The sequence below is a fragment of the Cupressus sempervirens genome, chromosome 4, assembly GCF_028749045.1.
Source record: "Cupressus sempervirens isolate cs-2001-9-10 chromosome 4, ASM2874904v1, whole genome shotgun sequence".
NCBI classification, from domain to species: domain Eukaryota; kingdom Viridiplantae; phylum Streptophyta; class Pinopsida; order Cupressales; family Cupressaceae; genus Cupressus; species Cupressus sempervirens.
This window is the reverse complement of record NC_143121.1, coordinates 888,920,127-889,064,305: the sequence shown is the minus strand read 5'-3', so window position 1 is coordinate 889,064,305 and position 144,179 is coordinate 888,920,127. Positions and strand designations below refer to the sequence as shown.

Here is a 144,179-nt window from a genome sequence, read left to right as displayed (position 1 = left end):
TCTCCGTTATTTTCCCTTGTTGCTTCTAAATCAGAATATGCAAATCTTCAATAACCACACCAGCCATGTCATTGGATATAGTGTTGATAGCCTTGGGGATTTTATTTATTGTTGTATGGTTAATTTCAATGATTCAGTCACTGGTTAAGAGTGTTAAGGCAATTGGACTAATAAAAATGATTGAATTGGGAGGTTATAAATTTTTATAGGTGCTCATTTGTATAAATTTTGTTTGGGATGGACACAATGTCATATTCTTTATTTGGTTTCTCTTTATATGTTAGAATAAAGAAGAATATCATCATTTTGAAGATGATAACAACTATAGTTCTGGACTATTTCTAAATATTATATAGGAAAAAATTAAGCTTGTAAAAGTAAGTCAACATTGATGTTTTAACACTTTTAACTTAGGAAATAACCTTAGTGTATGATTGTTAGATTGTCAAATTGTTATGTATTTACTAGTATGATAAAAAATTATTTTTTAACTCTTTAGCAAGACAATTTTAGTGTAATGTATCCTAAAGTACCATTGGATAACCCTAAACAAGGCAAAACATTTCTACTTTAATATTTTTGAATGGTAGAACTATAAAATTTTAACGAGTTATTAATTAGTTAGAAGGAACCATTATAGAATGAGCATTTATTTGATTAAAATCAAGGTATAGTATTGGTTCCAATTATGTAGAGTGTTTTAACTCTATTATGCTACAAACCATAGTTTTAATTTTTTTATTGAATCATCACAATTAACAAACAACAATTTGTGGTTCAGAATTTTTATTTTTTTTAAGTTTAACTATTTTGAAAATAAAATAATGATATCATTGTACGTAATTTTGAGTCCCTTTTATACTAGGAACCATGGAGGTCTATAGATTAAAGAAACTTTTTAACTTATCGCGATGATTCTTTTAAATATAAGTAAAATTTTAAGTTGCATGAACAATCAAATATCGATTTAAATTAAAAGATTGTAGGTTCAATTTTTATTTTAGAAGAATGATAAAGATTGAGTTTTGATGTCATTTCTTTCAATTCTTTCAAATTTAATCAATGATTAATGATCCTAATAGTTTGAATTTTATTTTTTAAGGTCAATTATTTTTAAAATAATATGATATTATTATTGTGTATACTTTTTAGTTTCTTTTATATAAAAAACTATAGGCCTATAAAATTGATAAAGATTAAATTTTGATATATCTTTTTAAATTTTTTCAAATCTTATAAATGATAAATTATCATCTTGTGTTTCCATGTGGTTACTTAAGTTTATTTTGTTCTTAAATTTAAGCAGTTTCATAGAAATTTCAAATTGTTTAAAAGAGATAATTTTAAAACATTAGTTATTTTAGTAGAGAAAGTAATATTTAGAGATATAAAATAATTTAATGGAAAAATGAGGGACTAAAATAAGTAGTGACTACATATTACCAAAAAGGCTCCATATACTTAAAACTAAGCAAAAAAAGATATATTGATGAGGCCAACAACTCAACAATTATTTCCTTAAAAAGATGAACAGACATTACTAACTAAAATTAGCTTAGAAATAAGATATGAACATGCTCTTATAGTAGTTAGGATTTCTATAGTTTAAAGTAAAATATTTTGAAAAAGAAATTAAATTATAAGATGCATAAAAAATCAAAATTTGATTTAAATTAAAATATTATCAATTGAATTCTTGCTAGTTAGGATTTTTATTTTTCAAACTTGATTATTATAAAATTATAATAAATGATTGTATGTTCTTTTTAAACTATAATTATATTTTTAAAAAATATAGGTCACATGAAAATTCAAATATTGATTTAAATTACAAGATTGTAGGTTGAATTTTTATTAAAAGATTCTACTTTTGATCCAAATCTTATAAATGATAAATGATTATTCTAGTTAAGAATTTTATTTTTTTAAGATGAATTTTTTTTATGTTGACTTAAGTTAGAAGATTATAGGTTTGATCCAAGTCTTATAAATAATAAAGGAATTATAGAAACAAGGATTTTAAAATTTGTAAGTTCACTTAGTTTAAAAATAATATGATGATAAAAAATAAGTTGTATGAACAATATACATTGAATTGATTTAAAAGAGTGTAGGTTGATATTTTATAATTGTTTTAAAAAAGAAAGTGAATTGTAAGTTGCTAACAATTAAATATTGATAAATTAAAAGATTATATGTTAAATTTTTATTTTGCACATTATAAAGATTGAAATTTGATGTCATCTTTTTTAATTGTTGCAATTATTATAAATGATAAATAATTATAGTAGTTAGGATTTTCTTTTTCTTTGTAAGCATAATTATTTTTAAAAAATAAATTGAATAATAAGTTGCAAGAACAATCAAACATTGATTGAAATTTAATAGAAATATAGGTTCACTTTTTATTTCACAAAATGATAAAGATTGAATTTTGATGTAATCTCTTTCAATTTTTGTAGATATCATAAATGATAATGATTATAATTATTAGGATTTTTACTTTTTAGTTTAATTATTTTGAAACCAATATAATGATATTATTGTGCATAGTTTTGAGTCTCTTTTATACTAGAAACCTAAAATTCAAAGAAATGCTTTGGTTTATGATGACACTTATTTTTTTTTTTAAAAATTGACTTACAAGTTGCATGAACAATCAAATATTGAGTTAAATGAAAAGATTGCGAGTACAATTTTTATTTCAAAAAAATATAAAGATTGAATTTTGATGTAATCTCTTTCAACTATTTCAAATCTTATAAATGGGTATATGCAGGGTCATGGTCAACCAAACTATGCATTAAGTGGCAAAAAAAATTTGCAAATTAGGGTTATGTCAACTTGACGTGCATTTTTCTACTTGTTATAAAATCTATATCAAAAAATTGAGAGAAAAGAATCTCTAGGAAATTGAATTTAGTTTCTAAACTACTAGTCCTTATTTGAAAAAAAAATGATTGGTCAAAATTTTGAATTTTAATGCAATAGTACAAAAATTTCTAGTCAAAAATATGAACTAGATGTATGTCTGACCACCTTAATCAAAATCAAATGATAATATTTTTAAATAATATTCTAGATGGAAGAATTAGACTCATATGAGCCTAGATGTGACACATATTTTTGGGTATTTTTATTCTAAATAATTAATTACTTATTAATTTTCTACTTTAGTAGTTTTGGAATAAAAAACTCTCATGTCTAACCACCATAACTAATTCAAAACTTTCCAAAAAAAGAAAATCTTTTTTTTTTTCCTTTTAGTATAAGAAGCATAGAATGCAATGCATCTTTTAGAAAACATAGATAAAATAGTCAACAGTATAATGTTATAGGCTGTTGAGAGCCAGAAAGAAAAAGAAAAAACATCCCTCAAAAAGAAAACCTATGAAACTACCAGGAAAAAACACCAAAAAACCAGGATGGGCCACCAAAGGCTAGGGAGCATCAGACAATGTCTCTAAGCATCTCAATAGCACTAATTTTGAGCTCCGACAGCTTGCCTGCCTCCTCTTTCATCTCCGAGAGCACTAGATCTAGGGCCGAAGTATTATTTTTCCTAGTACTGGATTGTGTATGTTTCCTAGGACCATCATCCAATGTCTTGTCTTTAAGAGTTGTTAGCACTTACATTTTTCTTGTCCTAAGGTAGTTCAGTCATGAGTCATTTCTTGATCGTGAAGTTGAAGTTGAAGATTCAATTAACTTCAAGTTCAAGTTTGAGCTTGATGGGGACACAACCCAACAACCAGAATAGACACAATAGAAAGGGGAAATTATATTAACTGAGAAAATAAGCTGGTACAAACAATGCAGAGAAAATAAGCTCAAAACATGCCCTGCGGGCTTACAATAGCATAAATCTGGAGAATATTTCTCCTTTTAGCACCTCCTCTCAAGCTCCAATCCGAACTGCCTTTTACAATGCCAGAAATCTCCTTAAATAGACCCTGGAGGGTTAAGGACTAGGAGTACATTCTAGAAAGTGCTAGTAGGCATCCACCGACAAAATAGAAGGTTCCGGAAGCTGCGTTAGAAGTCGGTGCAATTTTAGAAGAATCCAGAAACGGTAGCCGAACTTCCGGGAGGCATAACTTTTGAACCATAACTCTGATTGACTAACCGTTTACATTTTCGGAAAGCTCTCGAAGTGCTCTATAGCCCTATGGACAAGCTTCACTCGTCCCCCATTTTTTGACTCTTTTTGAGGTCATTTAATGCCCCAAACCTAACTTTGAAGCATTTTTAGGGGGTCTCCAAAACCTGAGAAACTGCAATAACTTTCAAACCGTGGGGCCTTTTGACTTGATTCTTTTTCTGGAATGCTCTAAATGTCGATTACATTCATCTGGCCAAGTCACACCTTCTAGGTCACCAAAATGATGGTCAAATTGCATGCTCCTATTTTTTTGGGATTTTTAAATGCACTGATAGTTGAACTATGAGAGTTGGAACCTTTATTTGAGCCAAATGGGTATCCAAAAATGTAAAGACATAAAATAGAAACTAAGTCTAAGTACATTTTTTTTGGTGACACAGGATTGCCCTTATACCTCTGGATGCTCCTGCATCAGACACCCAGGGTAGATTGAAAAGTGACCCTGTCACTTTATGGATGGTAGAGGAAATCCCAAATGGGAAACCTCAGCTACTGAAATCCAAGTTGAGTCTTCGATCGATCGTCCTTTCCATTTGACCAAATACTCTTCATACTGCCTGTTTCTGGTACTCCTACCCACACGATGATCTAGAATGTCTTCTAACTCCTCCTTCTTAGAAGCAGGAATTGGACATGGCTCTAAAACCAGCTCCTCATCAGTACCATCATCATGATACTCTGTCAAATCTGCAATGTTTAAAATGGGAGAAATGTGAATACCATCTGGCAGCTCCACCTCATATGCATTTCCTGAGTTATGTTTCTTCAAAATTTTGCAGGGGCCAAATTTCTTCATTTTCAGCTTGTTGTAAGTACCAACTGGAAATCTTTCTTTTCGTAAGTGCACCATGACTAGATCCCCTACTTGGAATTCCTTATGTCTTCTCCTTTGATCAACCCTAGCTTTATACTCTTGATTCATCTTGATAATGTGTGCTTGGACCTCCTCATGTAGACGCTTGATGTGCTCAGCAAATTCCTCAGCTTCAGCACTTGTTCTCTCCCCTTGTTCTATCTTCCTCAATTCTGGTGCAGTCCTTGGGCTATTTCCATATACAATTTGAAATGGTGATTTTCCAGTTTTCCTATTTACAGAGTTATTATAAGCAAACTCTGCCTGTGGTAGAATCAAATCCCATCCCTTGGGCTTATCTCCAACTAAACATCTCAGCAAATTGCCCAGACTTCTATTTACCACTTCTGTTTGGCCATCAGTCTGTGGGTGATGCGTGGAACTGAATTTCAAGTCTGTTCTCAACTTCTTCCATAATGTCCTCCAGAAATACCCCACAAATTTAGTATCTCGGTCAGAAACTATACTCCTTGGAAGACCATGTAGTCTTACCACCTCTTTGAAAAACAAGTCTGCAATATGGACAACATCATGAATTTTGTGGCATGGAATGAAATGTGCCATTTTGGAGAACCTATCAACCACCACGAATACTGAGTCATTACCCCTTTGTGTCCTTGGCAATCCAAGAACAAAATCCATACTTATGTCCTCCCATGGCCTTGATGGAACAGGCAATGGCTGATATAGGCCAGTATTTTGACTAAACCCCTTGGCAACTTGACAAACCTGGCAACTCTGTACAAACTTCTTCACATCCTGTGTAATTTGAGGCCAAAAATAATGTTCTCTAAGAATGGCAATGGTCTTATCCCGACCAAAATGTCCTACCATCCCTCCACTGTGTTTCTCCTTAATCAGATTTTCCCTAATGGAACTCCTTGGAATGCACAATTGGCTGCCTTTGAACAACATGCCATCCTGAATCAAACAGTCTAACCACTTGGTTCTATCTACAGCCACAGGTTCTTTACAAGCTTTCCATGCTTCAGCAAAATCAGGATCCTCAGGGTACAAATTCTTGAGTTCTTCAAACCCAACTACTTCAACCTGCATTGTTGTAAGCAACAACTGTCTCCTACTTAATGCATCTGCAACCTTGTTAGATTTTCCACTTCTATGCTTCAACACAAATGTATAACTCTGCAAGAATTCTACCCACTTCATATGCCTCTGATTCAACTTACCTTGGCTATTTAGGTACTGTAATGCCTGATGATCAGTATACAAAACAAATTCCTTTGGCAATAAATAATGCCTCCATTTCTTTAAGGCCTGAACTATTGCATAGAACTCTTGATCATAAACAGAATACTTCTTCTTTGCATCATTCAATTTTTCACTAAAATATGCAATAGGCTTACCTTCTTGGCTTAATACAGCCCCAATAGCACTGCCACTAGCATCACAATCCACCTGGAACACTTTTCTAAAATCTGGAAGTGCCAATACAGGCTGTTCAGTCACCTTCTTCTTCAACAATTCAAAACTTCTCGCAGCTGCTGCAGTCCATTTGAACTCTTTTCTATCCCCTCTTATTGTATCAGTTAGAGGTGCACATATGCCACTGAAATTCTTAATAAACTTCCTGTAAAAACTAACCAGACCATGAAATGATCTTACCTCAGTAGCAGACCTTGGAGTAGGCCATTCCAAGATGGCTTTTACCTTCTCTGGATCCATTTTGAGACCTTTAGGTGATATAAAAAATCCCAAATAGACTAACTCCCTTTTTGCAAAGACACACTTCTTTAGATTAATTAATAGTTTCTCTTCCCTTAGCCTTTCAAGGACACTACGAATATGTAGTAAATGTTCTTCCAAAGTCTTGCTGAAAATTAAAATATCATCCAAATAGACAATAACAAATTTTCCCAAGAACTTCTTAAGTACCTCATTCATGAGCCGCATGAAGGTGCTTGGGGCGTTCGTCAATCCAAAGGGCATGACTAACCACTCATAAAGACCCTCCTTGGTCTTGAAGGCTGTTTTCCACTCATCTCCTTCTCGAATCCGTATCTGATGATAGCCACTCTTCAGATCTATCTTTGTGAAGTACTGGGCTCCACTCAAGCAGTCCATAAGATCATCCATCCTTGGTAAAGGAAATCGATACTTGATGGTTATCCTATTTATAGCTCGAGAATCTGTACACATCCTCCACTCTCCATCCTTCTTTGGTGCAAGTACTGCAGGTACTGCACATGGACTCAGGCTCTCTTGAATCAAGCCCTTCCTCAACAGCTCCTGAACCTGTCTATTTAGCTCCTCTGTTTCAGTAGGAATCATCCTGTGAGCAGCCTTGTTAGGCAAACTAGCTCCTGGAATTAGATCTATCTAATGACTGATTTGCCTTACTGGTGGCAATCCATCTGGAACATTATCAGAGATAATATCTCCAAATTCTCCTAGTAAATCTGAAACTTCAAATGGTATTTCACTACTACCTTCTTTATCTTTCCTAGGAATCAAAGCATAGCACATACGCTGATGTTTCATGCCATCTAAAAACTTCCTTCCATCAACAAGACAAATCCTAGCACTGCTACATACCTTTTCACCTTCTTTTTTCATGGGCTTCAATTTGTGGCGAACTCCATCCTTTGTCAGAGAGTATGTGTTTGCATGTCCATCATGTATTGCATGTCTATCAAACTGCCATGGTCTACCCAACAATAGATGGCAAACATCCATCGAAATAACATCACAGAGAACTTCATCATGGTAACACCCAATTTTGAATTTTACTAAACATTGTTCACTTACCAGGACCTTATGATCATCTTTTACCCAAGAAATCCGATAGGGCTGGGGATGTTTCTCCCTCTTGAGCTTCAGCTTAGAGACCATCTCTTCTGATACCAGGTTATCAGTGCTACCACCATCAATGATCACATCACAAAATTTATCCTCACACTTGCATCTGGTATGGAACAAACTCCTCCGTTGCCCTGGTTCATTCTCACCACTTAGTAGGACTCTTTCATTTACCAAGGCCTCTCCTCTTTCTGCATCCTCTGAATGTGATGATTGTGCATCCTCATCCACATGAGCAACCCTAGCTTGGCCCTCAGCTCTCCTATCTGTCCTTCCTTGTCGTTGAGGACATTCAAAGGCACGATGACCTTCTTCATTGCAATGGAAATAGGTACCACGGAAGCCTCCTCTTCCTTGTCCACCTCCTCTACCTCTTCCTCTTTGATTTCCAAAATCTTGATCACGGGAGCGGTTGAAACCCTCATTTCTCTGGTTCCTGCTAGTACCCTCATCTTCATTTTTCTTTTGAGTTTCATTGCGGCCTCCAAATGATCTACTGCTTCCCCTTCCTCCTTGATCGCGCCCTCTTTGTCTTCCTTCAAACCTTTTACTCAGCTTCTCTTCAACTCGTAGGGCAAACTAGTATGCTTCTTCAACGCTGGTCATTCTTACCAGACTTAATTCCTCCTGGATGCTAGGTCGTAACCCACTGATATAACGAGCAACCTTCTCCTTATTTTCTTCTGCATGCCCCGCTCTAATCAGGAGTCGGTAAAACTCCTCTGTATATTCTTGGACTGATCTTCCTGCTTGCTTTAACCCATGCATCTTCTTAAACAGATCAAGCTCGTAGTCCACAGGAATGAACTGCTTCTTCAATTTGTCCACCATGCGATCCCATCTTGTGATCTTCTTCTTTCCTCTTCTAAGTCTTTCTAATTGAATCTCTTGCCACCAGATTTTGGCATGGCCTTTTAGTTTGGCCTTTGCAAACTTAACCCTATCTGGGTCCCTTATATCCTCATATTCAAAGTATTCGTCCAGTTCATTGATCCAATCAATCAACTCATCTGGTTTCAAATTTCTCGAAAATATACCCACTTCAATTGTAGGTCTTTTCCCAAACCTAGAAATGGCCCTAAAAATCCTTTCCTCTACAAGATTCAAAACTTCCTCGTCAACTTCCATTACTTCCTCTTCATTGTCATCCTCACTATTGTCATCTGCGGCAATATTTGCTCCTCTACGAAGCTCCTCTTGCAATGCTTGTACCTGTCTCTGGAGGGCTCTAACCTCCTCAGGATCAATAGCTCTGGCCCTTCCACCACGCTCTCTTCCTGGAGGCATCTTCTAACTTGAACCCACAACCACACAGTCCTGGTGCAAACTGCCTCACAGTCGGCGCTCTGTCTACACACTCAGGAAAACCCGCTCTGATACCACTTGATGGGGACACAACCCAACAACCAGAATAGACACAATAGAAAGGGGAAATTATATTAACTGAGAAAATAAGCTGGTACAAACAATGCAGAGAAAATAAGCTCAAAACATGCCCTGCGGGCTTACAATAGCATAAATCTGGAGAATATTTCTCCTTTTAGCACCTCCTCTCAAGCTCCAATCTGAACTGCCTTTTACAATGCTAGAAATCTCCTTAAATAGACCCCGAAGGGTTAAGGACTAGGATTACATTCTAGAAAGTGCTAGTAGGCATCCACCGACAAAATAGAAGGTTACGGAAGCTGCGTTAGAAGTCGATGCAATTTTAGAAGAATCCAGAAACGGTAGCCAAACTTCCGGGAGGCATAACTTTTGAACCGTAACTCTGATTGACTAACCGTTTACATTTTCGAAAAGCTCTCGAAGCGCTCTATAGCCCTATGGACCAGCTTCGCTCGTCCCCCATTTTTTGACCCTTTTCGAGGTCATTTAATGCACCAAACCTAACTTTGAAGCATTCTTAGGGGGTCTCCAAAACCCAAAAAACTGCAATAAGTTTCAAACCGTGGGGCCTTTTGACCTGATTCTTTTTTTGGAATGCTCTAAATGTCGATTACATTCATCTGGCCAAGTCACACCTTCTAGGTCACCAAAATGATGGTCAAATTGCATGCTCCTATTTTTTGGGATTTTTAAATGCACTGATAGTTGAACTATGAGAGTTGGAACCTTTATTTAAGCCAAATGGGTATCCAAAAATGTAAAGACATAAAATAGAAACTAAGTCTAAGTACATTTTTTTTGGTGACACAGGATTGCCCTTATACCTCTGGATGCTCCTGCATCAGAGCTCCCTTTCATCCTCCATATGACAAAGTTCACTTTCTCCACCTGAGTTAATCTTGGTGAGATCAAAGTTGAAGTTGAAGCCCGATCATCTCAAAATTCAACTTCAACTTTGATATCTATTTTGTATAATAATGTTATGTTTCCATGTAGGCATTCAATCTTTGAAATAAAAAAAAGAAAGGTGGGTCCCAATAAAGAAACTTCCAAATGCATGCGAGATAATAAATAAGAACTTTAAGGTGGCACATGTTCTGATATGACAAGATTTGGCAAAAAGGAAAATTTATCATTTCATGATGACATGGAATATTAATAGGCATGTAGATTTGATGGGAATTTTTTACAAATTACTTAGAGGCTCTTTTCCAATGCACAACACACAAATAGTAATTATTACATTTACTTGCCATGTCTATATTGCAATTTTCTTTGTAACTTATCCCTTAAATGCATTCATTTTGCCATTTCATTAGTCATTTTTCCATTTTCAAAAGAAATTCTAGCATTATCTGGTAGGGAGAATGAGTCGCAGGATATAGCTCTGTCAAACTATAAGTGCACCACAATTACCCTCTGCAATTTATTTGTGCTTGGTTTTGCTCTATAATATTTCAATTTGTATCTTTAGACCCTATTATCCCATAGTCAGCCATGACATTGTTTTGCCCCAAAATGCCAAAATTTGACAGGCCATGTCTCCTTAGCTCTTTTCCTAAAATTTGTGACACATTTTTGGTTAATAAAAATTCAACCGATGTCATCAAAAAATTCCAGAAGCACCCATTCTAGACCCATATAGCAAAGACTAGTTAATAGTGGGTTGCTTGAAGTTGATGCCTTTCCCACAACAATTTCATGCCTAGAGGTAGTTATTGAGTGCGCAAATCACTATGATCCTAGCATAAGGTGTATCAAGAAAAATTATGCAGAAGTGATAGTTAAGATCAATAGAACTAGTGTTTATTCAACATTTAGGATCCCTCATAAAGAACCCTATGAACCATGGACATTTTAGGAAGCAGAACATCTGTATGCCAAAAGAAAAAGCAATTATGATAATAAGGTAGCCTAGTCTTGGCTTATAAAACTAGTAGAAGGTAGGTCAAGCTTTCCTAAACCATTAACCATTGAGCATTTCATCAAGGATTTTGTAGACATTGTACTCTTGTTGAACAGAATTAAGAGAAATGAACATGAATTTGAAATGGACCTAATTGTTTAGAATTTGCAGAAAGGTCTAGTGGCCATCAACAACTTTGGCCCATTTTTCTTGTCCTCCTTCTTGATTTATGTCCTAGTAGCATCTAAAGAATGGAAGAACCTACCTCATCCACCATGGATAGATGAAATTCCCATTCACCAATACTATAGTGACCTTCAAGAAGCTACCTTGTGTAAAGAGTTTAGAAGGGTAAATGATGTCTTTTTGGGAAGCTAGTCTTTAAACTTCAAGGTCACGAAAACAATAGACTCTTTGAAGAAGCCATGCAAGCTACACAAGTCTATGGCTACTTTTACATTTAGTTCCCTAGGTTCACATATCTCAAAGTAGGTGGTTTTTTTGGTGAACCATTGAAGTTACCTCATTACTGCCTAGACTCTATTATTTTATCTGAAATGTGCAGACAATTTGTCTTTGTGATAGAGTCTTTTAAAATTTCTAAGAGGTCTTCTTCTATGTTCTTTCCTATTAAAATTGGCCACTATAGGTGTCCTAGCCTAAAGTAAGCCATGTTAATAGAAGCATCATTTACCCATCTGTACATTAAACCCTTCTCCCCTTGAGGAGATTTTGATTATACAAGGTTCATTAGGAAAAATGCTTAAAATGTAGTCTCTATTGTTCACATTCCACAGTTAGAAGACTACTGGGAAAATTGCCCTAATGAGTTTCAAGTAAGGAAAAGGCTATGGTCAAGGCTAACAGTTAAACAAATCAATATGTTTAATGTGGATCTTGATACATGCAGGCTAAAAGAAGAAGATTTTGAAGAAATGCTTGACCCATTTTACATCGACTAGATTGAGTGCATGCCTATTCCCGAAATTGATTAGGGAAGAAGAGAAGAGGATGATGTATTCTCTCACACTAAGGATGTGTTGGCTAGGACTACAAGTTGGATAAAATCAAAAAAAATTTCCATCCCTGATCGGGCTGGTAAGTCTTCAAAAATTAAAAGTAAAAAATCTCCTCAAAAGCAAAAAGTGATCACTAATCAAGATATTCATGCTCCTATTGTAGGTTCAGTTGAATTTGAAGCTGAAGCAGTTCCAACACCACTCCAACTTCAAGTTCAAGCAGGGACCCCTAAAACTAAAAGGGTAACCCATTCAAGAATAAGGAAGACATCAACAACTGAGTGCAAGAGTAAAGTGATAGTTGATCTCAAGGTTGCAGAAGAACCACCTATGGCAGACAGTGTACCTGAACCCAAGAAATCACTAGTGAATACTAAGAGCCAGGAGAGCAATCTTGCCTTGGCTAAGTTCTCCCCTACCACCGATAAAGAGCTAGTCACACCTAAATGGTTGGAGACTTCTATTGAAAAGAAGTAGAGCATGGTTCCCCTTTCCATGCCAATTGATGATTTAGTCAGTAAATGCTTTGGAAAAACACCTAAAGTGAAAAAATCTAGGACAAAATCGAGGAACAGGTTTGATAAAAACTCAGGGCATTGGTTGGATAAAATAGCCGTAACACTAGATGGAAGCTCATGTGAATCCCTAGCTCCTCAAGACTACCAGATAATAAAAGTTGATTTTGGAAAAGGAAACTGTGAAGCAGATATGGAATTCCTTAAAGCCTCTAACAAGAAAATCGCACGTAGAGTATGGAAGGATGGACAAGATAAATAGGAGATGAAGGAGACAATAAAGAGTATGGTAAAATATATCAATGTCATCCTTATCCTAAAGCAAAACCTATCAGTGAGATGTCAGCGATTGTTGATGTGTCCCTTGCAACCAACCAACAATGTCTTGATAACCTGCACAAATGCAAAGTAGTTGCAAAGAAAATAGGGGAATGGGTGCAAGGCATCCTAGATGACACTGTGAAAAATATAAGTCTCCTAGATAAGGCTTCAAAAGAAATATCAACCATCACTAAAAAGGTAGAACTGAGCAATGAAGGATATGAGAAAGAAAGAAACAATTCGGCAAAGGTAGTGATATGGCTAAAAGACATTCAAGAGCTTGGATTATAGAAGTTTCAGGCCAAATGTCCTATGGTTGGTTTAGATGAGAAAGCCTTGTACGTCATCAAAGATTGTATTGAATGGAGGAATGAAGCATGAATACAAGGCATTACTAAAATCAAGGAAACACTGCAAGAACTTAAGGTCATACATCAAATATTTTAGGGAGACCTTAAGTGGTTTGTCAAGGATTTTATAGAAAAAGAAGAAGACTCTGTTGCCAAATTTGAGGAAGTGATCAAAGGGGTTATGAAGAAATTCTAGGAACTTCAAGACAAGAAGACACCAACTAAGAAAGACTTCTCGAATGTAGCACAAACTAAAGCCATGCTGATAATTAATCTAAAACATTTGGAAATGCATGAAGAAAAGATAGTGGAATTAAAGAAAGAAAAGGAAATCTAGAAATAGAGCCTTGCCTACATTGGTCTACCCCATCAGTCTATTATTTCAACATTTTCAATTACCTACAAAGAGTGGAAAATAGTAAGAAACATGGCTAGCATGGATAATGCCAACTGATCAAAAGATGTAGTTACATGTAGTTGCTTAGTTGTTCTTTTCTATTGTTTTACTTTTCTCTCATTTTGGTTAACATAGTTGTGTTAACAAAAAGAATATTTTACTCCTAGCAGGGTAATTTTGGCAACTATCTAGCCCCATGCCTTATAAATATGCAATAACTAGTATGGCATAGGGTTAATCTCCAGTAGACTGATAGAGAAAACTATTTTTGTTTCAGGTTTAATCCTAAGTTTTAGAAGTAGCATTTCAGATTTCAAGAAATACAAAGAAAACACTGTAGTTTGATTTTGTTAAAAGATTTTGGAAGTAGATACTATTATCTACTCATTTGAATCAATATTTTTGAAGATACTATTTATATAAAAAAAAAAATTGTGTTTGTCGCCAATTTTGAAATTGCCAATTCAAAGTTTACGAAGCTGTGAGAAGTGAGTTTTATTAAATATGCTTGCTTCATTACTCAATTTTCAATTATGTGGATAATATTGATATTTAAAATCGAGTGGTTCTTTAGCATATAAATCTATCATATATTGATGAGATAGAATAAGTTGATTAAACATTGTCAGCAGATTGTATTTTGAAAATATCTTTTCGTTGAGTTTAAAGATCAAAAATCATTATTTGCAATAAAGGTAGTTGTGCCTATTTTATTGAAAAAACTTTACGTAGAGAATTCCTTTGTCCTATAAAGTAATTAATTTGTTGGTATACATTTTTTCTCTATTTTGTATATAAAATCATTTGAGAAAAATTGTTTACTAATAGTTTTTGGCGACTCTGCAGGGGAAGACTAGAAATGGTTTTACCTCATCATGAAATTTTCCCAGTACTTCAACTAGGCTTAGGGTTTGACAATACTTAAATGGACATTATTTTAGATCTAAATGCACAAGCTTGGAAACTGAAAACTGGTCTAGAATAGTTTGCACAAGTTAATCAAGTATTGAAAGAGAAGAAGAAAGTGCAGAACTCATTAGAGGTGTACCCGGTGCCAATGAAGAAGCAATGGTTGATAGACTAGTTCCTAGACCATTTTGAATATTGAATTTTAGTTCTATTGTGATACACTAGCTAGTAAGAAGTATACTCAAAGTAAAGAAAGGAAGGGGTTTATTGATCAGTCCTATGAATTTGTAAAGAGTCTTAATTTTTCTCTTGATCTTTGTAGGGAACGCAAAAATTCTATTAAAAGAAAAAGTAGACCAACATCTCCTCAAAAACCAACCCCTACAACTATAAGCCTCAAAGTCTTAATATTTCCGTGGACACTAGTACCTTCTCATTTTAACACTCAATCTTTGAGTTTCATCCCACCAAGAATGGCTGCTAACCTATAGGGTGCACAAGTAGGTCCCCTGGCCCTTGGAGCTAACTTGAATCCTCTTCCTAAAGGTGTTAGAGAAGTATTACCTAAATTTAATGGAGACAGGAAGAAATCTACTGATGAAAATCGCAATGCCTTTAACACTACATGTGCAGTTCTTGCTATTGCTCATGAAGATGTAGTTATAAGGCTATTTGTACAAACCTTGATTGATGATGCAGTAGATTGGTTTCACCATCTCCCACAAGGGTTCATCACAACCTAGGGTGAGATGTGAAATGCTTTTGAAAATAGGTTTAAATCTTTTGATGGTGAACATACCTTACTCCTCCAATTGACCTAGTTAAAGAAAGAAGTACATGAGCCCATGAGATATTTTCTAGAAAAATTTAATAACATACTTCATAAAATCCCTGCTACTAAGAGACCTAATGTAGAAAACCACAAAGGTTTCTTTGTTAATGCAATGCCTCCAGATATCAATTTTCACATAAGGAGAGATAGGGTAGGATGTTGATGTTGCTCAAAGACTTGATGTTGAATTAGAGGATGATCTTTTAGTTGTAGGAAGTGGAAATGGAAAATGTAGACTTCAAAATCACAACCATCTACTTCTGAAAAATTAGACCCATTAGTTTAGAAACTCATGAATGATATTATGACTATTAAGAAGCAAAATTCTAAGATGAATACCTAGTACCAAGACATTCCCATAAAGTACCTAGATCAAAGTAGCTTTCAAGGAAAACAAATTAATTTACCCCCAAATCAACAAAGAATGCAGATTGAAGCTCCTCCTAATAAAAATAACACGTGTGTTTTTCATCTTACAAATGATCATGAAGGAAATTTGTCCTGAGAATATAAGATATTAGCAACTTAAAGCAAAGAAAGCAGCCTCAAATAATGTTAAAATAGAGGAAGAACCTAGCAACTTCGTAAGCTATTAACTTGAATATGAATCTGGTTCTGATAAGAGTGGTGATATCCTTGTAACCTTAGATAAAGTTGCATGTTCAGTCTTAACCTGTGGACAGAGGGCCGCTAAAGCTGATGATTCTAAAAATAATGCAACTCCTACTCAGGAAAAAGAATCAAAAACAAAGGGGGAAAGTAAAAATAAGTCATCACCCACATAGACAAAACCTCCGCAAATCTTGAAAAGATCTAATCTTGATTCTTTATTTGACATTGTTGAATTTTGCAAAGCATCCAAAATACAAATTTCTCCTACTAAGTATTTAAGAATCAACACTAGAGAGTTGAATAAATTGATTGAATATGTTCGTTAGTCTTCTCTTGATATAGTAACTAAGAAAATTAATGAAGTCAAAGTCTCGAGAAGTAATGAGATGTCTACCAAGCAAACAAGTGAAACCCCTCAAGCAAAGAAACTTCAAACCCAAACATCTAATAACCGAGAAGAGATAGTTCAACCAGACAAAGTTAGCCCTGAATCTCCCTCTTTTCATAAACCTAAAAAAATTTATGTATCACTCTTCCTTCATGGTTTTAAGTTAAAAAATTGTATCATAGATTTAGGTGCTTTTGATAACATAATGCCAGCTATTGTAGCAAAGGCTCTTGATCTTCCTCTAACCAAAACTTTTGGGTAGTGTTATTCCATGGATTCCAAGCAGGTGCTTTTAATAGGTTAGATTAAAGATGCACAAGTTTCTCTAGTAGCTTACCCTTAGAAAAGAATTAAGCTTACTATTTTAGTGGCAGACATTGGGAAGTTAAAATGGATTGGTTTCAAGCTATCATACCTGTGGGGAAAGAAAAAGTAACTTTGTTACTTGAATCTAAATCCAAATACACAATCTTTCCATCTGATGATCCCAAATCTTAGATCCTTTATCAAGAGATTGATTTTTCTAACTATTTGATTTTGTCTAAAAATGAGAAAATAGGTGAGAAATTAGAAGTTGAAGACTTCTAATGGGGGCTATTGTTCTAATGGATCCAGGGCAGGCATAGTGCTAATATCTCCTAATGGTCAAAATTTTCCTTCCTCTTACAAACTTGCTTTTGAAAACACCAATAATACAATAGAAAATGAAGCTCTACTTCTAGGTATAGAAGAAGCCAAGAAAATAAATATTAAATTGCTAAAGGCAAGGGGAGATGTTGAATTAATAGTAAAGCAAGTTAAAAACATGTTCTCAATTAAGAATCAAAGTCTAAAACATTACAGGAATCATGTGTGGGATGAGATCAAAGATTTTGAAGCCTTTGCAATTGAAGCTATCCCCATAGAACTAAATGATAAAGCAAACTCTGTAGTAGTATCAACCTCTTTCCTGATTCCTCACCCAAACTTCATAAATAGAAAATATTCAGTTGAGATCATTCACAGGCCAAGCATCCTAGACAATAAAAATTCATGGAAAATATTTAAGGATGATGCTCACATTAATGCTTTTTAACAAAGTATTCAAAAATTCTCTGGTAATTTGTTTGAAGGTTTAGATTCTAAATGTAGAGAGTTTTGTCCTGATCTCACTAATGAAAGTGATGTGTTACAATTAAAAGGAAACATGATACCAAAAGTTCTAGTTGAACTTGAAAAACTCTTTGACATGTGAGATGCTTTCTTGGCCCAAGATTTATTACCTAAAGAAGATCCAAATGTTTATTATGAAAAGGTCGATTTGGGAGACAAACATGATCCCAAAATTATCAACTTGGGAACCTATTGCAAAGAAGATGAGAAAGCAAGATTCATCAAACTTCTTATAGAGTACATTGATGTCTTTGCTTGGTCTTATGAAGACTTAAAAACTTTCAGGAGTGGACAATTCAAGCATAACATCACTCTAAAACTAGGTACCACCCCTTTTAGGAAAAAGTTGAGAACATACAATCCAAAGGTTTCTAATGCAATTTTCAAAGAAATAGACAAAATTCTTAAAGCTTACATCATCTTTCCAATTCATCATTCCACCTAGGTGGAAAATATAGTGCTAGTAAGAAAGAAGTGGAGAGATAAAGATCTCTGTTGACTTTAAAAACCTTAATCAAGAAAGCTTGAAAGATAATTTTTCCTTACCTATAATGGATCAAATCCTTCAAATAGTTGCTTGCTCAAAGATGATGTCCATTTTAGATGGCTTCTCAAGCTATAATCAGATACAAGTTTTTGAAGAAGATCAACACAAAATAGCATTCACAACACCTTGGGGAAGTTTTTCCTATAAGAGGATGCCCTTCGACTTAATAAATGCAGGTGCCATATTTTAATGAGTCATGAATTCAACCTTTGGTCATTTTCTAGATAGATGTATCATAGTGTATCTTGATGACATGATAGTATTTTCTAGAAGACGAAAGAAACACCTAAAAGATCTAAGGAAAGTACTTGAAAAATGTAGGGAACACGAAATTTTGTTGAACGCTAAGAAATCAATGTTTGCTGTAATTGAGGGAAAGTTGCTCGAGCACATGGTTTCAAAAGAAGGAATCAAAATTGATCTAGAGAGAGTAAAATTTATTCAACAATTGTGTCTTCCTGTAAATTATAATGTTGTTAAATCCTTCTTTTGGTAGATCAATTTCCTTAGGAAATTTGTAATTGATTTTGCAGAGATTGTCAAACCTATGGCCAAGTCGCTAAGTGAAAAGAAGAATTTCAAATGGGATGAACCAACATCAAAAGTATTCAAAGAGGTAAAAGAGGCTATTGCTAAAGCTCCAATAGTTTTTCATCCTAATTTCAAAAAATATTTTATAATGTACTGCTATGCGTTAGAAAACACCATGTTAGGAATATTACTTCAAAAGAATGACAAAGGAGAAGAGATGCCTATCTCTTTTATGATGTTCCATTGAAGAAACATGAGCTGAATTACTCTCTATCTAAACAACAAGCCTTTACTATTGTGAAAGTAGTGAAATATTTATAGTACTATATTCTACATTCACATTCTTTAGTTTATGTAATGTCCACTATAGTCAAGAGTATCCTCACACAACAAGATGTATTAGTCAATAATCAAGAAACTTGGGTAGAAAAAGTACAAGAGTTTGACCTGGATCTTTGGAAAACTAAATTGGTTTGAGGGCAAGGACTGTGTAAACTTATTGCAAAAGGAGAAAAAGAATAACCATATTCCAATTGTTTGTTTTTTGGCTTGAAGGATGAATGGTTTTCTGACATAGCTTATTTCTTGACAAATGGGAGATGTCCAAATCATTTAAAAGGAAAGGATTGAAGGAGTCTTCAACTCAGAGTGGCCAAATTTGTAGTCATTAAAGATATCTTATACAAAAAGGGGTTAGATGGCATGTTTTTAAGATGTGTTGATGCTGACAAGTAGGAGAAACTACTGAAAACCTTCCATAATGGGGGCCTATGGATGAAATTTTTTTATCAATAGTGATAGCCTTCAGGTATGTTCAAGGTTGCCTACAATTGGGTGAGGAATTGTGAGAAATGCAAATTATTTACTAGAAAACCATAATTAGCTACTCTCCCTCTAAAACCAGTTATTATAGAAGAACCCTTTCAACAGTGGGGATTGAATTTTATAGGGCCTACCAATCCAAATTCAAGTGCAGAGCATACACACATCCTTACTACTACTGATTAGTTTACTAAATGGGTTGAAGTAGCTCTTGTTAAAGCAACAACATCACAGGTAGTGTATAAATTCTTAACTTAAAATAATCTGTCCTATTTTGGTACACCAAACAAAATAGTGACTAACAATGCACAATTTTTTTCTTCTCGAAAGATTCAATTGTATTGATATGATCATGGTGTCCAACTATTTCATGCTTTAGATTATTTTCCCCAAGACAATGGATAGGCATAGTCCACAAATAAAAATTTGGTGAATATTATGAAAAAGTTAGTAGATGAAAAGGGAAAGGATTGGCATAAGAAGTTATACGAACAAGTTTGGGCTAATAGAACGTGTCCCAAAAGAGCCATTAGCATGACACCTTTTGAGCTGGTATATGGAGTTGAAGCACAATTATCCCTACCTTTGGAATTGGCTACCTTGAATTTGAAAAAAGCAATTGGAAATGAAGTGTTTCATTCTCCCATTGAAAATAGAATATTGTACCTCCAAAAAATAGTAGATCATATCACCAACCATCAAACAAGGGTCAAAAGAATTTTTGATCGAAGAACAAGGCCACAAAGATTCATGAAAGGAGATCAAGTACTACTATGGGATAAGAGGAAGGAACCTAAAGGAGCTCACATCAAATTAAAGAGCTTATGGAAAGGTCCATTTTTGATATCTAAGGAGGTGGTCTCAAATGCCTTCAAGCTACAGTATCTTAATGGAGATGATCATCCCTGTACTATAACAGGTAGGACCTCAAGTTCTACTAGTTTTAAGTTTGTTTTCTGTCTCATTGTAAATACCATCTTTTTATGTTTTGTTCTTCTATTTTGATCTTTTTGAATTAGTCTACAAAGCCAAAGATCCTGAGTTCATCTATGATCCTTCCAGTCTCATTCCCCAGCTAGAACCAATTGTTACAACTTACATTTTTCTTGTCCTAAGGTAGTTCAGTCATGAGTCATTTCTTGATCATGAAGTTGAACCTGAAATTTCAATTAACTTCAAGTTCAAGTTTGAGCTCCCTTCTGTCCTCCATATGAAAAAGTTCACTTTCTTTGCCTAAGTCAGTCTTGGTGAGATCAAATTCGAAGTTGAAGCTTGATCATCCCAAATTTTGACTTCAACTTCAATATTGATTTTGTATACTGACGTTATGTTTCATGTAGGCATTTAATCTTTGAAGTAAAAAAAGTGAGGTGGGTCCCAATAAAGACACTTCCCAAGGCATGCAAGATAATAAATAAGAACTTTAAGGTGGCACATGTTCTGATATGGTAGGATTTGTCAAAAAGGAAAATTTTTCATTTCATGATGACATAGAGTATTAATAGGCATGCGTATTTGATGGGCATTTATAACAAATTACTTAGAGGGTCTTTTCCAATGCGTGGCACATGAATAAAAATTATTACATTTACTTGCCATATCTATACTATGGTTTCCTTTGTAATTTATCCCTTAAATGCATTCATTTTTCCATTTTATTATTCATTCTACCATTTGCAAAAGAAATTCCAGCATCATTTGGTAGGGAGAATGAGTCACAGGATATAGCTCTATCAAACTATAAGTGCACCGCCATTACTCTCTACAATTTTATTTGTGCTTGATTTTGTTCTATAATATTTCCATTTGTATCTTTAGACCATATTATACCATAGTGAGCCATGACATTGTTTCACCACAAAATGCCCTCATTTGAAAGGCCATGTCTCCTTGGCTCTTTGCCTAAAATTCATGACACATTTCTGGTTACTAAAAATTTAACCAATGTCATCGAAAGAGCCAAAAACATCTAGTCTAAAACCATATACCAGAGACTAGTTAATAGTGGGTTGCTTGAGGCCACTGCCTTTCCTACAACAATCACATGCCCAAAGCTAGTTATTGGCTATGCAAATTGTCATGATCCTAGTAGAAGGTGTATCAAGAAAATTTATGGGGAAGTGATAGTTAAGATCAACGAAATTAGTGTTTATTTGGCCTTTAGGATCGCTCATAAAGAACCCTATGAACCATGGAAATTTAAGGAAGCATACCACCTATATGATAAATGAAAGAGAAAATATGATAATAAGGTAGCCTGGTCTTGGCTTCTACAACTGGTAGAGGGAAGGTCAAGCTTGCCTAAACTATTAACCATTGAGTATTTCATCAAGGAAATTGTAGACATTGTACTCCTATTGAACAGAATTAAGGGAAATGAATATGCATTTCATTGGGAGACATGGATATATTTCTTCATCCAAAAGATTTTTGAAGGGGATAAGTTCATTGACTAGGAAAACCTAATTGCTGAGAATTTGCACAAAGGTTTAGTGGTCGTCAACAACTTTGGTCCATTTTTCTTGTCCTCCTTCTTGATTTATGTCCTAGCAGTGTCTAAAGAATGGGAAAACCTCCCTCATTCACCATGGATAGATGAAATGCCCATTCACTAATACTACAGTGACCTTCAAGAAGCTACCTTGTGTAAAGAGTTTAGAAGGGTAAATGATGTATTTTTGGGAAGGCTAGTCTTTAAACTTCAAGGTCACAAAAAGAATAGACTGTTTGAAGAAGCCATGCAAGGTACACAAGGGTAAGTGCAAAAAGTTGTGGTGCCAAAAGGGGGGTATAAGTGGACACCTATTTCCTGAAATCTACAAATTTAGAACTTCAACAAGAATTTGAAGATAGTTACGCTCAAAATTTTAAGATATGAAAAATACAAAAGTCGTAGCCCTTTGAATCTAGTTTCTAAACTACTAATTTTTTTTCAAAATGGTTTAGTTTTAGGTCCTCAAAAAAGGGGGCCACAAAAAGTGGTACTATTTATTCCAAAAAAACATAACACAGTACAAAGTGTGGCCCCCCTAAAATTTTAACTTTTTTTTTGAAATTCTTTAATCGCTCTGGTCAAAAGTTACTTAACATTGTAGTTTATCCCAATTTTTTTGGGTAATTTTATAATGTGTATTTTTTTTTAATGAATTTTTTTACTAGACACATCCCAAAAATGTGAAATATCTATGTGTTCCCCCTAGAAATAATTGAAAACTAATCTAAAATCAAAACCTTTTTTTTTTCAAAGTGTGTAGAATGGAGTCTAGTTTCTAAAAAACTAAGTTGTTGCAAAATTCGATGAACGAGCTAAAATCTATAGCCCAATTAGTACATGGTGGTTTTTGACAAAAAATGAACATACATTCAAAAGAAACTATAGATGAAAGGTTTGAAATTGTTCAAATTAAAAATAATATATATGGTTAGATAGCTAACACAGAGACCTATAATGCTATGTAACCTAATCTTATTGATACCCAACCACGAGGAATCTTGAAGGGGAGCACACAAGAAAATATAATCATTTTTGGTATGTTTGTTTGAAAACACGTCTCAGACCTGTTCATAAAATCCAAACCTTTGGGTTGGATCTCTAAGGAAAAACCAAGCGTTAGGCTTGAGTTTAAATAAGCTTTCTATAGCATGTGCACCCTATAGCGCACACACACTATAGTGCACACATCCTATAGTGCGCACGCACTATCTAAAACATGATTTCTCAATAGTGCATGCGTGCTATAGTGTACACGCACTATTAAGACCTAAATTATATAAGAGAACTAGATGGGGGGAATAAGGGAATGGATATGTGTGTGTGAGAGAGAGATAGAGAGAAAGTATGGGATGGGAGAGGGGAGAGAGAAAGTGAAAAAGAGTAGGGGTGGCAAAGAGTATAGGATGGGAGAGAGAGTAGGGGTGGCAGAGAGAGTATAGGATGCGAGAGAGAGGAAGTGTGAGAGAGAGTAGGGGTGGAAAAGAGAGAGTGTGGGAGGGGGGGAAGAGATTTAAAGTAGGGGATGGGAGAGAGAGATTAAGAGTAGGGGATGTGGTAGAGAGAGAGAGTAGGCAATGGGAGATGGAGTGGGAGAGGAAAAGTGAGAGAGAGGAGGATGGGAGTGCATGTGTGTGAAAGAGAGAGAGTATGGAATGGGAGAGGGGGAAGACAAAGTAGCTCGAGAGAGAGTAGGTGATAGAGAGGGAGAGAAAGGGGGGATAGAAATGTGTGTAAGAGAGAAAGAGAGAGAGAGAGTAGGGGATAGGAGAGAGTGTGAAAATGTAAGAGAGAGTAGAGAGAGAGAGAGAGAGAGAGAGAGAGAGAGAGAGAGAGGGAGAGGGAGAGAGAGAGGGGGAGAGAGAGAGAGAGAGAGAGAGTAAGCAGTGGGAGAGGGAGTGGGAGAGGGAGAGCAAGTGAGAGAAAAATTAGGGGATGGAAGAGGAGAGAGGGGCAATGGGTGTGTGTGAAAGCGAGAGAGAGAGAGACTAGGGAATGAGATAAGGGAGAGAGAGATAGATAGAGTAAGCAATGGCAGAGGGATGGGAGAGAGTGGGAGAGAGTGAGAGAGAGAGAGAGATAGTAGGTAGTGGTAAAAGGAGTGGGAGGGAGAGAGAGGTGGAATGGAGGTGTGTAAGAGAGATAGAGTAGGGGAAATGAGAGGGTAGGTAGTGGGACAAGGACTGTGAGAGAGAGAGGGGGGGGAATGGGAATGTGTATTCATTTATAAGACAGATAGAGTAAGGGATGGGAGAGAGTGTGAGAGTTTGAGAGAAAGTAGGAGGTGGTAGAGAGAGCTCATACAGGATGGGGGCAAGAGAGAGAGAGAGAGAGAGAGAGAGAGAGAGAGTAGGGGATGAGAGAAAGTAAGAGAGAGTGAGAGTACGGGATGGGAGAGAGAAAGTAGAGAGGGAGAGAGAGTACTTAAGAGAGAGAGAGAGAGATAGTAGGCAGTGCAAGAGGGAGTGGGAGAGGGAGAGAGAGGGGGGATGGGAGTGTGTGACAAATCTAGAGAGAAGGGAATGAGAGAGGAGAGAGAGAGAGAGAGGATGGGAGTGTGTGTGTGTGTAAGAGAGACAGAGTAGGGGATGGGAGAGAGTGTGAGAGTGTGAGAGAGAGTAGGTGGTGGAAAAAGAGAGCTCATACAAGATAGGAGAGAGAGAGAGAGAGTGAGATTATGAGATGAGAGAGTGTGAGAGAGAGAGTACGGGATGGGAGAAAGAGAGTGATAGTAAGGGATGGGAGAGAGAGAGAGAGAGAGAGAGAGAGAGAGAGAGAGAGAGAGAGAGAGAGAGAGAGAGAGAGAGAGTAGAAGAGAGAGTAGAGAGGAAGAAAGAGAACTTGAGAGAGAGAGATAGTAGGCAGTAGGAGAGGGAGTGGGAGAGGGAGAGGGAGAGAGATAGGGGGGATGGGAGTGTGTGTGACAAATGTAGAGAGTAGGGAATGGGAGAGAAGAAGAGTGGGGAGATAAGAGTGTCTGTATCTCTAAAAGAGAGAGAGTAGGGGATGGGAGAGAGTGTGAGAGTGTGAGAGTAGGGGGTGGCAGAGAGAGAGTATGATGATGGAGGAGAGAAAGTAGGCTATGGGAGAGGGAAAGAAAGAGGGGGGATGGGAGTGTGTGTGTGTGTGTAAGAGAGACAAAGTATGGGATGGGAGAGAGTGCAAGAGTGTGAGAGAGTAGAGGATGGGAGAGGAGAGAGAGAGTAGGGGATGGGGGAGAGAAAGTAGGTGGTGCGAGAGGGAGTGGGAGAGGGAGAGGGGGAGAGAGAGGGGGAACGGGAGTGTGTGTGACAGATGTAGAGAGTAGGAGATGGGAGAGAAGAAGAGTGGGAGGATAAGAGTGTGTGTATCTATGAAAGAGAGAGAGTATGGGATGGGAGAGAGTGTGAGAGTATGAGAGTAGGGGGTGGTAGAGAGAGAGAGTACAGCAATGGGGGAGAGAAAGTAGGTAGTGGGAGAGAGAAAGAGAGAGGGGGGATGGGAGTGTGTGTGTAAGAGAGATAGAGTAGGGGATGGGACAGAGAGTGAGAGTAAGGGATGGGACAGAGAGAGTAGAGAGGAAGAAAGAGAACTTGAGAGAGAGAGAGAGAGAGAGAGAGAGAGAGAGAGAGAGAGAGAGAGTAGGCAGTAGGAGAGGGAGTGGGAGAGGGAGAGGGAGAGAGTGGGGGGATAAGAGTGTGTGTATCTATGAAAGAGAGAGAGTAGGGGATGCGAGAGAGTGTGAGAGTGTAGGTGGTGGGAGAGGGAAAGAGAGAGGGTGGATGGGAGTGTGTGTGAGAGAGACAGAGTAGGGGATGGGAGAGGAGAGAGAGAGAAGGGGATGGGGGAGAGAAAGTAGGCAGTGGGAGATGGAAAGAGAGAGGGGGGATGGGAGTGTGTGTGCAAGAGAGAAAAAGTAGGGGATGGAAGAGAGTGTGAGTGTAAAAGAGTAGGGGATGGGAGAGGGGGGGGGGAGGGGGAGAGAGAGAGAGAGAGAGAGAGAGAGAGAGAGAGAGAGAGAGAGAGAGAGAGCAAGGGATGGGGGAGAGAAAGTAGGTAGTGGGAGAGGGAGTGGGAGAGGGAGAGAGAGGGGGAATGGGAGTGTGTGTGTGTAAGAGAGATAGAGTAGGGAATGGGAGAGAGTGTGAGAGTGAGTAGGTGGTGGCAGAGAGAGCTAGTACAAGATGGGAGAGAGAGAGAGAGAGAGAGTAGAGAGGGAGAGAGAGAGAACTTGAGAGAGAGAGAGATAGTAGGTAGTAGGAGAAGGAGTGGGAGAGGGAGACGGATAGGGAGAGAGATAGGGGGAATGGGAATGTGTGTAAGAGAGACAAAGTAGGGGATGGGAGAGGAGAGAGAGAGTAGGGGATGGGGGAGATAAAGTAGGTGGTAGGAGAGGGAGAGGGAGAGATAGGGGTGATAAGAGTGTGTGTGAGAGATCTAAAGAATTGGGGATGGGAGAGGAGAGAGGGTGAGAGAGGTAGAGAGAGTAGGTGGTGTGAGAGGGAGAGTGAGAGAGAGTAAAGGATGGGAGAGGGGAGAGAGAGTAGGAAGAGAGAGGGAGGGGATGGGAGAGAGAGTATGAAGGATAGAGATTAGGGAGGATGGGGAGTAGGGAGGATGGGGAGTGATGTGATTTCACATAGTGCGTATGTGCTATAGTGCGTACGCACTATCTCAAATCACCCAAAAATGGTAAAAAACCAACCTTGGGGCCCATTTCATCCATTTTTTTCTTTTGGTCTATTATGCACTCTATTAGTTTGATAGAAATCATGGGTTTCAACATAGCAAACACTATTTTAACACTTTTGGAAGTTAGCAAACACCAGATTCAATCATTGGATACATGATTTGAAGATTTTTTGAATATTCCTTGTAAATAAAAGGTTAGTGCAATCCATTTTAAATATTGTTTGTCAATATATAGATACAAATTTGATTATAATTTGACATGTTATTTAATATATAGTGAATTAATTGAAAATTGTATGTTTTAATGAAATGTTATTTCAGAATGGTTAGAAATTTGACAAGTCATTTGATATATATTTTGTATTTATCAAATAATTATAATTTTTATATGTAATTGAATAATTTGTAATTTACACATTTTAAGTAATTCAAATGTTTGAATAATTTGACATGTAGAAATCATCATCATGCTAAGGAAGAAACCAAAGATTCAAACAAATGAAAATAGGGAGAGAGATTTGACAATCAAAAGAGATAAAATGAAATTACTACGTGAACAAAGAAAATTACAAAGCAATAATGAAGAATTGACTTTCGAAGAGGATCAAGAACCGCTAGTACAAAGAAACAAAGAGGAAGAATTAGAAAGACAAAGAGAATGAATGAGATTGTTATGCTCAAGAAGAAAATTGAATTGTGAAGCTACACCATCCTCCAATGTTGGGGTCATATCATCCGCTACACCATCTTCCAATGTTGAAGGCATATCATCATCTCATGTAGAAGAGACACTAATTTGTAGATCTGATGATATACACACTGCATCATGTCATGTTGAAAGCACAACATCAACACATCAAGTAGGTGATATTCCATCTTTTACATCTTATTGCCAAGGCATATCATCTTCGGTTCAAGGTATGTAATACACTCAACCTTATATTGATGTTCAAAATGTTGAGAGAATTGAACAGATTACAACACCTTCTAGAATTCGTTTTAGAAGACCAAAATATTTGATTGATATTGATACTAACATTTTGAAATCAATGTCTGACAAGATTAGCAAGCGTACTTGTCAAAGAAAAGTTAATAGTATGTGGAGATTATTTTTTGAAGAATTAAATATTATAGGTCAATGCCAATTATTTGTTGAAATGATGAGAAATTTTAAATTTAGGCCTATCATGAAGATTCTTGGGGTAAGAATGATGGACGATTCAAATGAAAGAAATATTGTAAAGAATCTAATGAGCGCTTATGACAAAGTGGGTTCTAAATCATGCACCAAAGATAGTAATATCACAAGATGAGTACTCACGTCGACAATAGTAAGTAGCCAAATGAAGAAAGCTTGACTCATGAGAAAGACAAGCAAAACATTAAAAATTGGTAGAGGTACCCTAAGGAGAACCATGCTAAGGTGTGAGAGATTAGAAGATCCAACAAAAAATGAGTTATAGACATTTAGTGGTAAACTACTACGAAAGGATAAAGAAATTAGTGAAGCCTTGAAATCATTGATCGAAGATTTTTGAAAAATAATACACGTGTTTCTCCTAATCAAAGAGATGTTGTAAGGAGGATTGGTAGCCAAAATCGTGAGCCACATGCGAAACATTTTTTTGACTCAACTCAAACACAATTTTTTGCAAAATTTATTGGTATGTATCCTCAAATTAGAATAAGTCAAATATTTTTTGAGATGGGTAAACTTTTTTATGTGAAGATAAATCACACATGCACAACTTGTTTTTGTAGGATACATATTGAATTTTCTAACAATTTTGATGTTTTTAGGCATATATGCATAGTTTTGCATTCTCAGTTTGTTTTACAGGATTGTGACATAAAATAGCCACCAAGATCTTCAAGGGAATTCATATCCAACATTTTATGTGAAATAAGGGATGGCCAACAGTTTTACAAGACATCATGCTTGGATGGTACGTGCTTATTTTGTGGTTCTTTACAACTTTTATCAACTTGTCAACATATGGATAGTACACATGCAATTGGAAATGAAATAGTAGATTACAAAAAATTCAAGACAGTGACATATGCTCTAAAAGATGGGAAACATGGTAAAAGATGTGATCTAGTCATTGAAAAGATTCCAGTGTATGAGTTCATGAAGATTTTTCATGAAAAGATTATTTACGAGTATGCAAGGAATACCCATAGAGCTCAATGGTTGGATTTACAATTCAAGTTGTGCAAGGATACATTTCCATTGGATACCATTGTTTTGGTTGTAGATTTTGCAGAGAACTACAAACTACAACCACAAAATGAGGTGCAAGCAAAGTATTATACATCTCAACAGGTTTCCATATTTGTTCACATAACATTCATGCATTCACCTACAAGTACAGAGGATGACAGGAAGATTTTGAGGGAGTACCATTTTTACATCAGGGATGATCGATCACATTCTACGAAGTTCATACATGGTTGTTTTCAACTATTTTATGGAGATTTGGCTAACAGGGGCATATCATATTGTCAGCACATTATTTGGTCAAACAATTGTGCATCTCAATTCAAGAATGCACAGATGTTCTATTGGTTGAGAAAGATGCATAGGTTGTGCAGAATTCAATATATGTGGAATTTCACAGAGGTTGGTCATGGTAAGGGAGAGCACGATGGTGCAGGTGCATGCATTAAAAGAGCCTTGGATCGTGAAAAACTAAAGTACAAATATGGATCAATATTGATAGATGCAAAATCCATCATCCAATGGTGTAACGCTACAATGAGTCCAAGTAAGGAAGGTGAGTCTACAGTTCATAGATTTTTTTGGTTGATAGATAATACTAACATTGCACCATATAAGGATTGTTGCATACAAACAAGATCTAGTGAGTTACACTCTTTTAGAAGCTCTAATGCAGGTTCATGGAGTATCCACACACAAAAAATGGCATGCTATTGTCCATCATGTGCAGAGGAAAATTGGGATCACTGTGAGTCAACTGAATGGGTGGACAAATGGGATATATGAGTTTTAGACCCAATTGACACCTATCGTCCCCCACAAGCACTAGAAATGGTAGAGATGGATTTGTCTATTGACTTTGACCGCTGGTCGGATCTAGTGCAACCTGGTAATATATATATATATATATATATATATCTTTGTAATTTCAATGTGTAACTTTATAACTTTTACCCAAGTATTTTCTAAATTAATGATCGCATTTTGTATATTTGTCACTGCAAGCCATGTTTTTGCTATTATTGCACCTAAAGACAATGAAGAAGGGATAGATTATTATTTGTGTCATTGTGTTGAAGCCAAACAAAAATTGGATCACTCGGTTATAGATGGTGAAGGTTTAGAGTACCATGTTAATGTGGTGGTTGTAATAGGCACATGGCTTAGACGATATCCTATGAAGAATCCTAACTTGTGGTTATTCGAGGATTGGCAAACAGAGAGGAAGATTCTTCATTATTCAAACTTTTTTGTTGCATCAAATGTCCACTTCATAAAATATGGTGGAAAAACGCATAATAAGATTCTTTGGAAAGTTCGTGAGTCAGACCATGAGGCAATACTTGAGACATTAAAATGTCAAGTAGATCCACTTGGCTCATTAGATTGAACAGGGAGAGAGGGAGAGAGAGAAAAAGTGATCAATTGGATCCAAATACAATGTTACAACCTCTTCCCCAAGACTAACACATGACTAAGGTAGACCGTATTGTTATGATGTGTAAGTGATGAGATTTAGTTTTTATTTGTTTAGAATATAGATACATTATTTAAATTTATATTATATTCTTTAATAGGACCCTTTTTTTTAATCTTATCTTAGATTTTTTACTGTGTTAATTCTTCATTTGTAGGTCACCAAAGAAGAGGGCTAATAAAGTTGACACACAAGTGATAAAGGGTGAGATGCCAAAATCATCTGTGAAATGGTATTATCAATTCACATCCTCAATATTTATTAGTGTTCTTTGTTCAAGTACCATTGTATGCTAAGCGTCTTATGCCTGGAATTGTAGAGGATCACAATCATCAAAAAGTAAGAAGGAAATATGTCTCGATCTAATGATAATGGGGTAGTGACAGATATAGTTCTCTCTAAGGATTCCAATTTTTTGGAATTTGACTCATTATTATCATAAAGTTGGAATGTTGGAAAGGGTTAATAGTTGATTATGAATATTCATCCCATGTGTGTTAATCTTAGTGGATTAATCTTATCTTAGATTTTTTACTGTGCTATTTCTACATTTGCAGGTCACCAAAGAAGAGGGCTAATAAAGTTGACACACAAGTGATAAAGGCTAGACTTCCTAGAATAAATTTTTTACTATGCTTTGAATGAAAAATATAAATTTTAATCTGCACATAATATGATCCTCTAGTTTTGTTATAGCATGTGCATACATTATCCCTCAATATCAAACATGGAAAGCTATTATCTACTATATTTAGAATTTCTTTGGCAATTCATACACATGTTAATAATAACTTATTTCCAAACCCAATTGAATTCAACCCGCAATATGGTTAAATTATGTCAATACTAAGGTTTGTAGCATTAATTGTTCACATTCCTAATATTGACACACAACTTAACTGAGATAGACTATTTCTCATAGGTTTACACCAGCAAACATATTTTAATGGAGATGTATATTAGAAGATTCAACACAATGCTAATGCATTTGGGTCATAGCTTTCATGAAGAGTTTGACATAGTTTAAAATAGTTATAAGTACATACTTCTGGGAAGTCACATTCTAATGACTTGAAATAGATTTACAATGCTCAGAACTTCTATTTGTTTAAAGTAGAGCACAATCATATAGAATTAGATTCCAATCAATTCCTAGAGATGTCATTCAATTCAGGATAGTCACCTCATAGTCATCTATCTTTTAAGAAAATCATCACTACTTACATGTGATGCTTTATACGGCCTATTGTGTGGTGACCATTCCAAATATAAATTGTTCACCATTTCATATGAAACTAAACTATCATTGGAACCTAGATGAATTCTTGTCATTCACAACTTATCTTGACTCTTATATTGTGCTCTAAAAATTAATAGCTTTGGTTTCACTTTTTTTGTTTTCCCCTTATAAAAATCAGCATTTATCCTTTAGTCTCTAAAATTAGTTAAACATAAGGATCTGAACCTCTATATGCTCTAACTTCTTGACCCTCTTCTTAATCTTCCTTTCACCTTGATCATTTAATTGACACTTAAATGATGTGTTCCCTACCCTTCCGGTAAACATCCATGTTCCTCTACCTAAACAAAATATTCCTCCAACTCTATAGCCTCCTCTTTGATAAGAAAAAAAGGTTCATTACCCTTGTCATTTCTTCCTTGTCCTATTCCTATATTATTGGTTTTTCTTCCCCTTCCTCTATTTGCATTTCCTCTACCACCTTCATGTCTCTCTTTCTTACTATTGACCATATCTTATGCACTTATAGCCAATTGGAAACTATCTCTAAGCATCTTAGGAAAAATCAAGGCAATCCCATTTTGCAAGTTTTATATGAGCCCATTAAGATACCTTGCAACATTTTCATCTTTATGCTCTAATCCACCTCTTATGCTCAACTTGTGAAATTCCTCTATGTAGGTCATCAAACCCATCTCCTTTTCTTTCAAGTTATTCCTTATCTTCTATTTTTTTATTGTATTATTTACTTGCATTACTCAAGTTATTCCTTCTTTCTTCAAGATCTAAGTCCCCTCCATCCTCTCCATGAGGATTCTCAAGTGCTTAAGCATCACTTTCTTGTTCTTCATGCACATCCCTCGTAGGAATCCTTTCCAAAGCTTCCAAGATTTCCAAGATGGTTGCATTTTACTTGCTTACTTGTCTCAATTCTCTTTACCTTATTGCATCTTAGTCTCTTTGGTTCCTCAACTCTCTATCCATTATTTTAGTAGCTTATATCAGCTCTTGTATCTCCTTCTATATATATTTTTTGGAAGCATCTTCTCAATATAACAATCTACAACACAAGTAACTAATTTTGCACCCCTCAATAGATCTACTAGATTTGATATCAACAATTTGAGGAGTCAAACTATATCCCCATGAAGCAATAAACATTCAGCAAATGACTTGTTTCAAGAATAGATTCAAACCATTAAACTAAATACCTACCCTTCTCTACAAGGGTCCCTCCAAATGTTCAAATTGGGTTACCAAATTTATTAGCTTGTCCCAACTCTTTCTAAGGTTTTCAAATATCTCAATTAGGTTGTTCCAATAGTCTAACTGCATATCTTTAATAGGTTTATTCAAAACCCCTTACTTGGACATTATCTAGGCTTGATCTTAGTATCGCTATGAATCAGGTAATTCTTTATTTTCACCAATTTCTCCCAAACCCCATACAAGCAAATTATAGTTACAAAACCTACTATTGGAGTATGAAAACATATATCAATATGATTTTTAGTTCCTTTGGACCAACTATTTGATCCAACACTATGGATTCAACAAAATAGGCCTAATTACCCTTCACTTACAAAGAAACTCTCAATATTTCTAACCCAAGGCCCTATAAAAGCTATGCTAATATTCTATCATGATCTAAAAAAACATATTTTCACACCCATCTACCTAGCCATGGGCATTCGATAGGATAACTACCAAACCCTCAATCTTATGCCCTCAAAACTAGGGCTTTCTCAAAGTGCCTTCTCCAACCACTTCCAAATTCAAACAAAGGTTACTTCACCTTTCCTTGAAAATACATTACATATTATAAAGGAAAATATCACCTATAAACCAACAATTTCCATTTTGAAGAAAGAAAGCATTTCCCCTTTATCTCTAATCATCTTAGTTTCTTGCACCAAAATCACATCCTATTTATGCTACCAAACCACATTCCGCAAAATATCCTTCTTATGAGGAGCATTCAATCCTCTAATATTATATGATATGATATTCCTTTATAAGTTTTGTTACAACTCTCCTAGATGGTGAACTATCTCCCATTTACTATATCAACTTTACTTGCGAATTCTCTTATTTCTTTATTATTCTTCCTACTCAAAAAATAATTCTTACCTTCCACATTAGGTTTTTACTTTCTCTTAGTAACCATTTTATAAAAGGGGCTAGTAGTCGAGAACTTGTTCTTCCTACTATTGACTTCTACCCATTGGCTTTGAGCTTTGTTGGTGCAAGAGCACCTAGGAAATATGCCAAGTTTCCTAAATCATTTTTGGCTTGTAGTGGTCTTGGCCAGACCACATGAATAAGGGCTATTTGATAAATCCCCAAGTGTGTGATTTGTGTTTGTAAATAGGTTTTTGTTATGTTTGGGTTCCCAAGTTGCTTCTATGTTGGCAAAATTGCTTAAATTGCTTGTTAAAGCCTAAATGGTCAAACATTGACCAAGACCCCAGGAGGATGGGAAAGATGGAAAATATGTTAAAATTTTTAATTACATGGAAATAGGTCCATTTAACCATGTTTGAGGTCATGGAGCCATTAAATGCACAATAGTGCAAAAGTTGCACTTGGCAACTTTGCAACTTTGCAAAGTTGCTTGACAACATTAACAAAAAGTGCTAAAACTTTATAAGGGCTTCAAGAATCAGTTGGAAACCTATGAGATATATTGATTCACAAGGGTAAGAGGTATTTAAGACCAATCCAAGTCAATTTGAAGGTTGGCACATGCTTTTGTATGAATTTTGGCATTGGAATGAAGAGAAAACTAAGCATTTTGATGACAGTTTTCTGATTCCACCCTTCATCCACACCTTTAATAGATTGATAGGGTTTTTTTTTTCATCTGGTTTGATATTGTATGGAATTTAGATGCTTTGGTAAAGATTAGGATTTTTTTGATCAGTTTCTTTACTAGTTTGAAAAATCTTTTTAAAGTTGCCAGTTCGCTGGTCTGTACAAAGCCATCAACAAAGAAACCTCTATAACTTGAATTCCAATGGTGGAACCATGATGGCCTTTTGGAATCAAGTAATAGTCTATATAAAAAAATTTAAATATGTATTTTGGTCTTGTTTTGTAGAGGTTTGTTTTTTTTTCCAAGAGGCCCTAGGTTAGTTTGCATACCCGGCTAGGCAATGAAATCAGCAAATAAGTGTTTGAAAGGAGCATAGAATGGGGTGTTGGTGGTGCAGGGGCACCTTGAAACATAGGTCACTCAACTTTTATTTTTTTTTTTTTGTGCTCCAAGAGAGCTCTTGTAAATAATAATAAGGGTCATTGGACCTAAGCGTGGTAGTTGGGGTGTAGGAAGTCAAAATGTCCTAGGTAGAGTGCAAAATGGCCTAAAAGGCAAGGTATACCTTACCATGGGGTATTGGGTAGCTTAAGTGATGAGTAGCTAACTTAGGAAAGGGTCTCTAGGATGAAATTTCTAAGGGGTGACCTATTTGACAAGTTGGAAGTGTAAAAAGGCACAAGGAAGAAAAATTGCAAAAGTTGCTCTACTGCAATTTTGTAACTTTTGAAAAAAATGTTGTCCTTTGCTAGAAATTGGAGGTTTTTTCTTTAAAACATAAAGAGGCTGATGAAAAACATTAGGAGGGGAGGAAAATACCTAGGAGGAAGTATAAATGACTTCCCAAACCCTAAAGTGAAGAAGAAGTTGTCATTTTGAAAAAAAACAAGTGCTGTAGCATGCATTTTGAGAGCAAAAAGATTGGTTTTTTTCAGTTTTGAGGTTTTCCTTCATTATTTTTGCATGTTGTACCTGATATAATGTTATATGGCATGATTTAGAACAATTTTTATTTAGGAATTTTGGCTTGAAAGCATTTCGTTTGGTAGTTGTAAAAATCTTTTGTTTTTAGGTAGTTTACTGTCCAGTTTACAGCACTTTGTAAAGAAAATGAGATAACTCACTATCTCATTATAGGAATTGTATAGCCTTTTGAGGATAGTGAGTAAACTCAATTTACTATATTCAAGAAAAAGTAGGGCCCTTCAAAATTTTGGCAAGCATTTTTAATCTCTTGCCCTAGGTGAGCCAAAGCAAGCCCAGTTAGGGAAGAGTTGCATAAATAAGCATTTTACATTGCAAGATTGTGAATTTTGTTGCAGGTTCCTAAAGGAGGTTGGAAGAGGAGTGAAAAGAGATTCTGTGGGTGAAAGGACAGTGCTCCACCAATCCATTTGGCCAACAAACAAGATAGGATAGTAGGTTGTCCTTTGATTCCTTGTAGCTCTATTTTGGAGCAATTTGGTAAAATTGGTAAGGAAGAAGGCTTCAACAACCTATTTTGACATGATAAAGGAGTACATTGCAAGGGTGTGAGACTCCTTCCATGATACTACAAGTGGTTGGTAAGATTGGTCAAGAAGACCTAGTTTGATTGAAGGTTTTGAATGATCTTCATTGAGAATGGCAGCCTGGCACGTAGCAAGAAGTGAAAAATTCTCAAGATAGTGGAGAAGGGTTTAGGATTGGGGGATCTTTACTTGAAAAAGATCCTATAAATCCATGTAGTGATCTTGGAGGACACCCTAAGTCTCAAGGGTAGACTAGAAACATGAATCAGTGATTGATTCATCCCTTCTCTCCCTATCAGTTGGATGCAATACAAATTCATGGAAGGCAAGGGTGGTGAGTGAAGGAAATTAATTCCAAAAGATTAGTCATTTAGAGTCCATTTGAATGGTGGAAGGAAAAACCCTCTATATTCCTGTACATACAAAAAAGAAACCCTTGTAAATAGGCATATTTTTGGGAATCCCTTGTATGGATGACCCGAGTGTTGCAGACTTGAAAAATCTTCAAGGGGAGCCAAAAGGGTACCCAAATCATAATTTTTTTTGAGTTCTTCTTAAGGTTTTGAGCAAATGTAAGCCAAAAATCAGTTTTGGAGGCCTAATTTGTTATTAGTCCTAGTAGCCCTCTTAACTATGCAATCTGCAAATTGATTGGAAACCCAATACTCCAATCCACTTAGTGATCCTAAAAACTATTGAATAAGACCTAATACAAGCCTTGAAATTCAATATAGCCAAGAATGCACTCTTGGAAGCTAGTTGTGAAGAATGGTGCAATGAGAGCACTAGGGAGACCTCATGGTGAAATAGAGTTTTGAGTTGATTGGTGAGGATTAGTGTAATAAGAGAATAGAGAGAAGATTCCCTTGGAATAGGGTATAGGAGAAAGCCTAAAGTGAGTTCTAGTAGTTGAGGCTAGAACCTTGTTCAAGATCCTCCCGATCATTTGTCCTCCAACTCCAAACTATTTCCAATATCAAACTGAAAGTGATTTTCTAGAACAATCAAAACTGACAACACCAGAAGGCTAGATTACCATGCACCATGCACCTAGTACATACCAACTATTATAAAGACTCAAAACTGGCTATTTCAGTCTGCCAACTAAGCCTAGTTTAAGGCCATTTACAAAGCAACTCACAATCCCTTGACTTTTTGAACTTTGATGACCGAAAATAGCCTTAAGAGATGACTCAAATGCAAGGATTCTTTTATTTTCTTGGTCTCATGATCAACATTACAATGGTTTTTATAAAACCCTCCTTTATAGCCCCTTTACCCTAGGGCTTTCTAGAAATCTTACTTTGCAATGTCTCTAGAATCCCAAAATGGTTCAAAAACCTTCACTTTGGTTATATTAGATGACTTCCAATGTAAAATGAAACTCTTGTTTAGAGAAAACACTAAATCCACCTTTGGAGCAATCAATTTTGACTACCCAAACTTGTCTCCAACACATAGGAATGAGATTTTAAACTCATTTAGACTCTCAAAACCAAATGAAACCTCCCTTTGGACCCTTTACATGACTTGATTAAGCCCATTTTGGCTTATATTGCCAATGTTGGCAATTTTACAAAATATTGCACTTTTAGTGCCTTTTACATCTTTTAGAGGCTTTGATAGCCTTATTACATTATTTAATACCTTTATAGGTCTTTTCTATCCACCCCTAACCTAGGATCAATATTGATGTAGAGGATAGGGTGATGGACCCAAGTAACAACTCAAAATGAGCAAAGTTGTAACAATGTGCCAAGTGACCCTTCTAGGTCCTGATGGGCAAATCCTAGAAACAATCAACTCTAAGATTTTTTTAGGCTTTAATAGGTTTTTTCTACCCTATCTAGCATGTTCCCATCAACACCTTTCAGTTTCCATACCCTCCAAGCCAAAATGCATAATTCACCCAAATGTTGTCAATGCAAAAATTGCAAAGTTGCATTAGCAACTTTTGCAACAATTTAGCAACATTTAGGAAATAACCATCAAATTGTCTATACTCCTATATTCCTTTGAGGTTTTACTATTTCTGAACCTTTTCTAAGTCATATAATTGGAATCAAGTGAAAAATGTAAAAATTGCACTATTTGTGCAAAGTTGCATTGTTGAAAGTTGTAAAAGTTACTCAAATTTGCAACTTAGTGGAAAAAAGGTCGTGAGATCGAACTGTCTAGTTTGTTAGCTCTAGGTGGCTGGGTAAACCCTATCCTCAACCTTTTCCTATCCACTTCAATGCTCAAACATTCTCCGGTATGCAAAACCGGAATGTCCCCAAGGGTCACTAAATGCCATAGGGCTGCAATCTTTGACAGGGCATATCTCAGAGCTTGTGCAAGGTATGGATGCAATTCTAGTTCCTACAAGACCATGTTTTAGAGACCTACAATAACCTCTCTCACTTTTTTGATATCACATTCCATTTTCATTTTACAACGCCATCTCGGGTGATGCTGAAACTTGTAGTGTTGGTTGGTACAAAGGTGCCAACTGCCAAATCTCTCTCACCTTTCATCATGGGATCAAACTGTCTACTCTGTTAGCTTTGGGTGGTCAAGTAAACCCTATCTTCAACCTCATCCTATCCACTTCAATGGTCAAACATTCTCGAGCATGCCGAACCAGAATGTCCCTAAGGGTCACTAAATACCAAAGGGCTGCAATCTTTGACAGGGCATATCTCAGAGCTCGTGTGAGGTATGGATGCAATTTTAGTTCTTGCAGGACCATTTTGTAAAGACCTACAATAACCTCTCTCACTTTTTGGAGATCACATTTTATTTTCATTTTACAATGCCATCTCGGGTGATGTTGAAACTTGCAGTGTTGGCTAATACAAAGTTGCCAATTGCCAAATCTCTCTCACCTTTCATCATAGGATTGAACTATCTACTCCATTAGCTCTGAGTGGCCGGGTAAACCCTATCCTCAACCTCATCCTATCCCCTTCAGTGCTCAAACGTTCTCAGGCATGCCGCACTAGAATGTCCCCAAGGGTCACTAAATCCCATAGCACTGCGATCTTTGATAGGGCATATCTTGGAGCTTGTGTGAGGTATGGATGTGATTCTAGTTCCTACAGGACCGTGTTGTAGAAACCTACAATAAAATCTCTCACTTTTTGGAGATCACATTCTATTTTCATTTTACAATGCCATCTCAAGTGATGATGAAACTTGCACTGTTGGCTAGTACAAAGTTGCCAATTGCTAGATCTCTCTCACCTTTCATCATGGGATCGAACTGTCTACTTCACTAGCTCTGAGTGGCCGGGTAAATCGTATCCTCAACCTCATCTTGTCTCCTTCAGTGCTCAAACATTCTCAAGCATGCCAAACCGAAATGTCCCCAAGGGTCACTAAATCCCATAGGGCTATGATCTTTGACGGGGCATATCTCAGTGCTCGTGTGAGGTATGGATGCGATTCTAGTTCCTATAGGACCATGTTGCAGAAACCTACAATAACCACTCTCACTTTTTGGAGATCACATTCCATTTTCATTTTACAATGCCATCTTAGGTGATGCTGAAACTTGTAGTGTTGGCTAGTACAAAGTTGCCAACTGCCAAATCTCTCTCACCTTTCATTGTGGGATCGAACCGTCTACTCTGTTAGCTCCAGCTGGCTGAGTAAACCCTATCCTCAACCTCATCCTATCCCCTTCAGTGCTCGAATATTCTTGGGCATGCCGAACCGGAATGTCCCCAAGGGTCACTAAATCCCATAGGGCTGCGATCTTTGATGGGGCATATCTTGGAGCTCGTGTGCGGTATGGATATGATTCTAGTTCCTACAGGACCATGTTGTAGAGACCTACAATAACCTCTCTCTCTTTTTGGAGATCACATTTAATTTTCATTTTACAACGCCATCTCAAGTGATGCTAAAACTTGCAGTGTTGGCTAGTACAAAGTTGCCAACTGCAAAATTTCTCTCACGTTTCGTCGTGTGATCGAATTTTCTACTCAGTTAGCTCCGAGTGGCTAGGTAAATGCTATCCCCAACTTCATCCTATTCCTATATGACAATGGATAATCAATATTGACTAACTTTAAAGATGTTAAGAAAAGGGGAAATTTAGTTAACAACATTGGAAATTTAGTTTAAAACATTGATAAATTGTTAATGAAAATTAAATATTGAATGAACTTATATCAAAGGTAGTGATGTAAAAATAGAAGATATGAGTCAAAGGGGGATAATTGAACTATTGGCAAATGCTACCTAGGGAGAGAAGTGTTATAGTTAAGATATGAGTCAAGCAAAGACATGAAGTAGAGAAGTGTTGCAAGGAGGAGATGAATAGTTTATTAGTTCTATGAGTATTTTCATAAGGGGGAAAATATAATCGAAAAAAGTGGAAAAATTATTGTGTTTCATCATAATTTGAAGATGATAAATATTGGTGAATAGAGGAGGTCTGAGACAATGCACCAATTATCTAGTAATTACTTTGAAAACCAAACCTAGTGTGACCTTATTAGGTCTATGTACTTTACATGGGTTAGGTGCTATAGGAATGGAATTAGGAATCTAGGCTTTGGAGCCTTAAATAAATTTCAAAAGGGTGTCTGAATCTACCCATAGAATAGTTAGATTTCAAGCTAAGAGGAATTTAAGTCCAAAAAATTAGATTAGGAGACCTACAAGGAATTCTATGATAGTCAACATTTTGTACTATATGACAATTGGAGGGTTAAACCAAGAGTTGATTCTCAATCAGTTCAACATAAGGAAGGTGTCCCAATAGAAACTTGGGGTTGGCGAAGCCATTAGTGAAGAGTTACAGTTATTGGCTTGGAATAGGGCTAGTGTCCCTAAAACAAAAAGGTGCAAGATCTTGATTGGAGAAATACTCACCTTGGAGGAATTCACAAATGACCCTATCACTTTAGATAGGCCACAAAAATGATATCCTAAAGGAGTAAGATATTAGGAAGGCCACAAGTTTAGTTTTGTAGATTAGGAAGAAGAAAGTGCTTAAACCTCACTTCTTGCTCAACATCTCTGCATTAGTGAGGGGGAGATGAAGAGGATAGATGGATATGTAGATATGGAAACAATAGAAATATGAAGAGGGGGGGGAGGAATAAGAAAGAGTGAGATACAAGATAGAGTTAGATAGAAGGATAACATGAGCCAAAACTACCAAATTGCAGTGCTTGAATCCTTCATTAGAAAATCGACACCCAAATTTGAATACGAGTCTACAAAACAACATGTTCCTTCCACTTGTCATACTCTTTTATTTCCTTTTAAATATGCTCTATGATTTTCCATAACATGCATTGTAAATTCGTTAACAAGTATAGCTCCCTCTTACAAGTATCTTATGTGTCATCTTAGATTCGTCCCACTCTCATGTGAAATATCTCTCTTTCTTATACATCACAACTATTTATTAAACTTTTATTTTTACCTTAATCTACTTACTATAGAATAATAACAACACATTCCAATCAACTGGTGATTATCTTACAATCATTAATGTATGAAAACACATAAAACTATTAGTGATTATGTTACATTTATGATTTTTAAAATGACTTTTTCTTGCAAATAATCCATCTTTTCTCTACTATCTCTAACATTTTTCAATTGATGATAAAGAATGGTGGTTATGTATTGAAGCTCAACAAGCTAATTGTGTTTTTTCTTCTTGCCTATATTCTTTTTGTAACAATTATTTTTTCTTCTACACAAACTTTGTGACCACTTGTGATCAAATTTTTTTCTTATTTTTAACATAAATGTTTAGAGAACTTTTGATCTAATTTTGTTGGATAGAGTAATTTCAAACTACTGATTTCTTTAATGGAGTTCCTAATAAATCTCAAGGTTCTCATTTAGGTGACCAATTGCCAGGAGGTCCACAAATATTGCCTGATAAAGTCTATTGTCAATCAGGGATTTTTTTAGTGGTGATTAGTCACCAATTGGCGAATATGTCCTGATCAGGCTATAGAAATTGGCAAAAAAAAAACACCGTATACTAGTTGACTGGTTTGCCCAAATTTTATAAAATACTCATATAGTGGTCAGAATGTTTGCCACTATTATTACATAATTTCAGTTTGGTAGTCAGGTTCTTCACCCATATTTCTCTTTAATGTTTACTCTTATTCGCCACAAAATTAATTGAGTGTCTCTTTCGACGATCATCATTCGCCAAATTCCCATTTTCCTATGTAAAATTTTTATTTGTCCTAGGATCCAATTCCCTATGCATCACATACAATGGGGTCCCAAATTCCTGCCCTATTCGCCCACTCAATTACTTGAAATTACACGGGCTTCACCAAATATTAGTTCTTATCATATGTAACGGTCAGCCCATTCACCAAAATTAAAATGGTTTATTTGTATTTTTCTATTTAAGACATGAGTTTCATTATTGAAACATGTCAAAAGAAGGGGCCTTCTTCATAGTATTGCGATCAGTAGAGAACTGGAACGACTATGACTATGAGTCCATAGTATTTTATTGCAGCCTTAATTTGATGGAGATGTCACAATCAAATTTAAATAGGAAGAGGAGTAGGACTAATGTAGGTGGAGATTTCCAAGAGAGGCCAATGAAATGCAAAAATATATCTTAATACTTTGGCGGGGGTAGACGCAATAGTGTTGGTCAAAGTAAGGAAGGTACATCATCAAAGGAGCCTATACAATCTCAACCTACACAGGAGTCCATTCAATAAATTGGGGAGCATAATAAATCTGGTGATGGAGTTGCAGAACCTAATATCTCTAATGGAGATGACCTTGAAGAAGAATATCCAGTAAATAACTAGTACCAGGATGAACCAATCGACTTTGGTGATGATGATGGTGCAATTAACAGTAATAGTGACACTAAAGGGAGAGGAAAATTGAAAGAAAAAACTGATCGTCAGTGGGAGATGGCCAAGAGATTTAAATTTGATTGGGCAGAAAAGTATCCATTCACTGAGCCCGTGGACAATCCAATTGTAGGTGAGCCACCAGTAGAATGCAGATGTGCAATTTGTAGTTGGAAGTATAAAAAGGAAAAGCGGTTGCAGCTTAAACTAGACACAATAGAGAAGTTACATGTTGGTAAGATTTACGAAACCTCAACTGTAGATGGTAAGAAAATAAAAGTGGTAGGATATAAAACAATGGAGCAATGTCAACATAAAAGGAATGCTGAAGAATATTATATGTTTCAAAAATTTCAGACAAAGCCTGGTGAAGTTCAAGGTTCTATTAATGCTATTTTTACAAAAGCAAGTGAAGTAGAAGAACATGGAAAAGTTGTTCAATTAAGTAATGTTTTCAATATTTTGAGCAAAGGGCGTCCAATGACAGACTATCCAAAAATGAGTGGCTTTTTACACTTTCTGAAAGTTCCTAACTATCCTATCAATCATTGGTCGATAAATAGTGGATGGGAATGGGCAAGTTGTATTGCGCAGGTTGAAATAGAGGATGTGCAAAGAAAAATAAAAGAGTCAAGCTTTATTGCATTGTCCTTACATGAAGTTACAGCAATAGATAATATGTCATGGGTATGCATGCATATTTATACTGTACAGAATAATGTCCACCAACCACATCTACTATTTGTTGCTAAATTGAGAGATAATGAGATAGTAGAAACTTTATTTTAGTTAGTAAAGAGAAATTTAATTGAATATGGAGCTATGGATGAATTGACAATAGCAAAGAAGTTGGTCTGTGTTGGAGTGGATGGAGCTTCAGTAATGCAAGGTCAAAGGAATGGTCTTTACACAAAGATGCAGGCTTCTTGTTCACCATATGTTGTTGCCATTCACTATATGGCCCATAGGAAGAATCTTTCTTTTAGAGTTGTGAAGAAGTTTCCTTCAATAAAAAAGGTTGAAGATTTAGTAAGAGAGTTGTATGCATATTTTTGTCGAAGTCCCAAGTGTTTTAGGGAATTTCAACACTTTGCTAATCGAATTACTGATGGAATCAAGCTTCTAAAAGATGTTGATACCAGATGGATCTCTTTGGATGGACCAGCGCATCTAGTATTTTTTGAATATCAATCTTTGATTGGACTGATGTATGGAAATTAGGACAATGTAAAAAATTAGAGATGTGGTGACCTGCTTTGGAGGTTAAGCAATATAGAGATACTTTTGACTTTGGCATCTCTTCTTCCCATGCTAGAAGAAATGAGGTCAATTATGAAAAAAGCCCAGCAAAGAGCCATGTATATTGCAGAATATGCTCTGTTGCGTAAAATGTCATGTCGGGCCCTCGATAGTCTCTATCGTACTAAGCTAAATTTATCCAATGATAGATTTAATCACTGGTAGAAACTAACAGATTTGGACGATCCTGATAATTATTTAAAGATCATTGAAAATGGAGATTTATGTGTTTGTGTAAGGGGATTTTAGATACCAATGTACTACAGTGCCCCAAAGAAGCGAGCTATAAGAGTTACAAGGGAAGAGTTTACCAAGATCGTCGAGTCTATAGCATCTACTGCAAGGGACATAGCCTATAGAGTTTCCTCTAAAATAATATCATGATTCCCATATGATCAACTGCTTGAGGCCATGGCAATTGTGTTTCCTCAATATTGGTTCTTCAACAATAAGGAAGATTATCATAGAAGGCTATTGATTTTGATAAAGGAATTTTGCAAATCTATAGAATTCAATGGAGTGACTATCAATGGAATATTAGATGAGGGTCTTCTTAGATAGAAATTAGGCACCTCTGCAAGGACCATGAAGCATCAATATCAATTAATGCGTAACCCACATGAAGAGGGCTCAACAACAAAGCTTTGGACATAACTAAAACTGAGCACATTGTTGTGTGAAGAAATTTCAGAGTACTTCAAGCTTGTTGATCTATGTCAAACCATGATATTGGGTTCAGTGGAGGATGAGAGAGTTTTCAGTGCTTTGGGCTTCCTAATATCAAAGCTAAGAAACAAACTAGACAAGAATTTGGAATCATGCTTGAGGGTATACACATCTAGGTATAATGTCAATACTTTTCCTTTTCAAAAAGCAATGGAAATTTGGAAGAAAAGATGCAAAAGAAGAAGGGTGGGACTGGGCAACACCATTAACCAATCTCGTACAGTGACTCCAAGTGCGACAAGTATAGTTGGCAGTGGCACTGGCCATCGGATTGGGAGTTCGAGTCATAGAAGCAGAGGTCAGAGTGAACTTGAAGTTGAAGAAGACACAAACAAAAATGAAGAGAACAATGAAGCAACTAGACTACCAGAATTGGATGATGATGACGACATAGAGATGAATTGGAAAATTTAGGAAAATTTTGCTAAATTAGCAGTGGCAACCAATAGGTATTTTTTGAACTTATTAACTACTATATGATATCCTATCATTCAATTTTCATTTTAGAAAAGCAAGAAATTAGAATGTATTATGTTTCATCATTAAAATTTGAGAACAAAGAGTATTATTACTATAGAGTGTAGTTTATATCATGTCATCAATGATCATTCATATTTGAATTTGAAATTTTTGAATGAAATTTTGTTTTCTATTTTATTCATTTATTCAACATACATTGAATTGGAAAACATGAAAATTAGATAGAATCATATATTCAATTCTACAATTAATAATTATTAATGGTTTTCATTTGCTATATTAAGCTAATATGCTACAATTCTTGTAAGCCAATGACCCTGAATTCCCTTTTATAGAAAAAAGGGAGCAACAACAGCTTCAGGTCGATTTGCCTAATGTGAAGTCTCAAAATCTAAATCAGTAAGACATTTACAAGTCTAAAACATCTCTACAAATTTAGTTGTACATTTTAGCATTTGACAGGTCGATTTAGTAAATTAGCAATTTTAGCATAGGCAATAGCATCTGCAAGACTGCAACATTGATCCTATTAAAAAAAAAAAGTTCAAACTTGTTAATTTAAACTCAATTCTAGAGTCTAGACTGTAGTATGTAGGATAATATGAAAGATATTCATATATAGTAAAGATACAGAGATGATTGAAACTAAAAGTACTTTCACATGGAGACTATAAGTTTCTGTAGTATGCTCCAGTCTTCTTCGGTGGGAAGGGCAAAATTTTTGATGTTATGGTAAATGACTTGCATTCTCGTCAGCATTCCATACTTGGAAGAGCGAGTTTCAAGCAATGTTCATTCCACTAGTGCATGCAAATTTGTGAATGTTTTGATGCACTTTGCAACGCATTCATGAGTTCTGTCCTGAGGAAGGTTGCCTAAATCAAAGGTTATTTGGTCCTCCAACTTTTGTTTGTAAAATTTTCTTCCAATGAAACCCGTTGTTGAGAAATCAGGTCCAGGACTCGGTAAACCAAGAGATATCAATTTTGTTGTTTTATTGTTCATCTTGGCAAGCTTTGGCCCAAATAAAGCAAGAACTTCTTCTGCTTCTGTTAGTTTTTGACATTTATGAAATACAAAGGTCACCTTTATTATTGAACCAATGTGGTCCAAATTCCCTTGCTTGCCAAATGCCTGTCAGTAGTGCTGTTGATTTCTTCCATAATCCACTTTGCAGTTTTCTATCTCTAACCAAAACATTTGTTCTCCTCAAGTTGCTCTTTTAGCTTCCCAAAAACATCTATAAGAGCTTCGTAGAGTTCGAATCAATCACACAACCTATCAGCAAAAGTCTTTATTTGCCCCTAGAAGTAATTTTTAATTTTCTTTACTGTATTATTTACATGGTCATTCAAGCCATTTTCATATTTTTTAATATTATCATTTGCCTTCTTTAGGTCTTCTTTCATTTCTGAGTACTGGTGTTCACTATGTTTTCTTATTTGCTCTGCTTCATTTTCCCACCATTTTGCTTTCTCTTCCCACTCTTTTTTTTTTACCCTCTCATTTTCCATTTCTTTATTTAACTTATTGTTTACATTTGCAGCATTCTCCAAGTTTTTGTATAACTTTGTTGAAGATTCTTTTTCATCCTGGAGTTTTTTTTCCATTTTTTCCAAATTTTCCCTCAGAGTTTTCAGTTCTGCGTCCATTTGTTCTTGCTATTTAGTTGCTTCTTTAGAGCCAGAGGATGAATTTTTTATACTTTTCTCTAATTCTTTGCATCTGTTTACTGTTACTTTCTCACTTGCCTTTATATTTGCCAGGTTTGCCTTTAACTTATCTATTGTGCCCTAAAGCTTTCCTTTCTCTCTCTCCAACTTCATCACTGAACTGTAGACCACTTGGTTGGTCATTTGGGACACATTTATCTTGTCCACATTTTAAATTTTGGATAAATCCATTTGGAGGGTGCTAACTTGAAATTTAGATGGATCTAACTGGCTCTCTGGTGGATTGTTATCTCTAGCTGGGGGCATAACAACCATGAATTCCATCATATCTTTATTTGGGTCATATGTGGGAAATAGTCTGTTGGTTGTAGGTTTTGCATCACGAGCTACAACAATTGCTTCCATCTTCATTGTCTTACTATTTTGTCTATTCTTGTTTTTTGATTTTTCATAGTTAGTTACAAATTCATTGTAACGAAAATAAAGATTTTTTGAGACAATTGAATGTTTGAATGGTGAAATAGCAGTAGCACTTGCTCTAATTTACGAGCTTCCACCAATACCATGAGGATAACCAACACCTAGACTCATTAGTGGGTTTTGTGGACTGTTCTGAGGGTTTTGTCCTGAAGGATGGGTAATTGTTGGACTCACTGTCACCATTGGCATTGTTGTACTAGTAGTACTACTAATACTTGTCATAACCTTCTGCGTCTTTACACTTTCTTGATCTCCAGGACCAAATTTGTTTGCATCTATATATAATGTATTTTTTAGACCACTAGTTGTAGTTGTACCCATGATATCTATAGTTGTGGGAGTGACAGTTGATTCGGATTGAATCTGAGTGCTTGAAAGTGGAACTGTAAATGAAGCAGGAACAAATTTAATTAACTGAGATGAATCCAATGTGGATAGAATTGACTGATTTGATGATTGATCTCCATGCCCAAGGCCTAGTTTTTTACCATGTTTTGGTGCTATAGCTAGTGGTTGAGGTGGTAACCAAACCCCTTCTCCACTGGGACCTAGACCACCAAAACCTTGGTAGTCCATTTTTTCTACAATTTCTGCCCCTTTTCTATATAGAAGTTTGGTGGATGCATCAACTCCTCTCTGAATTTGTGTACTGGATGAGGGATTCAAAGAATCCTGGTCATCGTAATCATCATTAGTATCACTATGATGTGCTTCAGTTGGATGCTCCTTATTCCATAATTCGTCAAATATTATATCCTCTTTAGCCTCATCATGATCTAAAGAGGTCTTTGGCTCACCGAGATTCTTCCTCATTTCCCAAAATTAAAATTTTTTTCTTCGACTCCACCCAACATCTATACAATCATTCATTAGCTCTTTTGGAATAGGTTTTGTAGATGGTTTATCAGCTTTCTTATAGAAATTGGACAATGTCATGCCCTGCACTTTTCCTTTCTATTTGTGCAATGTCATTATTTTGTAATGACAATTCCTGTATTGACATATTATTTTCAGCAGCATATTTCTCGATTTATTTTTTGACCTCCTCCTAGGAGTCCATGTTTTTAAAATTTTCAATCGAAGGCATACTTTCATGTTGATATTTTCTTGTAGAAGTCCCAATCCTCTTAAACCTTGCTCCAATTATGTTCAGTGGATCATACTACTAGTGATTGTCAAAATCAAATTGAAAAATTGAAAAAAAGGCTTCTGCCACTTTGAATCCTCTTCTCTCAAATGTGAACCCTCCAAAGGAGAATGGCAAGGAGAGAAATATCATTTTCTTTTGCTGACCATGAAAGAGTACATCTGTGTTCTCCATTTGTCATACATATTCCAATGCAAATACCCTCTCTGTTACATGTATTGGAAGTTTGTAGGGTTCTACCCATGAATCGTAAAACCTTAACACAGTGTACTCTTCCATTAAGTACTAGTCAGCCAATTGTAGTTCACTTCCGAGTTGAATGCAATTTCTACAAGTAATAGGCAATCTAGGCATTGGAGTGCCTATAATTTTATGATACATTGGTGCCAAAAGGAAGTCTACAAAATTGTTGTAGTTCCTTCTGTTATCAATCATCCTTATCTAAGGTCTCCACTCATTTATTGGATTTTGGCCTTCACTCTGACTGCAAACCTTGTTTGCCTCAAATAATGCATGATGCTTTGGTAGGAGAAGATAGCACAAGTAGGTTGTGAGTTTAAATGTCTTCTCTAAACCTCTTTGAATTATTAGTAATTGATCTTGCATGCAATGAACAATGTGCTCAATAAAATGATATCTTACTAGTTCTTTTCTAAAATGAATATGATAAAGCATTTCAAGAATTCTGGTATCCACTTGTTTGTTACTATCCAATCCCAAACAAAATGCTAGCAAGGAAATACTGTCCTTTGCCCGTGGCACAAAAAATTCAAAATCATAAGGAGGTATGTGATTTGGACTCAGCCTAAAATCACTTGTTATTCCTCTGATATAAGAATCTCTCTGTTCTGCATCTAATTTTTCATAATCATCTTCCAGCTTTCCTAGGTCAATATGTACGTTTGACTATTGTTGTTGAAACCCTAGGTTCAACAGACTAGCAAATTGACTCTCAGTTATGGAAAAAATTTCCTCCTGAGTAATTTTATTCACAATTGCTTTTCTATTTTCATCATAATTTTTGACGTAGAGCATAACAATTTTTGGGCAAGGGAATACTTGAGGTAACGCCATGTGTGCCGACCCAACTAGCCACGGTGCAATTTTATTTGTAGTTGCATTTACACTAGGGTTAAATGAACAAAATTTTGAAGTGTTATTTGGATCGTTCCACTTGTTTTCAAGTGCAAATCTTATCTCCATTATACCCTTATTTCCATGAATAACAAGATCATATATATCATGGAATAAATCACTGAAACCTGGTGTTTTAAGCATATTGTGGAATTCTGTTATTTTGCCCATGTTATTCTTGGTATTTATTTTGCCCTTCGTGGTAAATATTTAAACATAGCTACAAGCCTACAGGGGTGATTCAAAATTAAAACCTTACAGACTAATTTTTTTTATATAATATAAATAGTAAAGTTGTAAAATTTAAAATGAGGGATGTAAATTTTAAGGATTTTAGTAGTTACACTTACCCGTTCATGTTCACGTTGCCCTTAGTTTCAATTTTTGCAGAGAGCTGAGAGTCTAGAGACTATAGTTTGTTGCTTTCCTCAGACCACAATCCTCAACCTAGAAATTAAGAATCCATAACTTTGGTGCACTGTAACTTTGTAAATTGTAATTTGTAACCCCTTTCTAATTTCTAAATTTGCAGACAACGTATAACTGCAAAATTAAAGAAACTTAATATGCCAAAATTGTACAATCTATACTCTATAGTCTATAGTCATCACACTTGTCACACAATACACTTTCAGTTTAAGTGTGAGTGGAATCGTGGACCACTAGTGTTACCTAACCCATCATAATGTATTAATGTCATTCATAACGTCACTATTAACTGCAAGTGGAATATGATTATGTCAATGTGTTAACTAAGCAGTGACACGTGTCATGTTTCTGAGACGTGTTTGAAATGATAGGGTTTCTTTTTCCGTTCATCCCGAAACTCAACTTTGATCATTGATCTATAAACATCCAATAGCACCAGTGAATGGTGTGGTGGCCCCATGGGTCGTGGGTCCCACTCCCATTAACTAAGCTAGTCATGTATCAGGATGACTCACATCACGAGTCAGACGTGCCAGTGTCACGTCATCACCAAATTGAAACTACATTTTTTTTTTTTGGTCGATCGAGGAGTTTAGTGACACGTGTCATGTTTTTGGGACGCGTTTGAAATCACAGGGTTTCTTTTTCCTTTCATCTCGAAACTCAACTTTGGTCATTGATCTATAAACATCCAATGGCACTGGTGAATGGTGTGGTGGCCCTGTGGGTCGTGGGTCCCACTCCATTAACTAAGCTAGTCAGGTATCAGGATGACTCACATCATGAGTCAGACATGTCGGTGTCATGTCATCACCAAATTGAAACTACATTGTTATTTGTTGGTCGACCGATGAGTTTAGTGACACGTGTCATGTTTTTGGGACGCGTTTGAAATGACAGGGTTTCTTTTTCCTTTCGTCCCGAAACTCAACTTCAGTCGTTGATCTATAAACATCCAATGGCATCGGTGAATGGTGTGGTGGCCCCATGGGTCGTGGGTCCCACTCCCATTAAATTATGAGTATAGTTAGTATATTATTGTACTTTCCGGTAGGCTAGTACTATTGCATTCAGTTTGCACAATAAGTAAATTAGTTTAGAATCAACCAACCAATGAAAATGAACTATTTTTCTTTTTATCGAATATTTCTAAAGTTTTTATATAAATTTATTATTCTCATATATTATCTATACTATTTATCTGAATGATAATTGGTTCTTTTTATTTAGTGTTATAAGACCCCTTTTCTTGGAGGCTACCTCTATGTTCATTTATTTTCATCTAGATTCTCGCATACTTTTTGACATAAATTTTCTTTTACATAGATTTCAATATCACAATTTGTAAATTGAATAAGAAATAATTATATTATTAAAAAAATTAATAATTCAAGAAAAAAGAGTTTATTGGGTCAATCCTAAGCTAGGTGATTCTGATAACATTTTGATATGCAATAATCTATAAATTATATAATTTTAAATCTAGAGAAGGATTGGTTAGAACCTTCTTCACTAACTTCATTTTTTAAAATCAAAATTAAATAATATAGTAAACTATTTTAAATGTATATTTGTATAATTATATATATTCTAATAAAATATTTAAATTATTTTGTACCTAATTAGAATTTATTTTAATTGAAGTTAAAATTAGTAAATTCTTATCTTTATTTTAACCAATATTAGAATTTTTGTATACCCTTCATAAATGTAATGCAAATTTAGAATTTTTTTCAATTTACTACAAAGACATAATATTTTAGTAAAAGTGTTAAATTTATTATTTAATTTTTAATTTTTAATTACTATAAAAACTATAACTTAACTCCATACTAATTCTGTTTTTCTAATTTTTGTATAATAACTTTAAAAAATATATATATTAAATCTTAATTTCTAATTAGTCTAATAACTATTAGGCAAGTACATGCCATGACATGGCACTTGTTGAATTATATAATTGCAATGACGTAAATTAATTAAAATAGTAAAAGAATATATAAATAAACATTATAGTATCATGCTAAATTACAATTAGATGACATCCTAAAGAATATTTATCATACCAAAGATATTTATCAACTAATTATACATGAGATATAGATAAAATTATATAATTTTTTTTTAAAAGAGTTAAATTGATTATTTCAACTATTAAATTGTTTGATATATCTTGTTCAAGTGATAAATTTATCCAATTGCAGAAGCTGGACAATATTCTTAAGGTTATATATAATGAATTAAAAAAATATAAATTAATTTTAAAATAACATTTATGCTTTAAAAAAACCAAACACACTTATAATAAATAAAGTTGATAATATACCAAGCTAAATAATTTGAACTTTATTAAAATTGATACAAAATTAATATTATGTATTTTAAAGCATAAATTAAAAATATCAATATAGTAAAAATTATATATGTTAAATAAATGTATAATCTAATAAAATTATATATATAAATAAAAAATAAAAGAAAATTTATTAAAAGCATTGGTTTAGATATGTAAAAATAAAAATAATTAAATTCTAATTTAAACTAACCCACTTGTCATAAGAAAATATAAGGTTGCAATTAATGCTTGCATTAATAGAGGTGTTGAAAAAATAAGTTGTATTTTTTATGAAGAAAATTGAATTTTTTCATTGCCTTTTTCATCATGAACCAATAAAGTTTTAAAAAAATTGTATTTTTCAATTTCAAAAAAATGCAAATTAATAAACCTTTTAAAAACATTGGTATATCAATGAAATTTTTAGATTATAGAACTAATATGGAACTAGGTGATTCCATTAGTTTCCTACCAAAGGTAGGAACTAATAATATTTTATATTCACATAGGCTTTTATAAACAATTCAATAGAAAATTAAAAAATGCAAAATATTGCAATGTTGCATAAGTAAGCATAAGAAGTTAAAACAATGAAATACAATTTTATATGGAACTGAAACTCGAGAAATTTCATTGATATTTCTTGAAATTTACAAATTTACAAAATCAGGGGAAAACCCTAGACTCTAGAACTACTATACTATTCGTTGTAGAAACCACCAGAATTGACCATGGTTGTGAATTCTTGTAGCCAGTTGTTGCCATCTTCCACTTCATCTAGGAAAAACCATTTTTGAAGAAAATTCAACCCAATTTTTGCGCATTTCCTCTGGTGCTACAACTGCCCAGCAGTCAAGCCCAGTAAAAATAGTTTGCAGGACCACATTCTGGCCAGGTTCCAGAAGCTTGTGGACTTCACCCACCCAAGGTATCCCCACTCCTAAAATTGCATGAGCGACAATTTCAATGTCATCGCCCAAATATACTACTTTAAAAATCTTCCTCAGGAGCAGCAGAATTTTGGCCCTTGCTTCTCTGAGGTCAAGCAGGGAGGCTAGAAATTGTGACTTAATATCACTGTTGACACGATACTGATTCTCATTCTTCAAAAACTCATGCCCTAGAACCATTTTGACAGCATCAATAACAAACTTCACACCAAAGCATGGAACAACATCATTGCAAATTGATAAGAGGTTTTCCTCAAGAACGCGACCTAGAAAGGCCTTTTGCTCCTCTTCCAAAATGCATCTCAAGCGAATAGGGTTGTCCATCTTTACTGCAAAGTTCAAACTAACACCAAACAATTAACAAACAATTAACAAACCAGACCTATCGACTACCGAAAATGGGATGAGCAATGATGAAAGAAGTAGCTCAATCACCTATAAATAAGCTTGGCGGGTAGGGTGCCAGGGATTATTTGTTTGTTTCCATCCGACTGCCAATTCAATTATATTAAATTAGCAAATATTCTCAAATCTTGAACATAATTGCAAGTACATGTCGAAAAGGCCAATTGTAATTAAGACTAATAGTAATAGTACTACTGCTAGTGGACTGTGGCATGTCCTGTAATGCATGCGAAGACGCTTTGCCAATGGAAAAGGCCAATTGTAAATTGTAATTAACAGTGACAAGACATCAATATACTATCTCCTGCAACTTAAGTGATACACGCTGGACAGAAGCGTGTCACCATTTCGGACACTTGAACAAGGTCGAGGCTTCATTCCAGACATGGCATGGCATTTAATTCTTTCCAAGTGCACTGTACTCCACATACAACTTACCTTGATACATGTCAACATTCCGATGACTACCTTGACAATTCTTCTTCCTTCAAGAAATGTTGGCCGAAATTAAACTTCAACAATTGATCTTGGATCATCAGATGGTCTGAGTTCTCAAATAATACATTTAACATAATTACAGTGGTAGTGGCCAATAATTTATGTAAGTTGGTATGTTAGGTTAGGCTACTTATTTCCCATCTTTTGAAAATAGCCATACCAACTATAACTTTCTAAAAAGCATTCGCCATAACAAATAAATTAATTCAATTATTTGGAAAATAATTTTGCCACCTTTTTATAAAAAAAGGTATCGGTTATTAAAATATTCGCCAACCAATATCCATATTTCAAAACATAATTCGCCATCAATATTAATAATTTTATTAAAAACAAAAATTATAATCGCCATTATTTTATAAAAATTGTCTAAACTATTAAAAAAATTGCCACCAAATATCCATCCATTGACACATAATTCGCCAACACTATTAATTTTTTTTCACCCAAATGACATGTGATTTGCCACAATTTTATAAATTTTGGGAGTGGGGGTTCGTTAAAGTTATCCCTATTGTCAATCAATATTGTATCAAAAATTCAAACTAATTAGGTATTGAATTAAACTTGATAAACAAATGATAGAGTAGGAAAACTTTAAACATGAACAAGATCATAAATCATATGATGATGACATATTGCAAATGATTAACTTATGCTTAAACAATGATAAAGTTTATTGTTAATCAATATTCTATCAAAGTTTTGAATAGATTAAGTATTGAATTTAATTTCATACATGCACATATCTAATTTAATTTCATACATGAACATATCTAATTTAATGTCATACATGAACAAACATTAACAAACATATCATATCATATGTCATATATGAACAAACATATCATATATTAACCAATAATGTCATAAGTCGAATAATGTCATACATCAAATAAGTGTCATACATCAAATATAGAATGCTATAAAAATCAAATGTGTATCGAATATGTCCACTGATGCCTATATATATATATATATAGACACACACATACATGTATAGATCAACTACATCTTTTCCTTCCCACGAGGGGAAGGAAACAAGTCTCTCGATCTCCTCTGCCATCATGTGGAGGGAGATAGTGTAGATGACGGGGCCCTCCTGACATGCTCACTCGACCTCTTGTTGAGGCTCTTCTCCAACTCCAACTGATACAAAGAAAATAGATATGAATCAATATTTATTATACATTGAAATCAAATATATGTATACACAAAATCAATTATTTTCTTACTGCCAAATAATAGTCACTCTATAAGTTCACCTCAAATTCTCGTGCACGATCAGGCGTGACGAGACCCTACAACAATTCAATAAATAAAATCACTTATAAGTAACATTAGAAATTTTAAGATTAACTATTATAAACAACAACTAAAATGAAGAAAATTCTTTCATACCTCCGTCAATGGCTGTGAGCTAGCCATGGCTGCAGCCACTCCATTATCAATAGACTGTCGCAGATGAGGAGGTGTGTTCGACATCATGAGCTGCATGTCATACAATACACATTACATCTAACATGAAGCATAAAATAAATATAATCAAATGAATTAAATTAACATGAAACAACTATACCTGTGTGAAGCTCGTACGATGTCTATGCTCCAAGTTTGTGGTAAAGGTTGAGGGTCCTATGGAGAATTGATGCACATGCATAATTTTTTTTGTTAATCCTTAATATGATTACGTAATAAATATATGTATTAATTAAAATGATTAAATTGATACATACCTTAGGACTCGTGGAAGGGACCAAAAAATGGGCCTGAAGGATCGCTACTAGGCCCAACAACACTCTGACCCTAAATTTTGAACAATGTCAATAGATGCTAATTAATTAATCATTCACTATACATATGAAATATGATCAAATTAGTAAATTATAATTGTAATTTACATGTGTGTCAATGCCAAATGCGTCGTTTAGGAACTGATCGGTGACAAGCCCATCATCCGCACCATCTCCAGCATGAGTGCCAAATGTGCATAGGGATCCACATGAAGTGCACATGTGATCATGATGCATAGAAGGCTCCCCCTCAACTAATGGGCTCATGGAATGGATGAGGGTCTATGTCAAAGCATTAATGGTCCCTAGAGTATTGGCCTCTACATTTTCCTTCACAACTGAAAGAATAGTCACATGCTCACGTTGTGGCTTGACCACAGGTGCCCTAACTACATTAGGGTCACGACATGCTCCTGACCTCTCAAATGATGACCCCCCACCTCTACCCTAGGAGTCTAATATATCAAAATAATTGGAGATCTCCCCAAGGAAAAACTCACAATATAATTTCTTCAAAAAATACATGGGGACCTCATGATTGTTGCAAGGAAGGGCATTAAAAACCATCCACCATCTATCCCAAAAATTGTTTCTAATAGCATTGTGTATACATCAATGGCTGGGGAATCATTTAGTACCCTCTCTAATAGTATTTTCCTCACTGGGTTTTCTAAATAATGCATATATACTACCTTTTGGTATTTCTTTTTTGTTAACATCTTCATATGACAATTTATTTGCTTAAAATATTTTTTGTTCATCTCTCTTAATCTGCCAAATATCTAACTAACCACTAACTAAGGCTATCTGAGTGTTAATGGATTCGAGGGATGACGCCAATTGAGCACTCATTGGATTGGTTTGTCTGGATTCTTTCAACTGAGCAATGAGTCTTTCTAATTTAGTTTTTCCTCTCTCTATTTCATTTATTATATTTTCTTGTGTGCCTGGTAGAGGTCTTGCAATTGGTTTGGGTTGTGGAATTTGTTGTTCTTCTTGAGGAGGGTTTTGGTTTTGAGGGTTTTGAGGCTCTTGTGGATTTTTTGGTTGATTATGGACATTTCCTGATAAAAAATCAATTGAAATCCAAATAAATAAACAAATCTAAATGAAATTTGTAAAAACCCTACAAAAGAATATAAAAAACCTACAAAACAATATGAAAAACATATTAAACAACTCAAAGTTAAGTTTATATCACTTACAGCATCATCATGGGTGTGCTTGTTGTCTTCAATTTCGTTGGCGAGGAGGCATATTGGAAAATGATGGTGAAAACTTGGGTTTTTAACTCGTGTACGTGCTGTTCTCTATGGGAATAGCAAAAAATGAAGATAAAAATGATGGGTTGCGGGTCTGCAGCCCATCATATATACTTTTTTGATTATGCAAATACCACATATGCACTATAGTGCATGTGCACTATTGTGCGTACGTGCTATTGAAATTAGGGAGAAAAAAAAAAAAACCTTGGCACCTTTTTGGCACCACAACTCGGTGCATGTGCCCACAAGTCTATGGCTACTTTTACATTCAGTTCCCTAGGTTCACATATCTTAGAGTAGGTGATTTTTCTAGTGATCCATTGAAGTTACCTCATTACTACCTAGACTCTATTTTTTTATCTGAAATGTGCAAAAAATTTATCTCTATGATAGAGTCTTTTGAAATTTCTAAGAATTATTCTTCTATATTCTTTCCTATTGAAATTGGACACTATAGGTGTCCTCACCTAAAGCAAGCCATGTTAATAGAAGCATCATTGACCCATCTATGGTTTTTCCCTCGACAAGATTTTGATTATACAGGGTTTGTCAGGAACAATGTTAAAAATTTAGTCTCTCTTATTCACATTCCATAGTTAGAAGACTACAAGGAAAATTACCTGAATGAGTTTGAAGTAAGGAAAAGGATGTGGTCGAGGCTAACAGTTAAACAAATCAATATGTTTAATGTGGATCTTGATACATGTGGGCTAAAAGAAGATGATTTTGAAGAAGTGCTTGACCTATTTTACATTGATCAGATTGAGTGCATGCCTATTCCTGAAATTGATTGGGGAAGAAGAAAAGAGGGTGATGTATTCTCTTGTACTAAGGATGTGTTGGCTAGGACTACAAGTTGGATAAAATCAAAAAATATTTCCACCCTTGACCCAACTAAGAAGTCTTCAAAAATTAAAAGTAAAAGGGCTCCTCAAAAGCAAAAAGTGATTAGTAATCAAGATATTCATGGTCCTATTGTAGGTTCGGTTGAAGTTGAAGCTAAAACAGTTCCACCACCACTTCAACTTCAATTGCAAACAAGGACCCCTATAACTAAAAGGGTGACATGTTCAAGAACAAGGAAGACATCAAAAACCAAGGGGAATAGTAGAGTGACAATTGATCTTGAGGTTGCAGAAGAACCAACTATGGCAGACAGTGTACCTAAACCTTAGAAATCACCAGTGAATACTGAGAGCTAGGAGAGAAATCTTGCCTTCACTGAGTTCTCCCATACCATTGATAAAGAACCAATCACACCTAAATGGTTGGAGACTTTTGTTGAAAAGAAGCAGAGCATGGTTCCCCTTTCCATGCCAATTGATGATTTAGTTAGTAAATGCTCGAGAAAAATACCTAAAGTGAAAAAAGCCGGGATAGAATCGAGGATCAGGTTTGATAAAAACTTAGGGCATTGGTTGGTTGTAATAGCCATGCCATTGAATGGAAGCTCACATGAATCCTTGGCTCCTTAGGACTACTAGATAAAAAAGGTTTATTTGGGAAAAGGAAATCATGAAGTGGATATGGAATTCTTCGAAGCCTCTAACAAGGAAATTTCACACAGAGTATGGAAGGATGGATAAGATAAATAGGAGATGAAGGAGACAATAAAGAGTATGGCACAATATATCAACCCCATCCTTTGTCCTAAAGTAAAACCTATTAGTGAGATATCAGTGATTGTTGATGTGTCCTCTACAACCAACCAACAATCTCTTGATAACCTACACAAATGTAAAGTAGTTGTGAAGACAATAGGGGAATGTGTGCAAGGCATCCTAGATGACACTGTGAAACATATAAGTCTCCTGGATAAGGCTTCAAAAGAAATATCAACCATCACTAAAAAGGTTTGAACTGAGCAATGAAGGATGTGAGAAAGAAAGAAACAATTGGGAAAAGGTAGTGATATGGTTGGAAGACATTCAAGAGTTTGGATTACAGAAGTTTTAGGTCGAATGTCCTATGGCAGGTTTAGACAAGAAAGCCTTGTACATGATCAAAGATTATATTGAATGGAGGAATGAAGTATTAATACAAGGCATGACTGAAATCAAAGAAACACTACAAGAACTTAAGGTCATACATCAAATAATTCAGGGAGACCTTAAGTGGTTTGTCAAGCATTTCACAAGAAAAGAAGAAGACTCTATTGCCCAATCTGAGAAAGCGATCAAAGAGGTTTAGAAGAAATTCAAGGAGCTTCAAGACAAGAAGAAAACAACTAAGCAAGACTTCTCAAATGTAGCACACACTGAAGCCATGCTGATAATTAATTTGAAACATTTGGAAATGCATGAAGAAAAGACAGTGGAATTAAAGAAAGAAAAGGAAATCTAGAAATAGTGGCTTTCCTACATTGGTTTTCCCCATTAGTCTATTATTTCGGCATTTTCAACTGCCTATGAAGCATGGAAAGTGGCAAGAAACATGGCTAGTGGGGATAGTGCTACCTAATCAAAAGATGTAGTTACACGTAGTTGATTAGTTATTTTTTTCTATTGTTTTACTTTTCTCTCATTTTGGTTAACACAGTTGTGTTAACCAAAAGACTATTTTACTCCTGGCGGGGTAATTTTTGCAACTATCTAGCCCCATGCCTTATAAATATGTAATAACTAGTATGGCATAGGGTTAATCTCCAGTGGACCAATAGAAAAAACTATTTTTGTTTAAGGTTTAATCAAAGTAGCATTTTAGATTTCAACAAATACAAATAAAACTTTGCAGTTTGATTTTGGAAGTAGATACTATTATCTACTCATTTGAATCGGTATTTCTAAAGATATCATTTATATAAAAGCTTTTCCTATGTTTGTCGCCAATTCTGAAATTGTCAATTCAAAGTTTAGGAAGCTGTGAGAACTGAGTTTTATTAAATTTGCCTACTCAATTACTTAATTTTCAATTATGTGGATAATATTGATAGTTAAAATCAATTGGCTCTTTAGCATACAAATTTATTTTATATTGTTGAGATAGAATAAGTTGATTCAACATTGTCAGCAGATTGTATTTTGAAAATATCTTTCTGTTGAGTTTAAAGATCAAAAATCATTATTTGCAATAAAAGTAGTTGCGCCTATTTTATTGAAAAAACTTTAAGTAGAGAATTCCTTTGTGCTATAAAGGAATTCATTTATTGGTATACATTTTTCTCCATTTTGCATATAAAATCATATGAGAAAAACTATTTATTAACAAGGGTGAGGTCCTAGTCCTAGTCCTTGTAGATATTCTGGCCTTCCCCAAAGTGAATGAAATTTTTGATGTTTTCATTGTCCTTGAAAGTATTAATGTTCTACTCAACTATGCCTTGAATAGTCTTGTTCATCTCAAGGGTTCTAGTGTGCATTGCATCCACTTTGTTGTTCATACTCTACTCATCCTCACTGACCCTGTTCTTGAGGCTATAAGTCTCTCTTTCTAGAGTGCTAAGCCTATGTTTTAGCTCAATTATCTCATGGTACATCCATTTAGTGGTCCTGTAGCTATCCACTACACTATTTTTTGCATTGTTTAGAACATCCATTTCTAGATTCTCCCTAGCAATATCATTGAGGATAACTAGGGCCAGATCAATAAGCTCTTCTATCTAAATGCAAGCTTCTTCATTTTCTCTGACTTGGGTTCTATAAGTTCCCTTTTGATACCTAAATTGGCCGATGCATGGTCAAAATTCTTCCATACCACCTTCCTATCCTTCCCAGTAACTGAGCATCTATAGGTGGTAGTGCCCACTTCATCCCAGCCCTGGTCATGTTCCTACTTCGGTCTGTCAATGGGTTCCTCTTCCAACTTCTCCCTGTCCTCCCCTTGTTTGTCCTTGTTGTCTTCCAGCTTTTCCTTTTGTTCTTACTAGTCCCCATTGTCTCTCTCTCTTTTCTGGCTGGCACTTTGATGCTTATGTTTCTTTTTCTCTTCCTTCACTCCTTGTCTTCTATCTCCCTGATGTTCCCCTCTACCTCTGTGCTTTCACCTCCCATGTCCATCCCTTCATCTTGTTCATTGTAATCCCTATCCAAAGAGGTATAATTATCCTTTGTGGGCTCCAGGAGTTCACCCTTCTCCTTGCTATCATAAATATGGGTTCTTTTCCCCGTGCTTTGCTGGGGGAGCTCTGAGTCCTCAGATTGCATGTACAATTCCAGTCTCTCCTTCATTTTTGAAGGTGAGTAAAGCTCTTCAAACTCCTTAGAGTCTCCTTCAATTTTCTTGCCCTGTTTCCGGTCTTTGACATGCTTGCTTGTAGTCTTAACTTTGAAATACTCATAAATTAACAACAATAGCCCCTCATGGAGTGTTGGGTTTCTAGTTCTCTTGTCTTGATACTCAATTATATTCTCATTCATAAAAGAATAAAGGTAAAAGGGAATGGAGATTTTTGCCCCATACTTGAAATGTTTGAGAAGAACAAAATGGTAGGTGCAGATGCAATCAAACCTTGTGTCGAGGGTTATGTATTTGATGATGTATTTTCATTATGACATTTAATTATTCTCAATCCTTCTGAGATACGATGCTTCTCAATGACTTCATTAACTCCTAATGGGATGTCAAATCCATCCATCCATTTCGACACCATGTTATGCTTGACTCCCCAATTCACCAACCTATCCACCACCATGTTAGCCTCACGATACTCATGTGCCATGTAGGTTTTATCAAAAGTATACTAATGTTGGATGCATTCCCTGATGATATTTTCCATCATCCATGTTGGCCTATTTTTACCATTGTGGCAGTCAATTATATTTTTAGAGTCTCATTCTAGCCAGAGGAACTTAACTCTCATTTCCTTAGCTAACTTGATAGTTTGATGAGCTGCTATGGATTCAGCATAATGATTTGTTTAGCTCCCAATAGGGGCAGTGAATGTTGCAATACCTTTTCCATGCTCATTTCCAATGATGCCACCCACCCTAGCTTTTCTCAGGTTTCCTTTAGCCACCCCATCAAAATTGGCCTTGAACCAGCCCTCAGGTGGGAGAGACTAATGACATCTATCTCTATTATCTCAGGCCTTAAAGTTAAGAGTGGGGATGGGACCCTTAGAAATGGTGTAATTTTCTATGAGAGTATTAAAACATTTATGGAAAACCACCTTCGCATTCACCCGTTTATCCCTGAAGATACGATCGTTCCTCTCCTTCCACACTCCCTAGTAGACATGGGGTAAGGCCCAAAGCCACAAAGTCTTGGAATCTTTAACATCCAAAGATTGCCATTGAACAAAGAGATCTAGAATGTTGGATGGAAAAACCTAGGATAAATTAAAAAAGGACAATGTAAGAACAAATGAACAATGCTCTCACTATTATTTTTACATAAAATGCAGCTATTGGGCATCGTGTTACCTCTTTTGGTGAGGTGATCCACATTGAGGGTGTGATTTTGTAGAAGGGTCCAGAAGAAAAAGTTGATCTTTGGAATAAGGCCAGTGAGCCAAGCTTTAGCACAAACTAGGGCCTAGTCCTGAAGTTGAAGAGACTCATAGCCAGAGGCCACCGAATAATTGTCATTAGCAGTATCTTGTCAAACAATAGCATCTTTATTATAAGATAAGGGAATGTGTCTAACCAAGTCCATAAGTTGCATCAGATCCACAAACACCCCAGAGAGGTCTATCCATCAGTTGTGGAATCTGTAGTCACTCACCCTGCTACCATATCTTTCAATGCAAACATCAGCCCAAACTTTGAAATCCTTATTATCCCAGAGCTATCCAGAGCTAAGCCAATCATCCAACCAAAAATTGATATCTTCAGCATTACCCATTGACCACTTGGCTTTACAAAAGGCAAGGTCCTTGGATCGCATGAAACCATTCCATATGAAAGAGCCACTTGGGTGAGTATCTCTATTGATGAACTATTTAGGATTAAGGTTTGCAACATATTTGGACAAAAAAATATCTCTCCATTCACCAATATTATTGAATATTCTCCAAATCTATTTAGCCTTAAGGGGAGTATTGAACTATTTCAGCTTGTGGACTCCCAAACCTCCCTGCTTCTTAGATTTACATATAGAATCCCAAGCCACCAATGTCTATTTCTTGCTCTCATCAGGCCCTGACCACAAAAGGTTCCTTTGAATGGTTTCAAGGTGGTCAAACACCTTAGAGGGAATAGAAAAAAGGATAAGGGCATAAGTGGGAAGGTTCTAGAGAGTAGATTTGATTAGGATAGCTTTGCCCGCCTGACTTAAAGTAATACTTTTCCAACCTACTAGCTTCCTGTTGAATCTGTCCATAAGATTGTCCCAGAAAGAATCAAGAGGTTTGAGTCCCAAGGGGAGCCCTAAATAAGTGGATGGGAGCATGCCAGCTCTACACCCCAAAATATTAGCAATCTTCTTCTCCCTTCTAGTTGGGGTGTTAAAGAAAAAGACCAAACTTTTGTCCAAATTGATGAGTTGCCCAGAGGCCCTAAGTAAGTGTCCAAATTTTTTTTAACAGATCTAGCTTCCTTCATAGAGGATTCACCCCCCATGATAGTGTCATAAACAAACTATTGGTGGGTGAAAATTGAAGGACCCAAGGAAGGTTTCAGTCCCACCAAATCCCCTCTCCTCCTGCTGGAGTGAATGAGCCTACTCAAGCCTTTAGCCAAAATGATAAAAAGGATGGGAGATAAGGGATCTCTGTGGTGAAGACCCCTAGAGGGCTTGAAAAAATTAGAGGGAGCACCATTTACTAAGACAACAAAGGAAGGAGTAGAAACCAATAGTGAGAATAGCTCCCTCACTTTAGAATTGAAACCAAAAGCATCAAGAATGTTGTCCAAAAAACCTTAGTCCACCATGTCATAGGCCTTAAAGAAATCCAATTTGAGAAGAAAACCCTCCTTTTTTCTTGCATCGAGAGAGTGGACAACCTCATGGACCTCCATAATGGAATCCAAGATTTTCCTATCAGGGACAAAGCCCAACTGTTGGGGAGATATGATAGCTGACAGAATGTTGATAAGTCTGTTGGCAAGAACTTTTGAAAAAATCTTATAAAAGGAATTGCATAGACTGATTTTCCTAAAAGAACCAAAGGAATCTACCCCAACAATCTTAGGGATGAGAACTAGAAAGGTAGAATTAACTTCTTTCAAGAGGTCTCTAGCACCAAAGAATTCCTGGACAGCTTGAACAATATCTATGTGAATGATATCCTAGTATAACTTAAAAAGGAAAGTGGGGAATCCATTAGGGCTAGGAGCCTTCTCAGCTAGTAGATCAAAGACAACCTTTTTAATTTCCTCATACTTGGAGATGGCCAGTAAGTCCCAATTCTAATTATGACCATTGATTTTGGGGATGGAATTCATAACCTCATGCTGATCTCCTACATCAATATTGAGGTCCTTAGAGAGCATCCCTGAGAAATATCTTATGGCCTCCTCAACAATCAAGTTATCATCTTTAAGAGTCTCATTCCCATTTTTAATATCATTGATTATGTTGGTTGTCTGATGTTTAATACTTGATAAATGGAATATTGTAGAATTTTTGTCACCGTCCTTTAGCCAAACAACTCTAGATCTTTGCCTCCAAAACATCTGCTCTTTCCCAACAACATTGTGGAGCTCAATAAGGATTTATTTTTCAATGTTGAGAGAGACATCATCATATCCCTAGTTCTGGATACTATTTTGAACCTTAGCCAAGTTCATGAGAATCTTTTCTTTGTCCTGGAATATGTTGCCAAAGTCAGACTTGTTCCACTTGCGGATCTCGGATTTAATATATCTAAGTTTCTTGGATTTCAAAAATGTTGTGCCCTTTGAAATTTATAGTTTTTTTTTCAATTAATGTGTCAATCAACACTTTATATGTAACTCCATTAGAAAATAAGTAATAATTACACAATGAACTCCTAATTTAATAAACCTTACATTTATGGAAAGCTAAGAAGATTCTTAAGAAACCCTTTTCATTTCATCAAATTTTGAGGAAAAAAAAGTTAGCTACATGTTTGAAGTAAAAAAATACACAAGAACAGGTTAAAAGCACATTTTTGAGACATTTTTAAAGTTGACCATATAGGGTTGGTATCAAAAAATAGTAAGCCTTATAATAGTATTGATTTTTTTTTTAGCATTAGGATGGGTGGGAAAAAAGTTGGAATAGATTTTGAAATGCTTTGACACATTTTAGAACTACATATTTTTTTAGATTGCCACTTTTTGGCACACCGTGATACTGCACATACCCAAATGGTAAATGATTATAGTAGTTAGGAATTTTTTTTTAAGTTCAATTATTTTAAACATAATATAATGATATCATTTTGTATAGTTTTGAGTCTCTTTTATACTAGAAACCATAGACCTATAGATTAACATTTAATTTTCTTATAATGACAATTATTATAAATAAGAAGTTAAATTATAAGTTACATGAATAATTAAACATTGATTAAGGGTGCTCTCCTTAATATCACAAAGACATAATAGAAATGGAAAGATAACAATAATTTGAAATAATGAAAAATTGGCTCCTTATTATCTCCAAAAATATGAAAATAATAATATGCAAAGCCATAGAGTGTTTCCTTACAATATTCTTTAATCTAGAGCCACACACATATACTCATAACTTCCCTAAACAACCCTACAATCCTTCCTTCTATAGGCACTTTTCCACCACCTCGTAAAGTTTTAAAAATTCATCCCTAACATCTTGAGGCTGACTAACCCTAAATTATTTTATTTTTCACATTTTACTACATAGAGCCAACTCAAAACAATTTCAAGTTATAATTCTTGGTTGCCCAAATTCTGGAGGCCATAAATTTTCAACCATAACTCTGATTGGCTATCATAACCACATTTCGGAAATAACATTTCTTGATATACAATTTCTTGATTGTGTAAGTGTTGCTTGTTAGGGTTCCACCTTGTTTTGGAGTTTTTAGGGCCTTCAAAATTCAGCTCAAAGATTTTGAATAATAAGTCTTCAATAAATTCACAAATATAGATGGTATGCCAATGAAACTCAACTAGCAAACTTAGATATCTAAGATGACCCTCCACCTATGAAATCAAAATATTTTGAGCTTGTATGACTGACATACTAAAAATAGTAAGTTTCCATAGATAGATTCTTTCACCTAAGACAACCCTTATTGAAAAAGATAGAAACAAAATTTTTTTGGCCGATGCAAGATTGCCTTTACACCCAAGATGCTCCTACATTAGACAAAGTGTAATTTGAGAAATGATTTTTTCATGACTCATGTGTTCGAAGGGAAACCTAACTATTAAAAAAATAAAATGAACCTCATAAAAAAATATGAAATCAAATAATAACATAATTTCCAAAGGAAAATTAACAAAGTCCTTCATTGTGATTTTGATTTGGTCTAACAAATTGGGATGTAAACTCTTTTCTACAAAAGGTACATAATTTGAAAGCATAAAGTTATCAAAGATGAATGAGTGAAATGAATTTTTATCAATTGTTTGAGAAGGTACTTGATAATGAATATGTAATGAAAAGATCAATGGTAGAGGATGCATAGTGGGATTTCCTTAGGATTGAAAAGAGCATGACAATAGATAGTTAGAATCTAAAGAGCTAGGATTAGCAATGATGAATGAGGGGAATGAATCAATATATGCCTCAAATTTTATTAGGTTTCTAGGGAGGTAGTGGATAATGAATATGTAAGAAAAGTATGAATGGTAGAGGATATGTGACATGATTTCCTTAGGATTGACAAGAATGATGAGTGATAGTTGCAATGTCGAGGTAGTTGGGATCCAAAGAGCTAGAATGCATTTGGGTAAAAGTACAAAGTTTTGTCACCTTTTAGGCTAATTTATCAAAATGACTAAATTTGAATATTTCTATCTAAAAATCAAATTTTCCAAACATATGATCTAGATAAATTCATTTTAGCTAATTCATATGTGTTCTCACACTTTTCCAATTCAAAATTTCTATTAAATGTATGTTTTAACTAGTTTGTTTCCAATTACAAAAAAATGAAAATATTTTAGAAAATTGGAATTTCAATAACTCTTACTCTTTTTAATGATATTTTTTTATTAACAGATAGACACCACTTGCTAGAGCTCAAAGTTAAGAATATTATCATGTAGAGTTTATAGTGTTTTACTTAGATATTGTATATTGTAATTAAACAATACTGCAAGTGCATATTTTAACACTCAAGAAGATGTTGATTTTGAGAAAGAAAGAAATAGTAAATCTTATTAAAAAAATAAAAAAATAATGCATATGACATTCTAGAGGAGAGAGGCCTCTTCCAAAATGTATAATTTTTCTTTTGGTTAGAGTATATCTATTTTGAAAATGTGTTGGGAAATGAAAATTATTGATTTCATGTGAGTTAAAATTTGAATTGTTATAAAAGAGAAATATAGGTCACAAGAAAATATTTATTTTTGATTAATCTAGCTATATATGTCATCTATAACCTAATATGAGATCAAAGGGAAATATGTTTATTTCTATATATTTTGTGGTGGGAACTAGAACCCTCATTTTCAACATTTTTCAGTAACTAAAAAAAATCCTTAAACATTAGGAAAATATATCAATTATTATTCCAACTAATCATTAAAAATAATAATTATAAATTTCACCCATTTATGCATATTTTATTAGTTTACTTCATTATTAAATTATAAATAATAATATTAGTTGTATGTCATTGAAGTTGAATAGTTATATGCTTGCTAGGCTTTTCCTTTATAAAAGGGTGGCATAGGTTTGTGCTATTACCCATTTACTAAAACTAGTAAGTAGTTATAACCATGAATAAAATAAGAGAAAATTATAGTTAGGTATCATCTATTCTTAGAAGTTGGTGGGTAGAATATTACAATCACAAGGAATACAAGGGACAAGTGTAATGTTTTTCATTCTTGGAGTTTAGTGTAGAGAACATAGACATGATCAAATAATTCTATAATTGAATTATTTTAACCATATATATAGTAAAGAGTTGACATAAATAAAACATATTTTAATCATTTAAGATAGAAAGATTTAAATAACTAAATAATCTAAATTATAAGATTATTATGTCAGACAAAAGATATAAGATAAAATTGATTTAACAAGGTGATGTATATTTTAATAGAATAATAAAATAAAAACTAAAGATCCACACCAACATATCTTTCAAGATGATGGATAAAATTAATGTTTTTGTTCCACATAACATGTAGTAACATTTTTTATGAGAATATATTGTCAGAAGTGAGGAGCTTTGGAATTGTTTTGTATTTATTGAAGTTCGAGCACCTAATTATTTGGAAAGTTCAATTATTTTAAAAATAATATTATGATATCATTGTGCATAAATTTGAGTCATTTTATACTAGAAAGCATAAACCTATAGCTGAAAGATTTTTTTTCCTTATCATGATAATTATTATAAAGAAGAAGTTGAATTATAAATTATACAAAAAATCAAAGATAGATAAAGGGTACTCTCCTTAATACCAGAAACACATAACAAAATTGGAGAGATAACAACAATTTGAAAGAAATGAAAATGGGATCCTTATTATCTCCAAAAATATGAAATTAAAAAATTTCATAAATATAACATGTCAAGCCTCGAGAGTTTTTTCTTACAATATTCTTTAAGCCAGAGCCAAGCACAACCACCCAAAGTTGCCCTAGACAACGCTGTGAGCCTTCCTTATATAGGGCACTTTTCCACCTCCCAGTAAGGTTTTAAAAACTTAGCCCTAACCCTTGAGGATGACCAACCCTAAATTATTAAAACCAACTTTAGATTATAATTTTGGTTTCCCAACTTCTGGAGGCCATAAATTTTTAACTGTAACTCTGGGATTGGCTATCATAGCCACTTTTAAGAAATGAATTTTTTGGATATACAAGTCCTTGATTATGTAAGCATTTTTTTCTAGGGTTCAAACTCATTTTGGAGTCTCTAAGGCCCTCAAAATTGAGCTCAAATATTTTGTATCAAAAATCCTCATTGACTTTATGAATACAGATGGTATGGTGATGAAACTCAACTAGTAGACTTAGATATCTAAGATGAGCCTCCATCTATGAAATCAGAATATTTTGAGCATGTATGACATACTGAAAAAAGTAAGTTTCCACAAATAGAAACTCTGCATTGAAACAACCCTTATTGAAATAGATAGAAACAAATATTTTTTTGGGTGACGCAAGATTTACCTTACACATAGTATGCTCATGCATCAAACACCCTGTCTAATTTGGTTTTTGACTTTGTCATATCTCAGGTGTTCAAGGGGAAACCCAACTATTACAAACATCAAATGAAGCTCATAAATAAATTTGAAATCAAATAATAACATAATTTCCAAAGGAAAATTAACAAAATACTCCAATGTGAATTTGATTTGATCCAAAAAATTGGGATGTGAAATCTTTTGTACAAAGGGTGCATATTTTGATATCTTAAAGTTAGCAAAGATGAATGAGTGAAATGAATAAGAATATGCCTCAAATTTTAATTAATTATTTTTGAAGGTACTCAATAATGAAGATGCAGTGAAAAGATCAATGATAGAGGATACGTGGTAGGATTTTTTTGGGATCGACAAGAGCATAACAAGAGGTAGTTGGAATCTAATGAGCTAGGGTTAGCATTGACAAATGAGTGAAATGAATTAATATATGCCTAAATTTTTATTAACTTTTTAGGGAGGTACTGGATAACAAATCTGTAATAAAAGCACCAATGGTAGAGAACACATGATGTGATTTCATTAGGATCGACAAGAATGATGAGAGATAGTTGTAATGTAGAGGTAGTTGGGATCTGAAAAGCTAGAATGCATTTTTAAAACTAGTAAGCAGTTGCAACCATGAATAAAGTAAGAGAAAATTATACTTATGTATCAAATATTACAATTGTAAGGGATACAATGACAAGTGTACTTTTCTTTTTTCTTGGAGTTTGGAGTAGAGAACATAGACATGATCAAATAATTGTATAATATAATTATTTTAATCATATATGTTGTAGAAAATAGAAAATAAAGTAATTAAATAATATAAATTATAAGATTATTTTGCTAGACAAAAGATATAAGATAAAACTAATTTAACAAAGTTAAATATTTTGGTCAACAGAATACATTGTAACATTTTTGACGAGAATTTATTGTCAAAAGTTAAGAACTTTTGAGTTGGTTTGTATATTGAAGTTCAGGCATCTAACAGTAGGGAGGGAACATCGAACAACAAGGATGAAATCGACTACCTTTACTATCATACCTATAAATCAGTGACCAAAATATTTGGAAAGATAGGATCATGAATATAGGTAGGAGTATACCCCTCTTAGAATTAGCCTTCATTAATATGGCATGAGAATATAGGTAGGAATATACCCCTCTTAAAGTAGTTGCAATCATGAATAAAGTAAGAGGCAATTATACTTAGGTATCATCTATTCCTAGAAGTGGTGGAGAGAATATTACAATTGTAAGGGATACAACCTGAACAAGTGTACTTTTCTTTTTTCTTGGAGTTTGGTGTAGAGAATGTAGACATGATCAAATAATTGTATAATTTAATTATTTTAATCATGTTTTGTAGAATTTTTTTAAAAAATTAATTAAATAATATAAATTATAAAATTATTCTACTAGAAAAAATATATAAGATAAATCTAATTTAACAAAGTTTCTTTTTTTTGTCAATGGAATATGCTATAACATTTTTGACAAGAATTTATTGTCACAAGTTAAAAACTTTTGATTTGGTTTTCTATATTGAAGTTGAAGCATCTAACAACAAGGAGGGAATATCGAACAACGGGGATGAAATTGACTGCCCTTACTGTCATATCTATAAATCAGAGACCAATATATTTGGAAAGATAGGATCATGAATATAGCTAGGAATATACCCCTCTTAGAATTAGCCTTCATTAATATGGTGCGCAAATATAGGTAGGAATACACCCCTCTTAAAGTAGTTGCAACCATGAATAAAGTAAGAGACAATTATACTTAGGTATAATCTATTCCTAGAAGTGGTGGAGAGAATATTACAATTGTAAGAGATACAAGGAACAAGTGTAATTTTCTTTTTTCTTGGATTTTGGTGTAGAGAACATAGACATGATTAAATAATTGTATAATTTAATTATTTTAGTCGCATGTGTTGTAGAAAATAGAAAATAAAGTAATTAAATAATATAAATTATAAGATTATTTTGCTAGACAAAAGATATAAGATAAAACTGATTTAACAAAGTTTTTTTTTTTGGTCAATGGAATATGTTGTAACATTTTTAACAAGAATTTATTATCATAAGTAAAGAACTTTTGAGTCGGTTTGTATTTATTATGCCGATAGGCATCCTCTACAATGAAAGATGGAAGATGGATCATACTTTTTTTCGTGTCCATCAAAACAAAAGATCTAAGCTATGATCAAAATCATGAATACCACCTTGATATTTTCCTTAGACCTCTCCATAATAGTATGATTACTATAGTCTGAAGTCAGAGTTTCCAGAGAATTTTTTTTTTAGTTGAATCAGAACAAAATGTGAAAACTAGAAGCTATGGAATTGTTGCATCTTCTCCTTGGTGTCATAGATCTCATGACAGATCCTTTCTTGTTGCCTAGGTAGCATTAATTTGGGAATTGGTGAGAAATTGTTAAGAATTCTGAAGGAAAGCCATTTATTTTGTCATTTCAAACACTCTTAATACTAGATCAACATTGAAGTCATCCCAGTTTACCGAGGTCATTATCATGTATTTAATTGTGTTGAGAATTTGAAATTACTAATTGTTGAGCAAAAAAGATTTTGGCTAAATATGAACTCATTTTCTACTACCTAGTGTATTAATTTCTTTATGTTACAGTAATCACTGCATCAAATTTATCTCTCTTTTGTTGCTAACATCAAACATTCTTATCCTCATGTAGAAGCAGAATATTATTTTGCATCTTATTTTACTTAGTAGTTTTAGTATGATAAATAAAGTTTTATTGATTATAAGAAAAGAACTCGGTACAAAGGATTCAAAACCATGTTGAAAATGAGTAAAAATAAAAAGAATAAATTCTATATGACTTTTGACTAGATTGATTCCATGTAATTACAGGTAAAGAATGGATAGGAAAAATTTTGATCACCATCATTCTGTCAAGGTTGTAGAGTACAGAGGCATTTGCTTCGCTAGAGGAGCAAAGTGTGAGTTACAAGGAATATTCTGTCGGACCCTTCATGATACATTTTTACCTGACTTGACCACCTCTGCTTTATCCATGTGACCTATCATCCAGTCATTTTTTTCTTTTAAATTCAGTGTCTTATCATTTGTCTTTTTTTTTTAGCCATCCTTGGGCCAATTAATTCTTTAGTTTGAGAAACACTTTATTAGGTATGACTTTCCATTCAGATTTCATTTTATCTTGAGTTGATAATTTCATCATTTTGCGCTTACAAACTAATGGTATTAAATAGGACCAATTAATGAACTGTCACCCTCCATTATTTCTTAACAGGCATAGCTGGCAACAAGTACAAATATCAATTGAAAGAAAAAAAGAATGGTAGTGTGAAGATAACATATTAAGCAAAGAATACAAAAAATATGGATTCTTAAAGTCAAAAGTAACACATGTCAAGCAATGCATGTAGTATTTTCTGTTAAAAGAATGAGTCAATTATAGTTTGATAGCTTGTAATGGTCAATTTAGGCTAACAACTATAGTTCTCCATTTTAACCATTCATAGGCTTGCACTCTGTCATCATTTTTCAACTACAACTATAGATTGAAATTAAATACTTATGGTTGACAAGTCCAGTTCTTTGTTTTAACCCTTCATAGACTTCCACTCTGTCATCATTTTTCAACTACAACTACAGATCGAAATTAAATACTTGTGGCTGACAAGTCTAGTTCTCCATTTTAACCCTTCATAGACTTGCACTCTGTCATCTTTTTTTAACTACAACTATAAATCAAAATTAAATACTTGTTCCTGACAAGTCCAGTTCTCCATTTTAACCCTTCAACTACTTGCAATGTGTCATGATTTTTCCACAAAATTAGATACATTGTTAATTAAAAATCTTATAAATGGCAATTCTACCATTAGCTCCTCACACATAATAGCCTCACAAAAATCGAGCGCACAGGTTAGTAAATTTGTTGTTTCTTTTTAATATTCTAAACAAGTTTTGTTCAAATGTATCATTTTATAGAATTTCCTTTCAACAATCAAATTATCTATTTATTTTATTTTCTACTCTGTTATATATGTATATAAGTTAAGATGTGTTATCGTACAAGTAGATTTGGTAATTTATTGTATTCTTCTTCATTCGCAATTCTTCTCCCAAATAAAATTCAAAACAAAACTGATGAGAATATGGATTGTGTGCTTGAATCAATTTGCCCATCATTCTCTTTAAAACTTTTTTTTTTGCTGACTTTTTTCGTTGTGTTACATTAACATTTTTATGGTTTATCTATTTATGTTTTGTTACTGTAAAAAATTATATAGTTTTTTAATCATTACTCGTTATCTTTGTAGATTTTTTGTAATATATTAATTGAAAAGTATTTCCTAATCATATAAGATCTACATGCCAAATTAATTAAAATTTTTACTTTACATAAATATTTTAAAATATTATATTTATTTTGCTATTCTTAGTTTAATTTGCATATATTATCTTAAATGGTTTAGGATTTCATAAATTATACTATTTTAAACATTATTCATTCAGATTTGGTTTCCTCTAATTTTTTCTAAAAATTAACATCTTTAGTGTTATCTTTAGATGTGGATTTATTCTTTTGCCATTTTAGATTTATGGTTTTATGGTTTTTCTATTTTTCTATTTTTAATTGGTGTAAAAATGTTATAATTTTGTAATCATTAGGCATTATCTTTTCAAATTTGTATTTCTTTATTACTTGAAAATTAACTTTCACTCACATAGGATATACGTAGAAAATAAATTTAATATTATTTTTCGTTTTCACTTTATAACAAACTTTTAACATATTTTATTTAGTTTGTTATTTCTTAGCTTTATTTAGTATCTATTTATCTTAAATAGTTTAGGATTTCTTAAATCATATTATAATCTTATTTAATCATTTATTTTTTTATTTTTTTAATACTATTAAATTTGTTAATTTAATATAAATATTTTATTCAAATAAATGACATGCACAAAATCACAATATCTTCAAGACTAATACTATATTGTTGTATTTCAAATTGTAGGTATCTACTATATTGCTCATACAACACATTTGACTACTTTAAAGGTCATTATCTAGGTACTTTATATCAATTGTCTTTCTTCAATAATATTTTCAGTTATTATTATAATAAATAAATTTCTTACATTGTACTATATTTCTATCTCATTATATAAAGATTTGAATTTTGAAGTTGATAGTTTACATGATATAAATTTCAATTATATTCATAGGTTAGATATACAATGGACTTGTGCTGCAATGAGAAAAACAATGTCATACAAATATCAGATGCAGAAGACACTATAAATGGACCACCTCCATCAAGTCCTATGATTTCCATAAGTTCAAATGGGTACATAGAAAAACCTATTGAAAATGTAATGAAAAACATGTGTGGCCATTTCACAGAGATGCTAAATGATATTGAGAACCTAGTAAAGCATATACATGATGTTGATGAGACAAATGTCAACATATCAACAGAAATGACATCCTTCATTAGAAAAATGGCTTGCAAAATAAGAAGCATTGAAATATTATGTGATGACTTCTTAAATTACTTGAAGAAGTGGATATTGTAATAGGGTTCTTTGTGTTCATGTAGTTACAAAAATCACAGCTAAATAAATTGTTCAACTCTCAAATTTTATGTGATGATTTCTTACATCACTTGAACAAGTAGATATTAACATCATGGCTTCTTTGAATTCACGTACTTGAAAAAATTGCCTATAAATAAATTGTTGATAATGTTTGTTGCATTAGATCAATGTAAATGTACTTTTATATTCTTATTCATTTTTTATGTATGATTATTAAACTTAATCAATTAAAAACTAAATGTGTCTCTCATAAGTAAGCATCTATTCTACAAATAGAAACACATATTGAAACAAATAGATGAGTTACTTAGTCATGAATTATATAGAAGTATATATTTAATCATATTTTTATCAACTGCATTAAAATATACTTTTTTTTCTTATTATATTTTGTCAATATTAGCTATGGGATGTCCAAAATGAAATTTTGAATCAGAAGACCAACATAGACTATATATAAGAGAATACCAAAGGGAGTATTGTAGAATAACAAATAGGCTCTCAAATAGAAGAGCATAAAAGAAAGCACAATCAAAGTTTTCATTTAAACCAAATTTCTCTTCCATGAAGGATGTAGATTGTTGACATTTGATTTCCACAATCCATTGATTATATTCTCACTGGATTATGGAAATCAAATGTCAACAATCTACACCCTTCAAGGAAGGGAAATTTGGTTTAAATGCAAAGAATGAATATAATCAATCGATTGTGGAAATTAAATGTCAACAGAGAATGATATGCTAAAAAAAAAAAAAATCCAAGTGTAAATTATTTTGAAGTTGAGAATAGTGAGGATACAAGTCTACAGAGAAATGATCATCAAATGACACTTGCACAAACCTCTAATTCTCAAGGTCAAGAAAGACAAGAGGATCATGTTGAAACAAATGAGACTATCCATCCTCACTTGAATGGAACCATTCAGTTCAATGATGAACATGAAAATTTAGTCTCAATAGATCATGTTCTAGAAACATGTCAACAAGGAAATTCACTATAGATGAATTTAGGTGTTCAGTGTAGTGTCCACAATGTACACAATTGTAATGGTTCGGTTCAATTTGATTTCAAAAGATTCCAAATGCAATTTAGATCTCAACTAGATAGTTTTAGAACCCCAAAGATGTGTTATGTTTGTCAAGAATCGTATATTGAAATCAAAGTATCCCAAATTTTTGAAGGTCCTATATGCAACAGATGTAGACAAGAAAGAGGAATTCATAGATTTTCATGTTCAAACAATATGGATCCTGAGCCACAAGTAGATATTTTATGAAAATTGACACAAGTAGAGGAAATGTTGATTGCATGTGTAAGCCCAATACTGCAAGTGACCCATGTAATAGGTGGTCAATATAAATACAAAGGTCACACCATAAGTTTTCCTTAGAATGTACAATAGGTTTCAAAAATATTGCCGCACATAATACAAAATTTGTCCATTATTATTGTTAGAAGAAGGAATCAGCATGACACATATTATAATTTCACTATCAATAGAGATCATGTTTATAAAGCACTAAAAAGAAAAATAGAGCATGACAAATTTTATTCAAATGTTATTATTGATGATAATGCTCTCAATGACCTACCATGGAATATAGATAAAAATGTATTTAGTAGATTAACTACAGTACAAATGGAATTTGACTCAGATACCATTGAAGTCACATATGTTGGTCCTTTATTGGAGATTGATGAAGGTAATACAATAGAGCACACTACATCAGTGGCTTCAAAACCACCAAATACCCAAAGAGAAATAAAATTAATTCAAATGCGGGTTAATAAACTTGATGCAAAAGTAACAGAATTGATTGATTGACTTGGTATTGGTCCTTCTCCTATCAATGAGTATGTAACATTAGGTTTACTAGACATGGCATTTCCTATAGTATTCCCTGATGGAAAATGTGATTGGTTAGAACCACGAATGAGGCATGTGCATCTACATGAATATGTCAAGCATTTATTATGGTATAGGGATCATAGGTTTGGAAAACATCCGTGATTTAGATATTTTATGATGAACATGATAATGACACACTGAGCACAAAATTCATCTACAGTGTTTGTGAAAAGAAATATCCAAGACATGCCCATTACTATGAATGAGCTACATGAGCATATGGAACTAATGCCACAATTTCATTTAGCTGATAAGTTGATGCAGTCTAGAACGATGTTAAGGGGAACATGGTCATATTTGACTAAATTTCATGTAGAATTGACATACATGCTTCATCAAATTGGCACTCCAACAATATTTTTCACCTTAAGTGTAGCAAATATGTAATGGCCTAATCTACATGCTCTTATGACCAGAACATGCCCAACCAATATGTGACAAGCTCTAAATTAGAGAAAACAAAATGTTATCAACTATCCTCATATAGTTGCACATTACATGAATTTAAGACATACAATATTCAGAAAAGAAATTCTAGAAAATGGAATGGATGTAAAATATTTTTGGTGTAGGTATGAATGGCAACATAGAGGTTCTCCACATGTGCATGGTTTTTATGGATCAATGGTGCTCACAATATGGACATTATTGATTGGTCAAATGAGAAGGAATGATGAATAGTTGAGCAATATTTTCATCACATTATTCATGCATGGAATCCAAAGAAGATTTGCATCAAAGAAATATACAGGTGTTTTCAATTTTTTTTTTGTAAAATATCTTGTTATTATACATATTGTTTCAAAACTATATTTATATAATGAACATATGTCAAATATGTTTATTTTCTTGTAGGCATTGCAAAATTTTGGTGAACATCTATGTCTCAAAAATACAACACAACTTACCAATGTGGATATTGATAATGACTATGAAAAAATACTAAACTGTGTTGAGTGTCACACAGTTTGTAGAGAGGGTGTATGTCTACGCAAAAAAAAAAGGAAAGATGGTTTGTAGGTAACTATTATAGTTATTAATATTTTTTATTGTAAAAAATATTATTTATTTAATGAAATAATTATTCATTCACCTTCTTATAATGTTTTTAGATATAATGTTCCTTGGCCATTGAATCTTACTAGATCGAAATTATGCAAAGACATAGGAATGGGGAAAAAAAAATTGAGCCAGCAAGAAATGATGATAGAGTTAGCTCACATAATCATCACATATTGCAATTTGGAGAGCAAATATAGATTGGCAACCTATTTTTTCCAAACATGTAGTCATTAAATACATAGCAAAGTATGCATCAAAAGTTGAGAAGAGCTCTAAAATATACCACCAGATGTTGATGCATTTTTCAAACATGGAAAACCCTGATGATTTAGCTACACATGCATATAGAAGGCTTCTAATAGAAACTGTGATAGAAAGGGACATTGGAGTTCAAGAAACATGTCACATGTTGTTAGAGCTTCAACTCATGGAGAGTAGTAGAAGATTTGTCAATCTAAATGTCTCACATGAAGTGCTCAAATCTATAACTTTGAATAATGAGGATAACAATGATGACAATACAAAATATTTCATTGATGGATATAAAGAAATGCCTCTTTCTATGGAAGGCATCACACTAATTGATGCAACAAAATCATGGATATAAAATTCTAAAAGAAAAAGAGAAAATAAATGGGAGCCAAGGGAAAAGGTAGTTATAGTTAGAGTTTTTCCAAGGTTTACATCCATTCATCTGCATGCTTGAAAAAAATGGATAGAATTCTATTTTATAGAGTTATTACTATACAAACCATTTCATGACATAGAAGGGGATATTGGTGTGGAGACTGGCTCAATAATAGAAATGTGGTAGTCATTCACTTATAATGCTTGGCATATACAAAAAGAAACAATTATAGAGGAAAATGAAAATAATAATGGTTTAGATATTGGAGAAGATGAAGTTGTTGCAAGTAATATTATAGAGAACGAATGGGAAATCATATCTAGACTTCATAATGGTCAAAATATGCAACTATCAGAAATAGATATGTTGGCAAGAAGAGACATTGATAACAATACAAATTGGTCTGTTGAATATCAATGTGAGGAGTGTACAATGGGAGCAATCGATTTCATAAAAAAATGAAAGAAAATGAATGTCTCATATATGATGATATTTCTCAATGCTTCAATTATATGACCCTTAGAAATAAACAACAAAAGGCAATGGATGTAGTTATGACACACTACCATACCAAAGAAGATAGAGGCCCATTGTTCATGATAATTAAAGGAACAATAGGTACAAGAAAGTCACATTTGATTGGGGCCATTCATGAAGCCCTTCAAAATGCATGTTTGTTGGGCCCTTCTTCCCTTCTTTTACTAGCACCAATAGGAGTTGCAACATTTAATATTGGAGTTTTCACTATTCATTCAAAGCTAAGAATACCAGTAAAAGATTTTTCATAGCTAGAAGGATCACGTCTTACAAGTTTCCAAGAGGAAATGAAACATATCAAATACATATTGATTGATGATATGAGCTTCATTGGTTAGACTATGTTGGAAAATGTAGATTCAAGATAAAGGCAAGCATTTCCACAAAGTTTAGACCAAAACTTTGCAAGTATATTTTTACTTCTATTAGTACACGTTATCATATTATGCCATATTTAGTATAATACATAAATATTAAAGACATTATTAAATCTACTTATTAGTTTTTTTATTTTAAATTTGTTTAGGTATATCTATGATTTTTGTTGGAGACTTGGGTCAATTGCCTCCAATGAGTGACAGACCTGCATATGATAACGAAAGACGAGAAAAATTATTGTGGGAGGAATTCAAAACTGCGGTAACTTTAGATAAGATTCTTAAACAAGAGGGGGAAGGCATTGAACAAAAAAGATTTTGTCAACTTCTAAAAAATCTTAGAGATGTTGATGCACAAATTGAAGACTGGAAATTACTTATGATGAGAACTCCTATCAATTTAAATGCTAACACAAATGAAGAGTTTCAAAATTGTGTCCATTTGTTCTCCAAAAATGACAAGGTTTATAACCATAACAAGATAATGTTACATTTATTGAAGCATCATGTTGCACGAAGTCTTGCAGCAAAGGTAGGGAGTTTGAATTCAATAGAAGATTATTCAAATGGAGAGCTTGACCTTGAATTATTAATCAGTAACAATTCAAGAGTGATGTTGACTACAAATCTTTGGGTAGAAGCAGGTCTTGTCAATGGAGCATTGGGGTATATTAGAAAGATTATCTACAGGCCAAAAAGTAAACCGCTAGAGCCACTAGCATATGTTTTGGTTGAATTTAATAATTACTCTGGGTTACCTTTTCAAGATGATCAACCAAATATAGTCCCAATAATACCAATACAAAGGGGTAGAACTCTTCAACTACCTTTAAGATTGGCATGGGCATTGACCATTCATAAATCACAAGGACTAACTCTCTCAAAAGCTACAATTGATATAGGTCCAAGAGAGAGAGAACAAGTTTGACATTTGTGGCAATATCTCGTGTGAAGTCTTTACAAAGTCTTAGAATAACACCACCATTCACATATGACTGTTATGAAAAAATGAAAAATGGCATAAAACTTTCCAAAAGAAAAGCTGAAGAAAATAGACTCAAATGTTTAGAAGAATATTGAGGTAATCATTTTATTTTTAAAATTACTTCAATTACAATATATTAGTACATTATATAATTTCAAAATATAATGACTTTAAAATGGTTGCATCCATATAAACTTGCATGTATATATAACTACACAAAATTGAAAAACTACAAATTATTTTATCCTATTGATGTTCAAATTTATAATCTTTTATTTTATTCTAACATTGATTTGATTTTGTTTGATTCTTAGGTAACACTTTTCTCTATGGATCTATCAGACAATGAATCTAAAATTGTTGATGCAAGTCCAAAAATCTCAGCCAACTCTACTCCATCTCATAAACACCTATTGATAAGTGCACAACATCAATTTTATAGTGTTGCTCTAAAATTCTTCAAGATATTGAAAACACTACATTATCCATTGATTACGTTGAAGAGCTGGAAATAATGAGGATGAAAGATGTTGCACACAAGGTTAAAGAGACATATACAAAGGTTTTTTCTTTCACAAGTTTTATGGAAGAAGTATATCATGATCGCTTGCATAATAAAGGTCATAATATTGTTCTAATCACTGAGGAATATGTAATGTATTTGCACCATTACAATGAGGTCCTCTTTATGTAATTTCCACTCTATTAGCACAACAATTTTAAATAAGAGTTATTTGAACAGTTTATAAACTCTTCGATTCTGATATAAACTACAAGGTTTGACCTATGTTTTGTTATTCTCTATAATTTACATGCTACTGGTTGTAGAACTTTTTCAACTATTTTGAATCGAATAATTAGTTTGTCTTAAACAAAAAGCTTTGTGTAATGGTTTAGATTGATGATTGTTACTTGTAATATCACAAACTTTTAAATAACAGTTATTTGAAACATTTATAAACTCCTAAATTGTATCAATACACTACATGGTTTGACATATTAAATTTGCTATGGTTTATAATTGATATGATACCATTTATACGACTATTCCAAATTTTTTATATCAAATAATTCATTAAAGAAAATATGTATTCATATGTATTTCTTTTTACCAATGTCCAAGAAATGACGAAAGATAAATTTTGCTTAATATACTTTTTTTTTAAAAATATGTATTTGTATTTAGTAATGACCAAAATATTGTCATAAATCTTATATATATAAATTATAGTTATCATACATGTATATTATGTGCATGGTTGCTACTAGCTTATTTATATTTATTTAGATAATGTCTATATTAAATATGTCAATCGATATCTTTTTGAATGGCCTATATTAAAATAAGATATCGATCGGCATATTTAATATAGATATTATCTGAATAAATATAAATAAGCTAGTTGAAGTTGAGGCATCTAACAGGAGAGAGGGAACATCGAACAGTAGAGATGAAATCGACCACCCTCACTGTCATATCTATAAATCAACGCCCAAAATATTTGGAAAGATAGAATATGAATATAGGTAGGAATATACCCCTCCTAAAGACAGCCTTCATTAATATGGCGCGGGAATATACCCCTCCTTTGATAAACCCGGGGTCAATTTACTTCGTATTTAATTTCTTCAATTTATTAGCCGCGAGAGAAACAAACGGTGGGTAGCAGATTTTTTTTAAAATGATAACGAATCCATGAATACGGTCGTTTGCTTTCCTCTCAAGATATACGCCAAATATTAATTTGTTTATGTGGCTGAGATTGAAATGCACTGTGATTAGAATAAATAGAGTGGATTTAAATGTCAATTGAAACTCCTATGTTTGAAGTTTGGTAGATTAACATGAGAACTCCGGTGGTAATCAGACGGACTGTGCAGGTTCCGACAGTGCCCGAAATTGAAGAAAATCAAGTGGAAGAAGAATCTATTCATTCTCCTCTTGTTGCTGCTGAGAAATTAGTTTATGTTGCCGTTGGAAAAGACTTGTTTGAGAGCGCCTACGCTCTCAAATGGGCGCTTCAAAGTTTGGATAAAAGGGAAGAAGTGTTAATAATTCTTCTTCATATTCGTCCTACACTTCGCTACTTTCCATCGCCAAGTAAGAATTTCTATGGTCGAATTCAGTTTCGATGCACATATCAAAAATCTAATATTTAGTGTTTTCTGGGGAGAAATTTGACGTTTCTGTGATTTCAGTGGGGAGGATTCCTCTGAACCAAGTAAGCAAGGATGTTTTGAAAGCTTACGAGAAGGGTGAAAAGCAAAAGCTGGACGGTTGGATGAATCAATATTTGGATATGTGTTCCAGAGCAGAGGTATGATTACTATCTGGTTTGGTAGATAAAGGGAGCTTTGCGGAAAATTTGATCTCTCAGTGTCTAAATTCAAGCAATTTGCCATAGGTCAAAGCTGATCGTTTAGTTCTTGAGAAGGAGGAGATTTCCAAAGGGATTGTTGAAGTCATTTCAGAGCGAGGTATCACGAAACTTGTCATGGGAACATCTACAGCCGGCGGCGCCATTTCAAAGTAGGAACAATAATTCTGTGTGTTCTATTACAAAACATAACCACACCATTGAAATCGCATAAAATAACCCATCTTTCCAAATTTTGTACAGGAAAATGAAGATGCAACAGTCGGGGAAAGCGTATTATGTTCAAAAGCACGCGGGAGAGTCGTGCGACGTTTCTGTTGTTTGCAAGGGAAAGCTCGTACTGCTCAGTGAAGGATCTCCTGGTCAGTAGATAAACAATTTCATATTTGCAAAGTAAATCTTTGTTTTGTAGAACAGTTGAATCCAAAAGACAGTTTGATTTGAAAAAATAAAATGCAATTTCAATTCAGAAAGCAATCTTATATAAGAATTTAATGTCTACGAATCGGTATTTGTTTTCAATCTAAAATTTGCATTCTCTGTTTTTTGTTTGTGTGAATTTGTATAGCTCGGAAATCAAAGAGCGGCAGAAGTCCTCTGCCCGATTGGCTGAGGAAACGAACCGAAGATTCCGTTGTTAAACCTTCTCCAAACGATTTTAACCGATCGATTTCATCGCCTGCACACTTCAGACCAGATCTGAACAACGGTGATCAAACACCGTCAAATTTGCAGCGAGATTCTGTGGCTCCCGTGACCGAGAAAGTGGACGATCTGGAAATAACAGCTGCAATTGATGAATTTTGCTCGGAATTGGAAGCGCCATACAGGTCACAAATGAATGTAGATCAAGCTTACGATGTGGAGCATGGGCCAACAGAATCTCATGTAAATCCTCTCGACCAAACAATCGTTTCTAATCAATATATTTCTTTGCTTCAAGCTTAATAAATAAATTTCTTCTCATCGAGCCATAAATAAATGGAAGCCACAACTAAAGATTTTTCATGTCTTCTCGGAAAGCTAATCTACGGCATTGGAAACATGTAAACGAGTTCAAAAGATCTATGTGTGTGATATTTAGGATAAGGAACTAAAACTAACTTGAAATTTAAAGCAGGAAGTGAATTATACAGATGCTGAAGTCGTGAAACTTCGGCTTACAGAGGCATTGCAAGCGGTCGTGAATGTGAATAAGGAACTGCAAAATGATATCCTGAGGCGTAAGAAAGCAGAGGCCGCTGCATTGACATCAATTCACAAGGTATAAAGCACTTTCCTTATTTCCATATGCAACTTCTTGTTGCTCCAGTAAATTCTCCTAATGTTTTGTGCATCTTCAGTGCAAAGATATTGAAACCGCCTTCAAAGTAATGGCCAACGAGAAAGAGGATGCCATCTCGCGTATAAAGCTTACCGAACAGAGATGCAAAGACCTTACAAGGCGACGGAACGAGGTCGAGGAAGAAGTTCAGGAAATGGTGGAGAAACTGACATCACTCGCAGCAAAAGTGAACGAATGCACCCGTGAAAGACAGGAAGCCATTAATGAGGTCGAAGCAACAAGGCGAAAGCTTGCGGCCGTCGAAGAACAAAACTTGCGAATTCTCCAGCAAAAGGACGCCGAAATTCAACATCTTCAGAGTTGCTTGCTTAGAATGCCGCCAGGCGATGCCTCAGTATCCTCGTCGTCCTCTAATATTCTTGAATTCCGCGAATACACTTTCGAGGAAATAAAAATAGCAACCTGCAATTTCTCCAACGATTTTAAACTCGGAGAAGGCGGTTATGGGTATGTCTACAAAGGCGTAATCAAACAAACAGCCGTTGCAGTCAAAATCCTAAGGGAGAACGGTTTGCAGGGTCGGAAGTAATTTCAAAGTGAGGTATGAACAGTAAATTTTTTCCAAAGCGACACAAAATTTTAAATTATCTTCTTTTCTGGCAGATTTTTCCAAAAAAAACCTTTCACCTTTCTTACAGAAACTCTATGAATTTCTCTTGTTCAGATCGGTATTTTCAATCACATTCATCATCCGCATTTGGTACGAATTCTTGGAGCTTGTTCCGAGCGAGGTTGTATAGTATATGAATATATGTCGAACGGATGCCTTGAAGATCACCTGAGCTACAAAGGCACCTCTCCGCCTCTTCCCTGGTACGCCAGATTTCGCATCGCCGCCGAAGTATGCTCAGCTTTGCAGTATTTGCACAGTTTTATGCCGGATCCAATCGTCCACCACGATCTGAAACCCCAAAATATACTCCTCGATGAGAATTGTGTGAGTAAAATAAGCGACTTCGGCCTATCTCGTCTTCTGTCAAAGGATCGAAACTCAGAGTCAGAGCCAAAAGGCACATTTTCGTATATGGATCCGCAATACCTCACAGACGGCGAGTACTCTACAAAATCTGACGTTTACAGCGTCGGAATTGTCATTCTCCAGCTTCTAACCGGAAAGCATGCCCTAGGACTCGTCAAAGATGTGGAAAGGGCGTTACAAACTTCAAACTTTCACAAAATTTTGGATCCTTCAGCTGGAGATTGGCCGTTTGTGCATGCTACTCAACTGGCTTATCTTGCCTTAAATTGCACCCATCCGGAAAGAAAGAAGAGGCCCGATCTTCAACCGACTGTGATGAAAATGCTGAACCAGATCCGCAACATGTTGCCTGAAACAAAACTTGGCAGACCGATTGAATGTGGGCAAAAGTTGGGGAAGGAAACTGAGGAAATACATGTTCCCAGCTTCTTTTTCTGTCCAATCTTCAAGGCAAGGATCATTTCTTCCACTCTTACACCATTACTTGGTGTTTCAAATTATATTTGTTATAATCTGATTCTGTTACTTCATATTTCCCCAACTCCATTACGTTTTCGTTGTTATTAAAAAATGAGGGTTTTGACTTGAGACAAAATTGTTCCTATTTGCAGGAGATTATGCAGGATCCTTACATTGCTGCAGACGGCTTTACATACGAGAAAGAGGCGATCCAACGATGGTTTGATTGTGGACGTGACACATCTCCCATGACAAATGAAAAGCTTACGAGTAAGAATCTCATCCCAAACTTTTCTCTGAGATCCGGCATTCGACAGTGGCATGCAAGAGGCGATCTCTTGAAGATCTATGAGATACAAACATGATTTTGCTGAGTCCATATGTAAAATGTTAATATGTATGTAAGTATATGTTAATGGTTATTGTATGGCAATTTTTAACAGTTTTATAGTATTTAAAAATGTAGCGAGTGAATCTAATTCAGGAGAGCTGTACAATTTTGTATGGCACCAATGATTTTGAATGTATTATAATTGATTATCAATATTTTTTAAAAATATCTTTAAGCTAACAGTTTCAATATAAAAACAAAATCTATTTTATTATATCATTATTTAAAATAAGAAAATGTATTACTATTTTTTTTTTTGATGAATAGTCCTTTTCAATTAATAAAAATATTTTAAGAATACAATTCACAAAAAAGGAGCCAGGGGATACAAGATCTCCCCGCAAAAGAGTTCACACAGCTGAAGCGAGACTTAATAACATGGCCTCAGCTGGAAACAACAACTATTTATTAAAAAAAACATAAAAAAGCAACCTCAAGCGACCACAGCAGTGCCAGCCGAGGGAGGAGGATCATCTTTTTTAGGAAAACCCCATGCATTAGTGGGATTGTGGGGTGGGCTAGGAATAGTCTAGCTATCATCAGTAGTAGCAGGATTAGTGGCAGTCTCTGCATCTTTAACCTCGGGCCGCAAAGGAGAAATCACCAAGGCCAAGCGAGGATACTTTCCAAACTGCACCCGCCAAGGAGCAAGAGGAGGAGCCGGGGACAAGCCAAAACCACTACAAGGTGAGGAAGCAGAGCGGTGCCTCCATCCGCCATCACCACCACTGGGAGAGCAGTGGCAAGAAGCCTGGGAGCGCGGCATGTGCAAGTGGCGGCCTGAGGATTGGCACCGAGAACGACGGCCACAAGGTGTCGAGACATCAGTCGAAGCATTAGGAGGCACTCTGGAAAAAGTGCAAGGAGCATTGCCCTAGTGATTTAACAACTCTTGCAAGTGAGCAACTTCTAGGGCAACTTTATTAGCTTGCACCTGGATCTGCATAATAACTGTCATGTCCCCTATTCAAATAATAAAAAAAAAAAAAAAACTTTGCTAAGGTAGGCAGGCTCCAAAAAGGTGAAGTCGAAAAAAAGGGGCTAATCTTTGGAAACTAATGGACTAATAAATAAAAATTATTATTAAATTATATTTTATTAACCCCTCTTGGACGTGAGTTAGGGTTATGCTCTCTTTAAAAGGGGTTTGGAGGCATTTTGGACTAATTCCAGAACTTGATTTTTGCTAATTTTCTTGTTGTTCTTCAGAGGCTGCCAAACCTGTGGAGAAGGAGACCCAAAAATAAGAGTTTGCAGGTTTCTAGGAAGGCTAAGGACGGGAGTTTTAAGCCATTCCATGTGCATGCTCATACAGAGTTTTCCTTTGTGTTGAATAGTGCCGATTTGTGACTTTTCGGGGTTGTTTTTGGTTTGAGTTTGGTGTTTTCAATTGAGTGTTTCATATCAGTTTGGGTTGCTGCTGTATTTCAGACTTTAAGATGTTAAAATAGAGCTGAATATATGTATTGGGTCGTGACTAAACTTCTGAGATAGTTTATGAGTGTTTTTTGTGGTGTTTCTGGGCATTGTGTGTTAATTTCGGGAGCCCGATTGAGCATAGTTTTATTAAAGGCTATACAAATCTGGAAATGTCATTTTGTAGGCTGTTATGCTGCTGAAATTTCTGTAAAAATGTCCATTCTCAGATTTATTAGTAATTTGTGAAGTTGTGAAGTTTTTTGGCACTAATTTGGGCATACCCGATTTGGGTTTTATTGGGAAATTGGTTGATCTTTGTAATATTGGTTGTTTGGTTTTAAAGATCTGATTTGAGGCTGGAAATACCATGTAAAATCAGTAAAGGGATATTCCAGTGGTATCAGAGACCTGATCTTGCCAGCCTGAGGGTTTGTAGAAGTTGCATGTCAGTTTTAATAACTACCCAGATCTTGCATGTCAGTTTTGACAACTACCCAGATCTTGCATGTCATATTTTATGATTGCATGTTGCTTCTAATTAGTTGCATGTCAAAATTTATGATCGCATGCAACTAAGTGAAAGAGAAAAAAGATATTTGCAGCGAGAAAAGAATAAAGAAATTTTGATCAAACCCCTAGTTGAAAGAAAAAGTACAAAATTCAAGGAAGAAAAAAGTATGGCTGATCCAGATGAGATGAAAAAGAAATTCTTCCAAGACATCCAAAATACTCAGAAGCAAACAGTGGATGGTTTGGTGGAAACTAGAGAGGCTTTGCGAATATTGACAGAAAAATTACAAGGAGTTGCATCTATTAATGAGAAAGGGAGCACTTCAGAGGAGCCAAGAAATGGGAGATCCACACCATCTAAATCAACCAAAACTATTTTCTTGCCTGCAGATGAGCCACCAGTACCAGATCCAACCATTAATCCAGTGGAAGAGGTTACAGGTAACTTGATTACATTAAGAGCTACTTATAATGGCTTAAATGATGACTTTCGTAGTTCAGTTCCTTTTAGAGAATATGTGGATATAATGAACACTTTGATGCCCAAGAAAGAGAACAGGAGGGAGCATGACACAAGTGGAAGAGAGCTCAAAAATAAAATAAGCAAGTTTACAGCACCTACTTTTGATGGAACAAATAAAATTTCAGCTAGAGCATGGCTACAAAAATTACAAACTTCCTTCACACTTAACCCCATGAAAGAGAGTGATGTTGTTCAATTTGCAAGTCTACACTTGGAAGAAGCAGCCTATGATTGGTGGTATCATGGAATGACTACTCAAGGTCATGATCAGGTAACTACATTTGAAGATTTCAGTCAAAGAGTGATAGATAGATTTGACCTCAAGGATGATGAAGAGTACTTTAAAGAATTGTCAAAGTTGAAGCAAACCAAATCAGTTAATGAGTATATAGAAGAATTTCAAAAAGTGGCTGTTATGGTATCTGATATGAGTGAAAAGAGGATTGTTTATCTTTTTCTTGATGGTTTAGAAGATTCTGTTAAGGGTTTGGTTAAGGCTTTCTCACCCTCAACCTTACAGGAAGCTATCAAAAGAAGCTTGCAACTTGAAACTTGCGTGCCTATGAAATCAATCACTAATCAAAAACCCCCAAATCTTTGGCAACATAAGGGAAATTTTCAGAAAAAGACTTTCCCAACACTACCACCAAAAGATGTGACAAATGTGGCAAAAAAGAAGGTAGATGAAGAGACTAGGAGTGAATTACGAAAGAAAAAGCTTTGTTTTACTTGTAGAGAACCATGGGTTCCAGGACACAGATGTTTGGGGAAAGGTCAAGTGCACTATATTGAAGTTGCTTCAGAATCTGATTCAGATGAGCATGAGGAATTTCATGATACTAAGGAGGAGGTAGAAGAAGAGAAAGGAAAAGAAATAAGCAAGGATGGCACTTTAGCAGCATTGTCAGGAGTCCCAGGATACCATCCCTTCTGAATTCGAGGGGTACTAGCAGGGCAAAGGTTGACCATTCTTCTTGATAGTGGGGCAACTCACAATTTTATTGATGAGGGATTTGTCATGAAAAGAGGGCTTAAAGAAAAAGATTTTGAGGGATTCAATGTTACTGTAGCTGATGGATTCACTATGCCTTGCACACGGGTGGTGAAACAACTCAAGATGACCTCAGGAGATTATGAGTTATGTGATGACTTCTATGTGGTTGGTATTGGGGAGACAGATCTTGTATTGGGTGTTCAATGGTTGCACTCTATCGGAGGCTATTACATGAACCATCAAACTATGGAGTTTAAATTTCATTCCAATGGGAAAGAAGTCATATTGAGAGGGTTATCGAATGGAACACCTAAGGCGGTCTCTGCAAAGAGGATGGAGAGGACTTTTCGAAGAGGACAAGTAACATGGGCAGCAGGAGTCATAATCCAACCAACAAGCTCTCCAAAGAATCAAGGTAATTTCCATTTTGAAATTCAAAATATTCTTGATAAGCATAGTATAGTTTTCAATGATTTGCCTCCAGGATTACCACTAGATAGAGGTTTTGAGCATGTTATAGAGTTAGAATAGGGTGCCAAACCAGTTATAACAACCCCATACCGCCATCCAAGAGGTTATAAGGAAGAAATTGAAAAAACTATTAAAGAACTCCTGGACATGGGATTCATAAGGCCTAGCTCTAGTCCATTTGCATCATCTGTGGTACTTGTCAAGAAAAAGGATGGTACAATGAGAATGTGTATAGACTACAGGGCTCTAAACAAGAAGACCATAAAAAATAGGTATCCTATACCACGCATAGATGAACTCATTGATGAGTTATATGGTGCTATATACTTCTCAAAAATTGACTTAAGATCAGGCTACCATCAAATCCGGATGAGGAGTGAAGATGTAGAAAATACTGCTTTCAGATGTCACTATGGGCACTTTGAATTTCTTGTTATGCCATTCGGACTCACTAATGCACCTGCAACATTCCAATCTTGTATGAATAAGGTATTCAGTTAGCATCTTCAAAAATTTGTTTTGATATTTTTCGATGATATCTTGATATACAGTAAAACATGGGAAGAGCATCTAAAGCACATAGACACTGTTTTGGGAATCTTGGAGCAGTAATCCTTCTATGCTAAGCTATCTAAATGTGAGTTTGGTTTGACAGAGATCCTATATTTGGGACATATTATAAGCTCTAAAGGAGTATAGGTTGATCAACAAAAAATCCAGACAATTTTGGATTGGCCTCCACCCACTAATCTTACACATTTGAGAGGTTTCTTTGGGTTGTGTAGCTACTATAGGAGATTTACCAAGGGATTTTCTTAGCTTGCTGCCCCCTTGACTGATTTGACAAAGAAATGAGCTTTTGTTTGGACAGAAGAGGCACAAAAAACATTTGATAAGCTTAAGGAGGTAATGAGTTCATGCCCTGTGCTTGCAATTCCAGATTTCTCTTTACCTTTTGTTGTTGAATGTGATGCTTCTGGAGAAGGTATAGGGGCTGTCCTAACTCAAAGGGGACATCCAATAGAATTTGAGAGTAGAAAATTAAATCAATCAGAGAAAGGTTACTCCATCTATGATAAGGAAATGTTGGCAATCATGCATGCACTTCATAAGTTTAGACAATATTTGGTATGTGGGAGATTCATTGTAAAGACAGACCATAATAGCCTCAGGTTCTTCTTGAACCAAAGGGATTTGAATGATTGTCAACAAAAATGGGTAAGAAAATTGCAAGCTTATGATTTTGATATTGAATACATGAAAGGGAAGAATAATGTGGTTGCTGATGCTCTCTCAAGAAAGCCCACTTTGTGTTCCTTATCATATATCTCTGCTGATTGGAAAGTCTCCATAATTTTAGAGTATGCTAAAGATTCATTTGCCACCAAGATTTTGGATAAGTTAGTGGATGATAACAGGTACAAGGTTGTTGATGAATTGATTTATTACAAGAACAGGATCTTCTTAGTGCCAGGGTCAAAAACTAAGGAGAGGATATTGAGGGCCTTTCAAGACACACCTTTGGCTAGTCATCAGGGATACTTCAAGACATACAGGCAAATTCGAGAGCGGTTTTCATGGAAGGGTATGAAGGAGGATGTCCTTAAACACATTAAGGAATGTATGGTATGCCAACAAAGCTAGAGTGAGCAAAATTTTCCTGCAAGGTTGTTGCAGCCACTTCCTATTCCCGAACAAAAATGGAAAAGTATTTCCATGGATTTCATCACTGGGTTGCCCAAGGTTCAAGGTAAGGATTGCATATATGTGGTGGTAGATAGACTAACTAAGTATGCACATTTCTTTCCTATCACATCTGATTTCAAGGCATCACAAGTGGCCGAATTGTTCTTCAAGGAAATTTTTAGATTACATGATTTGCCTAGAAACATTGTTAGTGATTGGGACAGTAGATTCCTTAGCTCTTTTTGGAAGGAGCTCTTTCATTTGGCAGGAACTGAACTCACCCCCATTACTAGCTATCACCCTCAAACAGATGGGCAAACAGAGATAGTTAATAAATGGATAGAGGGATATTTGAGGAACTATGTTTCCAATCAACAACATGCTTGGGTGAAATGGTTACACCTAGGGGAGTATTGTTACAATACATCTCATCACATGTCTATTGGTATGCCTCCTTTTCATGCTCTTTATGGTTATGATGCCCTTTCCTTTGTTGATCTAATACTTTCCGATAGCAGAGTACCCGCAGCAAGTGATTTCATCAAGCAAAGCCAAGACATAATAAGGTCCCTCAAGGATAATCTACAACATGCACAGAACCAACAAAAGATATATGCTGACAGGAAAAGGATTGAAAGATCTTTTGAGGTGGGAGATTTGGTATTTGTTAGGTTGCAGCCATATAAGCAAAGCACCTTGAAGAGGAGTGGGGCAGAGAAACTCAAGCCAAGGTTCTATGGGCCTTATAAAATCATCAAGAAGGTAGGAGAGGTAGCTTATGAATTGGAGCTCCCACCAAATAGCAAAATACATAATATTTTTCATGTATCTTGCTTAAAGAAGGTTCTAGTCCAGCAAACCATACTATCTACAGAATTACCACCTCTTGATGATGAAGGGAAATTAGTTTTGATACCAGAAGAGATTTTGGATACAAGAGAGAAAAGGTTGAGAAATAGGAGCGTCATAGAGCATTTGGTCAAATGGAAAGGATTACCACTAGAGGATGCAACTTGAGAAGGAGCACATATTCTTGAGAATTCCAACCTTCATTGCTTGAAGACAAGCAATATTTGGGAGGGGAGGACTTGTCATGTCCCCTATTCAAATAATTTTTTAAAAAAATAAACTTTGCTAAGGCAGGCAGGCTCCAAAAAGGTGAAGTCGAAAAAAAGGGGCTAATCTTTGGAAACCAATGGACTAATAAATAAAAATTATTATTAAATTATATTTTATTAACCCCTCTTGGATGTGAGTTAGGGTTATGCCCTCTTTAAAAGGGGTTTGGAGGCATTTTGGACTCATTCCAGAACTTGATTTTTGCTAATTTTCTTGTTGTTCTTCAGAGGTTGCCAAACCTATGGAGAAGGAGACCCAAGAATGGGAGTTTGCAGGTTTCCAGGAAGGCTAAGGATAGGAGTTTGAAGCCATTCCATGTGAATGCTCATACAGAGTTTGCCTTTGTGCTGAATAGTGCCAATTTGTGGCTTTTCGGGGTTGTTTTTGGTTTGAGTTTGGTGTTTTCAGTTGAGTGTTTCATATCAGTTTGGGTTGCTGCTGTATTTCAGACTTTAAGATGTTAAAATAGAGCTGAATATATGTATTGCATCGTGATTAAAGTTCTGAGATAGTTTATGAGTGTTTTTTGTGGTGTTTCCGGGCATTGTGTGTTAATTTCGGGAGCCCGATTGAGCATAGTTTTGTCCTACATTTGTGAGCTGTTGTGTAAAGGCTATAAAAATCTAGAAATGTCATTTTGTAGGATGTTATGCTGCTGAAATTTCTATAAAAATGTCCATTCTCAGATTTATTAGTAATTTGTGAAGTTGTGAAGTTTTTTGGCACTAATTTGGGCATACCCGATTTGGGTTTTATTGGGAAATTGGTTGATCTTTGTAATATTAGTTGTTTCATTTTAAAGATCTGATTTGAGGCTAGAAATACCATGTAAAATCAGTAAAGGGAAATTCCAATAACATTGTTACAAATGCATGCCTTAGTGTACATAGCAATGTTAACATCCAAAAAACTATGAGTGAACAGAACATAATTCCTATCTTTCCATAGAGAAGATAAAATTTCCATCCTAAAGGTATGCTGAATTTGGTTGAATTTTCGAGGAATTCTGGGGGAATCACCTAGCAGGATCATGTGCCATGAAAATGGTTCGGGCCTGAAAGGCTTGAAAAAATCATGAATCCAGTGCCAATAATTTTGAGCATGCTTACAAAACCAGAATATATGCAGAAAGGTCTCTGGTTGACAATAGAAAGGGCATCTACGATTAGAAACCTCAATGTGCTTGAGTTGAGGCCCCAGGATAAGACCTTGGAAGGCAAGGCACCAAGCAAACTAGGAAATCTTTGGTGTTGTAATAGCGCTCCAAATGGTATCAAAATATTTTCTCCATTGAGAAAGTTAAGATTGCAAATGCCAGGGCTAGTTAAGTGTGTTCACCATTGAAAGATGGGGCAAAAGCCATCTGTAGCCCATATTGGGCTTGTAATTGGAAAATGGAGTGGTAGGATACCACTTCCAATCATGCCACCAAGGATGGACAGTTTGAATCCCCACTTTAGGAACTATGTGCACTGGGATGGAAGATAGTAGAAGGTCAAAAGTCAACCGATTTGTACTGGACTTGTATATCTTCCCATGACTTAAAACTCATGGTGACTCTTGAGAAGAGATCCTTAGGAGTTCAAATACCTCATTTGAAAAAATGCAGAGCACTGACACCTTGAGTCTTGGCGAGAGGAGTACCCTGAACGAAAAATAGGGGAGACCACCAAATGTTCTATTGATTCAAGGAGAGCCCATTGCGAAACTCATCTCCAGCCCAACGAAGCCAAGGCTTAATAGCTTCCCAGGCTTTCTAGATGCTCTTAATAACAAATGAGCCCTGTATGGCTATGGGTTCATTCATGATGAGAAGTGTTTGAAATCCAATCCCCTTTCACGCAGCCCTATTAACAAGGAAGCTAGAAGAAATACAGTGTTGAACTAGAATCTTCTAGGCTTCATCTCCAGAAATAGCTAAGATGATCCATTTTTCACAGAGAGCAAGGCCCTGTTTCTGAGTGGAAAGTAGGCCAAGACCACCAGACTTTCTTGGAAGACAACAAAAATCCCAAGCAACTTTGTGAAAATCATGTTGATCAGAACCAAAAGCCCAAAGAAAATCTTAGAGAAAACATTCTAGCTTAAGATAGGAAGCTTTGGAGGGAGCCCAACTGGAAGAGTAGTACACATGAGTTGCTACTAGAATTTTTGAACAAATCTAAATTTACTAGCAAGAGAAAGCAGCTTGGTGATCCAATATTTGAGCTTTTTGCTAATCTTGGCAAGCACAGCATTCCAAAGCTCCACGGGAGAAGCCTGGAAGGCAAAGGGAATTCCAAGAAAGTAGAAGATTTCCCCGTGAGTAACCCATTTCCACTAAAACTGGCTGAGCCAAGGTGGAGCTGGCAAGAATGGCTGACGGTAGCAGAGCATTTTATGCCATTGAATGGTAGAACTAGAGGCTTGACAAAAGGTGTCTAGACAATTTAAAGCATTTTGGATGTTTTCTTCATCATCAAGACGAGTAAGAAAGGAATCATCACTAAAATGAGCATTGACTAATTGGGAGAAACATTCAAGCAAGGAGATGCCATGAACCAGCCCTGAAGAGATAGAATTAGCTAGCAAATAGCCAAAACCTTTAGCAGCAAGGACATAAAGCACTGGAGCTAAAGGGCAACCTTGCCTGGTTGAATGAAAAAGTCCAAAAGCCTTAGATTGTGAATTATTGATGGTAATGCAAGCATTAGCATCACCAAAGAGCATCTCTATGGACTGAAAGAAATTGGGACCAAAACCTAGAGCCTAAAGCATAGCCAAGATAAAGGGCCATTCAATACGATCATAGGCTTTAGCAAAATATATTTTTAAAAAGATAGCTTGCTGCTTGGACTTGTGAGTCCATTCCATACCTTCCCAGACAACAATGATGTTGTCAAGAATATATCTGGACTTGATGAAGCCAGTTTTCTTAGGCCACACGATTAAAGGCAACATGTGCCTGATTTTGAGAGAGCACCTTGGAAATGATCTTATAAGACACATTCAAAAGGATAATGGGCCTCCAATTGCATATGTCCTCAGGATCACCAGCTTTAGGTATGAATTTGATATTCCCTTTATTTATAATTGCTCCTAAACTTTTAGAATGATAAGCTTCGAGATAGACTTTGTGCAAATTAGAGCCTATTTGCTCCTAGAGGTGTTTGTAAAATTCACAAGGAAATCCATCAGACCCAGAGGACTTGTCATCTCCCATGGAGTAAACTACCTCTTTGAGGTTGGCGAGGGAAAGAAGTTGCTCACAGAAAGCATGTTGCTCAATTGCTAGGCAGTTTGGAGTAATAGAGATACACATTTTGAGAGCTTCCTCCTAAGCAACCGAAGTTCCCTGCGAAGCAAAGACATTCTCATAGTGATGAATGAATGCTTGTAGGATGTCAGGGAGACTGGACAAACTAGTTGTTCCCTGTTTGGTCATTTTAATCCCAACATTGGTATGATGGGCTCAGATAGCCTAAAAGAGCTCCTTCAAGGCCTTATTGCCAACCTCCAACTAGTGGAGACGGGCCTTGATTTGGACTCCTCAAGCAACATAATTGTTAGCAATTTGCTTGTCATGGTGAAGCTTGGCAAGTTGAATTTGCAGATCCACATCAAAGGGGTTGAAGGTGAGAGCCTCAGAGGCTTTCTTGAGGGTAAGGGTGTTGGCCTCATAAGAATTTTTTTTTAATATAGCTTCCAGTTGATGCCCATAGATGCATAGGAATGGAGTAGTTCTAGTAATGGCATCATTCCACCATTGAATCCATCCCCATGGGGAATGTGGACGTGGCTCCAAATTCCAGACATGTTGGATGTGTGAGATGGTGGAAGCATGCAATAGAACAAACGTGTTGAGGAAGAATTGAGACTGGGCCACCTTGGGGATAGCAGTTTGCTAAGAAATGACAAAAGATATGGGGGACTGGTCAGATAATGTCACATCTATCAGGGGAATGATAGGAAAATTTTGATCCTCAGAAAAAGATAAAAAAGATTGCACAGTGATCATAACACGATCAAGACATTTTAATATGTGGTCAGAGCTAGCTCGAAAGTTGGACCAAGTGTGCCAAACCCCACTATCCTAGCGGTGGTTGGTATTGGGATAAAAAAGGCCGAATTTATTGCTCATGTAATACCAAGCTTGTCTTTGCCCAGCTGTCCAACAAAAGGACATAATGTCATCTTTGTCAAAGGCCACTTCAACCATATTAAAGTCCCCACACATAACCCAAGTAGCTAGAGGCAATTTGTTAGCTAGCCAGGCCCACATCTAGGATATTAAACATTAATGACTCCAATAAAATGATTGTTAATGGAAAGAAAAAGCCAAATAATTATATGCATGGGGTCAAAACTGTGCGAAATAATAGCAGAATGAAGGAAAAGTGACAGGAGAGTAACTACACCACCTCGACTAGCTTCATGCTAGGAAGAAAACGTCATGCCATCTTGCCAAATTATGTGGCATGTCGAAGCAAGAATGAAACCAAAAATTTTAACTTCTTGCAGATAGAGAAAATCTAAATTACCAAGTCTATGATGGACGTCCTGAACATAGTACTTTCTAGGGAGGTTTGTGAGACCTCAAACATTCCATGAAAGGAAGTTCATGAGAACTCTTCCATAACATCTTCATCCTCAAGAGAATAGTAGCTATTCTATAAGAAGGTATAATCATGGTTGAAGTCAGATGGAAAACCCTATGGACTTACAGCCTGATGCTTCACCTTTGGTATCTCCACATGTCTAGGAGGACTGCGAGAACGCCATGGCGCTGGTGGTGCAATGGAAGAGGTAGAAAGAGGATTTTGCACCCCAGCCAAGGCAGAAACCCTAGTGGTTGCCTTGATCCCTTGCAAGCTTGTAGGTTTTGAAACCTAAGAAGTTTCGAAAGCTATTCTTTTATTCGCTACTTGCATCCCTATGCTAGCTAGAATTGGCGCTCTTGTGGGGATAGGAGGAATTGTAGCGACCACAGCATAAGACGGCTTAGGGGGCAAGGGATTCGAGAGAGCCTTGCCCTTATGCCCAATAGTGACCCATTCTTCTTCTTTCCCTTTGGTTTTTTTGACAGGCACCTCTTTGGGCATGGGTTTGACCCTAGGCGTAGCCAGAGGGTAGTCCTTGATCTTGTGTTCCACAGAGTGGCACCTATAATAGGTGTTGGGGAGGTTCAAGAAAAGAACCTTCTAAGAGAGGGTTGTAGCCCCAATCTAAATTTTCACAAAATCCTTGAGATCCTTGGAAAGATCCACCTCTACTTAAACATGTCGTTGTGATCGAGCATTGAAGAATTTCTCAGGCTCCTTGGTGACAACTTTTCCAAGGGCTTTGGTAATGGACACAATGAAAGGCCAACAAGGCAGGGTTAAACCTGGGAACTTGACCCATATAGGAACCCTAAGCTTTTTATCATTCGAGACTGTGAAGTCTCATGACCATTTTTGAAAAAAAAGCAAGAAAGAATGCATAAACCATGGTCCATTGTTAAAGACTGTGTCTGCTTGTGAGGGGTTAGTGAAGCGAAATATAAAAAACTTTTGGTAAGGTTTTTGCATAGTGTCAAGGTGGACTCCATGAGGAGTCTAGCTCTTGTTAACCCATTCTTGGAGGATAGCTTCAGGGGAATCCTACCCACAAAATAACCTATCAACGTATGTTGTTCTAACCAATCACATGCAACATCAAATTCTTACAAAGGAAGGATAATGTTAGGATTACCTCATGAAAAACTTGTGCGCACGTTGGTTTGGAGGAGGTGCCATGGCCGATCAAAGCAACAGCGTGAACACCAAAAACAACTGGTTCACCACTGGCCAGAGCCATTATAACCTAGCCTAAAAAAACTCCTACAGTAAATGCGGTGTGACAAGTGGAGCTAAAAGAGGGAAAGTTCAAAAAAAAAAGTTGTACACAAAAAACTAAAAGATTGCATGAAGCAAGAAACCCTAGTAGAGTGAAAAACTCCTTTCAGCTAAGCAACGTTTTGAGGCAGAGTCTACTATATCTTTTTGAATGAGGTATTATTTTTTATTAATTATATCTAGTTAATAGAATTTCTACATGTAATGGTAGAACTCATGTGAGTAGTACTATTGACTTGTGTATAATTAAACAGGATACTAGATGTGAATGTAGGAAGAATATGTATTGTAATGGGTAGCAAAACCTACATTTACATTTGATTTTATGGAGGAAAATATATAAGAACTTCTATACAACTAGCCATTGTTATAATGTTTTAATTTAATATGAGTCATATAACAATCTCCTTATACTATGTAACAATCTTATAAATTGTTGAAAGCCTTATAGTTGTTTTTCTAGATTCTCTAATTGCATGTCAAAAACTTGGATTATAGAATTAGATCTATCTTATTAAAAATAATTTATATTCAAATAGTTCAACCAACATCAAGAGTGAAATAACAGAACATAGTATAAGCCAAGACTAGCCCTCGAAAATATATACAATTACAAATTTGAGGGAGGTGACCTATAAGATAAAAGGCTTAGCCTTATAAAACTATACAAAGACCAAACATAAGTTCCTTATATAATTCAACACATAAACCAAACATGAAAAAATTTAGTATTGTTCTAACTAAATTAGGATCTCTACACAACACACCCTTGCTGAAAAAAATTATTTTCAAGGTCCACAACAAGGTCCGGATGAACAATTTTTATTTTCACCATTCCCTCTATGTTCTCCATAGTATGATGACTATGATCACCACTTTTGTTGGCTAAATCTAGATGACATCTTTCCATGAGCATGATGAGATCTTCTATCTCTGTTTGGGTAAGCGTTATTTTAGTACAATCTGTTGCTAATTTACTAATCACTGCCATTATATGTGGTATGTATTTTCTATATGGAAACAACCTCTTTTATATATAAGGAGAATAATTGATGAAGAGACATGTCCCTTCATGGGACATGTCTATTCATTAATTAGATGATTAATATAATATAATTTTTAAGCATGCATGCATACATACATACATACATACATACATACATACATACATACATACATACATACATATATATATATCGCATATGGTGAACACACACACGCGTGCGTGCGCGCACGCACACCCACACACACACACAAAAGATAAATACATCCGAATTGACTAAAAATTTAACACTCTCTATTACTATTGTCATCTAAGCTATTTGTTATTAAAATACCTAGTATGCATTTATACAAACAACCAAAAGATAATCAACATGATGACATCTGAGCTCTTAGATGTTAATCTCACAAAATGCATACTTACTTCATACACAATATGCATCTATACAAACATGATGTAGGGGCATTTTGGGGTCAAGGGTTTTGACTCAGATGTGGGTTTTGGTCGAGATTTACTTCTGGGGGTCATAACTTTTGACTCGGATGTGGGTTTTGGCTAAAATTTTATAGGTAGTTGCACTCAAAGGAGTTATTTGGATTTACAATGAGCTTAATTCGATAGGCGGTTGTTTCAACTTTTTTCTAGGAGCTTGAAAACTCATCTTGACCTCCAAAATTGGCTTTTAGTGTTTTTTCTTAGTTTTTTAGGATTTTTGTTTTTGTAATAAATTTTAAATTGTATCTTTGATTTTGTTGATTAGTTGGCAATTTGTGTTGTCTTAGTTGGGGGCTTTCCTTGAGAAAAATTGAGATTCATAGGACGAGTTTTAAAAATTACCAAAAACAAAAAAATTTGTGTTTCCCAAAAATTTGTGGAATATGGTAATTTTTAGAATTATAATAAGTAGGTGTTTGTTTTTATTGTAGAGGTAGAGTAGAGTTGTAGAGTTTTTAATGAAGAGTTATGGTATTCTGAAACATTCATATTTTGTCAAATTTTGTATTATTCTTTAATGAAATTGGGATTGCATCAAAACAACTCAAAAATAGTCAATTTAATGACATCTAGGAACTCAATTGTAAGTCTCACAAGAAGCATATTCTCATGATTCAAGTACAATACTTAAAATGTATAACATAAAATTTACTCAACTGAAGCTACGACACATCAACACTACCTCTTAACTAGGAAGGCTAAACACAAGACATATATTACACCATTGGTAGTATTAGGAATGATAATTTTTAAGGATCTCTTTGATCAAAAGATATTCATCATTATGATATCATGAGTATTAGTCTTCTAGAATATAACCATATGATATTCACCAATTTCTTAAATAGGGTTTTGATATCACATCTAATATCAAGAGTATTGTTCTCCAAGAATTTTGACATTCAATATTCACCAAGTACTTAACTAAGGTGTGATATTACATAATACAAGTTATTGTAAGATCCTCAACTTATAGTAACTTTTACAAATACAAGTGACATCACTTGGAAGACATCACTTCCTTATGATGTAAACTATAGGTAGGCCCATTAAATCACATAGTGACAAGATATATTCATGAATTATAGTCCTCTTGACTAATCTAATTTACTGATCAATGGAAAATCCATGTCAACATGGTTTACTCTCTCTTAATCAAAAGACCAAGATCACTAAAGGTTAACCAAATAACATCCTCAGTCTTCTCCCTCTCTTTCAAGGTTTCCTCTAATAACATGGTAGGGTCCCTTTGAATCTCAATCTTCCTCTTTTCCCTACAAGAGCATTCTCAGAGGAAAAGATCAAGGTATATAGCTCTTATAATATGTAATGAATTAAAAAAACAAAAGAGACTAACATAATAATTAAAAGAATTTCAATAAAATATAGATTATTTTTATTGTTTTTGAATATATGTACACATATTCAGTCTTTTACATATATATATTCCCCCTATATTTTTCTTGAAGAGATCATTCTAATAATATAGATAAATGTCTATATTTTGAGCATAGAAGCATTTATTCCAACTTCAACATATTATTTTCTTAATCAAATAACTAACTGTGACTAAAAAATTCCTATTCAAACAAGAGCATTATTAGAGCTTGAGTCCCTACCTTTTGTGTAGAGTGGAAACTATATTTTAAAAGGAAATAAATAGTTATCCAAACATAGAATAATAATGGTCATATGTGATAGTAGTAACATGTATAAATTTAGCAAAGTAGAAGGGCATTATATTCGAAGAATGATAAAGTGGTAACTAATCTGAGATTCAAAGAAGAATAATAAGAATATGTATGGGAGGAGTTTTGAAAAATCAAAGAAAGTATCATCAATAATAATGACAACTATAAGATATCGTAGCATACAAATAATATAGTTGACAACAAAATCTGATAAACTCATTAATAATTCATATAATAATGATACTTGTCCAACAATAACCAACCAACCAAACAAAATCATTTAAATTTATTTTTTTGTAGGTTTTCCTCCACTATTTTCCAAGGAAACATAAAGCTATGCCCAAGCCTCAATACATCCCTATAATCCTACATCAAAATAGGGAAGTATACAACCCACTCCTAGATAGATAGTTAGAGTCAAGGATTCCATTGAGATGTCCTTAACTTGGGGAGTTGTACCTTAGCTAAAATGTCTTTATATCTTTTGAATCTCTTGATCTCAACACTAATGTAGAAATATAGATATTGATCTTTCCTTAGAAATTAAAATATCACTTTACTAATAATCATAAATTTTAAAAATATTAAAAATTAAAAGTAATAATTTTAGTTGCTAGTTCAATTTACCAAAAATAAAATGTATTTCACTCTATAAACTTCTACCTCAAATTTTTTGCTAGCAAAAAATTATAAAGAAAATTATGACTTTGATGAGACCCTTATAAATTTATTCAATATATTCCTCTATTAAAAGTTCCTTCTTTATTCTTTTTTAATTTTAAAATTTTAGAATGAATTGAAAAATATAATCTATTACCATTAATGAACTCTCATACATCAAGCTACCTCTATGTACCTCAAACTATCCAAAGCTACCTCTATGTACTTCAAACTATCCAATTGTGGGAAAATCATCATTTCATGAAAAATAAATTTGTTCTAGAAAATGAACACACTCAGCTACTTGATTAGTAAAATTATTTTATGTGAATGTAATTATTCATAATTCTAATTTGCATAGTAGTTTAAACCTAGTTGATTTAGAGTTTATAAATTTATTATGGAATTTTAAATTGTAGGTGGCCAATGTGAACATAAAACTATGTCTAACAAAGCATCTTAGACCCCATAGTACAGAACTAAATAGTATTTTAATCATATCCTTCATAAAATTTAGTCCATATAAATCTAGTTCTTGGATTTAAGGAATGGTCATTAACAATATAGTACACACGAAAGTTAAAAGAAAATAAGAATAGTTAAACTATATCTATTCAAATGAAATTTGTATCATATATTCTTAAATAATTTATACCTTTTATAGCTTATGGTCTATTTTAATGTTGTATAGGCCAATATTCTATAGAGTATATTCAAGTGTGACTGCTAATTAGCATCCTAACAATTGTATTGTTAATGACTTAGAAGTTAGTAATCTATAAAATATTTTCAAGTGTGATGGGTAATTGGTATCCTAACAATTGTATTTTTAATGACTTAGAAGTTAGTGGTCCTCTCAATGTGTATTAAAAGGATAACAATAAGGTTGAGGCAAGGGAATTGGTTGAGGAGCTACAAAAAAAAAGTAGCTTAATGTTTTTCTCCTCATTGGCTTCCTATGGAGAAGTACTTAGTTTCCAATGTTTTATTTAAATTATTTATTCCTTTAAAATATAAAAGTTTTCTTTGGTAATGGTTATGGGTCACTTCTTTCACAATATGTTCAATAAAATCTTGGCCCCAAATTCACTTATAGGGAGCACATAATAATAGCTACATAGTACCATCTTGTGATCACACTAATAACTAGACAACCTCATCTTGTGCCTAATGAAACATGGACTAATGAATTTGACTCAAAATTTATATAATTAAATCTTAATAGAAATATCATAATCTCTAGATTTCGTTGTACATTTGATTTTCTACCCCTTTTTTATCTTTAACTATATATTATTATATTAAGAATCTCTTTACCTCTTGTACCAACATTATAGAGTAGCAAGAGCCATTTTTTCTTCAACTTTTGGAGGGACACTAATCCTTTGCTTCAACTTTGGAGTGACACTATTCAAATCTAGGATCAACACTTTGTGCAATAATTTCTAGTGAGATCAACCCTTGCCATTGCATCTGAGTGGTTATTCTAGTGAATTTTCACTCTAAATTTTCCTATTTTGACTAAAAGTCATAAATAAGATAATTTTTTCCACAAATCAAATCTCTAAGGCTCAGTATGTAGTTTGATAATAGTTTTTGGTGATATTTATTTTCATATCTAATTTTGGTTTTTCAATTTTGTCATTTATGTTTTGGATTCACAATTATTATTTTTTGTAAGAAAATTGTATGCAAACTTTTAGGCTTATTAGGTCTTAGTTAGTAGTTGTAGAATGTATGAAGGGTGTTATCTGGGTCCCGGGTAGGCTGGAAGAAGCAGAGCATGTCAATTTTTGGAGCAATGTCAATGATAGTGAAACTAGCAAAAATCATGCCATCCAATAACACCATCTTAATTTATTACCAAGGGTTGCAAAACCCCTTAGAATAATAGGGTCTTCTATTTCACTCACAATGGATTTAAAGAATGAAACTGTTAACTTGGAACAATATGTCCTTTCCTTATCCTGTCAATACGTTTTCTCTCTATCTTATGTGCCTTGCTCATTTGTGCTTTCTAGATGTGTACAATCAGGTAGCTTATAGGCCCTAGACGAGCAAGGAGTGATAGGATGTAAAAGGTGACAAGAGGCCCTACATGAAGGTAAGAGGGCCAGTTTTGGATCTGCATCCAACGAACTGAATGTGTCGCACCACCAATTTCAGCCCCATCCACTAACTGTTGATTGAGATGGAGATCCATAAACACTGTGACAGGAGAAAAGCTAGGAGCCTTATCAATATAAATTCAGTTTTGTATATTTCAGCAATGTTACCATGCTTGTGCATTCTAAGGCTTTTAATATAAATTTCAACTTCAATCTCCTTCATGTTTTATAGTACTTTCATTCCTTGCAGATGTAGTAGCTTAGTTTCTACAAAACCTACCAAAATTAGCTAAATTATCAAAAAAACTTGGGAACAGAACTGCTAAAAGTGGATTCTTCTACTAATAATAAATTCAATGTCAATGGACTGACACTGATTAATGTTAAAGGGAAATAAATTAATGCTTGCATACTTTAGGAGATATTAAACAGTGGACTACATTGTATTGATCCAAGTCATTAAAAGCATAAATTAAATATTTTGTACTTGGAAATAAGGAGTAAGCAACCACAAGTGGTCAGATATTTTTTGAGGCTAAAGAGAACGGAGATGCAAATAGGATAACATGTTTATCTAAAAGAAGAGAATGATATAATTGTTACATATAGGCACTCATAGTGTATTTAATGCACCTCGTATAAGTGCTTACTCAATTGAAAGGGAAATTCATTTATCATTCCTAGTGTTAAAATGCACACCAATTTGTAGCTCGTAGCTGACCATAAAGAGATTAAATTCAATAAAAAGGAGTGCATTTATGTGTAGTTGGCTAGGCTTATTTTATGAGTTTATAAATATAGTAAGACAGTGGTAAAGACTCAATACAAGTGCCCAAGACGTACTCGCTATGCTACACCTAAAACTATTTCTTGTTGTACATACACATCTCTTACCAAATTTTTGTCCTACATTAAATGAAAAGCCCTAAATATTAAAGTAATTTCTAAATATATGGTTGTCATTTCTATACAGGACAACAAATGTTAAATGAAAACTAAAATGGGTAAATGAAAAAAAAACAAAAGACTTCCTCCTACAATTTTATACAACTTGTTTTTCATAGCTAATACTTCAAAAATTTCACAATGCATGATAGTAAGTTAGTTCCATACCGAGAAATAAAATTCATCAGTAGTTAAGATTCTTGAGAGATAGTATACAAGTTTAAAGGTAAGGGAGGATTACTTACATTAGCATAGTTTTCTTCCAACAATTGAACCAATTTTTCTTATTGTCAATTGATTTTTTGAATTTTACTAAATGCATCATAGTGCTAATTTTTCCATTCTTATACCTTTCTTGTTCTCTTTGTAGTTTATTTCTACTTGCCTCTTCCTCTAGGCCTTTTCTCCAATTGGCCACTTTCCACTAGCTTGAGTGCCCAATCTACAATATACATTTGATTGGATTGACTCACCTACCAATCTATGTTCTTCCTTCCCCCAAAATTTCCAACAACACCATCTCAAATCTGATTTATCTATCAAAGGCCCCAAATTTGTATTACCCATCTCTGATGAAACATACCCTAGCATTACTCTTGTCATATATAGAAGCTAAACGTGAAGGATGTGAAGAAGGGTATTAGAAGGGATGCTAAATATATCATTCAAGTCTTATGCTGCATCAAACCATACCAGATATGGATATGCCAAATATAACATAAAACCATAATATAAATGAAAGATCTAAAAATTACTTAAATCATAATATATATATCCTTTGTACTAAAACCCTAATTTCTCTAGATCCCTAAGGAATTATACAATTTGATAAAATAATCACAGTCTTCAAGTTTTTTTAGTTTTTGGTGTCATACTTATTGATAGCAAAAGCAAAAATGAAATTTAAAATGACATCTTAAAACCAAGAACCTAACAAAAATCATACAACTCTTTATCAAGCTTCTTCTTTAAACTTAACTCCTAATATATGGAACTTTTTCTACAAAAAATATCAGAATAATATAAAGTACGAGATGGGCTAGAGTCTTCTCTGATGGCATACAGATGGATCCTCCATGATGTGTATAAAATTCGTAGTTGGAAGGGGAAGGGATGCTCTATAGGGGCCTATGGCTTCTTTTGTCCTCAACATGGCAAGAATGAGAGGATGATATTATGAGAATCCATTCTAGTAGGAATCAAGAATGAGAATTACTTTTGCTTTAAATGCCACATGTTTGTGAAGGCAACATGCAAAAGCTATGTATAGTAATCTACATAGAAAACTTCACTACCATGCATCATTATCTTGTGACAATTGGCAATAGGTTTATAATTTTGTAAAAAAATTTATCTAAACTTTGAAAAAGACTATTGAGAATAAAGCTATTTGCGAATGAAAAATCTAGAATATTCAACTAAAAATTTACTCTAAATGGAGAAAATTGTAGGAAGAGGAAATTTGAAAGAATGTTTTCATATATTCACAGTTTTCTAGACATGAGTAATTGAAAATAACCACTTGAAAACTTTAGTCTCCTGCCTTTAAGAGGCAGAGAGTAATAAAAATGAATCTCTTTTCAATAACTATTTATATTTCAATTCATAAATATCAGCATACCTTAGTCCTCATTCAAAAAGAATACACAATTGTTGATTGTACCTTCTATAGTGGATCGTGCTACATGGACATTCTTTATTGATCTCTCTTTGATGCCATTACTTCATTCCCTTTAAATCTCTCATATTACTTGTAGTTGTGGGTCCCACATCTCACTTTCACCATTACCAAGACCAAAATTTATACTATAGAAGTGTTATGTGTAAATTTTTCTTTATTATTATATTTTTAAATTCTTTTCACATTTCACCAAGCCACCTCTCACATTTCCTGTTATTCATTACTCACCTAGTGAAGATCATTAAGCATTACAAGTTTCCAACAGAGCGCCAATAGACTATGAAAATTGTGCTCATTGCACAAAGAGCTAGCATCGTCATTATCCTCATTCCATTTTAGTACAAAGAAATACAAGAGCTTCATCTTTAGGGTCATCAATTAGTTAAGTTCTAGAAGTATTTCCATTACCACCTCCATTTGACCTACCCAATTCATTTGTTGAGTCCCACTGATATGGATTTATGACATGTAGAATATAAATGAAACTCTATCAGTATTGAAATTGGATGTTATTTGAACTAAATTGAGACCAAAACTCACACATGAACCATATGCACACCAAATATGGAGTGGTTGTTGAAGACCAATAGCTGGCTAAAGACATCGAATATCTACTAGTGTTGTTTTGCATAAGAAATAAGGGAGTCGAGCATTGAGACAGATAGTCAAATACACAGTCCATTGAACTTGGGGACAATAATTTAGGAAGCTACATATAATACCCAAGCTTGACAGAAGCCAATTATCGGTGATACTTCATCTTGGAACACCTTAATGATACTATTCCCTTCAGCTTGATCAATGCCCACCACGCTTCAATTTGAAATGAATCTAGACTCACAATCAAATACCATTCTCCTTGTAGAAATGTAATGTTGACCATTGCAAAAATGGACCTTTGCACTGAAATTGAACAATGACCTATGTAAAGTATTACTCAGCTTGAAAAGTATCAACCCTCTTCTGCTAAGCCACCTATAATGATTCTTGATGATAATGCCTTTGTTGACACATAACAAATGGACCATTCATATAATATTCTAGAATTTATATGCATCTCTAAATCTTTTCTAATTTTCATACATTTGTAGCCTACAATTAGACTCTCATACCATGTTATTTTAGTAAGATCTGTTGTAAACATACTAATCAATATCATTATATGTGGTATGTATTTTCCATATGGAAGCAACCTCTTATATATATAAAGAGAATAATCGATGAAGAGACATGTCCCTTCATGGGACATGCCTATTCATTAATTAGATGATTAATATAATATAAATTATAAGCATATATATATATATATATATATATATATATATATATATATATATATATATATATATATATATATATATATATATATATATATATATATATATATATGTATATATATAACAAAAAACTTATATTTCACATATGATGAACACACATATATAAAAGATAAATACATTTGAATTAACTAAAACTTTAACAGTAAGAAAGATTTGGTACTTCACAATTTATTGACTGGCCTTCACTTCATCTTTATAAATCTTTAAAGCTCCATCATGCGTAAGCTTCATGAATATTGCCTTTGGAATCTCCAAGCAAAAAGATACCTAAGACATTATGTAAAAATGGATGAGTTTAAGATAAACTTAGTAGGATGTCTTCTGTCATTTTGCAAAATTTCCTTGTTCCTATCTTTCCAAAGAAGCCATAGGATTTCACCAGTAAGAGTAGACCAAAATCTGTTAAGGTATAGATCAAGATATTTAACATAGCCAGCCAAAATCTCACTCCAAAAGAAGCTAGGTTTCTAGTATTCAAATCCATAAGAGACCTCAAAAAAATAGACCGAATCTTTATGGCATAAATATATTCAAAGAAAACATGCTCAAAATTTTTAGGCTTGTTACACAAAGTAAAAACCATAGGTTCAACATTAATGGAGGATAAAATATAACCAATAGAATGCTTCTTAATCAACAAAAATGATCTAAAGTGAGGGATCTTAGGCTCATAAGGCCCACTCCAAAAATACTAGGACAATAGAATTAGATAACTCGCCATTTACATCAATAATAGTAGAAGAATCCAGAAATAAGATCTCAATCCATTTACAGAAGTATACAGGGAATCTAAAAGCTTTGGGTATACCTCTAATAAAAGGCCACTCAACTCTATTACAGGCTTTCTCAAAATCTAATAGAATCATAACCACATTCTATACTTCCACCTTAGCCTAGTTCATATCTTCCCAACTAGTGATGATAAGATTCTATAGAATATATCTCCCCTTTATGAAATTGGTTTGAGTAACTAAAACCAAGTTCTTAATAATATATGCAATTCTTCTAGCCAAGATTTTTGCAATATTTTATAAGGTAGGTAAAGCAGAGTGATAGGCCTCCAATTCTTAACAAAGGACTAATCGCCACTTTTGGGGAGTAACTTGATGACCTCTTTTTTGACATTACAACCAAGAGAACACAATTTGAAAGCATCATTAAGCAAGATTAGAAGTTCCTCACCAACCATTCCAAATTATCTTTGTAAAATTAAGCTAGGAGCCCATTAAGTCCCAAAGACTTGTAATTAGCCATAGCTTTGATTGCTTCATTAATATCATCTAATAATATGTTTCTGCTAAGTTTCTCCTTTTCCACTATTGATATCTTATTAGAATCATTTTCAAGCATTTTTTCAAAGCCTATTGCTGCTGCTGGCCAAACTTTGAAGAAAAAATATCAAAATAGAATTTAAAGAAAGCTTCTTTAATTAGAATAGGGTCAGAAGCTCTCTCTCCCTCCACCTCAATATCTTCAATCACTTCTGTCTTATTTTTTCCCCTAATAATATTAAAGAAATATTGAGAGCCTAGATCCCCTTCTTTCAATCAGTTCATTCTGGCTTACATCATTTGTCCTTGGATCTTATTTCTTTGCAAATGCCTTAGTTGGTTTTGCATAGGAATGAGTTCATGTTCTAAAGTAGGATCTCCCCCTTTCTTTTGAAGTTCAAATTCTGTTTCATTTAGTCTAATTTTTAGATCACCTTCTTCCTTATTTCTTTCATTGGATTTCTTTTTCCTAATAATTTGGTGAATTTTCCTCCATGCCTCCACTAACTGATTCTATTGCTTGATCAAGCTTTGTGAGTGATTGCACATTTTGGACAAGAGCATCATAATTCTAATAACATCCTTAGTATTAGGGTCTTTTATAAGAGATGTATTCAATTTAAATACTTTTTCCCTAGAAGTAGAATTATTGATGAGTCCATTGTGATTGATATGAATTTTACTATGAATGGAAGAGTGGTCTAAGATAGAAGTGGGAGAAACTTCCATATGGGAGTTCCCCAAAGTAGAATGAAAGGAGAAAAAATAAGAATCAACTTATATCTTATCTAGTCTGCAAAAGACTCTATTATTGTTTCCTTGGCTATTACACTAGGTGAACCATATATCCTTGAAATTATTCCTTTTTTGCCCAAGCTGATCTAGAAGGTTAAAACATCTTTTGAATTTTAGCCAAAAGTATTGCTCATTACCTTTCTAGAGTTCTTTAATCCCCCTTTTTTATCAAAACCATATTCCACCATATTGAAATCACCCAAAAAATTCTAGTATGCCTTACATAGCTCAGAGGAACACCATTCCCATAGTTTAGCCCTCTCCCTGTAATTATTAGGAGCATAGATGTTGCATAACCCAATTAATTAGCAATGACAAATGAGTGTAATGAGTTAATATATGCCTAAATTTTTATTAAATTTTAAGGGAGGTAGTGGATAATGAATCTATAATAAAAAGACCAATGGTAGAGGATGTATCACATGATTTCCTTAGGATCAACAAGAATGATGAGATATAGTTGTAATGTAGAGGTAATTGGGATTTGAAGAGCTAGAATGCATTTTCTAAAACTAGCAAGTAGTTGAAACCATGAATAAAGTAAGAGAAAATCATACTTAGGTATCATTTATTCCTAGAAGTTAGTGGAGAGAATATTACAATTGTAAGGGATACACGGGATAAGTGAACTTTTCTTTTTTCTTCGAATTTGGTGTAGAGAACATAGACATGATCAAATAATTATATAATTTAATTATTTTCATCATATATGTTGTAAAAAATTGATATAAATGAGACATATTTTAATTATATAAAAAAGAAAATAAAGTAATTAAATAATATAAATTATAGGATAAGACAAAAGATATAAGATAAAACTGATTTAACAAAGTTTATTTTTTCGGAATATGTTATAACATTTTTGACGAGAATTTATTGTCAAAAGTTAAGAACTTTCGAGTTGTTTTATATTTATTGAAGTTGAGGCATCTAAAAAATGTACACTTGAACTTGATGGGAGGGAACATTAAATAGCTAGGATGAAATTGACCACCCTCGCTTTTATATCTATAAATCAGTGATCAAAATATTTGGAAAGATAAGATCATAAATGTAAGTACGAATATACCCCTCTTAAAATCAGCCTTCATTAATATGGCACTGGAATATAGCCCTCTTTTGATAAGCATGGAGAAATTTACTTCATATTTATTTATTTTTTCTTTTATGCCTCTGCTACGAGAGAAAAAAATTTAAAATGATAAGCAATCCATGATACAGTTGTTTTCTTGCCTCTCAAGATATAAGCCAAATATTAATTTGTTTATAGTGCTGAGATAGGAATGCACTGTGATTAGAATAAATAAACTGCATTGAAATGTTAATTCTAACTGCCATTTTTTAAGTTTGATAGAATAAAATGAGATCTCCTATGGTAATCAGATGGATTGCACAGGTTCAAACACTGCTAGAAATTGAAGAAAATTATGTGCAAGAAGAATCTACTCATCCTCTTCTTGTTGCTACTGAGAAAGTACTTCATGTTGCAGAAAATTATTCTTCATATTCATCCTCCACTTTGCTACTTTCCATTGCCAAGTATGTTGACCATCTCTCATTGGAAAAATGCATTTAAAAATAAGTTTGACCAAAGAAAAGGTGGTATATTATATGTTATGAGGCAATATTAAAAAGCTTTCAACGTGGTATACAAAACAAAGGCAAAATTTTCAAAAGGAAAATTTTATCATAGTTTTGATAGCAACATTTAATAGAAGGCCGTAAGTAGTGACAGAGTCAGTACGTGGTTGTTAAAGATAGCCCGTATATGTGCCAAATGTAATATTTGTGTGGTGGACTTCAAAGGAGGTTGTGTTTTAGTTTTGGTTGTGGGTGTTTTTTTATTTTTATTTTGTTTGAAGAAAAAACATTTCATTGCTGTGAAAGTTTTTGACAGTGAACACAACTTTATTCCTCTACTATATGGTGAAGAGGTTTAGATGGCTTTTGGATATTTGTTATATTGTAAAAGTCATAGTCTTCCTATGAGTTGGTAAGGATTTTTTAACAAGTCCATGAAGATTCCTTTTAAAAATTCTATGAGTCTGTGGTCTTTCTCTATGAAAGTTTTTTAAGAAAACTTTGGTGAAGTTTCTTTTGATACATATTCTGATCTATGATCCTGTTTACCTTGCAGGAGTCTTAGGGGAAAAAAATATAAAGGTTTTTATCAAAGATATATAAAAACCCTCATTGTGACAATCAGAAACAACAAAGGTAAAAGAAATTTTTACAGGTATGCATGCTCAAGTGAGAAGTTTGGATCTCAAATTTATTGAAGAAGATACTTGTTTTAGTTTTGAAAAAGGATTTCAAAATATAATAAATAATAAGGGTTTCAAGAATTCTTCATAGTATATCATGGAAGTTGTTTTAGATTGATATCATTTCTTTTTCATAGAAAGTTTTCAAGATTTGATTTCTTGAATTAGAGCGAAGTCCATAAACCCTAGATGAAAATTTTTAAAGGCTAAAAGGGTTTTTCAATTGTTTCGAATGATATCTGTTTGAAAGAAAAAATTAAATGACTATTTCTAGTTTTTCATAGAAATTTTTTTTGATATAGTTCAATTTTTTAAATAAGATGGGGTTGCTATTTCAAACCCTTATAATGGCAATTTTTGAAGATTTTTTTAGTTTGTTCAAAAGACATTTCTTTGATGGTTTTAAATTCAAAATCCTACCTAGATTTATATGGCTAGCATTTTTAGAACATGGACAAATATGAGGCTTATCAGTTGGTTTAATAACAACATTTCAAAAGGGTTTTTGAAAATGAACCTAACCAATTCAGTTAGTTCTGTAATTGATTCATTTTAAAAAAATTCTCCATAAATAGAGAACATTGTAAACTCTGAACGGAGTGTGTGAAAAAGTTATTGAAACACACACACACACACACACACACACACACATTGTGAAATATTTGAAAAGAGTTGTATTTAAAGCTATATTTTAAGCTTGTATACATGTATAGATGCAACATATACATTTGTATGTGTATATGAGATTGTAAGAATAGAAAGAGATAGAAATGTTTGAACACCCTAAGCAGTTCTCGTTGCTGATTGTAAAGGAATTGAAGCAATAAAAATTACAGCTTCACGAAGTTTTTTTCCTCCCTATGAAGTGTTAAAATTCTTTGGAATAACTGAGAGAGAGAGGGGGGGGGGTGAATCAGTTATTCAAGGTCCAAATGCCCTAATAACACTTTTTCTCTATTTTTAATAAATCCATACACTTTTCATTTATCCAAACTTAAATCAACCATATTAGCAAGTTACAGTAAATAAACATGCAGAGATAAAACATGAAAGATCAATACATGACACAATGATTTACATGGAACCCAATTTGGGAAAAACCACTGGTAACATGCTACTTGATTTTCACTCTTCTAAAGTGATGCCCTGTTAAAAGCCTACCCTGTTAAAGGCTTACAACACACTGTTAAATGTGACCTTGTTAGAGGATTTCACCAAACTGTTAGGAATGGGTCTGGTTAAAGGACTTTTTGAACATTCACATGGAATCTCACCTTGTTAAAGGATTTACCTCATGGCTATTAAACCAACCTAAGTCCATAGGATTTAAACTATCTATTACAATTGCTAGAGAGTAACAATAATGACTTTTTGATCTGATATAACTTACAACATACTTTGCAGATTTTAGATCACACTTCAGTTCTATCCTTTCACTTGGCTTTAATCACTTCACCTCTAACAGCTTGTCTTCTTCTCAAGCTTTGTCTCCTTGAGTCTTCCTACTCATCATACCAATGCATCCATATCTGGGGTCTTCTTATTGAAATAGAGTAACTATGCTCTCTTTCTTCCTTAGCACCTCCTTCAGCATTTTATGCTTTCATGCTTGACCACCTCTCTTTGTATCTTTTCTTCATCAACTTATGTCTCCTTAAATAGAAATCTGATTTTCCTTTTTCGCTTAATTCTCCCTCTCCAATTTTAGGGTTTCAAATGGATTAGGTAGAATACAATGTATCTATCCCATATCTTGTTCTTAATAAAAACCTTGTCAGTTGTATCTTTTAAAATTGTTCTGCATGGTGTTCTGTGTCACCAGCTCATCATTCTTATCTTCCATTTAATTTACAAACTTCTAGATAACAACCTTGTTGTCTTAGATATGGAAAATATTTGATTTTCAAAATAATGCAGCAACTCGGCATTATTGATTTACTGGTGCTCGGCACCTTTGTGTTACTCGGCATTGTTGGTTTTTTGATGCTTGGCATCTATTTCCTAGATAGCTCGACACTTGAATTTCACTCGAGACTTGATAAATTCTGTATCACTCAGCATCTGAAGTTTACTCAACACTTGTATCACTCAGCATCTGAAGTTTACTCAGCACTTGTATCACTCAGCATCTGAAGTTTACTCAGCACTTGTATCACTCGACGTCTGAAGTTGATCTTGCTCGGCTTCAACTAGGAATTTATTCGGCACCTACTAGCTTGCTCAGCTCCCTCTCTCTAATGAACTTTAGTTAGGCTTTACAGATGGCTTAGCTAAAAACCTTTCATCTCTGATATGTTTCAGTGTGCCCATTCTTTGTGTCTTATAGTATGTCATCAACACACTTTTTCATCAATGGCTCAGCTGATCCTTGTACTTCATTAAAACATCATAACTTCAACCTTTCTCTTGGTGTACTAGTTACATCTTATTGATTACCTCCTTCTTGTCAATCAACTAACTAATAGTATTTGGATCACTAAAGCAATTGTCATTCCTGCAAGTAGCAAGTTTGACATAAATGACAAAACAATGATTGAGAACATTCTTTACCAGTTCCATATGATCATTCTAACAACTTTTCTCATGATCTTTTCAATCATTTCCAACAATCTCCCTCTTTGGCATTGATGGCAAAACCAAACTGATCAATTGTTCAACTTAGTTACAATATCCCTCTTTCATATATATCTCCCTCTTGCTTTGTATTGATCAAGTTTATGCATATTTCTCCCTCTTTGACATAAATGCCAAAGATGTAGCATCTTTATCATGCAAAATATAAGCTTTTGCTTCTTGTTGTTTTTCTCCCTCTGTCACCATGCTTGTGACTGATTTGGAGTTTCTACTCTTGCTGTCATCCTCTGCATCATTCTTTTGATATTTCAATGATTTATTGCTGGTGATGCAGGGAAGCTTTCTTGTTGCTTTAGACTGCTTGAGTTAGGGGTATTACCCCCAACTTGCCTCTAAGATATTCATAAGCATCCTTTGGCAATGGTTTAGTGAAGATATCTACAGTTTGTTCCTTTGTGTGAATGTATTCCACCTTTACTTGTTTGTCTTCTACTAGTTCTCTGACATAATGATACTTGATTGCAATGTGCTTGGTTTTTGCATGCATTACCAAATTTTTGGATATGTTTATAGCACTTGTGTTATCACAATACAATATCACAGGTTTTGTTACCTCTTCTTTCATTCCTTTCAATAGATGTGTGAGCCACACAATGTTTGTGCAATTGACTGCTGCTGCCACATATTCTGATTCTGCAGTGGACTAGGATGTGCATGTTTATTTCTTGCTAGTCCAAGTAACTAGCCTTTTGTCTAGAAATAATGCACCTCCACTTGTGCTTTTTCTATCATCAATGTTGCCTCTCCAATCTGCATCTGTATATGCATTGGGCTCAAATTTTATATTCTTCTTATAGTATAGACCAAAGTTATCAGTTCCTTTAAGATATCTCATTATTCTTTTTACTGCTATGAGATGATTTTCTTTGGGATTAGGAGAGAATCTAGCCACTATTCCAACTGCTAATGCTATATCGGGTCTGCTATGTACAACATATTGTAGTTTTCCAATCATGGATCTATACATTGTTTGATTGACTTCAGCTGATTCATCATTTTTGGATAGCTTATTTTTTGTCACCATTGGTGTGTTGACTGGTTTGGACTCCTCCAATCCAAATGTTTTGAGTATTTCTTTGATATACTTTGATTGTGTCACAAATATACCATGTTTTAGTTGATGTACTTCCAATCCAACAAAAAATTTGATCTCTCCAAACATAGACATTTCAAACTCATGTTTCATTTTGTCAGCAAAGCCTTTGCAAAGCACTTCCTTTCCTCCAAATACTATGTCATCCACAAAGATTTTAGATACAATAATATCCTTACCTTCTTCTGATTTGATGTACATGTTGCTGTTATCATCAGTTCTTTCAAATCCTATTTGCACTAGATACTTGTGAAGTCTCTCATACCATGCTTTGGGTGCTTGTTTCAAACCATAGAGTGCTTTATGTAGCTTACAAACCATATCCCTATTGTTCTCATCAAAAAATTCTTTCGGTTGTTCAATGTAGACTTCTTCTTCTAGTATACCATTTAAAAAAGTAGACTTTACATCCATCTGATAGACTTTAAAATCTTTATATGCAACATATGCAAGTAATGTTTTTACTCCTTCCATTCTAGCAACAAGGGCGAATGTTTCCCCATAGTCTAGTCCTTCTTCTTGAGCATAACCCTTGCATACTAGTCTATCTTTGTTTCTGGTAATCTCACCATTCTCATCTAGCTTGTTTCTAAATACCCATTTGGTGCCAATCACATTCTTGTCAACTGGTTTGGGAACCAAACTCCAAGTTTTGTTCTTCTTTATTTGATCAATCTCTTCTTCCATAGCTTTGTACCAGTCATCATCTTGTAATGCACCATAAACTATCTTAGGTTCAGATTTGCTAATCAGACATGATTCATGTCTTAGTTTGTTCCTTGTCATTGGTCTTGTATCTTTGTCACCAATTATCTGTTCAGCAGGGTGATGTCTTTTTACATATTTGGATAATCTTGGTTCTGTCCTTGTTTCCATGTTTGATATTTTTGATTTAGGGTCACTATGTACTAAGTTTTCAGGTTGTTCTTTATCTCTTTCATATGTACTAACTTCAGAATCAGATTGTGCATTTCCTTCATTCTGCAACTCGGCTTCTGAATGCAACTCGACATTCACTGGTTGTGAGTCAGCTGAAACTAAAACTTGTTGTTGAGTTTCAATTTTATTGACATCATATTCATTAGTCATTCCTTCATAAAAATACACAAAGGTTCTGTATTCATCCATTCTTTTTGGTTCTTTAGCTTGGACTTTTGTATGTTCATCAAAGTTTACATTTGCACTTTCTACAATTTTATTAGTGTTAGTATTCAAACACTTGTATGCCTTACTTCTAGTGGAATAACCAAGGAATATGCCTTCATCACTTTTTGCATCAAATTTTTCATTTCTAGCATCTTTAAGGATAAAACATTTGCAGCCAAACACTTTGAAATGTTTTACATTGGGTGAGTGACCATACCATAATTCAAAAGGTGTTGTATTTGTACTTTTCTTGACTTGTACTCAATTCAGTGTATGAACAGCTACACTTACAACTTCTCTCCAATATTTTAGAGCAACAGTCTTTTCCATCATTAATGTTCTGGCACAGTCAATTATAGATCTATTTCTTCTTTCAGCAATTCCATTCTGTGGGGGAGTTCTAGGAGCTGACGTTTGTCTTTTGATTCCTTTATCATTACAAAATATCTCGAATTCATTTGATGTGAATTCACCACCTCTGTCCGATCTTAGGCATTTCAAGCTCTTTTCTGTTTCCTTTCAACTCTAGCCACATACCACTTAAGCATTTGAAAAGCATCAGATTTTTGCTTTAAAAGCATAACAGTCATCATCTTGGAATAGTCATCAACAAACAACATCATGTACTTATCTCCTTTATAGCTTTGTACTTCCATTGGACCACATAGGTCAGTATGAACTAGTTCAAGTACTTCTTTGGATGTATAGTTTTTGCTTTTGAAACTTGACTTTATCATCTTTCCTAGCTGACATTGTTTGCACATGATATTATCAGGCTTCTTCAATTTTGGTAAACCTCTGACTTTCTTCATTTTACTGATCTTAACCAGATTTTCAAAGTTGACATGACATAGCCTTCTATGCCATAACCATTCATCATCAAATTTTGCAATAAAACAAGAAACTTCATCCATATCAAGGTAAAACATATTACTCCTTGTTTGATCTCCTTTTCCTATTAGTTTACCATTAGTATCATAGATTTTTTCAATTTTGTTTCTAAATTCTACTTTGCATCCTATATTGCCTAACTGTGAGACACTCAGCAAATTGTAGTTTAATCCTTCAACATAGTATGCATTATCACATGAATTTTTTTTTGTGAGCTAAGTAATGGAACCTTTTCCTTTGATTTGACAAGGAGCATCATTACCAAATCTAACACTATTTCCATCATACTGAGTAAAGTTAACAAACTTACTTTTGTCTCCTGTCATGTGATGTGAGCATCCACTGTCTATGATACACCTGTCATTTTTGTTCATACATGTTACCAGTGTTGTGGGCTCTTCTTCATTAGATTGGTCCTTCATGGCTACATAAACAACTTCATCATCATTGTCATCAGAATTTTTTTCAACAATATAACACTTCTTACCTTTGTCTTTGTAATCTCTCTTGTCATCATCTCTTCTGAATTTGTTTTTGTTGCCTTCCTTGTAATTCTTTTTCTGTGTACATCTGGCAGCAATATGACCTACTTCATTGCAATTGAAACAAATGATAGGAATTTTACCTTTGAATTTTTCTTTGCCTCTGTGAAATCTTCTAGCAAACAATGCTTCCGATTGTTCCACATCTTCCTCATCAGTGCTACTATCACTAGATACATATTTCATTTTTCTTCCTTTCTTTGATTTCACCTGTTCAGCATCTTTTAGTGATAGATTAGCCTTAAATGCATAGTCAACATTCTTAGGTCTGTAGTTGTCAAAGTTAGATAACTCAAATGTAGTAAGTCTACCTATTATACCTTCAAAACTTAGATTGTTTCCTAATACACATCTTAGTTCTTGTATTGCTAATACTCTAATAGCATAGATAGGGAGCAAGGTTCTTAATAACTTACTATTAACAGTATCTTCATCCAATTGACCATTCAAGCATCTTATTGCACTTACCACTTCCTTTATTCTTGCGCCATACTGAGCAACATTCTCATTTTCCTCCATTTTCATATCATCAAACTTTCCTCTGAGACTTTCTCTTTTTTCTCTCTGTACATTCTGATCTCCTCCATAGATGTCTAATAGGGCTTTCCACATTTTGAATGTAGTGTCACATCGTTTGATATTATCAAATTCAGCATAGTTGAGTGCAGAGGCAATCTCCAACATTGTCTGATTGTGTTGCTGCTTGTTTTTCATGTCTTCTACGACAAGAGTACCAGTTGGATCTACGTGTTCAGTGATAATTGAATTTTGGGCATAATCTCCTATGGATCCAAGATTTAGCTTCATCAAACTTTTCCATGCAACAAAGTTGTCTTTGTTGAGCTTGGGAACTTCTCTCTTAGGCATTTTGATCTTTTCTACTTATAGTCCCTTTAAACTGAATCAACAGTTTAGCTTTGATACCAATTGTTAGAATTCTTTAGAATAACTAAGAGGGAAAAGGGGGGGGTGGGGGGTTGAATCAATTATTCAAGGTCCAAATCCCCTAATAACACTTTTTTTCTATTTTTAATGAATCCATACACTTTTCATCCATACAAACTTAAATAAACCATATTAGCAAGTTACAGTAAATCGACATGCAGAGATAAAACATGAAAGATCAACACATGAAACAATGATTTACGTGGAAACCCAATTTGGAAAAAACCACCAGTAACATGCTACTTGATTTTCACTCTTCTAAAGTGATGCCTTGTTAAAAGCCTACCTTGTTAAAGGCTTACAACACATTATTAAATGTGACCTTGTTAGAGGATTTCACCAAACTGTTAGGAACGGGCTTGGTTAAAGAACTTTTTGAAAATTCACTTTGAATGTCACCCTGTTAAAGGATTTACCTCATGGCTATTAAACCAACCTAAGTCCGTAGGATTTAAACTATCTGTTACAATTGCTAGAGAGTAACAATAATGGCTTTTTGATCTGATATAACTTACAACATACTTTGCAGATTTTAGATCACACTTCAGTTCTATCCTTTCGCTTGGCTTTAATCACTTCAGCTCTAACTACTTGTCTTCTTCTCAAGCTTTGTCTCCTTGAGTCTTCATACTTATCATACCAATGCATCTATATCTTGGGTCTTCTTATTGAAATAGAGTAACTATGCTCTCTTTCTTCCTTAGCACCTCCTTCAGCATTTTATGCTTTCATGCTTGACCAACTCTCTCTGTATCTTTTCTTCATGAACTTATGTCTCCTTAAATAGAAATCTAATTTTACTTTTCCGCTCAATTCTCCCTCTCCAATTTTAGGGTTTCAAATGGATTAGGGAGGATACAATGTATCTATCCCATATCTTGTTCTTATTAAAAACCTCATCAGTTGTATCTTTTAAAAATGTTCTACATGGTGTTTTATGTAACCATCTCATCATTCTTATCTTCCATTTAATTTATAAACTTTTAGATAACAACCTTTTCAGCTTAGATCTAGCAAATTTTCGATTTTCAAAATAATGCAGCAACTCAACATTATTGATTTACTGGTGCTCGGCACCTGTGTGTTACTCGGCACTATTAGTTTTTTGATGCTCGGCATCTATTTCCTGGATAGCTCGGTACTTGAATTTCACTTGGCACTTGATAGATTTTGTATCACTCGAGATCTAAAGTTTACTCAGCACTTGTATCACTCAGCATCTAAAGTTGATCTTTCTCGGCTTCAACTAGGAATCTGTTCGGCACCTACTAGCTTGCTCAGCTCCCTCTCTCTAATGAACTTTAGTTAGGCTTTACAGATGGCTTAGCTAAAAACCTTTCATCTTTGATATGTTTCAGTGTGCCCATTCTCTATGTCTTATAGTATGTCATCAACACACTTTTTCATCAATGGCTTAGCTAATCCTTGTACTTCATTACAACATCATAACTTCAACCTTTCTCTTGGTGTACTAGTTACATCTTAATGATTACCTCCTTCTTGTCAATCAACTAACAGATAGTATTTGGATCACTAAAGCAATTGTCATTCCTGCAAGTAGCAAGTTTGACATAAATAACAAAACAATGATTGAGAACATTCTTTACCAGTTCCATATGATCATTCTAACAACTTTCCTCATGATCTTTTCAATCATTTCCAATAATGAAGAATCCCATTTGAGGAATTTTAAGGGTTTCCTACTGAGCAAAATCCATATCTCTATACTTTGTGAGTTGGTATTTTTCTTTCTATTCAAGGTGAGTGCTTTTAATTTCTAGCACCATTTTATATTTAGCTATGAATGGTTAAAGGATTGAGATCAGTATTTTGAATTAAATTTATATAGTTTTGATTCAATCCCCCTCTCAAAACTCTAACACTCTTGACAAATGGTATCAAAGTGTAGGATTCCTTTTAGGAATTGTTACATGGATATTATTTGGAAGTTAAGGCACAAGCTAAAGGAGCTTCCCTTAATAGGGATCTGTTATTTGATAGAAATGATTATGTTTTCTAGAAAGTAATGATGGAGGCCCTTATACACTCTTTAGATGTAAGAATGTGGGACGTTGTTATTACATAGTACATTATCCCACCATTAGTCCCAATTGATGCAAATGATAAACTGACATTTGAATTGTTTGAGAAGGCAAGATACACTCTTCTTTGTGGTCTCACAAAAGATGTTTTTGCTAAAGTTGTCTATTGCAAGTTAGCAAATGACATTTGGGTCAAACTTGAAACAATCTATCAAGGAGATGAAAAAGTAAAAGAATCCAAATTGCTAACTCTCAAAACATAGTTTGATAATCTAAAAATGAATGGAGATGAAACCATTGCAGCATACTTCTTAAGAATTAATGAAGTAGTAAATGCTAGAAAGGGTCTAGGTGAATAGATAGAAGAATGTGATATAGTTTCAAAAGTCATTAGGTCAGTATTACCTAAATTTGAAACTAAAATATCTACATTAGAAGAAAAGAAAAGCTTTTCAAAATTGACCCTGCATTAATTACAAGGAACTCTAACCACATATGAAATGAGGATTAGCAATCAAGCTAGTTCCTCATCAAAAGAAACAACCTTTAAGGCTGAAAAACATGATGAGAGTGATTTAGACCTGACACATGCTTTTGAAGCATTGTTGGTCAGAAGAATGAGAAAAAAATATAAAGGAAAACATAAATGTTTCAGCTATGGACAACTAGGGCATTTTGCTACAAAATGTCCAAATGTTGAACTTGAAGATTGTGATGAGAAAACTGAGAAGTTTTCCAAAAAGAAGCCTTGGAATTAAAAAAAAAGATTTAAGAACTATAAAAAGAAAATTCTTCTATCAAAAGAAGATTCTAATGAAGAATCTAGTAATGTTGACGAAGAAGGAAAAGACTATTCATGGCTAAAATAGTCCACACCCCTAAAACTGAATCTAGTGAATCTAAATCTTTATCTAATTCAAATGAAGAAGTAGATCTCAAAGAATAACTTTTAAAATCTTTGTAAGAACTCAAAAGATTAAAGAAGTTAATTTCAAATCATGAAATTGAAAATAAAAAACTTCAAGAAGAGTTAAAAGAAGCAAATCTGATTATAGAAAATCAAAAATTCTACTTTAAGAAAAGGATAAGAAATTGAATGTTTTGCAAAGTTCATCTGAAGAGTCTAGTAGTCAGAAAAAAAAAAAAAATTCAATGGTTATTCTTTTAACTACAATATCTTTGGGCACAAGGCCAATCAAGGCAAAAGAAGAATTATCAGGTGCTTTAAATGTTTCCACTATGGCCATTATGCAAATCAATGTAAATTGAATTTGAGACCTAAATAGTCCTAGAAGCAACTAAAGACAACTGAAAAATATTTAATTGTTGAAATAGCCCTATTTGCTCAAAAATCTGCAACATGGGTTTTGGATGGTGGCTGCTCATATCATATGTCTGGATGTAAAAGAAAATTCAAAACTCTAGAAGATTTTGATAGAGGTTTTGTACGATTTGGTGATAATTTAGGAGCTTACATAATAGGAAGAGGCTAAATAATTTTGAACAAGGATACACCAATTCATGATGTATACTTTGTTGAAGGTCTAAAACATAATCTTTTAAGTGTCAATCAGATTTGTGATAGTGGATACTCTATTTATTTTAATGCAAAAGGATGCCATATCAAAAATGGAAGAGACAGAGTCATTGCTAGTGGGTTAAGAACATGTGGAAATATTTATAACCTAATTGATTCTATAGTTCAAGAAAATTCATTAGTTAATACTTGTTTTATGAGTCAAGCAGAGGAGAATTGGCTATGGCATAAGAGATTGGGACACCTAAACTTTGATAATCTTGCTAGAATTAGTAAGAACGAAAAGGTAAGAGGACTACCACAAATAACCAAACCAGAAAATATTTGTGAAGAATGTGTTAAAGGAAAACAAACGAGAGTATTTTTTAAAACAAAAGAATACTCATCAAATAGATCACTCGAACTAGTACATATTGATCTTTGTGGTCCAACTAAAATTGCATCATTAAATGGTGGAAAATACTTCATGTTATTCATAGATGACTATTGAAGGATGGTTTGGGTAAAATTTCTAAAACACAAATCAAAAGCCTTTAATTGTTTTAAAATCTTTAGAAAGATGATAGAAAGAGAAACTGACTTAAAACTAAAATTTTTAAGATCAGATAGGGGAGGAGAATTCACCTCTTAGGAATTCATTGAGTATTGTAAAAAATGTGGTATAAAAAGACAATACTCTACTACTAGGACACCACAACAAAATGGTGTTGTAGAAAGGAAAGAAAAACATGTAAAAGAAATGGCAAGGACCATGCTGAATGAAGTAAAAATTCTTGATAAATTTTGGAAAGAAGTTGTTCATACAGATGTCTACATCCTAAATAGAGCACAAAATAGAGTTAGAATAGCTTATACTCCATATGAATTATGTAATGGAAAACAAAAAATGTCAAGAATTTCAAGATTTTTGGATGTAAATGTTTTATCAAAAAGAATGATGATTCTCTAGAGAACTTCAACTCAAGATCTAATGAAGGGATTTTTCTTGGGTACTCCACGCATAACAAAGCTTATAAATGCTATAAAAAAAGACTAAACAAAATTGTAGAAGCCATAAATGTAATATTTGATGAAAATTTTGTGTGCAGTAATGACAAAGAAGATCATGAAGATTCATCTCTCCATAAATCAAAAAATTTACATGATGAACATCTTGAAAATGATAAAACTGAACTTGCTAATGAAATTGAACTAGAAAGCTATTCAAGTCCCAAAATAACAAGTACTAGTTCAACAATAAAAACTTCTAGAATAATAGCTAAGAGACATCATGAGTCTCAAGTTATTGGAGATGTAGAAAAGGGAATTTTAACTAGAAGAAAAGCCAAAATAGGTGAACAAGTGAATATAGTTGAACATTTTTGCTTAATACTAGATTTTGAAGCAAAGAGTGTTGTTGAAGGTTTATCGGATTCTTATTGGCAAAATGTTATGCAGGAAGAAATTAATCAAAGAGAGAGAAATAAAACTTGGGAACTTCTTCCTAGACCTAGTGAAAAAAATGTCATAGGTGAAAAATGGATATTTCATAACAAAGTGAACGAAAATGGCAAAGTGGTCAAGAATAAAGCCAAATTTGTATGCAAAGGTTATGCTCAGCAAGAAGGAATTGATTTTGGTGAAACCTTTGCACTAGTTGCAAGGATGGAATCAATTAGAATCTTTCTTGCATATGCCAATTATAAAAAAATTAGTATTTACCAAATGGATGTCAAAATTGCATTCTTGAATGGGTATCTTGAAGAGGAAGTCTATATGGAACAGCTAGAAGGGTTTGAATCTCTTGACAAACCTGATTATGTTTACCAACACAAAAAGGCTTTATATGGTCTAAAACAAGCTCCTAGAGCCTTGTATTTCAAGTTGGATAAACATTTAACTGAAAATGGATTTTCTCATGGAAAGGTAGACAATACTTTGTATATCAAAGTCATAAATGTTGACATTTTGGCAATAGAAATCTATTTGGATGATATTATATTTGGGTCTACTAATGATGAGTTAGCAAAAAAAAATTCAAAAATAATAGAATTTGAGTTTGAAATGTCATTGTTAGGTGTGCTCACATTTTTCTTTGGTTTGCAAAAGTTCAATATGGCTGACTGTAAACTAGTAAGTACTCCTATGGAGATAGACTGCAAACTAAGAAAGAATGTTGACTCACCTTTAGTAAATCAAACTCTCTATAGATCCATGATTGGATGTTTGTTATATCTTACAACATCTAAACTTGACATAATGCAAGCAGTATGTATGGTGTCAAGATTTCAATCCGATCCAAAATAGTCTCATCTAAATACAGTGAATAGAATACTAAAATACATTCAAGGCACACTTGATTATGCTTTATGGTATCCTCATAGCAATGATTTTACACTTTCTAGTTATACTGATGCAGATTGGGGTGGATCAAATGATAAAAGAGCATTAGCGGTGCAACTTTCTTCCTTGGTGATTGCCTAGTTGCCTATCATAGTAAGAAACAAGACTGTGTCACTTTGTCTACTTGTGAATCTAAATATGTTGTTGCTACAACATGTTGTACTCAGTTGATTTGGATGGACTATTAGTTATCTGATTTGGGTATTCAAGTTTCAAAACCTATTTATATCATGTGTGACAATATGAGTGTTGTTCAATTAAACAAAAATTCAGTAATGGACTCATGCACAAAACATGTGGCCATTAAACTTCATTTTTTGTGTGACAAGGTTTTGAAAAATGAATTCAAACTGATCTATGTGCCTACTCAAGGATAGGTAGCAGACATTTTTACCAAAGCTCTACCTAGGGAACTATTTAAACAATTAAGAACTCAATTGGGAGTTTTCTCTCAATCAATGCTAATATAAAATTCTTGCAAATAAACATTCTATGTTATTTTTTTGCTCCTAATCATAGTAATTCTTTTCATGAAAAGCAGATGGTCAAATTTTTTGATGCAAAATTTTTGGAGGAGATATCAATTCATCTGTTCATTTAGGTTGATTCAAATATTTTTGTAGCATACTTTTTTAGCATATTGATAGCATATTTTTTCAGCATACTAACATCATGTTCATGTTGTGTTTAACATATGTTGTTCATTTCAGTTCACAATTGGTTGGCATTTCAGTTGGTAGTTGGCATATTTTTCATTTTGGCAGTTGGTTGGCATTTCAATTGGCAGTTGGGATATTTTTCATTTCGGTTGGCATTTTAGTTGGTATTTGGCATATAAGTGATTTTTTACAGTGGGCATGTTTTTCATATCAGTGCTATATCATTCTGGTTTCAATTTTTTTTTATCAGCATTGTATAATGGTTAATTTAGAGTTGTGTTATCAGCATTGCATGATGGTTAATGGTTCCTGATGGTTGATGATTCTTGATTATTAGTAATTTTTTGTTTCAGCATAATCATTCTTTGTTCATTATCTTGTATGTATGAGATGGTGAAAATTTTTGCCTCAAAAATGGGGGAGATTGTTAACCATCTCTTGTTGGCAAAATGCATTTTAAAATAAGTTTGACCAAAGAAAAGGTGGTAAACATAAAGTGACAAAAATGTGGTATATTATATGTTATGAGGTAGTATTAAAAAGCTTTCAACATGGCATACAAAAAAGAGGCAGAATTTTCAAAAGGAAACTTTTATCATAGTTTTGATAGTAACATTTAATAGAGGGCCATAAGTACTGAAATAGTCAATATGTGACTATTAAAGATAGCCTGCATATGCGCCAAATGTAATATTTGCATGGTGGACTTCAAAGGAGGTTGTGTTTTAGTTTTGGTTGTGGGTGATTTTTTGTTTCTATTTTGTTTGAAGAACAAACATTTCAGTACTGTGAAATTTTTTGACAACGAACACAACTTTATTCCTCTACTATATGGTGAAGAGGTTCAGATGGCTTTTGGATATTTGTTATACTGTAAAAGTCTTATTCTTCTTGTTACCTAGTAAAGATTGTTTAATTTGTCGATGAAGATTCTTTTTAAAAATTCTATGAGTTTGTGGTCTTGCTTTATGAAAGTTTTTAAAGAAAAGTTTGGTAAAGTTTCTTTTGATATATATTCTAATCTATGATCTTGTTTACCTTGCATGAGTCTTGGGGGCAAAAAATATAAAGTTTTTTATCAAAGATATAGAAAAAGCCTCATTGTGACAATCACAAATCGAAAAGGTAAAAGAAATTTTTATAGGTATGCATGCTCAGGTGAGAAGTTTAGATCTCAGATTTATTAAAGAAGATACTTGTTTCAATTTTGAAAAAGTGTTTGAAAATATAATAAAAAACAAGGGTTTTAAGAATTCTTTATAGTGAATCATGGAAGTTGTTTTAGATTGATATCATTTTTTTCATAGAAAGTTTTCAAAATTTGATTTCTTAAATAAGAGGGAAGTTCATAAACCCTAGATAAATTTTTTTGAAGGCTAAAAGGGTTTTTCATTTGTTTCAAATGATATCCATTTGAAAGAAAAAAGGAAATGAGTATTTCTAGTTTTTCATAGACAATATTTTTGATACAGTTCAATTTTTTAAATAAAATGGGTTTGCTATTTCAAACACTTATAGTGGGAATTTTTGAAGATTTTTTCAGTTTGTTGAAAAGACATTTCTTTGGTGGTTTTAAATTCGAAATCCTACCTAGATTTATATGGCTGACAGTTTTGGAACATGGACAAATCCGAGGCTTATCAATTGGTTTAATAATAACATTTCAAAAGGGTTTTTAAAAACGAACCTAACTAGTTCAGTTAGTTCTATAACTGATTCATTTCGAAATTTTTTTCTATATATAGAGAACATTGTAAAGTCTGAAAGGAGTATGTGAAAAAGGCATTGAAAAAGACACACACAGACACACACACATATTGTGAAAGATTTGAAAAGAGTTGTATTACAAAGCTATGTTATAAGCTTGTATACATGTATAGATGCAACATATACATTTGTATGCCTATATGAGATTGTAAGAATACCAAGAGATAGAAAGGGTTGAACACCCTGAGTAGTTCTCACTGCTGATTGTAAAGGAATTGAAACAATAAGGATTACAGCTTCACGAAGTCGTTTTTCTCCTTGTGATGAATCCCATTTGAGGAATTTTGAGGGTTTCCCACTTGGCAAAATCTGTGTCTCTATACTGTGTGAGTTGATATTTTCTTTCTATTCATGGCGAATGCTTTTAATTTCCATCACTATTTTATATTCAGCTATGAATGGTTAAAGGATTGAAATCAGTATTTTAAATTAAATTTATATAGTTATGATTCACCCCTTCTAGTCTAACACTTCCAACAAAGTAATCGAATTCAGTTTGGATGCAAATATCACAAGTTCAATTCTTTCTATTAAATGAACTTGACGTTTCTGTGATTTTAGCGGGAAGAATTCCCTTGAACCAAGTAAGCAAGGATGTTCTGAACGCTTACAAGAAGGGTGAAGAGATTCTGTATGTTCTATAACAAAACATCGCCAAATCTTTAAAATCGTATAAAATAATCCGTTTCTCCAAATTTTGTACAGGAAAATGAAGATGAAACAGTGGGGGGAAGAGTATTATGTTCAAAAGCACGCGGGAGAGTCGTGCGACGTTTCTGTTGTTTGCAAAGGGAAGCTCGTACTGCTCAGTGAAGGATCTCCTGGTCAGTAGATAAACAATTTCATATTTGCAAAGCAAGTCCTTCTTTTTTGGGTTAAAAAGTTGAATCCAAAAGATAGTTAATTAATTTGAAAATATGATATGCGGTTTAATTCAGAAAGCAATCTTATATGAGAATTTAATGTCTACGAATCAGCATTTGTTTTCAATCTAAAATTTGAATGCTCTGTTTTTTTTTGTGTAAATTTATACTGGCAGGTCGGAAATCAAAGAGCGGCAGAAGTTCTCTGCCAGATTGGCTGAGGAAACGAACCGAAGCTTCCATTGTTAAACCTTCTCCAAATGATTTTAGCCGATCGATTTCATCACCTGCAAACTTCGGATCAGATCTGAACAATGGTAGTCAAACCCCATCAAATTTGCAGCGAGATTCTGTGTCTCCCGTGACCGAGAAAACGAATGATCTGGAAATAACAGCTGCAATTGATGAATTTTGCTCGGAATTGGAAGCGCCATACAGGTCACAAATGGATGTTGATCAAGCTTACGATGTCGAGCATGACCCAACAGAATCTCATGTAGATCCTCTCGAACAAACATTGTTTTCTTATCATATTTCTTCGCTTCAAGCTTAATAAATTTCTTTATTTTCATCGAGTCATAAATAAATGGTAGCCACAATTAGAGATTTTTCATGTCTTCTGAGAAAGCTAATCTAGGCAATTAGCCGAAACATGTAAACGAGTTTAAAAGATCCGTATGTGTGATATTTATGATATGGAACTAAAACTAACTTGAAATTTAAAGCAGGAACTGCAAAGTGAAATCCTGAGGTGCAAGAAAGCAGAGGCCGCTGCAATGACATCAATTCACAAGATATAAACTATTTCCTCATTTTTTAGATGCAACTTCTTGTTGCTGCAGTAAATTCAGTGTGAAGATCATGAAACAGACTTCAAGGATATGACCAAAGAGAAAGAGGCGGCCATCTCGTGTATAAAGCTGTATGAACAGAAATGCCAAGACCTTAAAAGGCGACGGAACGAGGTCGAAGAAGAAGTTCAAGAAATGCTGGAGAAACTGGCATCACTCGCAGAAAAAGTGAACAAATGCACCCTTGAAAGACAGGCATCCATTAGTGAGGTCGAACCAACAAGGCGAAAGCTTGCGGCCGTAGAAGAACAAAACTTTTGAATTCTGCAGCAAAAGGATGCCGAAATTCAACATCTTCAGAGTTGCTTGCATAGAATGCCGCCAGGCGATGCCTCCATATCCTGGTCGTCCTCTAATATCCTTGAATTTCGCGTATACTCTTTCGAGGAAATAAAAACAGCAACCTGCAATTTCTCCAACGATTTTAAACTCGGAGAATGCGGTTACGGCGATGTGTACAAAGGCGTAATCAAACAAACAGCCGTTGCAGTCAAAATCCTAAGGGAGAACGGTTTGCAGGGTCGGCAAGAGTTCCAAAGCGAGGTATGCAAACTAAATTTTTTTTCAAGGCGACGCAAATTTTTAAATTATCTTCTTTTCTGGCAGATTTTTTCAAAAAAAATATCTCTTTTCTTACAGAAATTCTATGAATTTCTCTTGTTCAGATCGGTATTTTCAAAGACTTTCATCATCCGCAGTTGATACAAATTCTTGGAGCCTGTTCTGAACGAGGTTTTATAATATACGAATATATGTCGAACGGATGTCTTGAAGATCACCTGAGCTGCAAAAGCACCTCTCTGCCTCTTCCCTGGTACGCCAGATTTCGCATTGCCGCCAAAGTATGCTCCGTTTTGCAGTATTTGCACAGTTTTATGCCGGATCCAATCGTGCACCGTGATCTGAAACCCCAACATATACTCGTTGATGAGAATTGTTTGAGCAAAATAAGCGACTTCGGCCTTTCCCGTCTTCTGTCAAAGGATCAGAACTCAGAGTACTCGGAGCCAAAAGGTACATTTTCGTATATGGATCCACAATACCTAACAGACAGCGAATACTGTACAAAATCCGACGTTTACAGCGTCGGAATCGTCATTCTCCAATTACTAACCGGAAAGCCGGCCCAAGGACTCGTCAAAGATGTGGAACGGGCCTTACAAAGTTCAAACTTTCACAAAATTTTGGATCCTTCAGCCGGAGCTTGGCCATCTGTGCATGTTACTCAACTGGCTTATCTTGCCTTGAATTGCACGCATCCGGAAAGAAACAAGAGGCCCGACCTTCAAACGACTGTGATGAGAATGCTTAATCAGATCCGCAACATGTTTCCTGAAACAAAACTTGGTAGGCCGATTGAATGTGAGCAAAAGTCGGGGAAAGGAACTGAGGAAATACATGTTCTCAGCTTCTTCCTATGGGCAAGGATCATTTCTTTTACTCTTAAAGCATTACTTGTTGTTTCAAATGATATTTTTTATCTGATTGTTATTTCATATTTGCGTTAATTCATTAGGTTTTCGTCGTTATTAAAAAATGAGGGTTTTGACTTAAAATTGTTCCGGTTTGCAGGAGATTATGCAGGATCCTTACATCGCTGCAGACGGCTTTACATACGAGAAAGAGGCGATCCAAGGATGGTTTGATTGTGGACGTTGCATCTCTCCCATGACAAATGAAAAGCTTGCGAGTAAGAATCTCATCTCAAACTTTTCTCTAAGATCCGGCATTCGACAGTTGCAAGAAAGAGGTGATCTCTTGTAGATCTACATTTCCTGTACAATGGGAAACGAAGGCGATTTTGCTGAGTCCACATGTTAATATATATGTAAGTTTATGTTAGTAGTTATTGCATGACAGTTTTTTAACTTCACATGTTAATATTTATGTAAGTTTATGTTAGTAGTTATTGCATGACAGTTTTTTAACTGTTTATAGTTTTTGTAAATGTGGTGAGTGAATACAATTAAGGAGATCTCTACAATTTTGTAAGGCAGCAATGATTTTGAAGGTATAACAATTGATTAATAATTATTATTTTTAAGAATATCTTTATGCTGATAGTTTCAATTTACAATAAAAGAAATATTATATTTAATAGACACACACAATTGATTAAAATAAGATAATACATTATTAAATCTATTTAAATGAGGTATTGTTTTTATATTAATTATATGTAGTTAATAGAATTCTAAAATTCATGTGAGTAGTACTATTGGCTTGTGTATCATTAAACATGATATTAGATGTGAATGTAGGAAGAATGTGTATTATCATGGGTAATGTTATCTACGTTTACATTTGGTTTTATGAAGTCAAATATGTAAGAACTTCTACAGAACTGGCCATCATTATAATATTTTCATTCAATATGAGCCATGTATGTTAAATCATCAACATCTTGTGAGTCACCATGTAACAATCTCCTTAGACTTTGAAAAAGAGAGATGACCTCTAAAACCTACCAATCTATAATCATAAATTGTTGAAAGCCTTCTAATTCCTTATCTAGCTTTTTAATTGCATGCCATGAACTTGGATTATATAGTTATCTATCTCATTAAAATTTTGAGAGAATTGGTTTTCTAATATCATAGACAAGTTGTGAAGATGATTTCTTGATGGGTTCTCTCAATAATTTTCTACCCTGAACAATGTAGCTTAAGCTCAATACTAGCACTATCCAAACTAGAAGAAGTCATAATTTAGTAACTTCTTCTTTAAGGAATTTCAAATTCAAAATAGAAGATTATGAAGATCATAAATGAGTGCAAATTTAAAAATTCAAATACTTAAGAAAGAAATAAAAAGAAGAAAGTAAGGAATTTTTTGATATCCATATGGATCTTGAAGGAAGAGAAATTTGTTGTTTTTTACCTTATCGATTATCATATACGATGTTATACAAATACCATATATAATATTAATAAAATAATAAAATTTATTAGCAATCTGATTAAATGTATGTATATATATGAAAGAACAACAAAAAAAACTAGTAAAAGTAAATGACAAGATATAAAGGCATAGGACATGTATTGTTCACTAAAATAAAAATATGAAAACTAAGATCACTATACTAGTTAATGAAATCTATAAGAATTTTACGTACGAAGACATTAGAAGAAGTATAGGCCTAGAAACTATCCTAAATATTTAGGCATTATAACTAGATATTTTTCTTTTTAGAAAATATTAAAGATTATTTAATGGATGCAATAAAATTATGTAAATAAGGAATAAATGATAAATAATTCTACAAATTTAGTAGATAAAACATGAAATACAAAAAAATATATTTTTCCAATCAAACAACTATGTTTGAGGTTTATGTAGACTACATTAGAGTAAACTTGATAATTTCTCAAGTATTTTCAAATTTCTAGTTTTAGTCTATTTCATTGAATATTATCAATTATCTCAAAAGGCTGCAAACCCTTGATTGGACCATAAATGCCTCAATACTTGAAAGTTTAAGCCTATTAAATTTCTTTCAAATGTATTAATTTTACATAAATTGTAGATGGGATTACAAAATTGGTTGTTTATTGGGGTGTATATAAGGTTTGAAGGTTTCAACCAAAACAAGTTTGAGTAGAATAGGTCAAATTGAACAAGTTTTAACTAATTTTTTTAACCATGTATGCACCATGTTAATGGCACTTGTCACCATGTATTCTCATGTGGAGTCCTTTCAGTCTAATACCCACTTTGACCAAAACATTCTCAATGTCCTTTATTGCAACCTATGTTTGTATTTTTTCCCATTTGGTAGACATTATTGATAACATTCACCTTCTCCTTGATGAAGATGATCCTTCTTTAGTTGTTTCAAAGGAACACTCTAACTCTCTTCTTCTTTCTCCACTTGAACCTTCTTTGGAGTTTGAAATGATTGTGTATCCATTAATACATCATTTGATGGAGTTCTCTTTGTATTTAGAGGATACATTTGACTCTTTAGTGATTACAATTTGTGATTATCACCCTTCACTTGATATGTCATTTTTCTTTATTCATATTGATTATTCTTATCTATTGGAGACTTCTATTCAATTACTAGAAGCATCATTCATTTTGATATTTTTGTGTATAAATTGGAGAGGCTTCATCCCTACATCATTAGCATTATTTCTTACTAAGGGGATAAATGTTTTTGATATTAAGAAGCCACCAAAATGGGAGTTGAACCATACAAAGAAAAACAAAAGCTACAAATAAGGTAGAAGTCATTACCATGCAATTACTCAACCCCTTTCTTAACCATGAAAAACCCCTAGGATGAAGTATTTTTAATACTACTACTGTTACTAGTAAAAACCACAAGAATGTCAACATTATACATAAACTTGGCCAAAATATTCACATTGGCCATTAAACTAGTAAAGTAAAAACTAATAAAGAGAGCCCTCACGCCAATATATAACCTAATAAACATGGAACAAAAAATTAAACTGAAAGCACACAAGTAGGTGCTAACCCTCCTTGCTCTAGATCTTTGGATTCTCTAGAAGTTGTCACAACCATTGATCAACTAAGAAGCCATATAGTGAGTGATGTATCTCCATGTCCTTAGCATTATCATTTCTTTCCTTTTTATTATACATGAGGTAGAGGGTTGTGGTCAATGAATGCATCACCCGCACTGAGAAATTGGTAAGCCTATTAAACTTATCTTCGAGCTCCACATTCTTCTTGACCAAGTTAGCGATGGACTTCTCTAGCTTCTCAATCTCTAGGTTCCCCTAGATTGGTCTATTTCTCCCATAGTGGCCCCCTCTAGCTCAATGTGATCTCCCTCTATTTGTTTAGACTTCTTCCCATCCTCTCCCCAAGTAACCTCCTCTTTAGTTTGATTGCCCAAATTCTTGATTATCGTAGATGAAGTAACCATAGCATGTTCACCAACATTTCCTACCTTCTTAGAATATTTGGTGATAGTTTCCATTTTGAAGATGACAGAAAACCTAGAGGGAAAAGGGCTATTCAGTTCCATCTCCATCAATTCTTCATCTTTACATTTACTTTCTATTTCATCCTCATCCTTCTCCTCATAGTTCCTTCTAGTGTCTTTACACTTGTATTTAGGTCCAAATTTTTTCATAGAATTATTGGTTGAAGAAAATTTATTAGATTTACCCATACTAGGGTTGCACAAGGGATTTTTTTCTCTAACTCAATTTCTCAATCTATTGGTTCCCTTCCTAACGGTGGTACTAGAACTATTGACATCATGGACTACAATATTTTCTATTTTATCTTTTAAGAAGAGGCAATGTGGTCCCTAACACTTTGGGTTCAAGTGGAGGGGCAAATTTTTTATCCATATAAGTGATTTTCAAAGGCAAAGTGATCTAGGTCAGGATTTGGGGATGAAAGCCTATGTAGAATTTGAATAGGCAAAAAATCAAGGCTTGATGATACATAGAATAGCTTTCTCCTTCCTCTCTCTTTTTCCTAATATTCTAGACACAATCTTACATGGAATGTAACTTGCAAATAGGAAAAGGAAATGCATTCCTTATTCCTAAAATGCTCCAAGATTGAAAATCATAATAGTAGCACACCTTGACTCTTTCTTTCATGGTTATGTATTGAATGATGATTTAATAAAGCATATTGTAGGGTTTTGAAAGTGTCTAACAAGAAAATGCACCATTAAAGTGAATAGGGCTTCATCAGAATGGAGAAATTTCCCCATGTTTGTCACATCCACCACCATAGGTTGCTTCCTACAATTTTTTCTTTCCAATGGATGACCAATATAATTAGCAATAAGCTCTTCATTGAACTAAAAGGAGACCCCATTAATGTTAACCCACCAGTTCTTCCATGAGTCCATAAGCTTCTAGGTCTCCACTTCATCACAACCTTTGATACTCATTATGAATGAAATAAGCTCACCTTCCTTCAAATGCATCCATGTTGTCTTATCCTTCCAAACAACCTCTTCAATTCTGGGTGGTTCGTGTTGGTCTTTTGAAACGTCATATTTGAAAAACCTAGTAATAGAAATAAAATACATCTAGGGGCAACTAATTCCCATATTCAACATACCTATTTAGACACTAGGGCCACTCTGCAAAACCTAGGCAGGTGTACCTTGGGTTCTTTCATATGGTACTTGTGTTAAAGTATATATTTGAATCTAAAAAAGCATATAATACCCTTAATTTTCTAACACTTATATAGACAATGTAGACATGAAATAGCTAGAATCATGACATATGAACTAGATAAGCTAAGTGAGGGAAACACTTTTCAGCTCTTCAACAAAAAGGGAAAAAGATTTGATTATAATTTTGATTTCAATATTTAACCCCAACATGAACAACAGAACATTTTGATCCTATAGCTGATCAGTGCCTTATCTATTGGATAATTACACAAATCACTAACATACATCCTTGGAAATTATTGAGATATTTCATGTATCAGGACATCTTGATCTATCCATTCACCTTTTGAATCACACATTTGCATATTTTTTGAATCTCATACTCAACCTATCCCTTAATGAAATTTGCAACCCCATTATGATACATCAAGCATTTACATGACTCCTTGAATCACAAGAAAAATATACCACAACATACAACCTAAAACAGATTGTAACTGGACTTGTGCCCTTTGTTAACAAATCACAGAAAATTACTAACAACATGAATAAAAGACAAGAAATTAGACTAAAGATTAAACTTGTTGTTTCACTTTTATTCATTTCCTTGAAACAAATACATACAGATGCATGAAACTGAAATATAAAATTACTGAATAGACTAGAACTATTTGTATTATCACTACTTGTTATTCAATTACATGAGAAAAATGCTAAAGAAATAGTGGAATCATAGTCATTATAGAAATTTTAACCTAACTCGATCCATCCTCATGGTATCATAGTAGTGAAAAATGTCCAAGAACTAGAACTAAACTTTGAGAAAGAGAATAGAATAGAATATAAAGGCATGAGAATTCCTGGATCAAATTAGACACTGCCATTTGTCCACTTGAAACTTCTTCGCTTGTAGATGATAAATATCTCTATCTACCTTCTTTTTGTAACTAAAATTTAGATCCTTTTCCTTGCTACAAAAGAAAATTTTAAATTATCTTCAGAATGATAAAGACATGTAACTAATTTGAAAGCCAAAAAACTTTCATATCTACCTTCCAACTGATTTTGATGCTCAATGATGAAATTTGACCATTTTGTTGAGAATGCCCCAAAAATTTAAAAACTACCTACAGCCTATACCAAAAAAAATGCCTGTACAATTTATGATTAAGTATCTAGATAGCTCATCTTCTCCTAGTTTTGATAGTATATTACACTTTGCATTTTTGATAAAAATCACCCCTCTATTACATGTTTGAAAATTTGGCCCCCAGTTCATGAACAAAGTATAAAATTGAAAAATTGAAATATCCTGTAGTATAAACTATAGAAAATTATTTAAATCTTTAAATTTTTCATATAAGAGGCTTTTAATGTTCAAAATGAAAGAAAAATATAATAAATAACTAATTCTTAATTATTTTACTCCATCGTGCAATTATCTCCAAACTATGCTCTAACTGGCATGATCGTGCACTTTCCTTAATTGCATCATCAATGCCATTTTCTTGGAGTAACATTTTTCTATCACAACCCTATGACCTTGGTTAAATATCCCCCTTTTCACATCACCACAAAATTTTATTCTGATTGTGTGGTTTCCACTATGAACCTGCGATTTGGCACCATGTGTCGCATGCTGACATCATCTTCCTTGTCATTGCTGAGTTGCCTATCAAATATTTTCTTATGATTTCATCACCATGATATATCAATTTGTGCATGGGTGGGTCCCTCATGCAAAGATGGACTTCCAAAAGCCCGTGTTTCTTTAAGACACTATGAAATTGTGCATTTGGGCTTTTAAACATTAAAACAAAACCATGCCCAATGAATGTTGGATAAATACCTCTTTGAAAAAATTCACTCCACATCAAGTGCACCTCTTTTGAAATTGTGGAAATTGATTTCGTATGGAGCCTCTGAGATTCCAACGCCTCACAAGTAGGGTTGGGCATTCAATATTGGTTTAACCTCCTTACATCCTTCGCACTTTCTAAGATTCAGAGGAGAAATAAATATAAGGCCTTTGACTCTCTTGTGTGACATGGAAAAGAGATGTAATCTTCTCCTTACAAGCACTTTGCACAACCCCTAAGGTGGGAGACAGGTTTCAAATCACATGGTCCCTTTGTAGCAGGTGTTCAATGCAACAAAATTGTGGGGAAGAATGTGATGCATCTTGATTGGTATCCCCTTTTGACATGTGTAGCTACTATGATGGAGGATGATTTTGAGCACTTGAAGCTCTCCCTTTGGGTAGAGCTTTGCATCTTGCAATGTCATGGGTACCCTGCTCCTATGGCACCTCTATTAAGACCTTTCATACCCTCCCTCTGCATGGGCATTCTGTTGCCTTTGTAATGGATGTTCTGAATAGGATCCCATGTATTTACTGTTGGTGTTATTTTGGATGTCACCATGTGATACAAAATGTTATGAAATGTTGAAATGGGTGGTAATCTTTCCATGTCCAATGACTTAACATATGTTTAGCTCATCACATTGAGATCCCATGCCTATAGTGTTGTTTGTGTGGGAATCAATACTAACCATAGGTTGAAGATTATTTGAAATAACTTCAAACAAGAATTTTTTTGGATTTCTAGCTGCAACCAAGAAACTTTAGTTAAATTGATGGATTCATGATTGATTTTCTCTATTTTTCTCCACAATTTATGATAGTATAAGTTATAATTTTACTTGATAGACACTTGTCTTTAACAATCTGACTTAACTAACACAATCTACACCTTCTAATTTCTAGGTGTCTAAACACCCTTGGTAGCTTTCCAAAATCACTCATTACTTTTTGCATGGGAAATCCATGGTGTTTCCAACACCTTGAGAATCTATAGGCCTTGATCCTAATGGATGTGCCTTCTCTTATCTTGATATGTACAAAAACTACTACACACAATCTAGTCTTAGCACCTTTTTTGGATACTGGAGTTTTAGTAGAGGAAACTAGAATTGGCCTCATCAATCCAGAACATAGACAAAAAAGAAAGTAGATTTCTCCACTCCCTCATTTTACACTTATGTTTTAGAAATCCAAATCTATATTCAGTTGACCTAGGGTAAGAGGTAACCCTTTGAAATAAAAATCTTAGGTATGTTCATCAACTTAAAACAACACTCATCCTTATTTGCACCTTCATTTCTATAATAACTTGAATTTTAATATGATGAGATCAGTCAGGCCCCAAAGTGGGTCTAGCTAAAAAAATTCAAACTAAAATTCCTAACCCTTCAAACTGATCAACTAATCATTTGGCACCAATTAGATTGAAATTTGACCATTGATTGATCATTAAAAAACAAATTTCACCTCTTTTCTATAAACTGAGATTCGCTGATTGGAAGGCCTATAGGATAGCTTTAGAAATTGAACCAAACACCTGATTGAGCTCTAAAAACTAACATGTTGATTCTTTGTTCCACATTCTCTTACCTTGTCAGATCCTATGTCATAACAATCACTCAGTCAAAAGCTATTGATTGTCGAAGTTGTCTTTGTGAAACTGCTTGAAAATAAACATGTTAGAAAATAATATAAGGCATTAGGTTTTCGCTTCGAAAAAGGTCAAATGGATACTTGGAAGCATGGAAATAGGGGAATTAGTTTACTATTAGGAGGAGAATGTAATTCTTTGATTTGGGCTCATGACAAGTAATAGGGCACATTTGGAAAGTGGTCAAAGTGGGGTACTTAGAATTATAGAATTGGGAACACTAGCAGAATTGTGATTTTCACAAATAGAATGGACTTGGGAAAGTGTGTAGATAGATTCATCAAGATTTGAGAACTAGCACACTTATATTATTTTAAATGTAGAATATAATGGTACAAACCATTTGGTCTCATCTATCATGGATTTAGAGCTATGACATCCTAAATAAGTGTATTAATCAATCTACATTTCTTGAAACCAGAAAACGTTTACAATTTGCATTTTGAATCTCATTTGAAAACTAGTCAAATGGATTTGTCATAGGCTCAAATCTGAAATAGGTAGGAAGTGTCTAGCCTCTAGAACACAATGAGAAAGGAATTTTCTCAGTATGATCAACTATTGGATAAATTTGATTAATTGTGTGTTGTCTTTGATGTCACACAAATGTCATATCAATTGACAGTTAGTGCATGTTGAGCTCACTTGGTTAGTGAAGATAGTTTTCCTTGTCTACCAAGCATTCCTAAGTCTAATTTGTACAATAGGTAGTATCTACCAAGCTTACTTGAGCATCAAAGGAAGTTATGTAGAAAAGAGTGTTAACCAAGCTCACTCAATTAGCAAAGGGAAAATTGAACAGAGCTAGTATTAACTGAGTTCACTTGGTTACCAAGGGAATTTTTGAAGTTCATAGTGTTAACCAAGTTCCTATTAGTTAACATAGAAAATCACTTTAGAATTAGTTTCTATTAAGCTAGGTCGACTACCAAAGGATTTGTTAGATTGTGGTGACTGATCAAGAAAGTATTGTACATACTTTGCTTGGTACTATTCACCATTCGTAGATTTGCCACTAAAGTTATGGCTAATTATGGCCGACATGTTATAAACCTAAAGCGGTTTAATACTTGTATAAAAGGGTTTAGGGTTGGGTATTTTTCATTATGTTGTGATGTGAAATTGGTTTTTCCTAAAGTATTGAGCTGTAAGGGATTACAGATTGTAACCATGTTAAATCTTGGTGCCTTGTGTTCATTTCTGTGTGATCTATTATTTTCTATTATTGGTTATATTTTCATGTAGTTTTTTATTTCTGTCCATGGCTTATCCTAACAAGTGGTATCAGAGTGAGGTTGTCTTCAGTTATCCTCTACAAGAAAGTCTCATGGTTAAGTGGGAGTCTCACAGTTGAGTGGGAGCGATGGCAGATGAGGGTAAGCTGAGGGTTGATAGGTTTAATGGGCATAACTTCTAGTTATGGAAGATGCAAATGGAAGACTATTTATATCAAAAGGATTTATGGAAGCTGTTGGAAGGCAAAGCCAAGAATCAGGGAACTATGTCAGAGGTTGAATGGGATCTTTTGGACAGAAAGGCACTTAGAAGCATTCGGTTATGCTTGGCACCATCGGTGGCATTTAATATTAGAAAAGCAAAAATGACAAAAGATTTGATGAAAACCCTAGTGGCACTGTATGAAAAGCCCTCCACTTCAAACAAGGTATTTCTCATGAAGCATTTATTTAATATGAAAATGGTAGAAGGTGGATCCATTGTAGATCATTTAAATGAGTTTAATACTATTACTAGTTAATTATCTTCTGTGGGTGTCAATTTTGATGAAGAAATTAGGGCTCTCTTGATTTTGTGTTCTTTGCCTGAAAGCTAAAATGGCTTGGTAATGGTGGTGAGTAATTATGTTCCTATATCTAGTACGTGATCAGTGTTGTTTTGAGTGAGAAAACTTGTAGGAAATCCTCAGGTGGATCTACATCAGGAAGTGCTTTGAATGCACAAAGCAGGGGCAGAATAACTAAAAGAGGAAGTAACTCTGGAAATCATGGGAAATCAAAAGGAAAGTAAAAGGGGAGGAGGTCTCAATTGAGAGGACCAAATGATTGCTGGTACTGTGGGAAACCAGGGCACAAAAAGAAAGATTACTGGAATCAAAAGAAAAATGAAGGAGATAAATCATATGGAGACAAGGAGGCAAATGTGATAAGTAATAAATCTGAAGAGGATGCTTTGCTTCTTTTTTCAGAGAGTGTTGATGATTCATGAGTTTTAGATTCTAGTGCTTTATTTCATGCTACACCTCATAGAAGTTATTTCATTGATTATGTCCAAGGGGATTTTGGGCTTGTTTATTTGGGGGATAATGAACCCTATCAGATTGTTGGAAAGGGAAAAATTAAGATTAAGTTGAATAATGGTAATCATTGGTTACTACATGAGGTAAGACATGTTCCAAGGCTGAGTAGAAATTTAATTTCAGCCGGGCAACTCGATGATGAGGGTTGTGTAGTTACTTTTAATGATAAAATTGGAAGGTTCCAAAAGGTTCCCTTGTAGTAGAAAAAGGTGTGAAAGTAGGCACCTTATATCTTTGTATAGGTCATATTGTTCCTACTACTTTGATTGTTTCAGAGAAAAATGAACGTTTAGGAACAATTGCAGCAGTTGAGCAGGGAGAACAAATAGCTATTGTAGATTTTGATACAGAACTGTGGTACAACAGACTTGGGCACATGAGTGAGAAAGGTATGAAATTACTTCATTCAAAGAAAGTTTTACCAGGTTTTAAATGTGTTAATATGGATTTCTATGAAAGTTGTGTGTATGGAAAACAAAAGAGAGTGAGTTTTGTAAAGACTAGGAAGGAAAACAAAAAGGAGAAATTAGAGCTTGTGCATATAGATGTATGGGGACCAGCTCAAGTTTCTTCACTTGGTGGTTCTCATTATTATGTTACATTTATTGATGATGCAACTAGAAAAGTATGGGTTTATTTCCTTAGGCATAAATTTGATGTATTTCAAACTTTTAAGAAATGGAAATGCTTGGTTGAAAATGAGACTAGTAAGAAATTAAAATATCTCAAATTTGATAATGGTGGTGAGTATTGCAGTCATGAATTTGAAGATTATTGCTCCACTAATGGTATTTGTAGACAGAAAACTATTCCAAGGACTCCATAGAAAAATGGAGTGGTTGAATGCATGAACAGGACTATAATGGAGCGTGCAAGGAGCATGAGGTTGCATGCTGGGTTGCCCTTACACATGTGGGCAGAGGCTGTCAATACTACAGTATATTTGATTAATAGAGGTCCCTCTACTCCTTTAGGCTATGGTATTCCAGAGGAAGCATGGACTCGTAAGAAAGTGAGTTATTCTTTTCTCAAGACCTTCGGTTGTGAAGCTTTTGCTCATATAGACTCTGAAAATAGAACCAAGCTAGAAGCTAAATCAAAGAAATGTGTCTTTGTTGGATATGGCATTAATGAATTTGTTTATAGGCTTTGGGATTTTGAAAATCTTAAAATTGTTAGAAGTCAGGATGTCATATTCAATGAGAAAGTGTTGTGCAAAGATCTGTTGTAGCAACATGAGAAGAAAGAAGATGATTATGTAGTGCTGGATGATACTCCAAAAGCTGATGTTCCAGCCATTCTGCATGATGTGCAACAACTGCAACAACAAATACCACACACAACAGTGAATGTTAGACAGTCAACAAGGGAAATTAGACCTCCACAAAGATTTTCGCCCTCTTTGTATTCTATTTTACTTACTAATGCTGGTGAACCTAAAAGTTATGATGAAGCTATGCAGGTGGATACTAAGATTCAGTGGGAGTCTACAATGAAAGATGAAATGGACTCTTTTCTACAGAATAAGACATGGGATCTATGCAAGTTGCTTGTAGGTAAAAAGGCTTTATAGAATAAGTGGGTTTATAGGTTGAAAGAAGAGGAAGGAGGTAAGAAAAGATTTAAGGCTAGGTTAGTTGTAAAAAGATTTTCACAGAAAAAGGGAATTGATTTTGATGAGATATTTTTTCTTGTTGTTAAAATGACTTCTATCCGTACTATTTTAAGTCTTCTAGCTACTGAAGATTTACATTTAGAGTATTTG

At 34.3% G+C, this 144,179-nt stretch overlaps 1 protein-coding gene and 1 pseudogene across 2 annotated transcripts; both read left to right on the top strand.

Annotated features, from left to right (window-relative positions):
* Window positions 1-82,546: 82,546 nt before the first annotated feature.
* Window positions 82,547-86,270, top strand: LOC149564247 (U-box domain-containing protein 33-like; annotated as a pseudogene). Its single transcript, XR_016364284.1, has 9 exons — window positions 82,547-82,834; window positions 82,933-83,051; window positions 83,139-83,263; window positions 83,355-83,473; window positions 83,680-83,999; window positions 84,232-84,375; window positions 84,455-84,997; window positions 85,121-85,885; window positions 86,047-86,270. The product of XR_016364284.1 is annotated as a U-box domain-containing protein 33-like (transcript).
* Window positions 86,271-87,049: 779 nt separating this feature from the next.
* On the top strand, window positions 87,050-132,228 carry LOC149564246 (U-box domain-containing protein 57-like). The gene is given in 7 exon segments (XM_089828318.1): window positions 87,050-87,162; window positions 129,312-129,368; window positions 129,456-129,574; window positions 129,790-130,109; window positions 130,465-131,007; window positions 131,130-131,885; window positions 132,037-132,228. Coding segments are annotated over 7 exon segments (2,100 nt in total).
* The last annotated feature ends 11,951 nt before the right edge of the window (window positions 132,229-144,179 follow it).